Source organism: Schistocerca cancellata, chromosome 2, assembly GCF_023864275.1.
Source record: "Schistocerca cancellata isolate TAMUIC-IGC-003103 chromosome 2, iqSchCanc2.1, whole genome shotgun sequence".
Classification (NCBI taxonomy): domain Eukaryota; kingdom Metazoa; phylum Arthropoda; class Insecta; order Orthoptera; family Acrididae; genus Schistocerca; species Schistocerca cancellata.
The window spans coordinates 1,011,768,530-1,011,912,708 of NC_064627.1; positions in this window are offsets into that span (position 1 = coordinate 1,011,768,530).

Consider the following 144,179-nt stretch of genomic DNA (forward strand, 5'->3'; position numbering starts at 1 on the left):
ATCTACATCTACGTCCACGTCTACTAGGACACTATGCAAATCACAATTAAGTGCCTGGCAAGGGATTCATCGAACCACCTTCACAGTAAATAAGTACATAAATAAATACATCTACATCTACATCCATACTCCGCAAGCCACCTGACGGTGTGTGGCGGAGGGTACCTTGAGTACCTCTATCGGTTCTCCCTTCTATTCCAGTCTCGTATTGTTCGTGGAAAGAAGGGTTGTCGGTATGCCTCTGTGTGGGCTCTAATCTCTCTGATTTTATCCTCATGGTCTCTTCGCGAGATAGACGTAGGAGGGAGCAATATACTGCTTGACTCTTCGGTGAAGGTATGTTCTCGAAACTTTGACAAAAGCCCGTAACGAGCTACTGAGCATCTCTCCTGCAGAGTCTTCCACTGGCGTTTATCTATCATCTCCGTAACGCTATCGCGATTACTAAATGATCCTGTAACGAAGCGCGTTGCTCTCCGTTGGATCTTCTCTATATCCTCTATCAACCCCATCTGGCACGGATCCCACACCACTGAGCAGCACTCAAGCAGTGGGCGAACAAGCGTACTGTAACCTACTTCCTTTGTTTTCGGATTGCATTTCCTTAGAATTCTTCCAATGAATCTCAGTCTGGCATCTGCTTTACCGACGATCAACATTATTTTATGATCATTCCATTTTAAATCACTCCTAATGCGTACTCCCAGATAATTTATGGTATTAACTGCTTCCAGTTACTGACCTGCTATCTTGTAGCTCAATGATAAAGTACCTATCTTTCTGTGTATTCGCAGCACATTACACTTTTCTACATTGAGATTCAATTGCCATTCCCTGCACCATGCGTCAATTCGCTGCAGATCCTCCTGCATTTCAGTACAATTTTCCATTGTTACAACCTCTCGATACACCACAGCATCATCTGCAAAAAGCCTCAGTGAACTTCCGATGTCATCCACCAGGTCATTTATGTATATTGTGAATAGCAACGGTCCTATGACACTCCCCTGCGGCACACTTGAAATCACTCTTACTTCGGAAGACTTCTCTCCATTCAGAATGACATGCTGCGTCCTGTTATCTAGGAACTCCTCAATCCAATCACACAATTGGTCTGATAGTCCATATGCTCTTACTTTGTTCATTAAACGACTGTGGGGAACTGTATCGAATGCCTTGCGGAAGTCAAGAAACACGGCATCTACCTGTGAACCCGTGTCTATGGCCCTCTGAGTCTCGTGGACAAATAGCGGGAGCTGGGTTTCACATGACCGTCTTTTTCGAAACCCATGCTGATTCCTACAGAGTAGATTTCTAGTCTCCAGAAAAGTCATTATACTCGAACACAATACGTGTTCCAAAATTCTACAACTGATCGACGTTAGAGATATAGGTCTACAGTTCTGCACATCTGTTCGACGTCCCTTCTTGAAAACGAGGATGACCTGTGCCCTTTTGCAATCCTTTGGAACGCTACGCTCTTCTAGAGACCTACGGTACACCGCTGCTAGAAGGGGGGCAAGTTCCTTCGCATACTCTGTGTAAAATTGAACTGGTATCCCATCAGGTCCAGAGGCCTTTCCTCTTTTGAACGATTTTAATTGTTTCTCTATCCCTCTGTCGTCTATTTCGATATCTACCATTTTGTCATCTGTGTGACAATCTAGAGAAGGAACTACAGTGCAATCTTCCTCTGTGAAACAACTTTGGAAAAAGACATTTAGTATTTCGGCCTTTAGTCTGTCATCCTCTGTTTCAGTACCATTTTGGTCACAGAGTGTCTGGACATTTTGTTTTGACCCACCTACCGCTTTGACATAAGACCAAAATTTCTTAGGATTTTCTGCCAAGTCAGTACATAGAACTTTACTTTCGAATTCATTGAACGCCTCTCGCATAGCCCTCCTCACACTACATTTCGCTTCGCGTAATTTTTGTTTGTCTGCAAGGCTTTGGCTATGTTTATGTTTGCTGTGAAGTTCCCTTTGTTTCCGCAGCAGTTTTCTAACTCGGTTGTTGTACCACGGTGGCTCTTTTCCATCTCTTACGATCTTGCTTGGCACATACTCATCTAACGCATTATGTACGATGGTTTTGAACTTTGTCCACTGATCCTCAACACTATCTGTACTTGAGACAAAACTTTTGAGTTGAGCCAACAGGTACTCTGAAATCTGCTTTTTGTCTCTTTTTCTAAACAGAAAAATCTTCCTACCCTTTTTAATATTCCTATTTACGGCTGAAATCATCGATGCCGTAACCGCTTTATGATCGCTGATTCCCTGTTCTGCGTTAACTTTTTCAAATAGTTCGGGTCTGTTTGTCACCAGAAGGTCTAATATGTTATCGCCACGAGTCGGTTCTCTGTTTAACTGCTCAAGGTAGTTTTCAGATAAAGTACTTAAAAAAATTTCACTGGGTTCTTTGTCCCTGCCACCCGTTTTGAACGTCTGTGTCTCCCAGTCTATATCCGGCAAATTAAAATCTCCACCCAGAACTATAACATGGTGGGGAAATCTACTCGAAATATTTTCCAAATTATCCTTCAGGTGCTCAGCCACAACAACTGCTGAGCCAGGGGGCCTATAGAGACATCCAATAACCATGTCTGAGCCTGCTTTTACCGTGACCTTCACCCAAATCATTTCACATTTCGGATCTCCGTCAATTTCCTTCGATACTATTGCACTTCTTATCGCTATAAACACGCCTCCCCCTTCACTGTCCAGCCTGTCTCTGCGGTATTCATTCCAATCTGAGTTCAGGATTTCATTACTGTTTACGTCTGGTTTCAGCCAACTTTCTGTCCCTAGTACTATATGGGCGTTGTGACCGTTTATTAATGAGAGCAGTTCTGGGACCTTTCTGTAGACGCTCCTGCAGTTTACTATTAGCACATTAATATTGTTTTTCCCTGTTGCATTTTGCCTACTCCTACCTTGCCGGGTCTAAGGAGGCGCCTTGTCGGGCCTAGGGAGGGGATTCTCTAACCTAAAAAACCCCCATGTGCACTCCACACGTACTCCGCTACCCTTGTAGCCGCTTCCGGCGTGTAGTGCACGCCTGACCTATTCAGGGGGACCCTACATTTCTCCACTCGATAGCGGAGGTCGAGAAATTTGCGCCCCAGATCTTCGCAGAATCGTCTGAGCCTCTGGTTTAAGCCTTCCACTCGGCTCCAAACCAGAGGACCGCGATCGGTTCTGGGAACGATACTACAAATAGTTAGCTCTGATTTCACACCGCGAGCGAGGCTTTCCGCCTTCACCAATTCCGCCAACCGCCTGTACGAACTGAGGATAACCTCTGAACCCAGACGGCAGGAGTCATTGGTGCCGACATGAGCAACAATTTGCAGTCGGGTGCACCCAGTGCTCTCTATCGCCGCCGGTAGGGCCTCCTCCACATCTCGGATGAGACCCCCCGGCAAGCAGACGGAGTGAACACTGGCCTTCTTCCCCGACCTTCCCGCTATTTCCCTAAGGGGCTCCATCACCCGCCTAACGTTGGAGCTCCCAATAACTAACAAACCCCTCCCCCCGTGTGCCTGCTCGGACCTTGCTGAAGGAGCAGCCACATGTCCACTCACAGGCAGAGCGGGCGATGCCACACGGCCAGCCTCCACATTGACCCTCCGCCTCGTGCGCCGCGAACGCCGCTGAACCCGCCACTCCCCTTGGGGAGAGGGTGCCCCAACCGCGCCCAGTACCCGCGAAGATGTCTCGACAGCGGGGACAGTGGGTGAAGCATGTAACACCTGGGGTGTACCTTGCGACGCACCAGACTCCCCACTGCCGCTACACTCCGAGGCAGCAGCCTGAAGACGGCTGACCGCGGCCATCAACATGCTCAGCTGTTCGCGAACAGTGGCCAGCTCCTCCTGCGTCCGTACACAGCAGTCACACATCCTATCCATCCTAAGGAATCAATTTACTGAAGAGAGTAAATCAACCTTTAACTAAACTGCTAATTCACTAAAGGCGACTGTTTATTCACTAAACTGTGGTTGCTAGCCACTTCTTGTAGAAAACAATGAAAATAGCACTACCTGTCTCTGGACTGTATTGAAAACAAACACTAGCACTACTGGCACTATGGTTGACTAAAGGGACTCTCTCTGACTGTATTCAAAACAAACACGAAATCTATGGAACTATTAGTAGCACTCGACAATTAAAGCTTCCTAAAAGCAAAAACACACGGAAGAAGAAGTGACAAGTAAGAAAAATACAGTTAATACTTAAATTAAGGTAGCTCGCTGCACAGCAGACGTGAAGCAGACGGCAGAAGTAAATAAATAAATGTCATATGACACCACGGCCTGGTGCTAGTCTGACAATTAGACGCCACTTCGGCGACTTGCGTTCCGAAATACCAATGGCACCATCTTTACCCCAGACGTCACCCAACGAAGTACTAGCCTGTCTCAACGTTGCTTGGCTTGCGTGATTGGCCGGGAACGGGCACCCTCAAAATAATCCTCTATTACTGGACTCCCGAACAGCGTTCGGAACAAACGGACACCTACAACATTTCCTCTTGCTACGATGATCGTTTCTTAGTAAGTAGGTTGGCGTCAATAAAATATTTTTACATTCGAAGGAGAAAGTATGTGATTGAAATTTTGTGATAAGATCCCTCCACAACAAGAAACGCCTTTGTTATAATCATATCCACCCGAAATCCTGTAGCACGTCGGTGACCGTCTCTCCCCTATTTCTTGATAATACAAAACGTGCCACCCTTCTACTAACTTCATCGATGAACTTTGTCAATCCCATTTAGTAAGTATCCCACAGTGCGCAGCAGTACTCCAAAAGAGGACGGACAGTCTCTTTAGTAGATCCCGTTGCATATTATAAGTTTACTGCCAATTCAACGCAGTCTATGGTCCGCCTTCTCCACGACATTTTCTATCTGTTCCTTCCAATTTACGTTGATTGTAACTGAAATTCCTAAATATTTAATTGAATTTATGGCCTTTAGATTTGATTCATTTATAGTGTAATCGAAATTTAACGGATTCCTTTTAGCACTCATGTGGATGACCTCACACTTTTCATTATTTAGGCTCTTTTGCCTATTTTCGCACCATACAGATGTCTTTTCTAAATCATCATCATCATTTAAGACTGATTATGCCTTTCAGCGTTAGGTCTGGAGCATAGCCCCCCTTATACAGTTCCTCCATGATCCCCCATTCAGTGCTAACATTGGTGCCTCTTCTGATGTTAAACCTATTACTTCAAAATCATTCTTAACCGAATCCAGGTACCTTCTCCTCGGTCTGCCCCGACTCCTCCTACCCTCTACTGCTGAATCCATGAGTCTCTTGGGTGACCTTGCTTCTCTCATGCGTGTAACATGACCCCACCATCTAAGCCTGTTCGCCCTGACTGCTACATCTGTAGAGTTCATTCCCAGTTTTTCTTTGGTTTCCTCATTGTGGACACCCTCCTGCCATTGTTCCCATCTACTAGTACCTGCAATCATCCTAGCTACTTTCATATCCGTAACCTCAACCTTGTTGATAAGGTAACATGAATCTACCCAGCTTTCGCTCCCATACAACAAAGTTGGTCGAAAGATTGAACGGTGCACAGATAACTTAGTCTTGGTACTGACTTCTTTCTTGCAGAAGAGAGTAGATCGTAGCTGAGCGCTCACTGCATTAGCTTTGCTACACCTCGCTTCCAGTTCTTTCACTATGTTGCCATCCTGTGAGAATATGCATCCTAAGTACTTGAAACCGTCCACCTGTTCTAACTTTGTTCCTCCTATTTGGCACTCAATCCGTTTATATTTCTTTCCCACTGCCATTACTTTCGTTTTGGAGATGCTAATCTTCATACCATAGTCCTTACGTTTCTGATCTAGCTCTGAAATATTACTTTGCAAACTTTCAATCGAATCTGCCATCACAACTAAGTCATCCGCATATGCAAGACTGCTTATTTTGTGTTCACATATCTTAATCTCACCCAGCCAGTCTATTGTTTTCAACATATGATCCATAAATAATATGAACAACAGTGGAGACAGGTTGCAGCCTTGTCTTACCCCTGAAACTACTCTGAACCATGAACTCAATTTACCGTCAACTCTAACTGCTGCCTGACTATCCATGTAAAGACCTTTAATTGCTTGCAAAAGTTTGCCTCCTATTCCATTATCTTGTAGAACAGACAATAACTTCCTCCTAGGAACCCGGTCATATGCCTTTTCTAGATCTATAAAGCATAGATACAATTCCCTGTTCCACTCATAACACTTCTCCATTATTTGCCGTAAGCTAAAGATCTGGTCCTGACAACCTCTAAGAGACCTAAACCCACACTGATTTTCATCCAATTGGTCCTCAACTAATACTCGCACTTTCCTTTCAACAATACCTGAGAAGATTTTACCCACAACGCTGATTAAAGAGATACCTCTGCAGTTGTTACAATCTTTTCTGTTTCCATGTTTAAAGATTGGTGTGATTACTGCTTTTGTCCAGTCTGATGGAACCTGTCTTTTCTAAATCGTTTTGAAATTCCTTTCGAACTTCTGATGACTTTAATAAATGACGGCATAATCTGCAAACAACCTAAGACAGTTGCTCAGAGTGTCTCCAAATCGATTATATAGATAAGAAATAGCAAAGGCCCCTAAGTAACGTCAGGAATCTCTTTATTGATCGGGGACCATAACCAAGTTAGGATTAACAGGGAGAGACAGAGAAGATCCAACAAAGAGCCGTGTAATTCGACAGGGGGTCGTTCAATGGCAGGAGAGCTTTGCGGAGAGGCCAAAGAACTCGAGTGACAAACTCTACAAGAGGCGCTTTGTGCGTCACAGTGTTGAAGTTTCTAGAGCGATTATTGCAGGAACAGTCGAGGGAATAACACTTCCTCCGACATATGGCTTGAGAAACGACCACAGCAACATAATAAGAGAAGTTAGAGTTAATACAGGTATCTTCCCACGCGCCATTTGAGAATGGAACAGGGAAGGGGCGATTAGATAGTGGGATCAGGGTAACATTCGCCATACACCGTAACAACGCATGTAGAATGTGGATGTATATGTTGAAGCAGACTTGGACGTGTTTTATTATGGATGATAGAAAATGGTGTATTATTTTCACTTTGGATTTGATGGAAGAGTGATGACCGGTAGATTGAAATGGGTTTTTGCCGTGTGTGGGCTTAGAGGACCTTTGGATAAACCATGTCACAATACTTATCTCTGTGGCCGAGTTCTGTAACGCACGACTGAGCGGTGGCACTCGCGTCCGCGGTAAGTGGGTTCAAATCCGGGTGGTGGATGAAATTTTTACTAATGGTACTCGTATTTGGCTGGCAAGGGGAACGGATATTGTAGCGTAAATCTGATATGACCCATTATAAATGGTTTTTGAAAGCCTGCGACTGTAGAAACAATACATACACAACAAACACACTACATCAGCAATAGCAACACACATACATAATACAGGACACCCATTTGGAAAAATAGGGCAAAATGTCAAAGTACGCCACCGACTAAATAAAGGACATAAAATGGATTTGCTTGAAGAACTGGAGATATATTCTCATCACAGAAAATACACTCCTGGAAATTGAAATAAGAACACCGTGAATTCATTGTTCCAGGAAGGGGAAACTTTATTGACACATTCCTGGGGTCAGATACATCACATGATCACACTGACAGAACCACAGGCACATAGATACAGGCAACAGAGCATGCACAATGTCGGCACTAGTACAGTGTATAAACACCTTTCGCAGCAATGCAGGCTGCTATTCTCCCATGGAGACGATCGTAGAGATGCTGGATGTAGTCCTGTGGAACGGCTTGCCATGCCATTTCCACCTGGCGCCTCAGTTGGACCAGCGTTCGTGCTGGACGTGCAGACCGCGTGAGACGACGCTTCATCCAGTCCCAAACATGCTCAATGGGGTACAGATCCGCAGATCTTGCTGGCCAGGGTAGTTGACTTACACCTTCTAGAGCACGTTGGGTGGCACGGGATACATGCGGACGTGCATTGTCCTGTTAGAACAGCAAGTTCCCTTGCCGGTCTAGGAATGGTAGAACGATGGGTTCGATGACGGTTTGGATGTACCGTGCACTATTCAGTGTCCCCTCGACGATCACCAGTGGTGTACGGCCAGTGTAGGAGATCGCTCCCCACACCATGATGCCGGGTGTTGGCCCTGTGTGCCTCGGTCGTATGCAGTCCTGATTGTGGCGCTCACCTGCACGGCGCCAAACACGCATACGACCATCATTGGCACCAAGGCAGAAGCGACTCTCATCGCTGAAGACGACACGTCTCCATTCGTCCCTCCATTCACGCCAGTCGCGACACCACTGGAGGCGGGCTGCACGATGTTGGGGCGTGAGCGGAAGACGGCCTAACGGTGTGCGGGACCGTAGCCCAGCTTCATGGAGACGGTTGCGAATGGTCCTCGCCGATACCCCAGGAGCAACAGTGTCCCTAATTTGCTGGGAAGTGGCTGTGCGGTCCCCTACGGCACTGCGTAGGATCCTACGGTCTTGGCGTGCATCCGTGCGTCGCTGCGGTCCGGTCCCAGGTCGACAGGCACGTGCACCTTCCGCCGACCACTGGCGACAACATCGATGTACTGTGGAGACCTCACGCCCCACGTGTTGAGCAATTCGGCGGTACGTCCACCCGGCCTCCCGCATGCCCACTATACGCCCTCGCTCAAATTCCGTCAACTGCACATACGGTTCACGTCCACGCTGTCGCGGCATGCTACCAGTGTTAAAGACTGCGATGGAGCTCCGTATGCCACGGCAAACTGGCTGACACCGACGGCGGCGGTGCACAAATGCTGCGCAGCTAGCGCCATTCGACGGCCAACACCGCGGTTCCTGGTGTGTCCGCTGTGCCGTGCGTGTGATCATTGCTTGTACAGCCCTCTCGCAGTGTCCGGAGCAAGTATGGTGGGTCTGACACACCGGTGTCAATGTGTTCTTTTTTCCATTTCCAGGAGTGTATGAAGATTAAACGTTAAATGAAAAACTTGAAAGTGAATCAGTGAATTTCTTCAGATGTTTCGATAATATACTTAAATAAAAATAGCAAAACATAGAAATAAGTACAATTGTAAAATCAATATAAGTAATTTATGAGCTAAATTGTTAAGATAAATAACCTCTGTACAAAAGCGTATCATAATCGGTGGAAAACATATGTTATCTCTGTGGACTACCTGTATGAAGATCTTTGTAACTGTTTTGTTTATATAAGATATTTTCGATGTGTAAAGTGTACAACAAGTTGTGTGTGATGATTAGTGTGTGTGAGACTCTGCACAAATGGACCATTAGAAAACTCTTCTAAATCTCGCCACTAACTTCACAAAAAGAATTGATACCTAGCTAAAAAACCGCGTGTTTCTTATGTATTGCAGTAAAAGTCAACGAAATGAAGCAGACTCACACGCACTGACAACATCAAAAGAAATGGATTAATACACACAAAAAACGCACTTGAAAATGGGAATTATTTCTCGAAACGCGTCGTGCGAAAAATAAAATAAAGAAAAATCGTGACTGGTAGCAAAAGATTTATTTATTTATAAACAAACCTATTGTAGCGTAAAGTTCTTGATCACTAGTCTTGCTACAATGTCCTGGATTAAATTCAAACCTCTCCGCAGTGTTGCATGAAGTCAGGCACGTGACACTGTTGATGCTGATCCGTCCGCCAGATTGGCACGTTAAGCTTGGCGGCTCCGTTGGGGTTATTCGCGAGGTGTAGGCTACGCGCCGGCATCGGGTTTCACTCTGTCCCTTCTCTCGTCATCTCCAACACGAACACCACACTACACTACACTACACTACACTACACACACACACACACACACACACACACACACACACACACACACACAAATTTCATGCATATACATTTAACAGTTACACTTTCATACACTGCTGATACGGCCGCTAAAGGTGGTGCGGGAGAACCTTTCCAATGAGACCGCTTGAACCTGACCTTCGGGGTCTCCCAGCCATTCAAGCCATCGACTTGCTTTTCTTTTAAACTTCATCTACATCTACATCTACGTGATTACTCTGCTATTCACAATTAAGTGACTGGCAGAGGGTTCAATGAACCACCTTCAAGCTGTCTCTCTACAGTTCCACTCACGAATGGCGCGCTGGAAAACAGAGCACTTAAATTTTTCTGTGCGAGCCCTGACTTCTCTTATTTTATAGTGATGATCATTTCTTCCTATATAGGTGGGTGCCAACAAAATGTTTTCGCAATCGGAGGACAAAACTGGTAATTGAAATTTCATGAGCAGAGCCAGTCGCAACGAAAAACGCCTTTGTTATTAATGACTGCCACTCCAATTCACGTATCATGTCTATGGCACTATTTCCCCTATTTCGCGATAATACAAAACGAGCCACCCTTCTTTGAACTTTTTCAATATCATCCGTTACACCGCACAGCAATACTCCAGAATTGGGCGGATAAGCATGGTGTAGGCAGTCTCTTTAGTACTCGTAGATCTGTTGCACCTTCTAAGTGTTCTGCCAATGAATCGCAGTCTTTGGTTTGATCTACTCACAACATTATCTACACTCCTGGATATGGAAAAAATAAGACATTGACACCGGTGTGTCAGACCCACCATACTTGCTCCGGACACTGCGAGAGGGCTGTACAAGCAATGATCACACGCACGGCACAGCGGACACACCAGGAACCGCGGTGTTGGCCGTCGAATGGCGCTAGCTGCGCAGCATTTGTGCACCGCCGCCGTCAGTGTCAGCCAGTTTGCCGTGGCATACGGAGCTCCATCGCAGTCTTTAACACTGGTAGCATGCCGCGACAGCGTGGACGTGAACCGTATGTGCAGTTGACGGACTTTGAGCGAGGGCGTATAGTGGGCATGCGGGAGGCCGGGTGGACGTACCGCCGAATTGCTCAACACGTGGGGCGTGAGGTCTCCACAGTACATCGATGTTGTCGCCAGTGGTCGGCGGAAAGTGCACGTGCCCGTCGACCTGGGACCGGACCGCAGCGACGCACGGATGCACGCCAAGACCGTAGGATCCTACGCAGTGCCGTAGGGGACCGCACCGCCACTTCCCAGCAAATTAGGGACACTGTTGCTCCTGGGGTATCGGCGAGGACCATTCGCAACCGTCTCCATGAAGCTGGGCTACGGTGCCGCACACCGTTAGGCCGTCTTCAGCTCACGCCCCAACATCGTGCAGCCCGCCTCCAGTGGTGTCGCGACAGGCGTGAATGGAGGGACGAATGGAGACGTGTCGTCTTCAGCGATGAGAAACGCTTCTGCCTTGGTGCCAATGATGGTCGTATGCGTGTTTGGCGCCGTGCAGGTGAGCGCCACAATCAGGACTGCATACGACCGAGGCACACAGGGCCAACACCCGGCATCATGGTGTGGGGAGCGATCTCCTACACTGGCCGTACACCACTGGTGATCGTCGAGGGGACACTGAATAGTGCACGGTACATCCAAACCGTCCTCGAACCCATCGTTCTACCATTCCTAGACCGGCAAGGGAACTTGCTGTTCCAACAGGACAATGCACGTCCGCATGTATCCCGTGCCACCCAACGTGCTATAGAAGGTGTAAGTCAACTACCCTGGCCAGCAAGATCTCCGGATCTGTCCCCCATTGAGCATTTTTGGAACTGGATGAAGCGTCGTCTCACGCGGTCTGCACGTCCAGCACGAACGCTGGTCCAACTGAGGCGCCAGGTGGAAATGGCATGGCAAGCCGTTCCACAGGACTACATCCAGCATCTCTACGATCGTCTCCATGGGAGCATAGCAGCCTGCATTGCTGCGACAGGTGGATATACACTGTACTAGTGCCGACATTGTGCATGCTCTGTTGCCTGTGTCTATGTGCCTGTGGTTCTGTCAGTGTGATCATGTGATGTATCTGACCCCAGGAATGTGTCAATAAAGTTTCCCCTTCCTGGGACAATGAATTCACGGTGTTCTTATTTCAATTTCCAGGAGTGTATGTGATCGTTCCAACTTAGGTTATTTGTAATTGTATTCCCTAAGTATTTAGTTGAATTTACAGCCTTCAGATTTGTGTGACTTATCGCGTAATCGAAATTTAGCGGATTTCTTTTAGTACTCATATGAATAACTTCACACTTTTCTTTATTCAGAGTCAATCACCACTTTTCACACCACACAGAAATCTTATCTAAATCATTTTGCAATTCATTTTGGCCATCTGATGACTTTACAAGACGGTAAATTACAGCATCACCCTAAGAGGGCTACTTAGGTTGTCTCCTACATCGTTAATATATATCAGGAACAATAGAGGGACATAACACATCCTTGGGGAATGCCGGATATTGCTTCTGTTTTATTCGATGACTTTCCATCTATTACTACGAACTGTGATCTTTCTGACAGGAAATTACGAATCCAGTAGCTCAACTGAGGCGATATTCCATAGACAATCAGTTTGGTTAGAAGACGCTTGTGAGGAACGGTGTCGAAAGCCTTCTGAAAATCTAAAAATATGGAATCAATTTGACATCCCCTGTCGATAGCACTTATTACTTCATGAGTATAATAGTTGTGTTCCGCAAGAACGATATTTTCTGAATCCGTGTTGACTATGTGTCAATAAATCGTTTTCTTCTAGGTACTTCGTAATGTTCGAATACAGTATATGTTCCAAAAACCTGCTGCAAATCAACGTTAGCCATAGGGACCTGTAATTCAGCGGATTACTCTTATTTCCCTTTTTGGGTATTGGTGTGACTTGAGAAACTTTCCAGTCTTAGGTAAGGAACTTTGTGTGAGCGAGCGGTTGTGTATAATTGCTAAATATGGAGCTATTGCATTTGCATGCTCTGAAAGGAACCTGACTGGTATATCATCTGTACCGGAAGCCTGCCTTTATTAAGTGATTTAAGCTGCTTTGCTACACCGAGGATATCTACTGCTATGTTTCTCATCTTCGCAGTTGTTCTTGATTGGAATTCGGAAATATTTACATCGTCTTCTTTGGTGAAGGAGTTTCGGAAAACCGTGTTTAATAACTCTGCTTTGGTGTCACTGTCATCAGTGACTTCGCCGTTGTTATCGCGCAGTGAAGGTATTGATTGCATCTTGCCGCTGATGTGCTTTATATATGACCAGAATCTCTTTAGGTTTTCTGCCATATTTCGAGACAGAGTTTCGTTGTGGAAATTATTAAAAGAATGTCGCAATGAATCGCGCGCTATATTTCGAACTTCTGCAAAACATTGCCAATCTTTGGGATTTTGTGTTCTTTTAAAGCTGGCATGCTTTTTTCGTTGCTTCTGCTGCTGCTTCTTTTGTATACCATGGGCGTCAGTACCAACACGTATTAATTTATGTGGTATATATCTCTCAGTTGCCGTCGACACTATCTCTTTGAAATCATTCCTCATCTTTTCTACGCTTGAGTGATCAGATCGGAAGGAGTGGAGACTGTCGCTTAAAAAGGCGTTAAGAGCATTTTTATCAGCTTTTTTAAATAGATATAGTTTGCGATTCTTTTTGATGGTTGTGGGTGTTACGGTATTCAGCGTAGCAGCAACTGCCTTGTGGTCGCTAATCCCTGTATTCGTCATGATACTCCCTGTTTGTCCAGGATTATTTGTCGCTAAGAGTTCAACTATGCTTTCGCAACCATTTGCGCTTCGAATAGGCTCATGAACTATTTGTTCAAAATAATTTTCTGAGAAAGCATTCAGTACAATTTCGGATGACGTTTTATGCCTGCCGCCGGCTTTAAACGTATAATTTTTCCAGCATATCGATGGTAGATTGAAGTCGCCACCAACTACAATTGTATGAGTGGGGTACCTATTTGAAATGAGAGTCAAGTTTTCTCTGAACTGTTCGGCAACTATGCCTTCTGAGTCGGGGGGTCGGTAAAACGATCCAATTAATACTTTAGTCCGATTGTCACGTATAACCTATATCCATACTCTTTCGCAGGAACTATCTACTTCAATTTCGCTACAAGGCAAACTACTTCTGACAGCAATAAATACTCCACCACTAACTGTATTTAATCTAACCTTTCTGAACACTGTTAGATCGTTTGAAAAATTTCGGCTGTACTTATTTCCGGCTTTAGCCAGCTTTCTGTACCTATACCTATTTGAGCTTCAGTTCTTTCTGTTAGGACTCGGAGCTCTGGTTCTTTCCCAGCACAGCTACGACAATTTACTACTACAATACCGATCGTGTCTACAACTAACTACTGTATTTTACCTGCCCCCTTTTAGACGGACGCCCTTTCTTGTGGTTCCTTGAGACCCTCTAACCTAAAAAACCGCCCAATCCCTTCCACACAGCCCCCGCTACCCATGTAGCCGCTTCCTGTGTATAGTGGACTCCTGATCTATTATGCTGAACCCGGACACCCGATGGCGCAAATCAAGGAATCTACAACCTACATGGTCACAGAACTGCCTGAGATTCTGATTCAGACCCTCCACTCGGCTCTTCACCAAAGGACCAATGTCGGTTCTGTCGACTATGCTGCAGATGGTGAACTCCGCCTTAATCTCGGAAGCAAGGCTGGCAGTCTTTACCATTTCCGCTAGCCGCCCGAAAGCAGCGACAATCTCCTCCGATCCAAAGCGACACACGTCATTGGTACCGAAATGGGTTACCACGTGCAGTTGGCTGCACCCTGTACTCTTCATGGCATCCGGAAGCACCCTCTTCACATCCGGAATGACTCCCCCCCAGCATGCACACGGAGTACGCACTGGCTTCCTTCCCCTCCTTGGCAGCCATTTTCCTAAGGGGCCCCATTACACGCCTAACGTTGGAGCTCCCAACTGGCAGCAAACCCTTGCTGCCCCTTGGCAGCAGCCCCAAGTTGTGTGACGCAAGCCAACAGTGCCTCCACCTGTGAGCGAAGGGTCACCAACTCAGCTCGCATCTGTACACAGCAATCACAGTGCCTACCCATTTCCGAACTCGCTCCTGTTTGAAACTCGTAAAGATATGTAATAAACAAACAGTTTACTCGCCTTATTAGCAGTTATTAGCAGCAGGAACTCGCGGTGCTTTCTAACTGACGGTCTAACCGACACTAAACTATTCTAAGTAAAACAAACGAAAGCCTGTACGATACGAGGGTCGATACAACGGTCGACAGCAACTGCGGTACTGTACGCTACACTGTTTTTAAAATGGAATGAAAGTTTGCTTCTAGGAAGCACTCAAACTTGCAAGAAATTACGAAAATATACTGGTAACTACAAAGGTAAATGAAAAGAAGTCGCTCCTGTTTGAAGCTCATAGAAATATGTAATAAACAAACGGTGTACTCGCCTCATTAGCAGCAGGAACTCTCGGTGCTCTCTCACTGACAGACTAACCGACACTATGTCAGGAACTGGGAATAAAAGTTAAAAATTTAATACAGATATATAAATCGGAAACAAATAATATTTAATAATCTAGAATGAGATTTTCACTCTGCAGCGGAGTGTGCGCTGATACGAAACTTTCTGGCAGATTAAAACTGTGTGCCCGACCGAGACTCGAACTCGGGACCTTTGCCTTTTGCGGGCAAATGCTCTACCATCTTTTTTTTTTTTTAAATCTCATTTTGTTCTTTACAGAAGTTCTCTTTTCTTTCAGGAGTGCTAGTTCTGCAAGGTTCGCAGGAGAACTTCTGTAAAGTTTGGAAGGTAGGAGACGAGATACTGGCAGAAGTAAAGCTGTGAGTACCGGGCGTGAGTCGTGCTTCGGTAGCTCAGATGGTAGAGCACTTGCTCGCGAAAGGCAAAGGTCCCGAGTTCGAGTCTCGGTCGGGCACACAGTTTTAATCTGCCAGAAAGTTTCAATAATTAATAACTCTTAACATACGGAAGTTTGCCTCTGCAGCTCAGTGGTCAGTGCGAACCAAGGGCATCCAGGTTCGATTCTAAAGTTTGTTCTTGGCGGGAGGGGGGGGGGGGGTGGAAATAAGTGTTGTGAGACCACCTAAGGAACTACGTGGCCGAATAACAGCGGTTCCAAGATCAAGAAACACGACCATCACCGTAAGAGTGGTGTGCTGACCACATACATCCCTATAATGCATCCAATGACGCTGTTGACAAAGGATGACAAGGCAATAGCTCGGGCCCGATTGGCTCATCTAGGGCCAGAACATGAGACTTTACTAACCTTGGAATGTATTCTCATTTATGAATATAGACAACCATCAGCTTTATGATGGAATGAGGACAATGATTATTCGTGACGGACCAGGACTCGAACCCGGATTTCCCGCTTATTGCGAGCAGTCGCCCTACCATTTAGCTATCCGAGGAATACTCACGCCCAGACCCAAACTCCCATGTGTCATCAACTATGTGTCTTTAGTATGTACTTGTACATCTGTTACGTGTATTTCCGTGCAGGGGATACGTTGAAAGGGTCCCATAGTCCCCTTTCATTATCATTTTATTTGCTTTCCAGTGAAATTTGCATCCTACAGAGCAATTCGGGTGTTTTCGTTGCTAAACTTCGTACCAGAGAAGACTGAATTATGATTCAATCTAGCCTTAGCCTATTTATTTCTACCATTTGCAAGCATCATATGGTTGTCATGTTGGTTCTTTTCAGACTTGAAAATGCGTCTATAACGCCATTATAAGTCTTCCATGTTTTTCTACGAGGGTTGTCCAGAAAGTAAGTTCCGATCGGTCGCTAAATGGAAACCACAGTGAAAATCAGAAACATTTTATTTGCAAGAGTTAGCAAAACTTTCCAGATACTTTTCTATATAATCGCCGCTCCGACTTAGACATTTGTCAGAGCGTTATATCAACTTTCCAACACCATCGTCATAGAAAGCAGGCGCCTGTGCTTTCCTATAATTCTCTACGCTGGTCTATAGCGCTGAGCCTGCACCCAAGTGTTGTCTTCGTATCCAGCTTTTCATGTCAACAGAGATTGTGGTGTCACCGCCAGACACCACACTTGCTAGGTGGTAGCTTTAAATCGGCCGCGGTCCATTAGTACATGTCGGACCCGCGTGTCGCCACTGTCAGTAATTGCAGACCGAGCGCCACCACACGGCAGGTCTAGAGAGACGTACTAGCACTCGCCCCAGTTGTACGACGACTTTGCTAGCGACTACACTGACGAAGCCTTTCTCTCATTTGTCGAGAGACAGTTAGAATAGCCTTCAGCTAAGTCCATGGCTACGACCTAGCAAGGCGCCATTAACCATTTCTGGAGAGAGTCTCACTTGTATCATCAAGAATGCTGTATACAAATGATGGATTAAAGTTAAGTATTACAGAAGCTACGTACTTTTCTTTATAGCATTCATTACGTATCCTGTTTCAGACCTCACGCCCATCTGCGTGAGCTTAACGCGTGCATTTCGGCTACTTCCGAGTGGCGTGGCTGTCTTGATACGCCACAACAGAGATGATACTCAGTACGAGCCAATTAGGGCTGTGTTGCGGGTGATCGAACACTTCCCATTGAAAAGGCAGCAAGAGCTTCTTCCCTGCCCCTGCAGAGTGCGGCTGAGAATTGCCCTGAAGGAGGAAGTGCGTGGCAGTTGTGTTAGGTGGGCTGCGTTCATTAAGGCGAACCCTCTCAGCGAGCCCTCCTATTTGGCTGGGGACATCGTTGTTCCAGGCATCTTTACTCGCTCGCATTGCGCCCACAACTGAAAAGAGCGTCTCGATGCGATCGACGGTCACACTAAACAACACATCTGTGCAAAGCTTCATCGAGCTTTCACTGTGGTGTCCATTTCGCGACCGGTAAGAACTTACTGTCTGGACAATCTTTGCATGTAACCCAACTCACGACATTGATTCCATAAAATGTTTGTCCCTTGTTGTTCTATTCTAAAACTCTCTACCTACCGAAAAGGCTGCAGGAGCGTCTTCACTGCCCATGTAGAGTGCAGCAATGAAGGAGGAAGTGTGTGGCAGTTGTGTTAGGTGAGTGAATGAATGTAGGCGTGTTCCATTTTCCTGTATGGTGGTTTAGTCTGCTGCAGAGAATCAGCGGTAGTCTTACAGAATGGCCAACCCTTGTAGTTTTCAGGTAGGCAAAGAGGTTTTGTTCCCTTTGTGTGAAAGTTATTGGTGTTAGGTTAGTGGTGAAGGACTCATCTCTCGGGTTTCCTGGCCACTGGGTCGTTGGTTGGTTGGTTGTTTTGGGGAAGGAGACCAGACAGCGAGGTCATCAGTCTCATCGGGTTAGGGAAGGACGGGGAAGGATGTCGGCCGTGCCCTTTGAAAGGAACCATCCTGGCATTTGCCTGAAGCGATGTAGGGAAATCACGGAAAACCTAAATCAGGATGGCCGGACGCGGGATTGAACCGTCGTCCTCCCGAATGCGAGTCCAGTGTCTAACCACTGCGCCACCTCGCTCGGTCCACTGGGTCGTGTGGGAGAAGTTTTAGTGTGAAATGGTCAGTCTGCTTCCAGCTCTCTAAGGGTGTTCGAAGAAGGGTGAGTTGATTTAAACGCGTGGCGCGGACTCTCATAGCAAGAGAAGAGATTTTAGTTTTTGGCCTCGCTTTTTGTCTTATAAAGATTGTTTTCCTTGGTCGCGGCAAGGAATGCGAGGCTTTTGCTGACTTTCAGTTTGATTCCTCATGCAGACTTTGGTCTGTAAGAACAAGGTGGCACAAGGGTGTTGCATATGTTGAAGCGATCTCATGTAGGAAGTGCGACCTCGGTTCAGTGTGAATGTTTGTGTGTCAGCGACTGCGTGTGTAGACATTCTAATCTTTCCCGAATCTTGATAATTTTTGCCTGTTTTGAATTTTGTTTTTGCATTACTATATGTCCGTTGGAAACCATCCACGTGGGTTAATATTAGAGTTCGTTGTTCCTCTGCCATTACCCCTTATCTATTCAAATGTGTCCTCTGTAAAATGTTAATTGTTCGCAGCTGTGGTTTAATGTTACTGAAATTTGGCCACGGCACATAGAAATTGTGTCTCTGCGAACCACGTGGCCACATGAGTTAACTGCGAGCCTAACGTTGCTGTGGCCCCCTGTCTCTGTCCCAAAGTGTACTTATTGCTCTGGTTTTGGAATATAAAATACAGGGTGATTCAAAAAGAATACCACAACTTTAGGAATTTAAAACTCTGCAATGACAAAAGGCAGAGCTAAGCACTATCTGTCAGGGAATTAAGGGAGCTGTAAAGTTTCATTTAGTTGTACATTTGTTCGCTTGAGGCGCTGTTGACTAGGCGTCAGCGTCAGTTGATGCTAAGATGGCGACCGCTCAACAGAAAGCCTTTTGTGTTATTGAGTACGGCAGAAGTGAATCGACGACAGTTGTTCAGCGTGCATTTCGAACGAAGTATGGTGTTAAACCTCCTGATAGGTGGTGTATTAAACGTTGGTATAAACAGTTTACAGAGAATGGCGATGGATCGGCCCGGCCGCCAGGCAGCCCGTGACAGAGCACTTCATCACTGGCCTCCAAGAAGCCCTGATCTTACTCCCTGCGATTTTTTCTTATGGGGGTATGATAAGGATATGGTGTTTCGGCCACCTCTCCCAGCCACCATTGATGATTTGAAACGAGAAATAACAGCAGCTATCCAAACTGTTACGCCTGATATGCTACAGAGAGTGTGGAACGAGTTGGAGTATCGGGTTGATATTGCTCGAGTGTCTGGAGGGGGCCATATTGAACATCTCTGAACTTGTTTTTGAGTGAAAAAAAAACCTTTTTAAATACTCTTTGTAATGATGTATAACAGAAGGTTATATTATGTTTCCTTCATTAAATACACATTTTTAAAGTTGTGGTATTCTTTTTGAATCACCCTGTATATATTGTTGGGTTTATTCAATTGTATTTGTGGTTTGCGATTTCATGTTAAGCACGTAAGCGTGAATCTGTGGCCCTCGTTGAGGCGGTTTCTCCAAACCGAGGTTCAACTTTATTTAATCATTTCTCAATACAGCGGAACAAACCTCATAGCTTCGTTGCATGTTGATGTTGGGGCCACCCTTGCTGTTCTTTGAGTGAATGTGGGTCTGAATGCGAGTTTCAAACCTTACCCGTCCCACTCTAATTACGGCGGTGATTTTAAATAAAGAGATTCTGTTGTGAATCGTGTAGCGTTTCACAAGCAATCGCATGTAGTTACCAGGCAACAGCAGTTACACTCCTGGAATAGGAAAAAAGAACACATTGACACCGGTGTGTCAGACCCACCATACTTGCTCCAGACACTGCGAGAGGGCTGTACAAGCAATGATCACACGCACGGCACAGCGGACACACCAGGAACCGCGGTGTTGGCAGTCGAATGGCGCTAGCTGCGCAGCATTTGTGCACCGCCGCCGTCAGTGTCAGCCAGTTTGCCGTGGCATACGGAGCTCCATCGCAGTCTTTAACACTGGTAGCATGCCGCGACAGCGTGGACGTGAACCGTATGTGCAGTTGACGGACTTTGAGCGAGGGCGTATAGTGGGCATGCGGGAGGCCGGGTGGACGTACCGCCGAATTGCTCAACACGTGGGGCGTGAGGTCTCCACAGTACATCGATGTTGTCGCCAGTGGTCGGCGGAAGGTGCACGTGCCCGTCGACCTGGGACCGGACCGCAGCGACGCACGGATGCACGCCAAGACCGTAGGATCCTACGCAGTGCCGTAGGGGACCGCACCGCCACTTCCCAGCAAATTAGGGACACTGTTGCTCCTGGGGTATCGGCGAGGACCATTCGCAACCGTCTCCATGAAGCTGGGCTACGGTCCCGCACACCGTTAGGCCGTCTTCCGCTCACGCCCCAACATCGTGCAGCCCGCCTCCAGTGGTGTCGCGACAGGCGTCAATGGAGGGACGAATGAAGACGTGTCGTCTTCAGCGATGAGAGTCGCTTCTGCCTTAGTGCCAATGATGGTCGTATGCGTGTTTGGCGCCGTGCAGGTGAGCGCCACAATCAGGACTGCATACGACCGAGGCACACAGGGCCAACACCCGGCATCATGGCGTGGGGAGCGATCTCCTACACTGGCCGTACACCACTGGTGATCGTCGAGGGGACACTGAATAGTGCACGGTACATCCAAACCGTCATCGAACCTATCGTTCTACCAATCCTAAACCGGCAAGGGAACTTGCTGTTCCAACAGGACAATGCACGTCCGCATGTATCCCGTGCCACCCAACGTGCTCTAGAAGGTGTAAGTCAACTACCCTGGCCAGCAAGATCTCCGGATCTGTCCCCCATTGAGCATGTTTGGGACTGGATGAAGCGTCGTGTCACGCGGTCTGCACGTCCAGCACGAACACTGGTCCAACTGAGGCGCCAGGTGGAAATGGCATGGCAAGCCGTTCCACAGGACTACATCCAGCATCTCTACGATCGTCTCCATGGGAGAATAGCAGCCTGCATTGCTGTGAAACGTGGATATACACTGTACTAGTGCCGACATTGTGTATGCTCTGTTGCCTGTGTCTATGTGCCTGTGGTTCTGTCAGTGTGATCATGTGATGTATCTGACCCCAGGAATGTGTCAATAAAGTTTCCCCTTCCTGGGACAATGAATTCACGGTGTTCTTATTTCAATTTCCAGGAGTGTATATAGATGTCTTATATCAATGTCTTAAGTGTTATATCAACAGATTAACACCCATGAGCGAACAAAAATTTGTATTAGATGGAGCAAGGCCACCGCTTAATTTTACAAAAAGATAAACTTTCTTCGAAAACAAAAGGCTTCTTCTCCTACCCAAATTTTATAACAAGCCAAAGAATATGCCACCTCATTGAGTTGAAATATTAGCAACTGACCTGAATTTACGTTCCTTTGTCGAGTTTTCTCTCGACGCAGAGTCACGGGTCGATGGCGGGCGTAGTGAAGACGTGACACCTGGACGTTCCGGCTGCTTCGAAGCATCTTCCGGGAGGCAGTCCGCGGAGGGTCGAAAAGACGCCTGTTTCCTTTTTGTTTTTTTTTCTTTATTCTCATTTTCAAACCTTTACAGGTAGGCCGGCAGCGGCAAAACTACGCCGCTCTTCGGCCACAGATAATACAATTAGCCTGTTTCCCTTTGGTCCAAATGGTCCAAATGGCTCTGAGCACTATGGGACTTAACATCTGTGGTCATCAGTCCCCTAGAACTTAGAACTGCTTAAACCTAACTAACCTAAGGACATCACACACATCCATGCCCGAGGCAGAATTCGAACCTGCGACCGTAGCATGTTTCCCTTTCTTCCGGCTATTTAACACTGCGGTTGCAGTCTTCCTCCGCTGATTCCGGAGTGATGATTGGCGGCCGTTGGCGATCCCTGACTGGTGGATGGTGGTATCATAGTGTGACCATCCGCGCCAGAAAAAGGCTCGTGGGCGTGCGTAGGTCGCGGCTGATTGAAATAATGTTTGCCGGGAATGCGTCTAGCGCCGGCTGGCGGAACGCGCCGGCACTAAGTGCTCATTAAAGCTCATTCATTGTCACATAAGAAGAAACACTTGAGTCACAAATTCTTTCTAGTTTACAATGGACCTTACAGAATCCGACGTATACCACATGATAATTGCGTTGAAGTTGAAACTCTGCGTACTAGGAAGAGTAATGGTTTACACCACATTTCACATGTAAAACCATTTATTGACAGATAATCTGCTATTTAACTTAGTCTTTGCAATTTTCACTTCACGCTACTTGTACAATTTGTCACACTGAGAAACTGTTAACATGCAACAATGTTTGAAGTTAAATATCCAGTCAAGAACCAAGAGAACTTATTTAAACAGAAATTGCGAATGCATTGTTATTGCGAACAGACGACACAGTGTTATTGTGTGTGTACATTCTTGCTTGTTAGTTGCACAATTACGTAACGACTATAAGGCTCACAAACTTAGAACATATACTGGTACTGCTAATGAGATTCTAATGCAACATTTTGGTTTACTTGAAAATACATTCTGGATTTAAAGTACTTTCTGTGAGATACCAGATGACACAGCTACACGATTTTATCACGACGCTACTAATGAGTGACAATTTACAATGTTGCTTTTGCGGTGTTTCTGTTTTATATCTGCACAGTTTTTCTGAATTCTTCTGGAAAGCAAAACATGTTTTAGTGGTAACTTTTGTGGTATAGCTACAAGGAGACAGCCTTTTCCGTAGCACAACAATACGTTACAGCATAGTACTTTCTTCATCACAACGATAAGCGTAATAACTAAGATATCTATACGCAAAGCATTTCACTTTTGTGTATCATGAGGTAAGTACATTGACTTCTGCAGTACTTAGCTTTCGGAGGACAATAACTACGACACTTCCATAGAATTATCTTACAGCAAGATGCACATTTAGCGCTACAGGACACGCATTTGGGTGCTTAATTTTGTACTTAAACCACTTATTTTTCAAGATTTTTTGAATTACAAAGAAAGTTTTCCGTGATACATTTCATTCCATTGCTGTAATCTGTAACACCTGAGGGTATAATTACACTAATCCTCCTGGGGGTACACGCTTACTTTGTGTATCATGTGTTTGGCAAGCACAAGGAGCCCTAGCTAATATGGTATTTGCTTATACAACTTTACACATCGGTACCATATTTCTCTAACACAAATTACACAGCTATCTGATCATTTAACTGAGAGAGACAAACTTTTTTATTACGTCAGTGACAGATGTTTACTTGATTACACAGCTGGATAACTTCACACTTACGAAATTGTATTTTGTCTGTACTTTGTGAACTGCTCATATTTTTTTGGAACCATTGTGATACTATGAGAGCTTTGAATGATGTATTTGGGATGGTATCATGATTTTTAAAGTACGTTTGAGGTAGATGACACTATTGAAATGAGCAGAGAATTTTCTTTAGGTTTTGAAATTATTGCAGAAAGCTACCGCGTTTTTGAGATTTGACTGAGGTGTTTGATGTTATTATTACGATGACTATGTGTATTATGCTGTTGCGGTATGTTTATGACCAATAAGCTGATGCTATATGAGTTATTTGATTATGCTACTTATTTATTAAAGGAAACAAAAGAAAAATTTGGAGTAGGTATTAAAATCCATGGAGAAGAAATAAAAACTTTGAGGTTCGCCGATGACATTGTAATTCTGTCAGAGACAGCAAAGGACTTGGAAGAGCAGTTGAACGGAATGGATGGTGTCTTGAAGGGAGGATATAAGATGAACATCAACAAAAGCAAAACGAGGATAATGGAATGTAGTCGAATTAAGTCGGGTGATGCTGAGGGTATTAGATTAGGAAATTAGACACTTAAAGTAGTAAAGGAGTTTTGCTATTTAGGGAGCAAAATAACTGATGATGGTCGAAGTAGAGAGGATATAAAATGTAGACTGGCAATGGCAAGGAAAGCGTTTCTGAAGAAGAGAAATTTGTTAACATCGAATATAGATTTAAGTGTCAGGAAGTCATTTCTGAAAGTATTTGTATGGAGTGTAGCCATGTATGGAAGTGAAACATGGACGGTAAATAGTTTGGACAAGAAGAGAATAGAAGCTTTTGAAATGTGGTGCTACAGAAGAATGCTGAAGATTAGATGGGTAGATCACATAACTAATGAGGAAGTATTGAATAGGACTGGGGAGAAGAGAAGTTTGTGGCACAACTTGACCAGAAGAAGGGATCGGTTGGTAGGACATGTTCTGAGGCATCAAGGGATCACCAATTTAGTATTGGAAGGCAGCGTGGAGGGTAAAAATCGTAGGGGGAGACCAAGAGATGAATACACTAAGCAGATTCAGAAGGATGTAGGTTGCTGTAGGTACTGGGAGATGAAGAAGCTTGCACAGGATAGAGTAGCATGGAGAGCTGCATCAAACCAGTCTCAGGACTGAAGACAACAACAACAACATTTATTAAGATGAAATATTGAAGAAGTGTCGACGAATATGTATATGTGTAGTAAGGTAAGGAATAAGGAGTAGTGTTTAGGGACTCTGGTTTGTGAAAAAGGTTGTTCAAGAATCGTACTGTAAGAGTTATGAAATGTGTGTAAATGCGTGAATGTATCACAATGCCGGCGAAAATTTTTTGGACACTGTTATATTCATAAGATTTTGTTTCTACACATTTGTAACGCAAATTCTCGACCTGTGAAATTTAATTTTATGAGACTGTCACTGTAGCGGAAACTGCTGTCGTAAATATTTCGTTAAGAAAGGTAAGTGATCTTGACGTAATGCGTTTTTGGCGCCCAGCTGAGAGGTAGTCGTCTGACAAAAGAAAGCCATTAGGTGGAGAAAAAAAGAGGCCTATACCCACTCTAATGACATTCCTTTGTAGAAAGCATCGCAAAAACGACATGGTCGAACTTGAAACATATGATTACACTGTGGAGCTCTTAATTTATTATATTTACTGAAATGCCTTATGAAATGACGAGAAATATTTTTATGTCTATACACCTGATTATGACTACTGTCTCTCTAGTTGAGAGATTTTTCTACTAACTTATGAAATGCCTCATGACTACTGAATGATGTTCTTATGCTTTACTTTGTACATAGTTGCTTATTTCATTTGATATCTGGTTTCCAGCTGTGTTGCAGCATTGCTTTTATAAAATAAAATGCATTTGCTAATGTGAACACTTTCTGTCAACAAATCTATTAAATAATAATTTTGTAATCCACATTCTTTAAAAAAGGAGCACTTGGAAAGGAAAGAACAATAAGAAGGGACTAGTAACAGTAACTGGACACATAATATTCTTTTCAAGTACATGGTAATATTTCTTTTTACAATAACTTGTTGTGGTGCACCACTTTAATTACATAGACATTAAGATGCGAATATGCATTTCCCTTCTCTGCATTGTTGTCTTTAGTGTAATGTTTTTTTGCTTGAGCTATGTCATGTTTAGATATAAGTTGCTGCTGCTGTTTGCCAGGCATAATGTTACTGAATTTGACGTTGTATTACGCTGTTAAGCCAGTTTTACTACGGATTTATTTTTCTTGTTTGCTGCACAGTGCCTTATATTAGTTGTATTATTGCAATTGCTTTGCCAATTTGCATTTTTTTCGTTGCTGTTTGTATTAATTGTTTTATGCTGCTGCATTGCCTCGTCCCTTAGTTTAACATCTGAGCTCAGTAGATTTAAGTTAGCTTAAGAAGGGTAGACTATATAAGAAACTGACTATGGACAGTAGGGAAAGAATGCATTGAGAAGTTATATGAAAAAGATTTGGGCCAAAATGAGTATTGTACAATCAGAAATACTTATTTTGAAAGAGATATGAATAGAATACAGGAAGGAGGTATAGATAGGACTTTTTGGGAATAATGATGAATGAAGGGAGATCTCCAAGAAGCAAAGAAAGTTTTGTTTGCCAAATACTGCAGTAAAACAAACCCTGTCCTTTCCTTGTGTTATCCCACTATGTGTTTGTGTACCCTTGTGTATTTGTTTTCTTCCTGTCTCTGTGTAGTTTCATAGAATTTTTTCTTCTTCTAATACTAAGCTATATTCACTATGATGAGGAATACTGTTATCCTCAAATATAATTGGCATTAATAATATGTTATTTACCTTATAAATATGCTTAGACATTATTTATGCTGTTTTGTTTTAATGCTCATGTGTGAAGTTGATGTTTCGAAAGTTATTCTGATCTTTTATGTATGTACTCACGTCATAATTTCTGTAACACTGATGTATATGTTATTTCGAGTCTTTTGTAAAGCCTTTACTACAAATGTTATCTGTATTGTTATGTTTTTAATGATGTATTTTGTACCTTTGTAATTGTATTCTCATGTTATAATATTATAATTGACACCAGTTCATCAAATTAAGTAACTTGTAAGCATTTATTTCACTGCACACGTTTCTGTTGGTCATAGTATATGGACAATATGTGAGAAGTAGGGACTGTTAGTGTTTGCATGTGTGTTAATAATTCAGCAAGGGACTGGATAACAGCATTGCTGGTTCTAAGGACAATTCCAAAAATTTCTTGAGTGGACAAGTGGTGGTTTATGGACTTGCTATATTGTCTGCAAGACTTCTAAGGACAATTCCAAAAACTTTGTGTGTGCACAAGTGGTGGTTTATGGACTTGCTATCTTCTCTGCAAGACTCTTCGGTGGTGATTGTGCACCTGCACAGTCACAGCAGATGGCTGCTGGCTATTTCTACAAGGACTACAGTGGGTCTGCATCTCTGATGACCAACCAATACCACAATCTCTACCAGGACTACAGTGGGCCTGTCCACTATTTCTACAAGGACTGCAGTGGGTCTGCACCTCTGGTGGCCCACCAATACCACAATCTCTACCAGGACTACAGTGGGTCTACTCTGTGATGACCTACCTACCAATCTTCTTCAAAACGTCGAATGACTCTGCTGTGGGTTTGCTCTGTTGTGGCCCATTACCTGTCAGAATGTCAAGAGTCTGCACTGTCTTTCCGTTGGAAGGACAATACTACTTCTTCAAGACTGCATGGAAATCCACTACTTCCGTGTGCATTTTCTTTTACTGCTCAGACGTTGAGAAAAACACTGAAATTTTACTGTGATGAACAATCTGGACTGTCTTTATGGACTGTGAGAAAATTTTAGCTTTTGACCAACATTGTATCGATAGGTGTGTGCATTTGATTTCTTTGTTATTGTAATTATGAAAAATTTTTTCAAATCTGTATTGGCCGCTGCCCAAAAAAATTTGTAAAATTTTTTGTGGTGAGCATGGGGGCTATGTAAGTAGGCTGTTTATGTTTTCTTATTGGCAACGTTACGTAGCGCTCTATATGAAAATCACTGGCTGTGCTGTGTGCAGTCTGTGGCTAGTTTGCATTGTTGTCTGCCATTGTAGTGTTGGGCAGCGGCAGCTGGATGTGAACAGCGCGTAGCGTTGCGCAGTTAGAGGTGAGCCGCCAGCAGTGGTGGATGTGGGGAGAGAGATGGCGGAGTTTTGTAATTTGTCATGAACTGCTATATATATTATGACTAGTAAGGTAAATACATTGTTTGTTCTCTATTAATATCTTTCATTTGCTAACTATCCCTATCAGTAGTTAGTGCCTTCCGTAGTTTGAATCTTTTATTTAGCTGGCAGTAGTGGCGCTCGCTGTATTGCAGTAGTTCGAGTAATGAAGATTTTTGTGAGGTAAGTGATTTCTGAAAGGTATAGTTTAATGTTACTCAGGGCCATTCTTTTGCAGGGATCTTTGATAGTCAGATTGCGTTGCGCTAAAAACATTGTGTGTCAGTTTAAGCACAGTCTTGTATAATTGTTCAAAGGGGACGTTTCAATTTCCATTCAATTATATATTCAAATAATGCAGATACACTATGTGATCAAAAGTATCCGGACACCTCCAAAAACATACGGTTTTCATTTTAGGTGCAATGTGCTGCCACCTACTGCCAGGTACTCCATATCAGCGGCCTCAGTAGTCGTTACACATCGTGAGAGAGCAGAATGGAGTGCTCCGCGGAACTAACGGACTTCGAACGTAGTCAGGTGATTCGGTGTCACATGTGACACACGTCTGAATGCGAGGTTTCCACACTCCTAAACATCTCTAGTTCCACTGTTTACGATGTGATAGTGAAGTGAAAATTTGAAGGGACACGTACAGCAAAGAAGGTACAGGCCGACCTCGTCTGTTGACTGACAGAGACCGCTGACGGTTGAAGAGGGTCGTAATGTGTAATAGGCAGACATCTATTCACACCATCACACAGGAATTCCTAACTGCACCAAGATCCACTGCAAATATTATACCAGTTAGGCGGGAGGTGAGAGAACTTGGATTTCATGGTCGACCGGCTGCTCACAAGCCACACATCACGCCGGTAAACGCCAAACGACGCCTCACTTGGTTTAAGTAGCGTAAACATTGGACGATTGAACAGCGGAAAAACGTTGTGTGGAATGACGAATCGCGGTACACAATGTGATCCGATGGCAGGGTGTGGATATGGCGAATGCCCGGTGAACGTCATCTGCCAGTGTGTGTAGTGCCAACAGTAAAATTCGGAGGCGGTGGTGTTATGGTGTGGTCGTGTTTTTCATGGAGGGGGCTTGCACCCCTTATTGTTTTGCGTGGCACTATCACAGCATCGGCCTAAATTGATGCTTTAAGCACCTTCTTGCTTCCCACTATTGAAGAGCAATTCGGGGATGGCGATTGCGTCTTTCAACACGATCGAGCATCTATTCATACTGCACGGCATGTGGCGAAGTGGTTACACGACAATAACATCCCTGTAATGGACTGGTCTGCAAGGAGTCCTGACCTGAATTCTATAGAACGCCTTTGGGATGTTTTGGAACGCCGACTTCGTGCCAGGCCTCACCGAACGACATCGATACCTCTCCTCAGTGCAGCACTCCATGAAGAATGGGCTGCCATTCCCCCAAGAAACCGTCCAGTACCTGATTCAACGTATGCTTGCGAGAGTGGAAGCTGTCATAAAGGCTAAGGGTGGGCAAACGCCATATTGAATTGTAGCATTACCGACGGAGGGCGCCACGAAGTAGTGAGTCATTTTCAGCCAGGTATCCGGATACTTTTGATAACATAGTGTAAGTGTAAGTGTAAGTGCGAGAAATATAGCGCCTTCATCTTGAAGTATCATGCATCCGAAATGCTGACAAGAACAGTAAAAGGAGAACGGAAAAGAAGATCGAGGGATTATTTGATGAGGATCATTTTTGTTTTAGATAAAGGTAAGGGAGTAGAGAGGCAGTCCCGACGTTTCGCTTGGTAACGGAACCAAGACTTAAAAAAATGTAGAAACGTTCATTGCATCTGTCGACCTCCAAAGGCGGTAGACCATCTAAAATAGTGTAAGGTTTAAGCTATAGGCAAAGACGGCTAGCATACAATAGTTACAGGAATCAATAGTGACTAGTAAGAATGGAAGGCAAAAAAGGAAGTGCTCAGTTGAAAAGGGGGAAAGACATGAATGCAGTCTCTCGCCCTACTGTTCGATGAATACAAGAAAGAAGCAATGACGGGAAAAAAGCCTGCCAGAGTGGCCGATCGGTTCTAGGCGCTACAGTCTGGAACCGCGAGACCGCTACAGTCGCAGGTTCGAATCCTGCATCGGGCATGGATGTGTGTGATGTCCTTAGGTTAGTTAGGTTTAAATAGTTCTAAGTCTAGGGGACTCATGACCTCAGATGTTAAGTCCCATAGTGATTAGAGCCATTTGAACCATTTTGAGAAATACGCGCTCAGTACGCTTGCAGCGGTGGCACCAGGAGAGATTTTTCAAGGACAACGCCATTAGACGCGCAGGCCCACCTCCGAATTGGCCGCCATCAACAGCGCGCGCTGCGGGGGTGGTGACGCAGCGCGGCAGCAGAACAAGGCCACGGGAACAGGAACCCCACACAATGGCGGCCGCACGCTCCGCGCACTGCTTACCTTACCTTCGCCGCGGTGCCCAAATTGTTCCAGCCTAGGTCCTGATTACCAACAGTGCATCAAAGAGGAGGCAACGATTGTTAATTCCGCGGTGAATTTTTAATTTTTAGATCACATGACAAATTGTTCTGAATACACATGTTAGTACTGCATTCACTACCCATTACATTTCCCGCCTTTCTTAATTATGACGCTGAACGATTCATTCGTCTGCCTGCGAGGCGCGCCGTAATGCGAGTGTAGTTTGCGAAGATCAGTTTCTTCCTGACGTAGCCACCTCCTGGGTATGCACATAACACCACTCTTTCGAAGTTCAATATTTTCCAAAAAAATACCGAATACAGTTTTAAGTAGTAAACTCATTAAGTTATGGGACTGGCCGTTTAGCGGCGGTGTGGTGTACTGGAGGATACAGATAGCGACGTGGTATGGTTCCTTGTCATTTGGTCCCAGCAAGAGACAGCTTGGTGAAAGCACTATAAGCAGAACTACGGTTGTTGGTGTCATGGAGGTTTCACTGCGCGCGTCAGAACTCGATTACGTCGCATGTGGAACAACAAACAAACACCAAGTTCTGCCAGAAAATCTCTAACGAAATGGTTCATATGATGCAGCGAGTCTATAGTGATGACGTCACTATCGGTGAGACACAATCAATGCCTTCTCTGCACGATATCAATGAAAATACTATAGGTGGCAGTGTCGCCAAAGCAGAGTTACTAAACACAGCATTCCGAAAGTCCTTCACCAAAGCAGACGCAGTAGATATTCCAGAATTCGAATCAAGAACAGCTGCCAACATGAGTAACGTAGAAGTAGATATCCTCGGAGTAGTGAAGCAACTTAAATCACTTAATAAAAGCAACTCTTCCGGTCCAGATTGTATACAAGTCAGTTTCCTTTCAGAGTATGCTCCATACTTAACAATCATATAGAACCGTACCCAATGACTGGAAAATTGGACAGGTGACAACAATATTCAAAAAAGGTTATAGGAATAACCCACTAAATTACAGGCCTACAACATTAACGTCGATACGCAGCAAAGTTTGGAACATATGTTGTGTTCGAACATTATGAATTACCTCGAAGAGAACGGTCTATTGACTCACGGTCAATACAAATTTAGAAAAGATCGTTCTTGTGAAGCGCAACTAGCTCTTTACACACACGAAGTGTTGAGTGCTTTAGACAAGGGGTTTCAAAATGATTTCGGATTTGTAGATTTCCAGAAGGCCTCTCACTCTGTACCGCACAAGAGGATCGTAGTGAAATTGCGTCTCAGTTATGTGACAGGATTCGTGCTTTCCTGTCAGAGAGATCACAGTTCGTAGTAATTGACGGATAGTGATCGGTCGAAATAGAAGTGATTTCTGGCGTTCCCCAAGGTAGGAGAATTCAGGAGATAATCGGAGCAGCCGTCTTAGTTTCTTTGCAGCTGATGCTGTCATTTATCGCCTAGTAAAGTCATCAAATCAAAATACAGTCCTGGAAATGGAAAAAAGAACACATTGACACCGGTGTGTCAGACCCACCATACTTGCTCCGGACACTGCGAGAGGGCTGTACAAGCAATGATCACACGCACGGCACAGCGGACACACCAGGAACCGCGGTGTTGGCCGTCGAATGGCGCTAGCTGCGCAGCATTTGTGCACCGCCGCCGTCAGTGTCAGCCAGTTTGCCGTGGCATACGGAGCTCCATCGCAGTCTTTAACACTGGTAGCATGCCGCGACAGCGTGGACGTGAACCGTATGTGCAGTTGACGGACTTTGAGCGAGGGCGTATAGTGGGCATGCGGGAGGCCGGGTGGACGTACCGCCGAATTGCTCAACACGTGGGGCGTGAGGTCTCCACAGTACATCGATGTTGTCGCCAGTGGTCGGCGGAAGGTGCACGCGCCCGTCGACCTGGGACCGGACCGCAGCGACGCACGGATGCACGCCAAGACCGTAGGATCCTACGCACCGCCACTTCCCAGCAAATTAGGGACACTGTTGCTCATGGGGTATCGGCGAGGCCCATTCGCAACCGTCTCCATGAAGCTGGGCTACGGTCCCGCACACCGTTACGCCGTCTTCCGCTCACGCCCCAACATCGTGCAGCCCGCCTCCAGTGGTGTCACGACAGGCGTGAATGGAGGGACGAATGGAGACGTGTCGTCTTCAGCGATGAGAGTCGCTTCTGCCTTGGTGCCAATGATGGTCGTATGCGTGTTTGGCGCCGTGCAGGTGAGCGCCACAATCAGGACTGCATACGACCGAGGCACACAGGGCCAACACCCGGCATCATGGTGTGGGGAGCGATCTCCTACACTGGCCGTACACCACTGGTGATCGTCGAGGGGACACTGAATAGTGCACGGTACATCCAAACCGTCATCGAACCCATCGTTCTACCATTCCTAGACCGGCAAGGGAACTTGCTGTTCCAACAGGACAATGCACGTCCGCATGTATCCCGTGCCACCCAACGTGCTCTAGAAGGTGTAAGTCAACTACCCTGGCCAGCAAGATCTCCGGATCTGTCCCCCATTGAGCATGTTTGGGACTGGATGAAGCGTCGTCTCACGCGGTCTGCACGTCCAGCACGAACGCTGGTCCAACTGAGGCGCCAGGTGGAAATGGCATGGCAAGCCGTTCCACAGGACTACATCCAGCATCTCTACGATCGTCTCCATGGGAGAATAGCAGCCTGCATTGCTGCGAAAGGTGGATATACACTGTACTAGTGCCGACATTGTGTATGCTCTGTTGCCTGTGTCTATGTGCCTGTGGTTCTGTCAGTGTGATCATGTGATGTATCTGACCCCAGGAATGTGTCAATAAAGTTTCCTTTTCCTGGGACAATGAATTCACGGTGTTCTTATTTCAATTTCCAGGAGTGTAAATTGCACAATGGTTTACAGAAGGTATCTGTATGATGCAAAAATTGGCAATCGACCCTAAATAATGGAAAGTGTGAGGTCATCCATATGAGTGCTGAAAGGAATCCTTTAAACTTCTGTTGCACGATGAATCAGTAACACCTAAAGGCTGTAAATTCAACTAAGAAAGACTGGAAAGAACACAGAAAATGTTGTAGGGCAGGCAAACCAGAGATTGTGTTTTATTGGCAGAACGCTGTCCGCCCCGATAGCTGAGTGATCAGCGTGAAAGATTGCCGTCCTACGGGCCCGGGTTCGATTCCCGGCTGGGTGTGGATTTTCTCCGCTCCGGGACTGGATGTTGTGTTGTCCTACATCATCATTTCATCTTCATCTGGCGCGTAGGTCGCTCAATGTGGCGCCGAATGTAATAAGACCTGCACCAAGGCGTTCGGACCAGCCCCGTAAAGGGCTTCCCGACCAATGACGCCAAACGCTCATTTCCATTTCCATTGGCAGAACACTTAGAAAATGTAACAGATCTAAAGAGACTGCCTACACTACTCTTGTCCGTCCCCTTCTGGAGTATTGCTGCGCTGCCTGGGATCCTTACCACATAGGATTAAGAAGAGTAGCACGTTTTGTATTATTGGAAATAGGGAATAGAGTATCACCGACATGATGCAGGATTAGGGGTGGACATTATTAAAATAAATGCGTCTTCCGTTGCGACAGAATCTTCTCACGAAATTTCAGTCACCAACTTTCTCCCCCGAATGCTACAATATTTTGTTGACTCCGACCTACATAGGGAGAAACGATCATCATAATAATAAAATAAGGGAAATCAAAGCTTGCACAGATAGGTATAGGTGTTCGATTTTTCGGTGCGCTGTTCGACAACGGAGTAATAAAGAATTATTTTGAATGTGGTTCTATGAGCTCTCTGCCAAGCACTTAAGTGTCATTTGTGTACTATCATATAGATGAGGATGTAGACGTTTCCTATCGGAGTATTGTATTTAGCTGGGGCTGACGTTTAGGGCAATGGAGAGACAGTTCGGAGACTGGTGCGTGCGTACTGGTCGGTCACAAACGGTTCGTAATGAAAGAAAAATTAAAGAGGTATCAATTCTGGTGTGTGCCATCCATTCCTAAACGGTAGACAACCTCGTAGTAGTAGCAGGGGTCGTCCATGGGACGAGCTATAAACTTCTGACTGATGACCTGAACACGTCTCTTGTTATACAGTGAAGGCTTTCACGACCGGACGTTTCAGCTGCCGAGAATTCTTCTGGCAAGACCTAGCAAAACCAGGAGCACCTCTGAAGATGTCCAACGTTGCTTTGGACGAAACGTCAGGGATAAAATACACTCCTGGAAATTGAAATAAGAACGCCGTGAATTCATTGTCCCAGGAAGGGGAAACTTTATTGACACATTCCTGGGGTCAGATACATCACATGATCACACTGACAGAACCACAGGCACATAGATACAGGCAACAGAGCATGCACAATGTCGGCACTAGTACAGTGTATATCCACCTTTCGCAGCAATGCAGGCTGCTATTCTCCCATGGAGACGATCGTAGAGATGCTGGATGTAGTCCTGTGGAACGGCTTGCCATGCCATTTCCACCTGGCGCCTCAGTTGGACCAGCGTTCGTGCTGGACGTGCAGACCGCGTGAGACGACGCTTCATCCAGTCCCAAACATGCTCAATGGGGGACAGATCCGGAGATCTTGCTGGCCAGGGTAGTTGACTTACACCTTCTAGAGCACGTTGGGTGGCACGGGATACATGCGGACGTGCATTGTCCTGTTGGAACAGCAAGTTCCCTTGCCGGTCTAGGAATGGTAGAACGATGGGTTCGATGACGGTTTGGATGTACCGTGCACTATTCAGTGTCCCCTCGACGATCACCAGTGGTGTACAGCCAGTGTAGGAGATCGCTCCCCACACCATGATGCCGGGTGTTGGCCCTGTGTGCCTCGGTATATGCAGTCCTGATTGCGGCGCTCACCTGCACGGCGCCAAACCTGCATACGACCATCATTGGCACCAAGGCAGAAGCGACTCTCATCGCTGAAGACGACACGTCTCCATTCGTCCCTCCATTCACGCCTGTCGCGACACCACTGGAGGCGGGCTGCACGATGTTGGGGCGTGAGCGGAAGACGGCCTAACGGTGTGCGGGACCGTAGCCCAGCTTCATGGAGACGGTTGCGAATGGTCCTCGCCGATACCCCAGGAGCAACAGTGTCCCTAATTTGCTGGGAAGTGGCGGTGCGGTCCCCTACGGCACTGCGTAGGATCCTACGGTCTTGGCGTGCATCCGTGCGTCGCTGCGGTCCGGTCCCAGGTCGACGGGCACGTGCACCTTCCGCCGACCACTGGCGACAACATCGATGTACTGTGGAGACCTCACGCCCCACGTGTTGAGCAATTCGGCGGTACGTCCACCCGGCCTCCCGCATGCCCACTATACGCCCTCGCTCAAAGTCCGTCAACTGCACATACGGTTCACGTCCACGCTGTCGCGGCATGCTACCAGTGTTAAAGACTGCGATGGAGCTCCGTATGCCACGGCAAACTGGCTGACACTGACGGCGGCGGTGCACAAATGCTGCGCAGCTAGCGCCATTCGACGGCCAACACCGCGGTTCCTGGTGTGTCCGCTGTGTCGTGCGTATGATCATTGCTTGTACAGCCCTCTCGCAGTGTCCGGAGCAAGTATGGTGGGTCTGACACACCGGTGTCAATGTGTTCTTTTTTCCATTTCCAGGAGTGTAGTTCCATGGACCACTGCCATACAACCCGGAAAAATTTTCGGCAGATGTCGCTTGTTACCCAGCGGCATCGTGTCAGACATCCAGGTTATTGTGGGTGCCTACTGTCCAGGCGTCAGTCTCGAAACTTAATGAATGTAGTAGCGCTAACAGGGGTAATTTTTGTTAATGGTGTTAACTTATGATGCCCATACCAAAGATCATCGGCAGGTCATTGGTACTAATATTAGCACATCGCTTACGATTAAAATGGCAACACCATGAAGGTGACATCCTTTGGGATGGGCGATTATTCGGTTGATAGTAATTATTCTGCTCATCGATTATGGATACCTATATTTATTTCTCATCAATTATTTCACGCCGGCTGAAGTGGCCGTGCGGTTAAAGGCGCTGCAGTCTGGAACCGCAAGACCGCTACGGTCGCAGGTTCGAATCCTGCCTCGGGCATGGATGTTTGTGATGTCCTTAGGTTAGTTAGGTTTAACTAGTTCTAAGTTCTAGGGGACTAATGACCTCAGAAGTTGAGTCCCATAGTGCTCAGAGCCGTTTTGAATTATTTCACTTATCGATTATCTTTCTGTTTGTTTTAAAGCCTATCAAGAGTTGAATTGCTGTCTACAGGATGTCTCTAACCTTTCGGATCAAACAAACAGATGATAGCGGGTCCAAAACCGACTGTATTGAGGCAGGGAACCAGAGGTCGGAAAGGTGTTATACACAGCGCACACCGTTTAACAACAACGCAGCTGACAATAATTGTTCAAAAGTGCTTCAACTGGCTCTGAGCACTAAGATAGTTAACATCTGAGGGCATCAGTCCCCTAGAACTTAGAACTACTTAAACCTAACTAACCTAAGGACATCACACACATCCATGCCCGAGGCAGGATTCGAACCTGCAATCAGACTGAAGCGCCTAGAACCGCTCGGCCACAGGAGCCGGTTAACAATTGTTCAAACCGACGACCGCTTCAATGCATGTATTGCAATGGCGCATGCAGTTCTGCCGCACTCTCACAAATCTCATGGGTTTTTCTTGTACAATGGAAAAGACAGCGGGTGATAAACAGCGCGCACACCTGGTCGCCAAACAGACGTGATAATCCACTCGCTTTCAAATCTAAATTGAAGAGTTTCCTCATGGGCTACTCCTTCTATTCTGTCCAGGAGTTCCTTGAAACATTAACCAGTTTCCTATGTTACATTGCTGATTGCTATTGTATAAACTTACAGCTGGTGGTTTTTTTTAGGATTCATAAACATTTTATCTATTATTACTTTCCTGTTCTAATTTTATGTATTGACACATTCCATGACCATGGGCATTTGCTTCTCAATTTGTTCCTGCAGAACTAGACGTGTAAAATAAAGAATAAATAAACAACATACTCAACAAACTTAGTTCATAGCACGTGTGTCATGTGACGACTGCATGCATCGCACTGGTTCATTGACTTGTACAGCACGCATAACACTATCTCTATTGTCGGTTGTCCACAGCATCAGACACCTCCGTGGTGAGGTGCGTATGTGACGACTGCATGCATCGCACTGGTTCATTAACTTGTACAGCACGCATAACACTATCTCTATTGTCAGTTGTCCACAGCATCAGACACCTCCGTGGTGAGGTGCGTATGTGACGACTGCATGCATCGCACTGGTTCATTGACTTGTACAGCACGCACAACACTATCTCTATTGTCAGTTGTCCACAGCATCAGACACCTCCGTGGTGAGGTGCGTATGTGACGACTGCATGCATCGCACTGGTTCATTGACTTGTACAGCACGCACAACACTATCTCTATTGTCAGTTGTCCACAGCATCAGACACCTCGGTGGTGAGGTGCGTATGTGACGACTGCATGCATCGCACTGGTTCATTAACTTGTACAGCACCATAACACTATCTCTATTGTCAGTTGTCCACAGCATCAGACACCTCCGTGGTGAGGTGCGTATGTGACGACTGCATGCATCGCACTGGTTCATTAACTTGTACAGCACCATAACACTATCTCTATTGTCAGTTGTCCACAGCATCAGACACCTCCGTGGTGAGGTGCGTATGTGACGACTGCATGCATCGCACTGGTTCATTGACTTGTACAGCACGCACAACACTATCTCTATTGTCAGTTGTCCACAGCATCAGACACCTCCGTGGTGAGGTGCGTATGTGACGACTGCATGCATCGCACTGGTTCATTGACTTGTACAGCACGCACAACACTATCTCTATTGTCAGTTGTCCACAGCATCAGACACCTCGGTGGTGAGGTGCGTATGTGACGACTGCATGCATCGCACTGGTTCATTAACTTGTACAGCACCATAACACTATCTCTATTGTCAGTTGTCCACAGCATCAGACACCTCCGTGGTGAGGTGCGTATGTGACGACTGCATGCATCGCACTGGTTCATTAACTTGTACAGCACCATAACACTATCTCTATTGTCAGTTGTCCACAGCATCAGACACCTCCGTGGTGAGGTGCGTATGTGATGACTGCATGCATCGCACTGGTTCATTAACTTGTACAGCACCATAACACTATCTCTATTGTCAGTTGTCCACAGCATCAGACACCTCCGTGGTGAGGTGCGTATGTGACGACTGCATGCATCGCACTGGTTCATTGACTTGTACAGCACGCACAACACTATCTCTATTGTCAGTTGTCCACAGCATCAGACACCTCCGTGGTGAGGTGCGTATGTGACGACTGCATGCATCGCACTGGTTCATTGACTTGTACAGCACGCACAACACTATCTCTATTGTCAGTTGTCCACAGCATCAGACACCTCGGTGGTGAGGTGCGTATGTGACGACTGCATGCATCGCACTGGTTCATTAACTTGTACAGCACCATAACACTATCTCTATTGTCAGTTGTCCACAGCATCAGACACCTCCGTGGCGAGGTGCGTATGTGACGACTGCATGCATCGCACTGGTTCATTAACTTGTACAGCACCATAACACTATCTCTATTGTCAGTTGTCCACAGCATCAGACACCTCCGTGGTGAGGTGCGTATGTGATGACTGCATGCATCGCACTGGTTCATTAACTTGTACAGCACCATAACACTATCTCTATTGTCAGTTGTCCACAGCATCAGACACCTCCGTGGTGAGGTGCGTATGTGACGACTGCATGCATCGCACTGGTTCATTGACTTGTACAGCACGCACAACACTATCTCTATTGTCAGTTGTCCACAGCATCAGACACCTCGGTGGTGAGGTGCGTATGTGACGACTGCATGCATCGCACTGGTTCATTAACTTGTACAGCACCATAACACTATCTCTATTGTCAGTTGTCCACAGCATCAGACACCTCCGTGGTGAGGTGCGTATGTGACGACTGCATGCATCGCACTGGTTCATTGACTTGTACAGCACGCACAACACTATCTCTATTGTCAGTTGTCCACAGCATCAGACACCTCCGTGGTGAGGTGCGTATGTGACGACTGCATGCATCGCACTGGTTCATTGACTTGTACAGCACGCACAACACTATCTCTATTGTCAGTTGTCCACAGCATCAGACACCTCGGTGGTGAGGTGCGTATGTGACGACTGCATGCATCGCACTGGTTCATTAACTTGTACAGCACCATAACACTATCTCTATTGTCAGTTGTCCACAGCATCAGACACCTCCGTGGTGAGGTGCGTATGTGATGACTGCATGCATCGCACTGGTTCATTAACTTGTACAGCACCATAACACTATCTCTATTGTCAGTTGTCCACAGCATCAGACACCTCCGTGGTGAGGTGCGTATGTGACGACTGCATGCATTGCACTGGTTCATTAACTTGTACAGCACCATAACACTATCTCTATTGTCAGTTGTCCACAGCATCAGACACCTCCGTGGTGAGGTGCGTATGTGATGACTGCATGCATCGCACTGGTTCATTAACTTGTACAGCACCATAACACTATCTCTATTGTCAGTTGTCCACAGCATCAGACACCTCCGTGGTGAGGTGCGTATGTGACGACTGCATGCATCGCACTGGTTCATTAACTTGTACAGCACCATAACACTATCTCTATTGTCAGTTGTCCACAGCATCAGACACCTCCGTGGTGAGGTGCGTATGTGACGACTGCATGCATCGCACTGGTTCATTGACTTGTACAGCACGCACAACACTATCTCTATTGTCAGTTGTCCACAGCATCAGACACCTCCGTGGTGAGGTGCGTATGTGACGACTGCATGCATCGCACTGGTTCATTGACTTGTACAGCACGCACAACACTATCTCTATTGTCAGTTGTCCACAGCATCAGACACCTCGGTGGTGAGGTGCGTATGTGACGACTGCATGCATCGCACTGGTTCATTAACTTGTACAGCACCATAACACTATCTCTATTGTCAGTTGTCCACAGCATCAGACACCTCCGTGGTGAGGTGCGTATGTGATGACTGCATGCATCGCACTGGTTCATTAACTTGTACAGCACCATAACACTATCTCTATTGTCAGTTGTCCACAGCATCAGACACCTCCGTGGTGAGGTGCGTATGTGACGACTGCATGCATCGCACTGGTTCATTGACTTGTACAGCACGCACAACACTATCTCTATTGTCAGTTGTCCACAGCATCAGACACCTCCGTGGTGAGGTGCGTATGTGACGACTGCATGCATCGCACTGGTTCATTGACTTGTACAGCACGCACAACACTATCTCTATTGTCAGTTGTCCACAGCATCAGACACCTCGGTGGTGAGGTGCGTATGTGACGACTGCATGCATCGCACTGGTTCATTAACTTGTACAGCACCATAACACTATCTCTATTGTCAGTTGTCCACAGCATCAGACACCTCCGTGGCGAGGTGCGTATGTGACGACTGCATGCATCGCACTGGTTCATTAACTTGTACAGCACCATAACACTATCTCTATTGTCAGTTGTCCACAGCATCAGACACCTCCGTGGTGAGGTGCGTATGTGACGACTGCATGCATCGCACTGGTTCATTGACTTGTACAGCACGCACAACACTATCTCTATTGTCAGTTGTCCACAGCATCAGACACCTCGGTGGTGAGGTGCGTATGTGACGACTGCATGCATCGCACTGGTTCATTAACTTGTACAGCACCATAACACTATCTCTATTGTCAGTTGTCCACAGCATCAGACACCTCCGTGGTGAGGTGCGTATGTGACGACTGCATGCATCGCACTGGTTCATTGACTTGTACAGCACGCACAACACTATCTCTATTGTCAGTTGTCCAGCCGGTCGGTGTGGCCGTGCGGTCTAGGCGCTTCAGTCTGGAACCGCGTGACCGCTCCGGTCACAGGTTCGAATCCTGCCTCGGGCATGGATGTGTGTGATGTCCTTAGGTTAGTTAGGTTTAAGTAGTTCTAAGTTCTAGGGGACTAATGACCACCGATGTTAAGTCCCATAGTGCTCAGAGCCATTTGAACCATTTTTTTCAGTTGTCCACTGCATCAGACACCTCCATGGTGAGGTGCGTAGTCTTCACGAGATTTGGCAGCCATGCATTTTATGTACTTTGCGACAGGATCTACTTCTTTAAAGGAGCACTAATGTACAGGAACGCTTTCCCAACAGGCGTCATCCTAATAGGAAGAAGTTTATCTCCGTGGATGCCAACTTACGAGAGACGGGAGCCGTCTTGGCACAGAGAGCCGCCCAAGGTTCCCGGCAAAGACATATCCGAACACCATACATTCGAGGAGATAGTGTTGTATTGTATGAACGACCACCTAGCAATACGCAAAGCTCAACTTGTCCATGAAACACACACTTTAGAGGATACAGTGTGGAGAGTACTGGTGCAACTAGCATTACACCCCTATCATAAAGTACGTGTGCAAGCACTGGGACCAGCGCATTTTGAGCCCCGCGTTCAGGTCTGTCAATGGATTACCCACTGCAGTGCTGCAGTGCCGAACTCCGTACAGTTTGTATTGTTCACGGATGGGGCCTCATTCACTCGTGATGCTGTCTTCATCGCCGCAACAGCCGTGTTTGGAGTGAAGACAATCTTCAAGCCACCAACATCGATGGCCACCGGCAACGATTCTCTGTCAAAGTACGGGCAGGCATGGCCCAACTCAATACAAACTTATTTGCTGCTTCCTCGGTTGACTGGGTCACGTTACCTGCCCGTGCGAGGTGAGGTGCCACAGTTCTATGCGACTATACCCCTTGTCGTCGACGAAAGGATGTGGTTTCAACACAAAGGTGCACCAGCGACTACCTGAACAACGCGTACCCTTGAAAAGCGTCAAAGCTTTTCATGTTTATAATTAGAGGAGATAATTGCTTTTAAAATCAGTCATTAGTTCATTTGCAATACATGAAATATGATGGAGGTGAAGTATTGTGTCATTAAGCATCGGTGAAGGGCTATGATTCTTCTCTTTGCAAACTTGGTACACTTTGTGTGTGAAAGGCATTCTTCTGATGCGTTCCTAGCTGGGAAGCCCGGCGACCAGGTGGACACAGGTAGTGCCAACGGGCAAGCGGCGGCCGCGCGCCCATGTCGGCACGCTTCACAGACGGAGGATGCTAAGTTCACCGGACTTGGATAGGATGTGACGTCATTATGACCTATACACCCTACATCGAAAACGATAGAAACCGTATATCGACTATTCGACTTTTGTGAACTTTCGAGAGGTTGTGACAGGGTAGCGCTGTGCTCTGCGCCATTCGTTTAAATGTGTTTTGCGTTCCTTGCGTTTAAATCGTGTATTGCACTGTGTGTGTGTCCTGTGCCTTGTTTTTCGTTGCTTGTCTCTAATTATGTGTTCAGCATTCGAGAGACTAATGTGAGAAAAGCTGAAAAGAGTTCAGCATCGATGACGACGGGCAATTGCGTGGTTATTGTGAATCTCAAGCAGAAATTGATGTAGTTCTGACCCAGCTGAAGTGCGTCGGTTATTCGTACTCGGTGAGAAGAAGCACTCAGCAGCCAAAATCTTTAGATGCGTCAAGACACTAACCTTTGGTTAAGATTACATTGAGAAATCCACTTCCCCTCGTATTTCATCTCCGGTCGACGATTTTTCTTCAACAATGCCTCATATTTCTCTTTTTAAGTTCGAAACTCAATCATTCTACAGACCAGTCATTACTGGACACTAAGGTACCTGTCTCTGCGGTCCGAGTGTAAAATTACTTGGAATTATGGTTGATAAAAGACTATCTTGGGATGGACATATAAATTACTTAGCTAATAAACTTGCACGAGTTCTCTTTCAGCTATATAAATTAAGAAAAAAAAGTCAGCAAGAGTATGCTGCTACAATCTAATATGTACTGACAAGACCAATTCGATGAAACCATACTAAAATATTGATAATAAATAAATATTATTTTCGGCGTAAGCATTCAATACAACAATCACACAATCTAATCTGGTCGGGACATAAGAAGACTTCACTTTTTTACGAAACGTGTTGTCCGTGGTGTTTTCAAGGCCACGGTCAGGAATATTTCTATTAATATCCAGCTCTTTTATTTTGGCGAAATACATATACGCTGCCACACTGAGCTGTTATCAGAATCGAACGTGTCAAAACAAACCACTAGCTGACGACAGTTTAGAATCTCGAACGTTCGTAAAAGTTGATAGGTGTGTTAATCGACTAAAGCGTATATACGTCATAATGACGTCACATCATATCCAAGGTGGGTGAACTTAGCATCCTCATCACAGACGGCAGGCCCCCAGAGGATTAGCGACAGGCGAAGACGCTGCATACATCGACACGCTGCCGAGGGAAGTCGTGGACATTCGCACGTGTGCCCGAGGCAGCGGAAACTACAAACTTAGAGCGACAAACAATTTTGTCACGATTCTAGGTAACGCGGACAGAGCGGCGAGTCGAATAGCAACAGCACGACTTGGGTCTCCAAGAATCTCAAGTGGTCCGGAGAATTTTTGGCCGTTTCCCACGAGCAGAACATCTGGGAACGTAGCGGCAATACTCAAAGGGAGCAGTCTTGGTTAATTTGTATACTCTGTCTCACACAGAGTATGGCTCCCTTTTTCTCGCGGAATGTGGCGGCAAGGAGGGAGGAAATTTTAAAAGGGGCTTCTTCATTGGGTAGAATCTAATGTTCTGTTTGAAAAATAGTACGAGCTACGTACTTTGCGGAAGGGCGGAGACAAGGCGCTGGAGGGGAGCGGCTCTCTCTCTCCAGGTGCGAGGAGCGCACTAGTATTGGGCATTCCGAATATTGCTTCTGAGGAGGCAGGAGTTCACTCTTGACTGCTTCCAATTAGTAGCAAGGATTCTCTTATCGCTTGTCATGAGACAGTGCACTTTGCATTCGTCGCAAACAGCGTAGAGAGCAAAGTTTGTTAGATCCAAGTAGGCGAGCTTCACTCACTGTGCGCGTTATCAAGAGCTCAACTCAGGATCAAATTTTTTATTTACTACATGTCCGATGACGGCAGTACTGTTAGAACAGTTTTGAGCTTTGTTTAATGCAGTTTCACGGAGGTTTGCATTTGCCGATGGACACATACCGTCGTCCAGTAATGATGACTTCCAGTATCAGGTTTCGGTCACTATTTTCAGCGTAGGGCATGTTACACGCTACCAGCTACGTCGCCGGCAGAGTCTTGATGCAGCCGCAAGCAATCAGCCGACTCCACCGCCACGCCGACCACGCTATGAACATGGTAATAGAGAAAACGCCCGATTTCATAGCTGCGCATTCTTCTTTCGCTTTCTTCAATTTCTTTGCAATGTGTTAGATCCTCATACAGACGCAAGGCACAGTATTCACCGTTTGCCCGCTAAGAGAGTCATGTGTTCAGCTGGTTTTTTTTAATTCCTTCCTCATTTATTACACCAGGTCAACCCGTCTCATGCAATTTATTTATATGTTAAATTAGTCCTTACATTTCTGATCTAGCTCTGAAATATTACTTTGCAAACTTTCAATCGAATCTGCCATCACAACTAAGTCATCCGCATATGCAAGACTGCTTATTTTGTGTTCACATATCTTAATCTCACCCAGCCAGTCTATTGTTTTCAACATATGATCCATAAACAATATGAACAACAGTGGAGACAGGTTGCAGCCTTGTCTTACCCCTGAAACTACTCTGAACCATGAACTCAATTTACCGTCAACTCTAACTGCTGCCTGACTATCCATGTGGACGCTGAAAGGCATAATCAGTCTTCAATGATGATGATGATGATGATGATGATGATGTTAAATTAGACGAAGTCATACAATGCTCATGTTAAAAGGCAAATACCAGGGCAGGTACCTTATAAAATTCACATGTTGTGAGCTCTTGGTGCCAATTCAATTCTATTTCTTGTTTTTTTACGGTATCTGGCGACCAAAATTTTTTATTTTTGTTTATCACTATTTGAGTAATTTGTGAGTGGTTGTTAAATGAATTTGATAAAATTTCAGTAATTATTGCATGTGCAGTTCAATGCAGTTTCACTGAATAAACACTTATATGTTCAACAACAGCCCTTGCATTTCATTTATAGAATCTAAATAAAATTAACATCGCTTTCTCCCTCCCACACGAGGTATCTTGCACCCTTATTGTCCCATGGCCAGGACATCCCTACAAAGTGTGACCGTCGGATGTCACACCTCTGGGCTTTCCCCTCTGGGGTTACGTAAAGACTTGGTGTATCAAACCCTCATAGAAACGGGTGAAGACTTGCTTGTTAAGATCCGAACTGCCTTTCTCCTGGTACAACAGATACCAGGAATCTTTGAGAGAGTGCGGCAGAAGTCCATGCGACGTTGCCATGCATAGTCTCAGTACACTGTCGATCATCACTATGAACAATTACTGTCAGCTGCGTTGTTATCATGCACTGTACGCTGGGTATGCATTTCCGACCAATGATTCCCTGGCGGAAAATAATCTGTTCGGACCAACTATCATCTGTTTCAATTTGACCTGAAGGTTTTGAGACACCCTGTATCGCTTGATTATAGGAAAACGCGCGACTGACCTCTGGTACCTATTGTATAACGTCGGTACAAGTCGGAACATTGCGTGTAGGCTGTGTACTGTTTACGGTTGCTGCCAACATCAGCGATCTAGCAGTAGTGGGTCATAAATAGAATGGACAAGTCTTATCTGTGTGAATTCAAAAATAAATAACGTACAAGTATATCTGAACATAAACGGCTCTATGATGTTCTTTCACCAAAGCATGTAACTTCTGATACTGTAGCTGCTGATCAGTATGAGAGGCACGAACCCATGAGCTGTCAGTAGTGGACGGTACAAAGGAACTATTCCGCCTTCCACGTCGCCTCTCCACAAGTCGTCAATGTCATTCTTCGTTAATCCCTACCTGCCTATGAGCCAGTCGGACTTCCGTGTTGAGCCGTGCACCGGCTCGTATCTATGAGTTTCGAGTACTGCCAGAGATATTGTCTCATCGTCGTTGGGTGCCGGATTTCATAGCGTCTTGATAGGGAGCACGTGTAGAAGCGGCGAAGGAAATTCAGGCCGGACGCGTGTGCGCGGTTCTTTTCTTGCTCGGTACGCGACCTTGTATTGATGGCGTGGGAGTGTTGAGGCAGTGTGCTGCATGACGGACGGATTGTATCCAATGTGGGTTAGGGCGAAGCGTACTGCGAGGAAGTGTGGAATTAAGCAGTAATCATGTGGTGCATCGCAACGGGAGGAATATTACCACCCGACGGCCCTTAAATTCTTGGCTGTAGTTTACTAAGGCACGTTTCATTGTGATTTACGGAAAGTGCATTTAAGCAACTGGGTGATGTTGAATCTGCTGAGCCTTCGTTTCTTAAACATGAACTAATGATTTGTTATTAGAGGCTCATTCTATGGTAATTTCCCTGGCCACGCTTTGACAAAATACAATCTTACGGGACTTAACTGCTAAGGTCATAAGTCCCTAAGCTTACACACTACTTAACCTAAATTATCCTAAGGACAAACACACACACACCCATGCCCGAGGGAGGACTCGAACCTCCGTCGGGATAAATGGTTATTAATCTTGTCACGAAATCTCAGTCACCAACTTTCTCATCTGAATGCGAAACTATTTTGTTGACGGCGACCTGCGTAGGGATAAACGATCGTTATAACAAAATAAGGGAAATCACAGTTCTCACGGAAAGATATAGGTGTTCGTTTTTTCCGCGTGATGTTAGAGAGTGGAATAATAGAGAATTGTTGTGCAGGTGGTTCGATGAAACCTCTGCGAAGCACTTAAGAGTCATATCCAGAGTATCCCTGCAGATTTAGACGTATATTATTAAAGTAAATTACAGAAATATATGATAAGCTACACCATTCACTGTTAGCCCATAAACGTAAGTTACAATGACAAAATGAATTTTGAAACACAATGCTTTTTGTCGCAGAGATATAACAGTGACACTTTTCTGTGTCCAGTTTTAGTCTGACGCGGCACATACGTTTTCTCGCGGTAGAGGTGGAATAAACCAGATTATAACTTCTTTTGCCGGCCGCGGTGGCCGTGCGTTTCTGGCGCTGCAGTCCGGAACCGCGGGACCGCTACGGTCGCAGGTTAGAATCCTGCCTCGGGCATAGGTGTGCGTGATGTTCTTAGATTAGTTAGGTTTAAGTAGTTCTAGGTTCTAGGGGACTTATAACCTAAGATGTTGAGTCCCATAGTGCTCAGAGCCATTTGAACCATAACTTCTTTTTTTCGCACTGGACGAAATTTGTACGTTTGTTTTTCGCCTGAAGCGTGGACTATGGACTGTACCTTTAAACTTACGCCAGATATTACGCCTCTAACACAGCACATTTACAATCGAATACTTTGCATCAGTTAATTCTTCTCTTGCATCCTGCACAGTACCAAAAAACACAGCTTCGTTTATGACAGTCGGTCATTTTGCACCGTCACTGCTACTTTGCAGCAGAAATATCATATAGCCTTGCGTTCCTGTATGCTTCAGTGAAAGAGGACGAGGTCAACGAGTCTGAAGCGATCGCAGCGCCACAGTCACAGTTCTTAGAAGCGTCATAGTCGTGGAACTACAGTGGGATCGCAGAAAGCCCATTAGCGTAGCTGTAGCAGCGGCGACTTGATTTATGAAGTATGCAATCCTCAACACAAGGCTCGTACTCGCTCCGTTTCTTATCTCCACTGTCCACGGGTGAAGGCCCAGGGGAGAACGAACGTTGACATACTGCCTCCGTAATAGTCATACTGGTCCAGCAACTGGTGTGATAGAAAGGGGCGAAGGTGAGTACACTACACGATCACCTCTGGTTCGAGTAGCCCATAATCTGAACAAACTCATTACATTTCTGACGTACTAAGGCCAGTGCCCATACACCATACACTATTCGACACACTCGAACAATCCTTTCATCCTCACTCTGGGGAACTACGATCACAACCACAGGTGGAAGCACAAGCGACCAAAGACACTGCTAGCTAGGGCATAGCCACCTATGGTAAACTAACATACGCAAACAGCGACAAACGTCGGCAAGCCCCTGCATATCAGCAACACTGACTGGCAACTACCAGCTGCTATTAGAGCCGACCAACAGGCCACAGCAGGGACACCGACGAGCTCGCCCACAGACGCACAAACAATCTGCCAACATTCCCTCACACTGTGCCCCCGGTGTATGACCTATCGGACCCAAGACCGATAACAAACCTAACTGTTGCAGGTAGCTGACGCTGAACGAGGACTCTGTACCAGCACCCAGCTCCAGCCGCCGAGCAGCACAAACGCACAACGTCAAGGTATCGACATGCATGATACCCACTACTAACAAAGCCTATCCTTGCACAACCTATCGCAGGCAGCAAGACAACCGCTACTGCTCTTGCCGCCCGACCTAACTTTCGCAGAGGTTTTTTTCCCTTGGCTCTTGCCTTGGCACTTTTTTTCCTCTGCCCTTCAAACCGCTACCCTTCGTCAGATTTCGACCAATCTATCTCCAGATGAGCGCGTATTAATGGTTAATCCTAACCAGACGTACGCAAACATCGCAGTACCCACATCCTGCGACACCTCACTTTAGCGAATACTAACCCTTATGCAGAGATGGCAGTAGACCTTTTGTGTTGGCCATCATGCCGGTGTGGGCGTGGAGTGGCTCCACCTCCATATAAAAAAAAAAAAAAAACCATACACTATCTTTGAGGTCTACATCTACATCTACATCTACATAGCTACTCCGCAAGCCACCGTCTGGTGCGTGGCGGAGGGTACCTTGTACTACTAATACTCATTTCCTGTTCTGTTCCACTCACAAATAGAGCGACAGAATAACGACTGTATATGATTCCATATGAGCCTAATTTCTTGTATCTCTGTGGCTCTTATACGCAGTGTATGTTGGCGGCAGTAGAATCGTTCGGCATTCAGCTTCAAATGCCGGTTCTCTAAATTTTCTCAATAGTTTTTCTCTGAAAGAGCGTCACCTTGCCTCCAGGGATTCCCATTTGAGTTCCCGAAGCATCTCCGAACCACTGATATGTTGTTCAGACCTACCAGTAACAAATCTAGCAGCCCACTTCTGAAATGCTTTGGTGTCTTCCTTCAATCCGACCTGGTACTGATCCCAACCATTGGAGCAGTACTCAAGAATAGGTTGCACTACCGACCTACATGCAGTCTCCTTTACAGATGAGACACACTTTCCCAGTAAACCAAAGTCGACCATTCGCCTTTTCTACCACAGTTCTCACATGCTCGTTCTATTTCATATCACTTTGCAAGGTAATGCACAGATATTTGAACGACTTGACTGTATAAAGCAGGGCACTACTAACATTGTATCCGAACGTTAGAGGTTTGTTCTTTTTTTCATCCGTATTAACTTACATTTTTCCACAATTATAGCTATCTACCAGTCATTACACCGACTAGAAATTTTGTTTAAGTTATCTTGTTCCTTCCTACAATAACTCAGCTTCGATTGTTTACTGTACACCACAGCATCATCAGCAAACAACCGCAGACTGCTGCCCATCCTGTCCGCAAAATCATTTACGTATATGGAGAACAATAGCGGTCCTATCACACTTCGCTGGGGCAATCCTGACAGTAGTCCTCTAGCCACACACATATCTGTGACATTATTCCATATGCTCATACTTTCGTTAACAGCCTGCAGTGAGACACCGTGTCAAATGCTTTCCGGAAATCTACGAATTTACAATCTGCCTGTTGCCTATCATCCATAGTATGTAGAATATCATGTCAGAATGGGCAAGCTGAGTTTCGTACGAGAGATGCTTTCTAACACCATGCTGATTCATGGCCATAAGCTTCTCATTCTCAAGAAAGTTTATTATATTCGAACCAAGAATATGTGCAAGGAGTCTACAGCAAAAAAAAAATAAAAAAATAAAAATAAAACCGGGAAATTGGTCTGTAAGTTTGCGGATCCGTTCTTTTACACACTTATTGATACACTGTTGGTCAAAAGCAAAAATTGTCCTCACAGTCCATAAAGACAGTCCGGATCATTCATCACAATAGTAATTACAGTTTTCTTTTATTTTCTCAAAGTCTGAGCAGTAAAACAAAATGCACTCGGAAGTATTGGATTTCCATGCAGTCTTGAAGAAGTAGTGTTGTCCTTCCAATGGAAAGACAATGCTGTCTCTTGACATGCAGACAGGTAATGGGCGATAAGAGAGCAAACCCACAGCAGTCAGTCGAAGTTTTGGAGAATATTGGTAGGTAGGTCATCACAGAGCAGACCCACTGTAGTCCTGGTAGAGAGTATGGTGTTTGTGGGCCATCAAAGGTGCAGACCCACTGCAGTCCTTGTAGAGACGGCCAGCAGCCATCTGTTGCGACTGTGCAGGTGCACAATCACCGTCGAAGAGTCTTGCGGACAATATAGCAAGTCCATAAACCACCACTTGTGCACTCACAAAGTTTTTGGATTTGTCCTTAGAACTAGCAATGCTGTTAACCAGTCCCTTGCTGAATTATTAACACATATGCAAACACTAATAGTCCCATCTTCTCACATATTGTGCATATACTACAACCAACAGAAACGTGTGCAGTGACATGTAACTTAATTTGAAGAACTGGTGTCTATACAATTATAAATTTACGACATGAGAATACAATTACAAAGGTACCAAATACATCATTAAAGAACATAACAATACAGATAACATTTGTAGTAATAAGTGCTTTGCAAAACATTCTAAATAACATATACATCAGTGTTACAGGAATTATGACATAAGTAAATACACAAAAGATCAGAATGACTTTCGAAACTCCAACTTCACACATGAGCATTAAAACAGAACAGAATAAATAATGTCTAAACATCTTTACAAAGTAAATAACATACTATTAGAAAAATTCTACAACATAACTTCTATCAGATAAATACATAAAGACATGAAGAACCCAAATACACAAGGGTACACAAGCACATAGCGGAATAACACGAAAGGAAAGGACAGGGTTTGTTTTTCTGCAGTTTTTTGCAAACAAAACTTTCTTTACTTCTTGGAGATCTCCCTTCGTTCATCATTATTCCCAAACAGTCCTATCTGTACTTACTTTCTGTATTCTATTCATATCCTCTTTCAAAATAATTATTCTTCATTGTACAGTACCTTTTCTTTTACAAACTTTTTTTCGTATAACTTCTCAATGCATTTCTTCCAAGTCATTGCAACTCATTCTCTTATATAGCCTACCCCCTCTTAAGCTAACTTAAATCTACTGACCTCAGATGCATAAACTAAGGGACGAGGCAATGCATCAGCACAAAACAATTTACACAAACAGCAATGACAAAAAAATGTGAATTGGCAAAGCTAGCAGCAATAAATATAAATTAGAAAAGCAAATGCAACATTACAACTAATATGAGCCAATGCGCAGCAACAAGAAAAATAAATCTGCAGTAAAACTGGATTAACAGACTAATACAAAGTAAAATTTAGTAGCACTATGCCTGGCAAACAGCAGCAGAAAATGCAATAACTTATATCTAAACATGAAAAACCCACGAGCAGAAAAAATAGTACACTAAAGACAATAATGCAGGCAAGGGAAATGTCTATTCACATCTTAATGTCTATGTCATTATAGTGCTGCACCACAACAACTTATTCTACAAAAAAAAAAAAATTACCAAGTACTTGAAAAGAAAATTATGTATGCAGCTACTGTTATTAGTCCTTTCTTATTGTTCTTTTCTTTCCAAGTGCTCCTTTTTCGAATAATGTGGATCATAAAATTATTATTTAATATATCTGTTGACAGAAAGTGTTCAAATCAGCAAATCTATTTAAAAAATGGTTCAAATGGCTCTGAGAAATATGGTACTTAACATCTGTTTTCATCAGTCCCCTAGAACTTAGAACTACTTAAAGCTAACTATCCTAAGGACATCACACACATCCATGCCCGAGGCAGGATTTGAACCTGCTAGCGCAGCGGTCACACGGTTCCAGACTGAAGCGCCTAGAACTGTATGGCCCAAATGCATTTAATTTTATTTTATAAAACCATGGCTGCAACACAGCTGGAAACCAAATATCAAATGAAATAAGCAACTATGTACAATGCAAAGCATAAAAACATCATTCAATATCCATGTGCCATTTCATAAGTCAGTAGAAATTCTCTCAACTCTCGTAGAAAGACACTTGTCATATTCAAGTGTGCAGATGTAAGAATATTTCCCATCAATTCATAAGCATTTCAGTAAGTAGCACAAAGTATGAGCTCCACAGTATAATCATATGTTTCCAAGTAATAGCGTGTCATATTTGCGATGTTTTCTACAAAGGAATGTCAATAGCGAGGTTAACGGCTTTGTTTCCTAGGCGACTGGCGGAGCTGGGCGCCCACAACACCTTACATCAACATCACTTAGCTTTCTTACCCAAAAATTTATGATAGCGGTTTCCGATATAGTGACAGTTTGATACCTATGAAATTTCATAGGTCGAAAAATTACAGTAGAAATGTGTAGAAACGAAATCTCATGAATAGCAAAGCTGTGATACATCCATGCATGGATACACAAGTTATAACTCTTAAAGTACGATTCTTGATTTCCAACATCCTTTTTCACAAACCAGAGTCACTAACTTCTATTCCATATTGATATACATATCAACACATAATCACATTCCTCATATACGATAGCATCAGCTTATTGATCATAAACATACCTCAACAGCAAAACACACATCGTCATCATAATAATAATATCATAAAACCTCAGCCAAATCTCAAAAACGTCCTAGCTTTCTGCAATAATTGCAAAACCTAAAAAAATTCTCTGCTCATTTCAATAGTGTCATCTACCTCAAACGTACTTTAAAAAATCATGATCCCATACCAAATACATCATTCAAAGCTCTCATAGTATCACAATGGTTCCAAAAAAATATGAAGAGTTCACAAAGTACAGACAAAATACAATTTCATAAGTGTGAAGTTATTCAACTGTGTAATTGCGTAAACATGTATCACTGACGTAGTAAAAAAAATGCTTGTCTCTCTCAGTTAAATTATCAGATAGCTGTGTAATTATGTGTTAGAGAAATATGGTACCGATGTGTAAAGTTGTGTAAGCAAATACCATGTTAGCTAGGACTCCTTGTGCTTGCCACACACATGGTACACAGTAAGCGTGTACCCCCAGGAGGATTAATGCAATTATACCCTCAGATGTTACAGATTACAGCAGTGGAATGAAATGTATCACGGAAAACCTTTGTATCTTTGTAATTCAAAAATCTTTAAAAATGCATGTTTTAAGTACAAAATTAGTCAGTCAAATACGTATATTGTAGCGCTAAACTGTGCGTCTTGCTGTAAGATAATCTCTGTCATTACTTAAGGGTAAAAAATGTGCCAAGTGTCGTAATTATCGTCGTCGGTAAGCAAAGTTCTGTAGAAGTCAATGTACTTACCTTGTAATTAACAAAAGCTAAATGCTCTGCATATAGATATCGTAGTTGTTACGTACAGTACCGTGATCAAGAAAGTACTATACTGTAACGTATTGTTGTGCTACGAAAAAGGCTGTCTCATTGTAGCTATACCACAAAAGTTACTACTAAGACATGTTTTACTTTCCAGAAGAATTCAGAAAAACTGTGCAGATATAAAACAGATACACCGCAAAAGCAATAATGTAAACTGTGTCACTCATTAGTAGCGTTGTGACATAATCGTGTAGCTGTCAAATAAACTAGCCACTGTGTCATCTGGTATCTCTCAGAAAGTACTTTAAATACAGAATATACTTTCAAGTAAACCAAAATGTTGCATTAAAATCTCATTAGCGTTAGCGGTATATATCTAAGTATGTGAGCCTTATAGTCGTTACATAATCGTGCAACTAACAAGCAAGAATGTACACATACAATAACACTGTGTTGTCTGTTCACTATAACAATGCATTCGTAATTACTGTCTAAATATGTTCCCTGGGTTCTAGACTGGATAGTTAACTTCAAAACATTGTTACATGTTAACAGTTTCGAAGTGTGACAATGTGTACTAGTAACGTGAAGTGAAAATTTTATAGCAAAGACTAAGTTAAAAAGCAGATTATCTCTCAATATAAGGTTTTACATGTGAAATGTGGTGCAATCCTTTACTCTTCCTAGTACGCAGAGTTTCAGCTTCAACGCAATTATCGTGAGGTACACGTCGGATTCTATAAGGTCCATTGTAAATCAGAAAGAATTTGTGACTCAAGTGTTTCTTCTGATGTGGCAATGAATGAGCTTTAATGAGAACTTTCTGACGAATATATAATTTCCTTGCATTTGCTTTACCGTGTAGTTTTCTCCTTTGGTTTGCTGCAGAATTTATATTTTTAATAGCCATATCAATTATATCTTTGTGTCGAAGTTTACGTGTATTCGAAAAAGGTACAAGCTCTCTCATTCTGTTCGGTGGTTCTTCATTCTTCAGTACACGTGGTAAAACAATGGAGTCATGAGGCATTTCAATCAGCACGTTTTGAAATAAGTGTAAATATCTGTCCCAATGCTGATGCTTTCTGTAACAATAAAGTCTGCAAAGCTTATTGATTTCTTTCATAACCCGTTCAGACGGGTTACAATGTGGTGAGTACAATGAAATAAAAACAGGATTGATTTTATGATTCTGAAGCATGCGTAACCAAACAGCAGACCTGAACGAGTCCAACTTCACGTAAGAAATTTTTAACAAAGGCGTTGGATACAGACCGTCCAGTGGCTTTACGTAACGGTGTGAAAGAAACAAATTTTGAAGTAATTTCAACAGCGACTAGAACGTACGAAAATCCATTCGATGTTCTGACAAGGGGTCCCAAGAGATCAGCAGTAGCAAATTCTTTTAATTTAGAAGGAATGATAGGAAACAACAGTGCACGATGTGAGATGGTAGATGGTTTAGCTTTTTGACAAAGTTTACAAATAGACAAGACTCTTCGAATTCTCTTTTCCATATTGTTAAAATAACAAGTCGTCCGAAGAATATGATAACATTTTCGTGGACCAAAATGTGCGTAGCTGAAATGAATGTACCAAATGAGCTTATTAACAAAATCGTCAGGAACGCTAAGTACTCATAGCTTGTCATCAACAGAGCAGCGTTTGAAGAGTATGTTGTTTCTAACCAGATAATAATGCCGAATCTGTGTGTGTGTCTTTTCATGCCATTTACTTTTGATGTTTTTCCAAATCGTATCTTTATCTTGTTCATGAACAATGTCCTTTAAAGATGTGGTGATGAAATTTTCAAAGGCGACTTTCTGAATGTGAAGAATACTGAGATTTTTCTCGAGGTTGCCTTCTGTGTTACTTTTCTGAAGCCCAGGCGGTGCGCGTGACAGTGTGTCCGCAACAATGTTCTCCTTGCCGGGAATGTAGACTATTGTGAAGTGGAATTCTTGCAGAAACAATGCCCAACGTTTTAACCTGTCATGATTTAATTTTGAAGACATAAGAAATTGTAATGCACGATGATCACTGTATACTTTTACGTGCTTACCAGAAAGAAAGAAACGGAATTTGTTAAATGCCCAAACGATAGCTAAAGCTTCTAATTCAGTAATGGAATAATTTTTTTCAGATTTTGTTAGCACTCGGCTAGCAAAAGCAATGGTTTTCTGAACAGTAATGTCATTTTCTGTGGCTTCTTGAAATAAATGGGCACCAAAACCGACTTTAGAAGAATCCGTGCTAAGACAGAAATCTTGTGACAGATCTGGATGAGCTAGTATTGGCACGTAAAGTAGCAATTCTTTCAAAGAATTGAATTCCAAATGTGCCTGTTCGTCCCAGTTCCCAATTCTATTTTTTCCAGTGAGAGAATAAAGATTTGGTGTAACTAGAATTTGCATATTCAGAAAACGACGGTAAAAATTTACGAGACCTAGAAAACTGCGGACTCGTTTTTTTGTGGATGGAACTGGAATGGCTCTGATTGTTTCTAACTTTTCAGGATCTGGCTGAATGCCTTCAGAAGAAATAATGTGTCCCAAAAACTTTACCTTTGTCCTACCGAATTCAAACTTTTCCATGTTAACTGTAATTCCAGATTCTGCAAAAACCCTGTTAAGGATGCGATTATGTTGTTCCCATGAGACTTGTGCAATCAGAATATCGTCCACATATAAAGTTATGTGACGTTTTAAGAACTCAGGTAATATGGAATTTAGCCCACGAATGAATGCTGCCGAAAATATGTTCAAACCACAAGGAAGTTTCCGAAATTGATAACAAACGCCGAAACAAAGAAAAGCTGTGTATTTTCTACATTCTGGATGAAGTTCGATCTGATTATCTCGAATCTAAGACAAGCCTGATCGATCCATTTTTCTTCTCAACAACATGTAATGGATTGTTGTATGAGCTTACTGCAGGTTCAGTTCCCTCGTCAAGCATAGACTGTATTTCTGTTATAACACAGTACCTATACGGTGCCGCAGTTACGTATGGTCTAACACAAAGTTTAGTATGCTCACGAACACGAAACTGGTATTGAAATAACTTGATTGTTCCTGTTTTGTGAGTAAAAACTGTGGTATGTGCTTGTAAAATCTCAAAAAGGACCTGTCTATCAGTGTCATTACAGTTCTCAATTATTTGAATTTTATTCAGAATTAACTCATTAGAATCAAATACGCTGTCGATTCACCCCTGTCAGTACTTGCAGAGTGATTGTTAGTGTCAAGTTCCGTCGAAAATTCCGAACTGTTGTCTAACTGAAGGTAAAGCCGATTAATTTCCTCGTCATGCTTTGAGAGCCAAACTTCAAATTTCAAAGCTATTGACTTACCTTCTTTCTCAAAACTTATTTCAGCATCGTGAAAGTTTCAGATTGCTTTGTATTCATTCAAAAAGTCTACTCCCAATATAATTTCCGTCTACAGTAGTGGAACAACAAGAAATTCCATAGAGAAACTGTGGCTTTGACAAAAGAATTCTAAGTTGGTTTCTTGGCGTACATCTACACTTTTTCCAGAAATTGCACCTTGTAATTTAATCTTACGTAACGGAAGTGTGGTGCAATCGTTCGATTTGTTGCATTTGCTAAAGGCTGTTTCACTAATTACTGAAATGGGACTGCCAGAGTCAAGTACTGCCGTAAATTGTACGTCATTTACTGCAATGTGTATTACAGAATATGCAATGTTGTTCTGTTTTACGTCGTGTTCCTGGAGTAAGATGTCCCTAATGTCTTCCACTTTTACGTTAATTACCAGCCGCGGCAGCTACATCGTCAGCTTCATAAGTACGTTTTGTGGCTGCCAGAGGTGTGAGTCATTGCCTACTGTCTCTTTGTTGGCGGACGTCGCTATCGTGTCGGTAGTTGCTGTAATTTTTTTCTTGTCGGTCACGTGGTGGAATATTTCTCCATGAATCGTAACTGCGCGGTGGACCGTTGCGTCTGGAGTTTTCTGTCTCCTTTAATAATAATTATTGTGGTTCCCACATTGTCTGTTTCTCCTATTGTCTCTGTGAGAGTCATTACTGTGGAGAGTTGATCTTTCCCTGTAATTATTACTACTCTGCCAACGGTTGTCATACGGGTGTTTTGGTTACGATTTTCGTTGTAAGAATAGCTTTGTCATGTCCAGTTATTATTTCTTTCATCACGGAATTGTGACGGATGTGACCTGTAATTGTTGTGTTCCTGATATTGCGTCCCGCTATTGTCAGTGTCAATTACCAATTCCTGTAACAGTCCCTGAAAAGCTTCAATGTCGTCTTTGCAACGTCCTACCAAAATAATGTGTCGTAAATGTTCAGGCAATTTGATTAAGCAAATGCAGATGAGTCCTGAGGGGCTGTATGGGTTTGACAGTTACTGATTCTTATACAACATGTCTTCAAAATATTTCACAAGTCTGGAAAATTCAGATTGTTCTAAATGTTTCATCATTATGATGCTATGTTTTACTCGGTCTTGTGTAGCTTGAGACCAATATGCTGAGAGGAAGGCATGATAAATTTCTCCTTCACAGTGACAATCGTGAATGACCAATCGCATTCTTACAGCTGGTTCATTCTCTAAGTAGCCACACCTAAATTCTAACCTGTGCTCTAATGACCAGTTGGGAGGAAAACAATGAGAGCATTGATGAAGCCACGCTTGTGGATGAATGTCGTTGCCAGAATTCTTAAATGTTTTGAATTTACGTGTAGTAATGAACAGCTTATAGTCAAAATCATCATGTCGGCGAGTCGCATATTGGTCGTTACGTCGTGTCGGCGGTTCCATTTCAAAATTCGGTGCACCATGCCAATTTCTTTCGTAATTTCCGAAATGCCCTGTGTTATTATTTTGTGGCTTTTCCGTATTTCTAAGTTCCTCTTCCCGTGTTGGAGCGCAAGTGTCCTGTAAAATATGTAATTCTTGTATTACTTGTGCCAACTGATCTTGTACTTCCCGGATTTCTCTTTCCTGTTGCGTATTAATTTGATTCTGATTTTGATTGAATTTCCTAATTTGTTCGTACTCTTCTGTGTCATTAAAGACTACCGGTCTTGTGTCATTCAGATTATCATCTACCTTCGTGGATAAATTATTTAGCTGAACCGAAAGCCCGACTACTTTCTCTGATAATGAACTAATTCCCTCCATGTGTCTTTCTGAACCAATTTTTAGAGTATCCATTTGTGTTGAAATCATATCTACTGTGTCCTTTAAGTTTTCCTGAGTTTTTGCAATTTGCGTTACCGAATCGGAAGATGCAACTGAGTCGATTTTAGCCCGCAAGGTCTCGTGATTTTCATGTACAATAGTTTGCAGTTCTTTTATGGCTGCTTCGTGATTCTGTAATGCATTTTCATGCCGCGAAAAAATAGGTTGAAAATGCTCACAAATATATGTTTTTACGTCATTACAGACTTTTTGACATTTCGATTCGATGTTATGTAACTCAGTAGTTAAATCTTCACGTGTTTGTTGGAAACATCCCCTTAGAAAAATTAATGAATTACTGTGCTGGTAAACCCCTTACGTTATTTGATTTTCAAACAGTTGAGCAAAACTGAACGTTCTCAGACATTTCTCTCTTCACTTATTCTGATCATCACTAAACTGACACACAATATTTTTAGCGCAACGCAATCTTACTTTCTATATTCCCTACAAAAGAATGGCCCTCACTAACAATAACCTATACCTTTCACGAATCACTTACCTCACAAAAATCTTCGTTACTCGAACTACTGCAATACAGCGAGCGCCACTACTGCCAGCTAATAAAAGATTCAGACTACTGAAGGGACTAACTACTGATAGGCATAGTTAGCAAATGAAAGATTTTGATACAGAACAAACAATGTATTTACCTTAATAATGTTCAAAAGTCTCCAGTATTACAAATTTATTCTTTCTGATGGACACACGTCCAGATCGTCCGCTCTAAAAATTCCGCCATCTCTCTCCCCACATCCACCACTGCTGGCGGCTCACCTCCAACTGCGCAACGCTACGCGCTGTTCACATCCAGCTGCCCAACACTACAATAGCAAATATTCCAACAATGCAAACCAGCCACAGACTGCACACAGCACAGCCAGTGATTTTCATACAGAGCGCTATGTGACGTTACCAACATAAAAGCCTAAACAGCCTACTTACATAGCCATGTTAGGTGGTGTTATCTTAACGAGATAACGTAAGATCCATGTCTGCCCTGATGTTTGTATCAGTTATAGATTTAGAGTGAGCTTTTGATAATGTCGACTGCAGTACACTTTCTGAGATTCTAAATGTAGTAGGAGTGATATACAAGGAGCGAAATGTTGTTTACATGAAAGGAAAGCAGGAGCTGCGAAGGGAGAAAAGGGTGCAGCCTATGTGCGTTATTTTCAAACTGTGTATTGAGCAAGAAGTAAAGGAAACCAAGCAAAAATTTGAGTAGGGAATTAAAATCCAGGATGAAAAAATAAAAAAAATTTAGCTTTGCCGATGACTTAGCAGTTTTATGAAAGAGAGGAAAGGACTTGGGAAGATCCTTTTGTTGGAGTGAAACCCTAATGGCAGAGTGCTCAGAAGAAAAAGAGAACAGAACATTCTGAAATGTCTCTTGGTCCATCATAGTTAGGGGACATCGACTGTTTAAGTAATTGTCAATGTCAATAAAATTCACCAACAGTCGTGTAACTTAAGATGTTATTTTATTTTATTTTGGAGGCTACCAGTTTCAGCATTTCGCTATGCCATCTCTCTAAATAGACGAAAACATCATTTAGAGCCATAAATCCCTGCATGTCGTGAATTCAATCGTTACACTTGTGCTTCATTCGAAGATTTGATCTAAGTCTTCGAATGAAGCAGTAGTGTAACGATTCAGTTCACGACATTCAGAGATTTGGAGCACCATATTACATTTGGGGCATCGTGAAATGCTAAAACTGGTAGCCTTCAAAATGAAATAAAATAACATCGTAAGTTACATGATTTGAGCCGTGCAGCGGCTCGCTTTGCTGCTGTTTGTAGGTTTCCGCCCTCTGTTGGAGGCCATACGGTATCGTTTAGTTGGCGTGGTTGCGGTTGTTTGTCTTCTTCTCGTGTTGACTGGAGCCACTCGCTTTCGCAAGCGTTGCCTGTCCGTTAGTGGCAGCAGCGGCGGTTATCGATATGTAGTAACTGTTGCCCTATCTTTGGGGCGACGTTGTTGTTTTCTGGGTCGTGTGAGTGGGCCACTTCGGTTGGGGACTCAGGAGGAGCCAGGTCCGTGCAGAGGCAGAACACGCCGGGACCGCTGGTGGCACACATGTACTGCTGGATGGAAGGGCTGTGGTCACGAGGGTGCACCATCTCGTCGTAAACCGATTCCAGCAAGCTTTAAGATGAGTGCATTTCAATCCAAGTAGACAAACCTCCACCACTGTGATATCTCGCGATTCTCCAGTGACTTGGGTTTGTGTTGCTGCTCGTAGAGACGCCGAGGCGAAGAGCAGCGAGTGGGGTGCTGGGAGAAGGCGGATCTGGTTATCTTTCCTCGACTTCTTATTACTGTTTACTGCGTTCAACTTTTTACAATTTGTTAAGTTAAACCAGCGGTAATTTTTCTCGCCTGGTGGCCGCTAACGCCCCGGTTACCTGCCCTGTGGGTTAGTGTATGTAACGGCAGCGTACGTTTCCTCGCTTTGCCGCAGCTGTCCGATAAGGCGTGTAGTTTTGACAGTTTTCTCGATTTTAGGCCAGTTGGTGATCCTTCTACTCTGGTGGTAGTGGTTCCTTTCTCGTTCCGGGCGCTCTGAACACAGTATTCAGGGGACGTAGTGCAGACCACTGGTTCCGGCTTTGGCGTATTGTTCCATCGTTGCATTTGGTTTATCGGACGTCAGGTAGCTTCAGCAAGATTATCATCAGTCATTCGTCATTCATTAGTCTGAGTTCCCGGCGGGGTCAGGGATTTTCTCTGCCTCGTGATGACTGGGTGTTGTGTGATGTCCTTAGGTTAGTTTGGTTTAAGTAGTTCTAAGTTCTAGGGGACTAATGACCATAGATGTTAAGTCCCATAGTGCTCAGAGCCATTTTTTTTCACTTGATACGGGCAAGTCTTCAGATCCAGATTGTATACCGATTAGGTTCCTTTCAGATTACGCTGAGACAATAGCTCCCTACTTAGCAATCATATACAACCGCTCCCTCACCGATACATCTGTACCTACAGATTGGAAAATTGCGCAGGTCGCACCAGTGGTTAAGAAGGGTAGTAGGAGTAATCCATCGAACTACAGACCTATATCGTTGACGTCGGTTTGCAGTAGGGTTTTGGAGCGTATATTGTATTCAAACATTATGAATCACCTCGAAGGCAACGATCCATTGATACGTAATCAGCATTGTTTCAGAAAACATCGTTCTTGTGCAACGCAGCTAGCTCTTTATTCGCCCGAAGTAATGGCCGCTATCGACAGCGGATCTCAGGTTAATTCCGTATTTCTGGATTTCCGGAAAGCTTTTGACACCGTTCCTCACAATCGACTTCTAATCAACCTGCGAGCCTATGGGGTATCGTCTCAGTTGTGCAACTGGATTCGTGATTTCCTGTCAGGAAGGTCGCAGTTCGTAGTAATAGACGGAAAATCATCGAGTAAAACTGAAGTGATATGAGGTGTTCCCCCGGGAAGCGTCCTGGGACCTCTGCTGTTCCTGACCTATATAAATGACCTGGGTGACAATCTGAGCAGTTCTCTTAGGTTGTTCGCAGATGATGCTGTAATTTGCCGTCTAGTAAGGTCATTCGAAGACCAGTATCAGTTGCAAAGCGATTTAGAAAAGATTGCTGTATGGTGTGGCAGATGGCAGTTGACGCTAAATAACGAAAAGTGTGAGGTGATCCACATGCGTTCCAAAAGAAATCCGTTAGAATTCGATTACTCGATAAATAGTACAATTCTCAAGGCTGTCAATTCCACTAAGTACCTGGGTGTTAAAATTACGAACAACTTCAGTTGGAAAGACCACATAGATAATATTGTGGGGAAGGCGAGCCAAAGGTTGCGTTTCATTGCCAGGACAGTTAGAAGATGCAACAAGTCCACTAAAGAGACAGCTTACACTACACTCGTTCGTCCTCGGTTAGAATATTGCTGCGCGGTGTGGGATCCTTACCAGGTGGGATTGACGGAGGACATCGAAAGGGTGCAAAAAAGGGCAGCTTGTTTTGTATTATCACGTAATAGGGGAGAGAGTGTGGCAGATATGATACGCGAGTTGGGATGGAAGTCATTAAAGCAAAGACGTTTTTCGTCGCGGCGAGATCTATTTACGAAATTTCAGTCACAAACTTTCTCTTCCGAATGCGAAAATATTTTGTTGAGCCCAACCTAGATAGATAGGAATGATCATCAAAATAAAATAAGAGAAATCAGAGCTCGAACAGAAAGGTTTAGGTGTTCGTTTTTCCCGCGCGCTGTTCGGGAGTGGAATGGTAGAGAGATAGTATGATTGTGGTTCGCTGAACCCTCTGCCAAGCACTTAAATGTGAATTGCAGATTAGTTATGTAGATTTAGATAAAGACTCCCATGCACTGATCGAACCTAAGGACTTTGTTGCTGTGTAGGTGATCTGATGCATGACTCTATGCCTTTATTTTACATTGTTCACTACATATGAACACTCTTGCTAGCACTGCAAAATTAATCATTTGATTTCTTGTATCTGTAGTGCGTTCAGCAAAAACCTTCGCATGGCCACCATTCAGACTGAATCAGTGTGTGATCGGAATAAAGGAATGGGCAAAATTAGTCCTTTGGTTGCAGCCCACGTCATCATCCCATAGGATCATATTCTTAACGTTTTTCCTGTGATATTCTCAGTCCATTATTAGTTTATTTGACAGATTTGTCTGTGCTAAACTAAAGCGCCTTATGGTTGAGCCATGCTTCGAAAGGGGCTTAAAATAACAATGCCTGACCTAACCCCCGTGTTGAGACTAGCTGTCTTTCATTTTAAGGTCGTGTACTCGCCCTCTGGCAATTAGATAGCCACAAGTTAATGCTCACTGGCAATTAATTTCTCATTTTTGTTAGCAGGTCCCACAGGCAGTTGCATGTTGTCACAGAAGAATGCTGAAGATTTTGTCTGTAGCTCTGATAAACAACGAAGAGATACTGATTCCAATTGGATAAAAATAAATTTATACCACAACGTGACGAAAACAAGGGCTCGCTTCAGAGGGCACATCCTAGGACACCAAGCCATCGTTAATTTAGTAATCGAAATAGCTGTGGAGGGAAGTGCAAAAACTTAGCGTAAGACCAAGGCTTGAGTATAATAAGCAGTTTAGAGTGTGAAGGTAGGCTGCTGGGTTATGCTCAGTTGAAGAGGATGTATACAGTAGTGCGCAGAGTTGCATCAAATCTGTACCATAACAACAATGTACCTTTTCATGGAAGTAATGCAATAGACATGTTTAGAGAGAAGTATGACTCTTTTTATTAGTAAGCAAGAGTGTAAAATGTAATGATAAATCTAAAAAAGATGAAAATTTACAAAATAAATTAGTAGTTTCGCGTGTGAGGACTGCAGCTCTTGAGGACAGAACGAGCTATCTATCAAAAATGCTTTTTGTTCTTTTTATCACGGTATGTGAAGTAATTACGATTTTTATAAGCCCACCTTCTGCAAACACAAAATATATTCATTCTGTTTGTTACACAGGTATGATTCGAGTCTCGTGGTCCATCTTTTGTAGTACCAACGTTTTTATTTACAAAACATTACAAACGTTTAGTACGATTCAAGAAACGTTTTTGACATTAAAAGGCTGTAGCACAACTTTGGGAAGCTTATATTACGGAATGTACACAACGAGACTTCTAATGGTTTACAGGAAAAACTTTCGGTTAAAAGTAATTGGTTCAGAACAAAACAAAATGACTTTCACAGATTTTCCTGGATGATGACACTTTATCATTGGTCTGTCTAAAAATCTACCACCACCTAAGTGCTTTCAAATAAGTGATGCAAAAAAAGAAAAAACTCAGAGAAATATAGATGGAGGAGTAAAACGAAATAATTTTTGAAGTTGCATTAAATGTGCTATGTACACACGGAAATAAATAAATAGCCACATAAGGTAGCTGATGAAATAAATGTGGCTGAGAGAACGAAGAAAAAATTTTGTTTCGTGGAACATTTATGGAACGTCCCTTAGTAAAATTAATGAATTACTGTGCTGATAAACCTCTTACGTTATTTGCTTTTCAAACAGCTGAGCAAAACTGAACGTTCTCACACATTACTCTCTTTACTTATTCTGATCATCACTAAACTGACACACAATATTTTTAGCGCAACGCAATCTGACTTTTAATAATCCCTACAAAAGAATGGCCCTGACTAACAATAACCTATACCTTTCATGAATCACTTACCTCACAAAAATCTTCGTTACTCGAACTACTGCAATACAGCGAGCGCCACTACTGCCAGCTAATAAAAGATTCAAACTACTGAAGGGACTAACTACTGATAGGCATAGGTAGCAAATGCAAGATTTTGATAGAGAACAAACAATGTATTTACCTTAATAGTGTTCAAAAGTCATAATATATATAGCAGTTCATGACATCCAGTCTTACAAATGTACTGTCTCTGATGGACACACGTCCAGATCATCCGCTCTGAAAATTCCGCCACTTCTCTCCCCCCACATCCACCACTGCTGGCGGCTCACCTCCAACTGCGCAACGCTACGCGCTGTTAACAGCCAACTGCCCAACACTACAACAGCCAACAACAATGCAAACCAACCACAGACCGCACGCAGCACAGCCAGTGATTTTCATACAGAGCGCTACGTGGCGGTGGCGTTACCAATATAAGAACCTAAACAGCCTACTTACATAGCCCCCATGCTGCCCACAAAAAATTTTACAAATTGTTTTGGACAGTGCCCAATACAGATTTGAAAAAAGTTTTCATAATAACAATAACAAAGAAATCAAATGCACACACTTATCGATACAATGTCGGTCAAAAGCTAAAATTTTCGCACAGTCCATAAAGACAGTCCTGATCATTAATCATAGCAAAATTGCAGTTTTTTTTCTCAAAGTCTGAGCAGTAAAAGAAAATGCACACGGAAGTAGTGGATTTCCATGCAGTCTTGAAGAAGTAGTGTTGTCCTTACAACGGAAAGACAGTGCTGACCCTTGACATGCAGACAGGTAATGGGCCACAACAGAGCAAACCCACAGCAGAGTCAGTGCAAGTTTTGATGAATATTGGTAGGTAGGTCATCACAGAGCAGACCCACTGTAGTCCTGGTAGAGAGTATGGTATTGGTGGGCCACCAGAGGTGCAGACCCAGTGCAGTCCTTGTAGAAATAATGGTATTAGTGGGCCATCAAAGATGCAGACCCACTGTAGTCCTTGTAGAGACGGCCAGCAGCCATCTGTTGCGACTTGGCAGGTGCACAATCACCATCGAAGAGTCTTGCGGAGAATATAGCAAGTCCGTAAACCACCACTTGTGCACGCACAGAGTTTTTGGAATTGTCCTTAGAACCAGCAATGCTGTTAATCAGTCCCTTTCTGAATTATTAACACACATCCAAACACTAACAGTCCTATTTTTTTCACATATTGTGCATATACTATGACCAACAGAAATATGTGCATTGAAATGAATGCTTACATGTTACTTAATTTGATGAACTGGTGTCAATTACAATATTATAACATGAGAATACAATAACGAAGGTACAAAAGATATCATTAAAGAACATAACAATACAGATAACATTTGTAGTAAAACAGGCTTTACAAAACAATCAAAATAACATATACATCAGTGTTACAGGAATTATGACATAAGTAAATACATAAAAGATCTGAATAACTTTTGAAACATCAACTTCACACATGAGCAACAAAACAGAACAGATAAATAATGTCTAAACATCTTTACAAAGTAAATAACATAGTATTAGAAAAATTCTACAACATAGCTCTCATCAGCTAAACACATAAAGATGGGAAAAACACAAATACACAAGGGTACACAAACACATAGCGGAATAACACAAGAGGAAAGGACAGGGTTTGCTTTACTGCAGTATTTTGCAAACAAAACTTTCTTTACTTCTTGGAGATCTCCCTTTGTTCATCATTATTACCAAAAAGTTCTATCTATACCTCATTTCTGTATTCTATTCATATTTCTTTCAAAATAATTATTTCTCATTGTACAATACTCATTTTGGCCCAAATCTTTTTCATATAACTTCTCAATGCATTCTTTCCCTATTCTCCATAGTTAGGTTCTTATATAGTCTACCCCCTGTTAAGCTAACTTAAATCTACTGAGCTCAGATATATATACTAAGGGACGAGGCAATGCAGCAGTACAAAACAATTAACACAAACAGCAATGACAAAAAATGCAAATAGGCAAATCAATTGCAATATTACAACTAATATAAGACACTGTGCAGCAAGCAAGAAAAATAAATCAGTAGTAAAACTGGCTTAACAGAGTAATACAAAGTGAAATTTAGTAGCACTATGCCTGGCAAACAGCAGCAGCAAATGCAATAACTTATATCTAAACATGACAAACCCACAAGCAGAAAAAAATAGTACACTAAAGACAACAATGCAGGCAAGGGAAATGTCTCTTCACATCTTAATATCTATGTAGTTAAAGTCGTGCACCACAACAACTTATTCTACAAAAAATTACCAAGTACTTGAAAAGAAAATTATGTATGCAGTTGCTGTTATTAGTCCCTTCTTATTATTCTTTCCTTTCCACATGCTCCGTTTTCGAAGAATGTAGATCATAAAATTATTATTTAATAGATCTGTTGACAGAAAGTGTTCACATTAGCAAATGCATTTAATTTCATTTTATATAACCGATTCTGCAACACAGCTGGAAACCAGATATCAAATGAAACAAGCAACTATGTAAAGCAATGCTTAAAAACATCATTCAATAGTCACGTGGCATTTCATAAGTTAGTAGAAATTCTCTCAACTGTCGCAGAAAGACACTTGTCATAATCAGGTGTGCAGATGGAAGAATATTTCCCATCAATTCATAAGCATATCAGCCAGTAGCACAAAGTACGTGCTCCACAGTATAATCATATGTTTCCAAGTAATAGCGTGTCAAATTTGCGATGCTTTCTACAAAGGAATGTCAATAGCGAGGTTAATGGCCTCTTTCTTCTCCACCTGTGCCTCTGAAAGGCACACACTAATGGCTTTTTTCCAGGCTACTGTTGCGCAGCTGGGTGCTTACAGTGACCTACCTTCCTTACCTAAACATTTACGACATCAGTTTCCGCTACAGTAAGTCTCATAAAAAATAAAAAAATTCAAAGGTTAGAAATTTACATTAGAAGTGTGTAGAAAAAAATCTCATATATAACAGTGTCCAAAAAGTTTTGTCAGCATTGTGGTAACTAACATTCACGTATGTACCCACATTTCATAAATTAAAGTACGATTGTTGGTTTCCAACATCCTTTTCATAAATCAGAGTCCCTAACCACTAGTCCTTATTCCTTACCTTATTACACATATACATATTTGTCGACACTTCTTCAATATTTCATCATAATAAATACATAGCATAATCAGATTCCTCATATAGCATCATCTCATGGCTCACAAACATACCTCAACAGCATAATACACATTGTCATCGTAATAATAACATCATATAAACTCAACCAAATCTCAAAAACGTCATAGCTTTCTGCAATAATTTCAAAACCTAAAAAAATTTTCTGCTCATTTCAATAGTGTCATCTACCTCAATCGTACTTTAAAAATCATGATCCCATACCAAATACATCAGTCAAAGCTCTCATAAATGAGAAAATAAGAACAGTTCACACAGTACAGACAAAATACAATTTCATGTTTGAAGTTATCCAACTGTGTAATTACGTAAACATCGGTCACTGATGTAGTAAAATAAATGTTCGTCTCTCTCAGTTAAATGATCAGATAGCTGTATAATTCTGTGTTACAAAAATATGGTACCGATGTGTAAAGTTGTATAAGCAAATACCATATTAGCTAGGGCTCCTTGTGCTTTCCAAACACATGGTACACAAAGTAGGCGTGTACCCCCTGAGGATTAATGTAATTATACCCTCAGGTGTTACAGATTACAGCAGTGGAATGAAATATATCACGGAAAGCCTTTGTATCTTTGTAATTCAAAAATCTTTAAAAATAAATGTTTTAAGTACGAAATTAATCACTGATATATGTGTCTTTCAGCGATAAATGTGCGTTTTTCTGTAAGATAATTCTGTGGAAGTGTCGTAGTTATCGTTCTCCGAAATCTAAGTTCTACAGAACTCAAAGTACTTACCTCATCATAAACAAAAGTGAAATGCTATGCGTATAGATATTGTAGTTATTATGTACAGTACCGTCATCAAGAATGTACTACACTGTAACGTATTGTTGTGCTACGAAAAAGGCTGTCTTATTGTAGCTATACCACAAAGTTACTACTAAAACATGTTTTAGTTTCCAGAAGAATTCAGAAAAACTGTGCAGATATAAAGCAGATACAGCACAAAAGCAACCATGTAAATTGTGTCACACATTAGTAGCGTTGTGATATAATCGTGTGTCAAAGAAACCAAATGCTAAGTCATCTTTAATCCCACAGAAAGTACTTCAAATAAAGAATGTCTTTTCGAGTAAACCAAAATGTTGCATGAAAATCTCATTAGCAGTGCCGGTATATGTTCTAAGTATGTAAGCCTTATAGTCGTTACGTGATCGTGCAACTAACAAGCAAGAGTGTACAAATAACAACACTGTGTCGTCTGTTCACTATAACAATGCATTCGTAATTTCTGTTTAAATTGGTTCTCTTGGTTCTAGACTGGATATTTAACTTCAAACATTGCAGATTATCTTTCAATAAACGGTTTTACATGTGAAATGTGGTGTAAACCTTTACTCTTCCTAGTACGCAGAGTTTCAACTTCAACGCAATTATCATGTGGTATACGTCAGATTGTGTAAGGTCCATTGTAAATCAGAAAGAATTTGTGACTCAAGTGTTTCTTCTTATGTGACAATGAATGAGCTTTAATGAGAACTTTCTGACCAATATATAATTTCTTTGCATTTGCTTTACCGTGTAGTTTTCTCCTTTTGTCTGCTGAAGATTTTATATTTTTAAGAGCCAAATCAATTATGTCTTTGTGTCGAAGTTTACGTGTATTCAGAAAAGGTACAAGCTCTCTGATACTGTTCGGTGGTTCTTCATTCTTTAGTACAAGAATAGGTGGTAAAGCAGTGGAGTCATGAGGCATTTCATTCAGCACGTTTTGAAATAAGTGTAAATATCTGTCCCAATGCTGATGCTTCCTCTGACAATAAAGTCTGCAAAGCTTATTGTTTTCTTTCATAATCCATTCAGATGGGTTACAATGTGGTGAGTACAATGAAATAAAAACTAGTTTGATTTTATGGTTCCGAAGCATGCATGACCAAACAGCAGATCTGAATTGCGGTCTGTTATCTGAAATGACTTTATTAACGTGTCCAACTTCACGTAAGAAATTTTTAACAAAGGCTTTGGATACAGACCGTCCAGTGGCTTTACGTAACGGAGTGAAAAAAACAAATTTTGAAGTAAGTTCAACAGCGACTAGAACGTACGAAAATCCATTCGTTGTTCTGACAAGGGGTACCAAGAGATCAACAGCAGCAAATTCTTTTAATTTAGAAGGAATGATAGGAAACAACGGAGCACGATGTGAGATAGTAGATGGTTTCGCCTTTTGACAAAGTTTACAAATAGACAAGACTCTTCGAATTCTCTTTTCCATATTGTTAAAAAACAAGTCGTTCGAAGAATATGATAACATTTTCGTGGACCAAAAGGTGCGTAGCTGAAATGAATGTACCAAATGAGCTTATTAACAAAATCGTCAGGAATGCAAAGTACCCATAGCTTGTCATCAACAGTGCAGCGTTTGAAGAGTATGTTGTTTCTAACCAGATAACAATGCCGAATCTGTGTGTGTGTCTTTTGATGCCATTTACTTTTGATGTCTTTCCAAATCGGATCTTTATCTTGTTCATGAGCAATGTCCTTTAAAGATGTGGTGACTAAGTTTTCAAAGGCGACTTTCTGAATGTAAAGAATACTGACATTTTTCTCGAGGTTGCGTTCTGTGTTATTTTTCTCAAGCCCAGCCGGTTCGCGTGACAGTGCGTCCGCAACAATGCTCTCCTTGCCGGGAATGTAGACTATTGTGAAGTGTAATTCTTGCAGAAACAATGCCCATCGTTTTAACCCGTCATGATTTGATTTTGAAGACATAAGAAATTGTAACGCACGATGATCACTGTATACTTTTACGTTCTTACCAGAAAGAAAGAAACAGAATTTGTTAAATGCCCAAACGATAGCTAAAGCTTCTAAATCAGAAATGGAATAATTTTTTTCAGATTTTGTTAGCACTCGCCTAGCAAAAGCAATGGTTTTCTGAACAGTACTGTCACTTTCTGTGGCTTCTTGAAATAAATGGGCACCAAGACCGACTTTAGAAGAATCCGTGCTAAGGCAGAAATCTTGTGACAGATCTGGATGAGCTAGTATTGGTGCGTAAAGTAGCAATTCTTTCAAAGAATTGAATTCCAACTGTGCTTGTTCGTCCCAGTTCCAAATAGTATTTTTTCCAGTGAGAGAACAAAGTTTTGGTGTCACTAGAATTTGCATCTTCAGAAAACGACGGTAAAAATTTACGAGACCTAGAAAACTGCGGACTCGTTTTTTTGTGGATGGAACTGGTATGGCTCCGATTGCTTCTAACTTTCCACGATCCGGCTGAATGCCTACAGAAGAAATAATGTGTCCCAAAAACCTCACCTTTGACCTACCGAATTCAGACTTTTCTAAGTTAACTGTAATTCCAGATTCTGCAAAAATACGTAACAAGCTGTTCAGGATGCGATTATGTTGTTCCCATGGGGCTTCTGCTATTAGAATATGTGACGTTTTAAGAAATCAGGTAATATGGAATTTAGCCCACGAATGAACACTGCCGAAGAAATGTTCAAACTAAAAGGAAGTTTCCGAAATTGATAACAAACGCCGAAACAAAGGAACGCTGTGTATTTTCTACATTCTGGATGAAGTTCGATCTGATAAAAGCTGGATATGAGATCAATAGAAGACAACACTTTTACACCATTAAAATTTTGAAGAAGTCTTCCAACGTTTGCGGCCTGTCTGTTTCAGGAATGATGATAGTATTGACTTGTCTCGAATCTAAGACAAGCCTGATCGATCCAGTTTTCTTCTCTACAACATGTAATGGATTGTTGTATGAGCTTACTGCAGGCCCAATAATGCCCTCGTCAAGCATATATTGTATTTCTGTTCTAACATGGTCCCTATATGTGCTGGAATTACGTATGGTCTAACACAAAATTTAGTATACTCACGAATACGACATTGGTATTGAAATCCCTTGATTGTTCCTGTTTTGTGAGTAAAAACTGTGGAATGTACTTGTAAAATCTCAAAAAGGTCCTGCCTATCAATGTCATTACAGTTATCAATTATTTGAATTTTATTCTGAATTAACTCATTAGTATCAAATACGCCGTCGATATCATCCCTGTCAGTACTTGCAGAGTGATTGTTAGTGTCAAGTTCCGTCGAAAATTCCGAACTGTTGTCTAACAGAAGGTAAAGCTGATTAATTTCCTCGTCATGGTTTGAGAGCCAATCTTCAAATTTCAAAGCAAATGACTTACCTTCTTTCTCTAAACTTATTTCAGCATCGTGAAAGTTTAAGATTGCTTTGTATTCATTCAAAAAGTCTACTCCCAATATAATTTCCGTCGACAATAATGGAACAACAAGAAAGTTCATAGAGAAACTGAGGCTTTGACAAAAGAATTCTAAGTTGGTTTCTTGGCATACATCTACACATTTTCCAGAAATTGCACCTTGTAATTTAATCTTACGTAACGGAAGTGTGGGGCAATCGTTCGATTTGTTGCATTTGCTAAGCATACTGAAATGGGACTGCCAGAGTCAAGTACTGCCGTAAATTTTACGTCATTTACTGCAATGTGTATTACAGAATATGCAATGTTGTTCTGTTTTACGTCGTGTTCCTGGAGTAAGATGTCCCTAATGTCTTCCACTTTTACGTTAATTACGAGCCACGGCAGCTACATCGTCAGCTTCATAAGTACGTTTTATGGCTGCCAGAGGTGTGAGTCATTGCCTATTGTCTCTTTGTTAGCGCGTGTCGTTATTCGGATTTGGAGACCTAACTTCTAGAAATTCACCTTGTCGAGAGGGCCCCGCCCTGATTGAATCCCGCCAGTTCTGATGCAATTCACCTCTGTCATTACGATCATATCGTCTGCCGTCATGTCGGTAGATTCCATAGTTTCTTTCTTGTCGGTCACGTGGTGGAGAATTTCTCCCTGAATGGTAACTGCGCGCTGGACCATTGCGTCTAAAGGTATTCTGTCTCCCTTGATAATAATTATTCGGTTCCATTATTGTCTGTTTTTCTGATTGTCTCTGTGATAGTCATTACCGTGGAGAGGTGATCTTTCTCTGTAATTATTACTACTCTGCCAACGGTTGTCATACGGGTGGTGTCTGTTTTGGTCACGATTTACGTTGTAAGAATAGCCTTGTCATGTCCAGTTATTATTTCTTTCATCGCAGAATTGTGACGGATGTGACCTGTAATTGTTGTGCTCCTCTTTTCGCGTTCCGCGATTGTCAGTGTCAATTTCCAATTCTTGTAACAGTCCCTGAAAAGCTTCAATGTCGTCTTTGCAACGTCCTGCCAAAACAATGCGTTGTAAATGTTCAGGCAATTTGATTAAGCAAATGTGGATGAGTTCTGAGGGGCTGTAAGGGTTTGACAGGTACTGATTCTTGTGCAACATGTCTTCAAAATATTTCACAAGACTGGAAAATTCAGATTGTTCGAAATGTTTCATCCTTATGATACTATGTTATACTCGGTCTTGTGTAGCTTGAGACCAATATGCTGAGAGGAAGGCACGATGAAATTCTCCTTCACTGTGACAATCATGGATGACCGATCGCATTCTTTCAGCTGGTTCTTTCTCTAAGTAGCCACACATAAATTCTAATCTGTGCTCTAAAGACCAGTTGGGAGGAAAACAATGACAGAATTGATAGAGCCGCGCTTGTGGATGAATGCCGTTGCCAGACTTCTTAAATGTTTTGAATTTACGTGTAGTAATGAACAGCTTATAGTCAAAATCATCGTGTCGGCGAGTCGCATATCGGTCTTTGTTACGTCGTATCCGCGGTTCCATCTCAAAATTCGATGCACCTTGCCAATTTCTTTCATAATTTCCGAAATGGCCTGTGTTATTATTTTACGGGTTTTCCGAATTTCTAAGTCCATCTTCCCGTATTGGAGCGCGAGTGTCCTCCGAAATATGTAATTTTTGTATTATTTTTGCCAACTGATCTTGTTCTTCCGGATTTCTCTTTTGTGTTGCGTATTAATTTGATTCTGATTTTGTTTGAATGTCTTAAGTTGTTCGTGCTCTTCTGTGTCAGTGATGGCTACAGGTCTTGTGTCATTCAGATCATCATCTATCTTTGTAGATAAGTTAGTGAACTGATCCGTAAGTGCGGCTACTTTCTCCGATAATATACTCATTTCCTCAGTGTGTTTTTCTGAACCAAGTTTTGGAGTGTCCATTTGTTTTGAAATCGTATCTGCTGTGTCCTTTAAGTTTTCCTGAGTTTTTGCAAGTCGCGTAATCGAATCGGTAGATGCAACTGAGTCAATTTTAGCTTGCAAGGTCTCGTGATTTTCATGAACAATAGTTTGCAGTTCTTTTATGGCTGCTTCCTGATTCTGTAATGTATTTTCATGCCGCAAAAAAATAGGTTGGAAATGCTCACAAATTTGTGTTTTTACGTCATTACAGACTTTTTGACATTTCGATTCGATTTTATGTAACTCATTAGTTAAATCTTCACCTGTTTGTTTAAGCGTGGTGTGAATATTTTGTTCCAGTGTGTCTAAATGTTGCTGTGTTTGTCTCTGGTGTTGTTCCATTGTGTCTAACGTTTGAAGATTTTGTTCCATTGTGTCTAATTTATGAAGCTTTGTCCCATTTGTTGCATTAATTGTAATAACAATGCACTGTTGTCTGAAACATGTTCCTCAGTGATATTCGGCAGTGCATTTGAACCGGCAAAATTCGCATTCTGAAAAGCAAAAACTGTGTCTTGTCTTATTTGAGAAAACGGCGAAGACGCAAAACCTGAATCTACAGTATTTGCAAGATTGTGTCCTGTCATTTCGGATTCCTGAGGCGAGCTGTTGCCGACCGATCGATCGATAATGCTTCCCTGTTCAGTATTTGTTTCACTGTCTACGCTATTATTTGCTGCCCGCTCCATTTCCCTATGCACAATTACCAAATTACTACTTTGAATGTCTGTTAATTCACTACACAGTGGTGCTGATAAGTTACGCTCGTCGTCACTATTACTTCTCAGTTTACTTTGGAGCCTAGTGTTACGTTTTTCTCACGCCATTATTGTCACAATATTTCACACGATAACACAGAAAAGGACAATTTGAAGAGTAAAATAAGAAAACACATTAACATAGCACTGAAAATAATATATACTTAATTGCAAGCGCAGCTGCGAAATACTTGGTGCAAATCTACATGCATGCCACAACTGTTTTACTGTACAACATTGAAAAACTAAAACTACAAAGGAAATTCTCTCTATAATTACGTGCTAGCAATAAACAATAGTTACACTAATTACACAAACTACAAGAAAAAATCAGAAGATTCCAGTGAGGTATCCTCGACTAAGGGTCGACATATGAAACGTCCCCTTAGTAAAATTAATGAATTACTGTGCTGATAAATCTCTTACGTTATTTGCTTTTCAAACAGCTGAGCAAAACTGAACGTTCTGAGACATTACTCTCTTTACTTACTCTGATCATCACTAAACTGACACACAATATTTTTAGCGCAACGTAATCTGACTTAATAATCCCTACAAAAGAATGGCCCTGACTAACAATAACCTATACCTTTCACAAATCACTTACCTCACAAAAATCTTCGTTACTCGGACTACTGCAATACAGCGAGCGCCACTACTGCCAGCTAATAAAAGATTCAAACTACTGAAGGGACTAACTACTGATAGGCATAGTTAGCAAATGAAAGATTTTGATAGAGAACAAACAATGTATTTACCTTAATAGTGTTCAAAAGTCATAATATATATAGCAGTTCATAACATCTAGTCTTACAAATGTACTGTCTCTGATGGACACACGTCCAGATCATCCGCTCTCAAAATTCCGCCATCTCTCTCCCCACATCCACCACTGCTGGCGGCTCACCTCCAACTGCGCAACGCTACGCGCTGTTAACAGCCAACTGCCCAACTCTACAATAGCGAACAACAATGCAAACCAGCTACAGACTGCACGCAGCACTGCCAGTGATTTCCATACCGAGTGCCACGCGGCGGTGGCGTTACCAATATAAGAACCTAAACAGCCTACTTACATAGCCCCCATTGCCCACATTGATCAAAAAAGAAAGAAACAAGAGCTATCAGCACTAAATAAAGTGAATCCAGTGTTATATTTGTTGTGGTTTAATGTAACTTCACGTAAACTACTCCATCACACACATTGTTGTTTAGTTTCTAGAAACGAGCCACTCTGAGTTATCCCAGGGTAAGACACGAAGATAGAGAAAACGCGAAAGACTTGCGCAACAGGAACATCAAGGGAACTGAAATCAGCAGCATCTAAAGAATACCAAAATACACTCCTGGAAATTGAAATAAGAACACCGTGAATTCATTGTCCCAGGAAGGGGAAACTTTATTGACACATTCCTGGGGTCAGATACATCACATGATCACACTGACAGAACCACAGGCACATAGACACAGGCAACAGAGCATGCACAATGTCGGCACTAGTACAGTGTATATCCACCTTTCGCAGCAATGCAGGCTGCTATTCTCCCAGGGAGACGATCGTAGAGATGCTGGATGTAGTCCTGTGGAACGGCTTGCCATGCCATTTCCACCTGGCGCCTCAGATGGACCAGCGTTCGTGCTGGACGTGCAGACCGCGTGAGACGACGCTTCATCCAGTCCCAAACATGCTCAATGGGGGACAGATCCGGAGATCTTGCTGGCCAGGGTAGTTGACTTACACCTTCTAGAGCACGTTGGGTGGCACGGGATACATGCGGACGTGCATTGTCCTGTTGGAACAGCAAGTTCCCTTGCCGGTCTAGGAATGGTAGAACGATGGGTTCGATGACGGTTTCGATATACCGTGCACTATTCAGTGTCCCCTCGACGATCACCAGTGGTGTACGGCCAGTGTAGGAGATCGCTCCCCACACCATGATGCCGGGTGTTGGCCCTGTGTGCCTCGGTCGTATGCAGTCCTGATTGTGGCGCTCACCTGCACGGCGCCAAACACGCATACGACCATCATTGGCACCAAGGCAGAAGCGACTCTCATCGCTGAAGACGACACGTCTCCATTCGTCCCTCCATTCACGCCTGTCGCTACTCCACTGGAGGCGGGCTGCACGATGTTGGGGCGTGAGCGGAAGACGGCCTAACGGTGTGCGGGACCGTAGCCCAGCTTCATGGTTGCGAATGGTCCTCGCCGATACCCCAGGAGCAACAGTGTCCCTAATTTGCTGGGAAGTGGCGGTGCGGTCCCCTACGGCACTGCGTAGGATCCTACGGTCTTGGCGTGCATCCGTGCGTCGCTGCGGTCCGGTCCCAGGTCGACGGGCACGTGCACCTTCCGCCGACCACTGGCGACAACATCGATGTACTGTGGAGACCTCACGCCCCACGTGTTGAGCAATTCGGCGGTACGTCCACCCGGCCTCCCGCATGCCCACTATACGCCCTCGCTCAACGTCCGTCAACTGCACATACGGTTCACGTCCACGCTGTCGCGGCATGCTACCAGTGTTAAAGACTGCGATGGAGCTCCGTATGCCACGGCAAACTGGCTGACACTGACGGCGGCGGTGCACAAATGCTGCGCAGCTAGCGCCATTCGACGGCCAACACCGCGGTTCCTGGTGTGTCCGCTGTGCCGTGCGTGTGATCATTGCTTGTACAGCCCTCTCGCAGTGTCCGGACCAAGTATGGTGGGTCTGACACACCGGTGTCAATGTGTTCTTTTTTCCATTTCCAGGAGTGTATAATAGCAAACAAAAGTGGTTCCTACAATGTATAGTATTTACATTCTCTGTGGCCTCCTAACAAGGAAGATTTTGAGTATTCTCTTGCGGAAAGAGAGCACAGGCAGATTACGTTTCTGAAACAATGTATGCCAATAATTAGCAAATTCATTTCTAAATAATTTTGTAGAGAAACAGGATAGCACAACAACAGAAGTTAAAATGACTTAAGTAATTAAATTTAATTTTTTATTCGTTTACTTATTTATTTATTTCGTTGCAGCCGTTGTCTACCAACACAGGCTCTACTCAGACTTCTTTAAATTACTGCTGTCAACGGTGAATATTATTTCCTATACATCAGTAACAAATGGAGCTATGTGAATCACTACTGCGAACATCACATTACTTGTCATCACTATAGTTGTTTCTACTATTTTAATTACCTATATCCACTACCACAACCATCGCACCATAAAATATTTTACTACAGTCTCTCACCGCTGTGGACTTTGACGCGTTGGTGTGCTATGTAAATTTAGTTATAGCTTGAACTGAGCATGCTCGTAAAGTTCGTAAACGTGGCGATCAGTTTACTTTTACGGTAACTGACAAATTCTTCAACAACAATACAGCTATCGCCAGAGTGAGGCAGAATAACGCATCGGTTAGATTGAGGTAACGTAGTCTTAATAACGCTCCGCTATCGTGGGTGATATGAACACGCAGTATGCCCTGAAGCGCTCGTAAATATGTTACTAATAAATACCTGAGTCAGTTTATGTCAACCACTGTCTATCAATGCCGTTTACTGGAGCTATCATATGACGGTATAAAAACCCGACGGATTCGTTGATCAGAGATGAATGACCGCATCATTCACAATAATTTCTTGCACATGATAAGCGCAAGCCACATTAAAGTGACCGGCATCTAATCTCAGGATCGCGATTTGCAATGAGCAGTAACCAATTAATGACTGAACGCAGTACGCGCTCAGTCATTACGTCTCTTCACAATGCTCTACCGACTTCGCTATTTCAGCCAAAAACGATCTGAAACAGGGTTAAACAAACTCGTAAATATCAGCACTGAAAGAACTAACAAGAGAGAAATAACAAATGGCTTTTTGCATCTGGTTAATACTTAATTTCAACAACAAATTCAGAAAAGAACAAGTTGACTTACAATATACACTACTGGCCATTAAAATTGCTACTCCCCGAAGATGACGTGTTAGAGACGCGAAATTTAACCGACAGGAAGAAGATGCTGTGATATGAAAATGATCAGCTTTTCAAAGTATTCACACAAGGTTGGCGCCGGTAGCGACACATACAACGTGCTGACATGAGGAAAGTTTCCAACCGATTTCTCGTACACAAACAGCAGTTGACCGGCGTTGCCTGGTGAAACGTTGTTGTGACGCCTCGTGTAAGGAGGAGAAATGCGTACCATCACGTTTCCGACTTTGATAAAGGTCGGACTGTAGCCGATCGCGATTGCGGTTTATCGTATCCCGACATTGCTGCTCGCGTTCGTCTAGATCCAATGACTTTTAGCAGAATATGGAATCGGTGGGTACAGGAGGGTAATACGGAATGCCGTGCTGGATCCCAACGGCCTCGTATCACTAGCAGTCGAGATGACAGGCATCTTATCCGCATGGCTGTAACGGATCGTACAGCCACGTCTCGGTCCCTCGGTCAAAAGATGGGAACGTTTGCAAGACGACAAACATCTGCGCGAACAGTTCGACGACGTTTGCAGCAGCATGAACTATCAGCTCAGAGACCGTGGCTGCGGTTACCCTTGACGCTGGATCACAGATAGGAGCGCCTGCGATGGTGTACTCAACGACGAACGTAGGTGCACGAGTGGCAAAACGTCATTTTTTCGGATGAATCCAGGTTCTGTTTACAGCATCATGATGCTCGCATCCGTGTTTGGCGACATCGCGGTGAACGCACATTGGAAGCGTGTATTCATCCCCATACTGGGGTATCACACGGCGTGATGGTATGGGGTGCCATTGGTTACACGTCTCGGTCACCTCTTGTTCGCACTGACGGTACTTTGAACAGTGGACGTTACATTTCTGATGTGTTACGACCCGTGGCTCTACCCTTCATTCGATCCCTGCGAAACCCTACATTTAAGCAGGATAATTCACGACGGCATGTTGCAGGTCCTGTACGGGCCTTTCTGGATACAGAAAATGTTCGACTGCTGCCCTGGCCAGCACATTCTGCAGATAGTCTCACCAATTGAAAACGTCCGGTCAGTGGTGGCCGAGCAACTGGCTCGTCACAATACGGCAATCACTACTCTTGATGAACTGTGGTATCGTGTTGAAGCTGCATGGGCAGCTGTACCTGTACACGCCATCCAAGCTCTGTTTGACTCAATGCCTAGGCGTATCAAGACCGTTATTACAGCCAGAGGTGGTTGTTCTCGGTACTGATTTCTCAGGATCTGTGCACCCAAATTGTGTGAAAATGTAATCACATGTCAGTTCTAGTGTAATATATTTGTCCAATGAATACCCGTTTATCATCTGCATTTCTTCTTGGTGTAACAATTTTAATGGCCAGTAGTGTATGTTTGCTCTGTAAGACAGGCGAAGAAAAATGACGTACAAAATACACTGAGCTACTACAAGCCAAACGAAATATACATTTGACTGTCTGTTTTGTTTCAGCCCCAGGCTAACTTTATATCGCTGATTTTCTTTGAAATTACTTCTACAATAAATAGTTCCCGATTTACAGAGATTTTATAAAAAGTTCCCATATATTCAAATAAAATAATGTGCACAGAGGCCCTTTCGGGTAATTGAATAAGTATCAATAATTACAGATTTCTGTAGTTGTATATATACGTTTGGATGTAGCTGTATTGCGTTGATGTACTGGTGGATATTGTGTGGTATGACTTCTGTAGTTGATAGTATAATTGGTATAATGTCAACTATATCCTGATGCCACATGTCCTTGACTTCCTCAGCCAGTTGGATGTATTTTTTAATTTTTTCTCCTGTTTTCTTCTGTATATTTGTTGTATTGGGTATGGATATTTCGATTAGTTGGTTAATTTCTTCTTTTTATTGGTGAGTATGATGTCAGGTTTGTTAGTGGTGTTGTTTTATCTGTTATAATGGTTCTGTTCCAGTATAATTTGTATTCATCATTCATCAGTACATTTTGTAGTGCATACTTGTATGTGGGAACGTGTTGTTTTATTAGTTTATGTTATATGGCTAGTTGTTGATGTAGTATTTTTGCTACATTGTCATGTCTTCTGGGGTATTCTGTATTTGCTAGTGTTGTACATCCACTTGTGATGTGGTCTACTGTTTCTAATTGTTGTTTGCAAAGTCTGCATTTATCTGTTGTGGTACTGGGATCTTTAATAATATGCTTGCTGTAATATCTGGTGTTTATTGTTTGATCGTGTATTGCAATCATGAATCCTTCCGTCTCACTGTATATATTGCCTTTTCTTAGCCATATGTTGAATGCGTCTTGATCGATGTGTGGCTGTGTTAGATGATACGGGTGCTTGCCATGTAGTGTTTTCTTTTTCCAATCTACTTTCTTCGTATCTGTTGATGTTATGTGATCTAAAGGGTTGTAGAAGTGGTTATGAAATTGCAATGGTGTAGCCGATGTATTTATGAGTGACTGCTTTGTGTATTTTGCTAGTTTCTGCTCGTTCTATAAAGAATTTTCTTAAATTGTCTACCTGTCCATAATGTAGGTTTTTTATGTCGATAAATCCCCTTCCTCCTTCCTTTCTGCTTAATGTGAATCTTTCTGTTGCTGAATGTATGTGATGTATTCTATATTTGTGGCATTGTGATCGTGTAAGTGTATTGAGTGCTTCTAGGTCTGTGTTACTCCATTTCACTACTCCAAATGAGTAGGTCAATATTGGTATAGCATAAGTATTTATAGCTTTTGTCTTTTTCTTGCTGTCAGTTCTGTTTTCAGTATTTTTGTTAGTCTATGTCTATAATTTTCTTTTAGTTCTTCTTTAATATTTGTATTATCTATTCCTATATTTTGTTTGTATCCTAGATATTCATAGGCATCTGTTTTTTCCATCGCTTCTATGCAGTTGCTGTGGTTATCCAATATGTAATCTCCTTGTTTAGTGTGTTTTCCCTTGACTATGCTATTTTTCTTACATTTGTCTGTTCCAAAAGCCATATTTATATCATTCCTGAATACTTCTGTTATCTTTAGTAATTGTTTGAGTTGTTGATTTGTTGCTGCCTGTAGTTTTAGATCACCCATGTATAGCAAATGTGTGATTTTGTGTTGGTATGTTCCAGTAATATTGTGTCCATAATTTGTATTGTTTAGCATGTTGTGATCGTGTAAGTGTATTGAGTGCTTCTAGGTCTGTGTTACTCCATTTCACTACTCCAAATGAGTAGGTCAATATTGGTATAGCATAAGTATTTATAGCTTTTGTCTTTTTCTTGCTGTCAGTTCTGTTTTCAGTATTTTTGTTAGTCTATGTCTATAATTTTCTTTTAGTTCTTCTTTAATATTTGTATTATCTATTCCTATATTTTGTTTGTATCCTAGATATTCATAGGCATCTGTTTTTTCCATCGCTTCTATGCAGTTGCTGTGGTTATCCAATATGTAATCTCCTTGTTTAGTGTGTTTTCCCTTGACTATGCTATTTTTCTTACATTTGTCTGTTCCAAAAGCCATATTTATATCATTCCTGAATACTTCTGTTATCTTTAGTAATTGTTTGAGTTGTTGATTTGTTGCTGCCAGTAGTTTTAGATCACCCATGTATAGCAAATGTGTGATTTTGTGTTGGTATGTTCCAGTAATATTGTGTCCATAATTTGTATTGTTTAGCATGTTGGATAGTGGGTTCAGAGCAAGGCAGAACCAGAAAGGACTTAATGAGTCTCCTTGATATATTCCACACTTAATCTGTATTGGCTGTGATGTGATATTATTTGAATTTGTGTGGTTTTCCAATTTTTCATTACTATGTTTAGGAACTGTATCAATTTAGGATCTACTTTGTATATTTCCAATATTTGTAGTAACCATGCATGGGGTACACTATCAAAAGCTTTGTGGTAATCAATGTATGCATAGTGTAGCGACCTTTGTTTAGTTTTCGCTTGATATGTCACCACTGCATCTATCAACAGTTGCTCTTTACATCCTCGTGCTCCTTTGCAACAGCCTTTTTGTTCTTCATTTATAATTTTGTTCTGTGTTGTATGTGTCATTAATTTCTGTGTAATGACTGAAGTTAATATTTTGTATATTGTTGGTAGGCATGTTATGGGGCGATATTTTGCTGGGTTTGCTGTGTCTGCTTGGTCTTTAGGTTTCAGATAAGTTATTCCATGTGTAAGTGTATTGGGGAATGTGTATGGGTATGCAATGTAACTGTTAAATAATATAGTTGGATGTGAATGTGTTGAGGTGAACTTTTTTAGCCAGAAATTTGCTACTTTATCTTTTCCAGGGCTTTCCAATTGTGAGTAGAATTAATTGCTCAGGTGACTTCATGTTGCAAAATTATCACTTCAGGCATTTGTGGTATCATCTTGTACGTGTCTGATTCTGCTTGTATCCACCGTGCATGTATGTTAATGTTGTACCGGGTTTGACCATATGTTGATCCAGAAGTGTTCCATGTCCGTTATGTTTGGTGGATTGTCTATTTTAATGTGTGTGTTATCTACTGTCCGGTAAAATCTCTTTTGGTTTGTGTTGAATGTTTGGTTTTGTTTCCTTCTATTTTCACTTTTTTTGTATCTTCTAAGTCGTTTGGCCAATGCTTGTAATTTCTGCTTCTTTTCATCTAATTGCTCTATCACTTCTTGTTGTGAGATTTTACCTAACCTTTTTCGTTTTTTGTCTGATATTTCATTTCTTATAAATAGTGTTAGCTGTCGCATGTTTTTTCTCAGTTTTTCTATTCTGATCTGTAGCCTGTGTTGCCATGCTGGCTTTGTGGGTTTCTTCTCTGTGTTGGTTGGTTCTGATCTCTGCCTAATGTGTATATTTAGTGCAGTGAGTGCTCCTATATAAACCAGTAGTTGTAACTCTTCCATAGTTGTATTTTTATTTATTTTGTTGTGTATGGTTGTGTTGATAGTTGTTATTGTTGTTTCGACTTGTGGGTTATTTGGTGGTCTATGCAAGAATGGTCTAATGTCTGTATTTGTGTCTTAGTATTCTATATATGTCAGCTGAAATTTTTCTTCTATATTCAACATGTTTGTCACTTCGTGTTCTATTTATGCTTGTTCTGGTGGCTGTCTTAAGATTTCGTTTTCCTCTGATTGTTTAATTGATGCGTGTTGTTATTGGTTTGTTTGCTCTGGGATGTTTGAGTCCATTACTGTATTTTCTTCTTCTTCTGATTGCATATTATTTTGTTCCAGTATTTGTTGTACTTGTTGTTTGATGTTTTCTAATTCTGACTGGGGTATCGTGTTATTTTTGATTATTACACGGATCTGATCAGCTAGTCGTTGTTCCGTTAAAAATTTTAATTCTGGGTATCTGGTAATAAATGTATACTTGTGATCTGTATCCAGTTGTGTTGGTTCCTAAGTTTGTTGCTTGGTAATAACAGAACATGAGGTGTCGGTTAACTTCATCTGACCATCTCATCCTCTGTCTTTGTTTTCCTTCTAGGGTGGTTGCAGGAAGCATATCCTGCAAAACACCTCTATTAGGATTGAAATCATTTTCTGTGTGGCTTAAATCATTAATTATTATTATTATTATTATTATTATTATTATTATTATTATATTAAACCATTTTCCGTGTGGCTTAAATAATTAATTATGTTTTAATCCCACAGCTAATTCAGAATTTTTTTTCACCATACACATATTGCATTATTGGTGAAGCATCATCAGTGGTCTTCCTGTAAATACTTTGGATACGCAACACGCTCTCACATTTTGAAACCTGTAGAGTTAAAAACTACTTTGCTTAAAAATAGTGTGTATTGTACACATCAGTTACGGCGTTGATTGATATTATGAAGACAGCTCGTTTTCCCTCTCGTTACTACCACTACTGCGAGAGTGGAAGCTGTCATCAAGTGTGGGCCAACACCATACTGAATTCCAGCATTACCTATGGAGGGCGCCACGAACTTGTAAGTCCTTTTCAGCCAAGTGTCCAATACTTTTGATCACTAGCAATGGCGAGAATGGCGTTTTTGGCCAAGAGAAGTCTACTAATATCAAACATACGCGTTGATAGGGTGAAGAAATTTCTGGTTCAAAATGGTTCAAATGGCTCTGAGCACTATGGGACTTAACATCTATGGTCATCAGTCCCCTAGAACTTAGAACTACTTAAACCTAACTAACCTAAGGACAGCACACAACACCCAGCCATCACGAGGCAGAGAAAATCCCTGACCCCGCCGGGAATCGAACCCGGGAACCCGGGCGTGGGAAGCGAGAACGCTACCGCACGACCACGAGATGCGGGCAAATTTCTGGAGGAGGGGGAGTTGGAAAATAAGTTTCCCCTGTCGACTGTGGGCAGAGTTGTGTGATATGGGCGAAAGACGACACGGAAAGTGAACACGCACTTGCAATACACCGATACACCACTGGATAGATGTCGACCGCGATCAAGCAGATGGCGCTGTTGCAGTGCTTGCGCAAAGCGGAGACCAGCCGCTCGGTCTTTTCCCGGAGCTACGGAGAGAAGGTGCGTTTTGGATTCGTGGTCACAGGCGGAAGTTAGAGCTGTTATCCGCTATGAATGGGCACATGGAGTATCAGGCACATAAATTCATAACCGCCTCGTTGAGGTGTATGGGTGAGGTGTGATGTCGAGGCAAATGGTGCGGAGATGGTGCCAGCAATTCAGTGATGGACGTCGCAAGTGCAGGACATACCGAGACCTGGACGGACGCGCACGGCCACTACAGATTCAAATGTCAGGAAGGTGGAAGACATGACTAAAGCGAACCGGTGTATCACCATCGATGGAGTAGCGGCAGAACTTGGAATCGGACATGGGCGGGCTCACAAGATCATCCACGACATTCTTCGATACAGGAAGGTGTCAGCATGATGGGTGCCCCGCCAACTGACCCCGAAACACATTGAACAACGCATGGCGTTCAGCCTGGAACCGCCCGTGCGTTACCATTAATCTGTCAGTGACCTTCTGTTTAGGATATTCACGGGGGATGAAACGTGGGTCCACCATTACACGCCCGAATCGAAGGCCGCATCCATGGAGTGGAAACATCCGTCATCACCTGTCCGAAAGAAGTTCAAAAGCACTCCGTCTGCAGGTAAAGTGCTACTCACCGTTTTCTGGGACGCCAAAGGAGTTCTGCTGCTGGACTTTCTGGAGGGTGTAACCATCAATGCTGCCCCGGTACTGTGCCACTCTGTCGAAATTGAAAGACGTGATTCGACATTTAAAATTAAAAACGCTCAAAAGAGGAAAGGCCTCTGGACCTGATGGGATACCAGTTCAATTTTACACAGAGTACGCGAAAGAACTTGCCCCCCTTCTTGCAGCGGTGTACCGTAGGTCTCTAGAAGAGCGTAGCGTTCCAAAGGATTGGAAAAGGGCGCAGGTCATCCCCGTTTTCAAGAAGGGACGTCGAACAGATGTGCAGAACTATAGACCTATATCTCTAACGTCGATCAGTTGTAGAATTTTGTAACACGTATTGTGATCGAGTATAATGACTTTTCTGGAGACTAGAAATCTACTCTGTAGGAATCAGCATGGGTTTCGAAAAAGACGGTCATGTGAAACCCAGCTCGCCCTATTCGTCCACGAGACTCAGAGGGCCATAGACACGGGTTCATAGGTAGATGCCGTGTTTCTTGACTTCCGCAAGGCGTTCGATACAGTTCCCCACAGTCGTTTATTGAACAAAGTAAGAGCATATGGACTATCAGACCAATTGTGTGATTGGATTGAGGAGTTCCTAGATAAAAGGACGCAGCATGTTATTCTCAATGGAGAGAAGTCTTCCGAAGTAAGAGTAATTTCAGCTGTGCCGCAGGGGAGTGTCATAGGACCGTTGCTATTCACAATATACATAAATGACCTGGTGGATGACATCGGAAGTTCACTGAGGCTTTTTGCAGATGATGCTGTGGTGTATCGAGAGGTTGTAACAATGGAAAATTGTACTGAAATGCAGGAGGATCTGCAGCGAATTGACGCATGGTGCAGGGAATGGCAACTGAATCTCAATGTAGACAAGTGTAATGTGCTGCAAATACACAGAAAGATAGATCCTTTATCATTTAGCTACAAAATAGCAGGTCAGCAACTGGAAGCACTTAATACCATAAATTATCTGGGAGTACGCATTAGGAGTGATTTAAAATGGAATGATCATATAATGTTGATTGTCGGTAAAGCAGATGCCAGACTGAGATTCATTGGAAGAATCCTAAGGAAATGCAATCCGAAAACAAAGGTAGTAGGTTACAGTACGCTTGTTCGCCCACTGCTTGAATACTGCTCAGCAGTGTGGGATCCGTACCAGATAGGGTTGATACAAGACATAGAGAAGATCCAACGGAGAGCAGCGCGCTTCGTTACAGGATCATTTAGTAATCGCGAAAGCGTTACGGAGATGATAGATAAACTCCAGTGGAAGACTCTGCAGGAGAGACGCTCAGTAGCTCGGTACGGGCTTTTGTCAAAGTTTCGAGAACATACCTTCACCGAAGAGTCAAGCAGTATATTGCTCCCTCCTACGTATATCTCGCGAAGAGACCATGAGGATAAAATCAGAGAGATTAGAGTCCACACAGAGGCATACCGACAATCCTTCTTTCCACGAACAATACGAGACTGGAATAGAAGGGAGAACCGATAGAGGTACTGAAGGTACCCTCCGCCACACACCGTCAGGTGGCTTGCGGAGTATGGATGTAGATGTAGATGTAGATTCGGAGAAAGTGGCCTGGCCTTCTCAGATCTGGCGTTCTGCTGTTGGATGACAATGCGAGACCACACACGGCGACGGCAAAGCAAAACCATATTGCAATTTTTGATTGGGAGCGCCTACACCATCGCCTTACAGTCCGGTTCTCGCACCAAGTAACTTTTATCTGTTTCCAGATTTGAAGAAGACTGTCGGTGGAAGGCGCTTTGGCAGCAATCCTGACGTCAGACAAGTCGTTCAACACTTCTTCCGTTCCAACGCCCTGATCTTTTCCTGAAAGGCTTTTTGAAGCTTATAAAGCGGTATGACAAATGTCTCAATGTACTAAGAAATTATGTAGAAAAATAAAGATATGTCTTATCTTTAATGTCTTATTCTCTTTTTGTTCCCTTCCACACACAACTCTGACCACAGTCGACAAGGGAAACTTATTTTGGAGAACAGCATCGTATGTTAGTGAAACATGCACTGTGGGAAAACCGGAACAGAAGGGAATGGAAGCATTTTTGATGTGGTTGTGTGTTCAAAATTAATTGAAGTGAAAAGGTAAGGAATGAGGAGGTTCTACGCAGAATCGTCCATGATAGGAGTACGTGAAAAACAGTGACAATAAGAAGGAACAGGATGATAGGACACATGTTAAGTCTCCAGGGAATAATAAACTTCTCGGTCCGGCACACAGTTTTCATCTGCCAGAAAGTTTCGTATCAGCGCATACTCCGCTGCAGAATCTGGCAACCGGGAATAGCTTCCTCGGTAGTAGAGGGACCTGTAGAGAGTAAAAACTGTAGGGGAAGACAGAGACTGGAATTCATCCAGCAAGTAATTTAGGATTTAGGTTGCAAGTGCTACTCTGAGACGAAGGGGTTGGCACTGTGGAGGAATTCGTGGCTAGCCGCATCAGACCAGTCAGACGACTGATGACTCAAAACAGAGATGAATACCAACATAAAATAAGGGTAATAACAACACCAACAACTTGAAACTGCGGCAGTGCATCCCTCAATACCACGAGGAACGATGGAGTAAAAAAATTTCTTAAGTACGTGCTCAAAACTTTTGAAAAGCAAGGAAGTGCAAAGTATTGCTGGTTATTACCATCTACACTACTAGCCATTACAATTGCTACACCAAGAAGAAATGCAGATGATAAACGGGTATTCATTGGACAAATGTATTATGCTAGAACTGACATGTGATTACATTTTCACGCAATTTGGGTGCATAGATCCTGACAAATCAGTACCCCAAACCACCACCTCCGGCCGTAAATACGGCCTTGATACGCCTGGGCATTGAGTCAAACACAGCTCGGATGGCGTGTACAGTTAAAGCTTCCCATGCAGCTTCAACACGATACCACAGTTCATCAAGAGTAGTGACTGGCGTATTGTGACGAGCCAGTTGCTCGGCCACCATTGACCAGACGTTTTCAGTTGGTGAGAGATCTGGAGAATGTGGTGGCCAGGGCAGCGGTCGAACATTTTCTGTATCCAGAAAGGCCCGTACAGGACCTGCAACATGCCGTCGTGCATTATCGTGCTGAAATGTAGGCTTTCGCAGGAATCGAATGAAGGTTAGAGGGAGGGGTCGTAACACATCTGAAATGTAACGTCCACTGTTCAAAGTCCCGTCAATGCGATCAAGAGGTGACCGAGACGTGTAATCAGTGGCAGCCCATACCATCAGGCCGGGTGATACGCCAGTATGGCGATGACGAATACACGGTTCCAATGTGTGTTCATCGCGATGTCACCAAACACGCATGAGACCATCATGATGCTGTAAACAGAACCTGCATTCGTCCGAAAAAATAACATTGTGCCATTCGTGCACCTAGGTTCGTCGTTGAGAACACCATCGCAGGCGCTCCTATCTGTGTTGCAGCGCCAAGGGTAACCGCAGCCACGGTCTCCGAGCTGATAGTCCATGGTGCTGCAAACGTCGTCGAACTGTTCGTGCAGATGATTGTTGTCTTGCAAACGTCCCCATCTGTTGACTCAGGGATCGAGACGTGGCTGCACGATCCGTTACAGCCATGCGAATAAAATGCCTGTCATCTCTACAGCTAGTGATACGAGGCCATTGGGATCCAGCACGGCGTTCCGTATCACCCACCTGAACCCACCGATTCCATATTCTGCTAACAGTCATTGGATCTCGACCAACGCGAGCAGCAATGTCGCGATACGATAAACCGCAATCGCGATCTGCTACAATCCGACCTTTATCAAAGTCGGAAACGTGATGGTACGCATTTCTCCTCCTTAAACGAGGCATCACCCCAACGTTTCACCAGGCAACACCGATCAACTGCTGTTTGTGTACGAGAAATCGGTGGGTAACTTTCCTCATGTCAGCACGTTGTAGGTGTCTCCACCGGCGCCAACCTTGTGTGAACCCTCTGAAAAGCTAATCATTTGCATATCACAGCATCTTTTTCCTGTCGGTTAAATTTCGCGTCTCTAGCATGTCATCTTCGTGGTGTAGCAATTTTAAGGGCCAGTAGTGTAACTTAACATTTATTGACGCCGGCACTGGAGTATTGTTGTATGGAGAGCACGTGGCTGGTTAAGGCGGCGGCGAGAGCGGGAGGCCGCAGCAATCAGCGCAGAGCGTGCTGGCGCCGGGGTTCCCCCCTCCCCCCCCCCCCCTCTGGTGGGGGCAGCAGTGGCGCTGGCGTACTTAAATGGCGAGCGGCGAAGCGGGGCGCCATCCGGCAGTCTGGTAGCGCCGACACTCCTCCACACGACTCCACAACAAGCGACGCTGCTGCACCGTCTTCTCCACGGACCGCCCCTGCTGCTCACCGACGCCAAGAACCTCGACGTCGACCCGGCGTCAATCGCTCTCTTCAGGTGCGTGCCACATTCCTCCTATCCACAGTGCGTGTACAGCTGAGAGGTATACCTGCCAGGGGTGAGGCTGAGGCTGGCGAACACCGCTTCCCCTCCCTCCACGTTGCCCCGCGTCTGCCGATGGTCTGTAATATCGGTTGTTGAGGAACATTTCCTTACTAGTGTACATTATGGATCTTTCGGTAGTGTTTTTGTATTTCCGTTGTTGTGACTGACGGTCTGCTGGACTTTGACGGTTCATTTACGTAAAGCGGAACACCTGCAGCAGTCATTTTTATGTTATTTTATTATGTTGCAACCAGTTTTCGTGGCTCAGTAGATTATATTCAGGCCTTAACTGACGCTGAAGCGGTGAACTCCAATCGTATGCACGATTCCGTCACTGGCCAACATCCATGAAATGGCTTCCGCAGTTTTTTTTTTTATTATTCTTTGGTCGTTCTATTCCTAATATATCTCTTGTCAGTTGATAGTTGATGGTTACAGGCACAACATCGCTTTTACAGTATTTTACGGAAACCACATCCCTTTTTTTTTTTTTGTTTATACGTCTAGTTCCTTAGGACAAAATTGAGGAGCAAATCTTCAAGGTCATGGAACTTGTCGTAACATGGAATTACTACATATAAGTAACAACAGGTAAATTAAAATGTTTATGAACCCAAAAGAAGCCAGGCCTTAAGTTTAAGTAAACGCAATCAACTATGTAACATAGGAATCAGTTTCATTTTCAAGGAACTCCTCGACAGAACAGGAGTGACCCATGAGGAAACACTTCAGTTTCGATTTGAAAGCGCTTGCATAACTGCTAAAATTTTTGATTTCTTGTGGTAGGCCTAGGTTTCTAGGCGCTACAGTCTGGAACCTTGCGACCGCTACGGTCGCAGGTTCGAATCCTGCATCGGGCATGGATGTGTGTGATGTCCTTAGTTAGGTTTCAGTAGTGCTACGTTCTATGGGACTGATGACCTCAGAAGTTAAGTCCCATAGTGCTCAGAGCCATTTCTTGTGGTACCTTATTGGAAATGGATGCAGCAGTATACAGCACGCCTTTCTGCACAAAGGTTAAGGAAGTGCGATCCAAATGCAGATTGGATTTCTGCCGAATATTAACTGATTGAAATCTACTAATTCTTGGTAATAAGCTGGTATTGTTAACAAGAAACGACAGTAAAGAATATACATATTAAGAGTCCGATGTCAGAATACCCAGGCTAGTGAACAGAGGTCGACAAGAGGTTCGCGAACTTACACCACCTATTGCCCGAACTGCCCGTTTCTGAGCCAAAAATATCCTTTGAGAATGGGAAGAGTTACACCAAAATGTAATACCACACGACATAAACGAATGAAGATTAGCAAATTGGACTAATTTTCGTGTCGAACGATCACTTACTTCAGATGCCGTTCGAACAGTAAAAATGACAGCATTATGTGTCTGAACAAAATCCTGAACGTGGTCTTTCCACAACAGCTTACTATCTAGCTGAAAACCTAGAAATTTGAACTGTTGAGTTTCACTAATCATATGCCCCTTCCCTGAAATTAAAACGTCGAGTTTTGTTGAATTGTGTGTTAGAAACTGTGAAAACTGAGTCTTACTGTGATTTCGCATTAGTTTATTTCCTACAAGCCATGAACGTACGTCATGAACTGCACTATTTGAAACAGAGCCAATGTTGCATACATCCTTTACCACCAAACCAGTCTCATCATCAAACAGAAATATTTTATAATTACCTGTAATACTATAGGGCAAGCCGGCCGCCGTGACCGAGCGGTTCTAGGCGCTTCAGTCTGGAACCACACGACTGCTACGGCCGCAGGTTCGAATCCTGCCTCGGGCATGGTTGTGTGTGATGTCCTTAGGTTAGTTAGGTTTCAGTAGTTCTACGTTCTAGGGGACTGATAACCTCAGATGTTAAGTCCCATAGTGCCCAGAGCCATTTGAACCATTTGAAATAGAGGGCATATAATTTATATAAGTAAGGAACAGGAGTGGCCCCAATACTGACTCCTGGGGAACCCCCCTTCCATTTAACCGTGCCCCACTCAGACCCCATATCACAGCCATTCTCAATACTGTGAATAATGACCTTTTGTTGTCTGTTGTTAAAGTAAGAGGTCAACCAATTGAAAGCTACTCCCCGTTTTCCGTAATGGTCCAACTTTTGGAACAATATTTTGTGATCAACAAAATCAAACGCCTTACTTTAAAAAAAAGAGAGCCTAGTTTTCGAAATCTTTCGTTTAATCCATCCAATACCTCACATAGAAAACAGAATGTAGCATTTTCTTTTGTTAAACCACTCCTAAAGCGGAACTGTACATTTGATAGCCAATTATGTGAATAACTTTAGCAGACACTGATGGCATAGAAATAGGTCTAAAATTGTCTCCATTATTCCTTTCTCCCTTTCTATAAAGCGACATTACTACTGAGTACTTTAATCGTTCAGAAAATTGACAATTCTTAAAGAAAAAATTACAAATATAGCTAAATACAGGGCTAACATGTGTAGCACAGTGCTTAAATATTCTTCTAGGTACTCCATCATAAATGTTAGCCACTGATGGGATCGTATATGTGATTGGATACCACCCCCTCAGCGTCAGCTAGGGCCTGAAGATGTATTGAATCATCGAAACTGGTTGCAATATAATAAAATAAATCAGAACAACGGCCGTGTTTTGTTACTGATGTGATGCGCTCACTTTTTTCTTTTATTAGTACTGCATCAGTAAATCCCCCAGCCCAGACTCTTCAAAGCATGGGTGGATACGGCCTACTATTGGTTTCAGTCAGTTTCACGGCAGAAATTCGTGGGAGAGAGAGAGGGAGCGATTTAGGGGCTCTCACACGTTCAGTATTATTGCCATTACCTGAATATGTTGACCGCCTGAGGTCGGTTATTGACATTTCTGACCTACATGTACGACATAGGAGACAATCTGAGCAATTGTTTGCAGATGATACAGCCATGCCTTGTAAAGTCACCAGATGATCAAAACCAATTGCAAAATTATTTAGACAGGATATCGGTACAGTGCGAAAAGTTACAACTGGATCTAAACGACGAAAAGTGTGAAGTCATTCACATCCGTACTTTAGGGACTCCTCTAAATTTCGGTTTAGGGGTAAATCTCAGAAATCTAAAGTCTAAGAATTCCGCTAAATACTTAGGGACTACGAGTACGAATAACTTAAACTGGAACGATCACGTAGATAATGTAGCGGAGGAAGCATACCATATACTGCTATTTATTGGTAGAACACTTGGAAAAGTGCAACAGGTCTTCTAGAGGGACTACTTACATTACTCTCGCCCGCCCTCTTCTGGAGTATTGCTGTGGGGTGTGGGATGTGCCCCAGGTGGGACTGACGGAGGTCATCGATAAACTTCAAAGAAAGGCAGCTTGTTTTCATAGGGCAAAGTGTGCCACGGACGTTATATGTGAACTGGGGTTGCTACCATTAAAACAAGGCATTTTCGTTGCGGCTGGATTTTCTCGTGATACTTCAATCAACATCTTTATCCTTCGACTACGAAAATACACTCCTGGAAATTGAAATAAGAACACCGTGAATTCATTGTCCCAGGAAGGGGAAACTTTATTGACACATTCCTGACGTCAGATACATCACATGATCACACTGACAGAACCACAGGCACATAGACACAGGCAACAGAGCATGCACAATGTCGGCACTAGTACAGTGTATATCCACCTTTCGCAGCAATGCAGGCTGCTATTCTCCCATGGAGACGATCGTAGAGATGCTGGATGTAGTCCTGTGGAACGGCTTGCCATGCCATTTCCACCTGGCGCCTCAGTTGGACCAGCGTTCGTGCTGGACGTGCAGTCCCAAACATGCTCAATGGGGCACAGATCCGGAGATCTTGCTGGCCAGGGTAGTTGACTTACACCTTCTAGAGCACGTTGGGTGGCACGGGATACATGCGGACGTGCATTGTCCTGTTGGAACAGCAAGTTCCCTTGCCGGTCTAGGAATGGTAGAACGATGGGTTCGATGACGGTTTGGATGTACCGTGCACTATTCAGTGTCCCCTCGACGATCACCAGTGGTGTACGGCCAGTGTAGGAGATCGCTCCCCACACCATGATGCCGGGTGTTGGCCCTGTGTGCCTCGGTCGTATGCAGTCCTGATTGTGGCGCTCACCTGCACGGCGCCAAACACGCATACGACCATCATTGGCACCAAGGCAGAAGCGACTCTCATCGCTGAAGACGACACGTCTCCATTCGTCCCTCCATTCACGCCTGTCGCGACACCACTGGAGGCGGGCTGCACGATGTTGGGGCGTGAGCGGAAGACGGCCTAACGGTGTGCGGGACCGTAGCCCAGCTTCATGGAGACAGTTGCGAATGGTCCTCGCCGATACCCCAGGAGCAACAGTGTCCCTAATTTGCTGGGAAGTGGCGGTGCGGTCCCCTACGGCACTGCGTAGGATCCTACGGTCTTGGCGTGCATCCGTGCGTCGCTGCGGTCCGGTCCCAGGTCGACGGGCACGTGCACCTTCCGCCGACCACTGGCGACAACATCGATGTACTGTGGAGACCTCACGCCCCACGTGTTGAGCAATTCGGCGGTACGTCCACCCGGCCTCCCGCATGCCCACTATACGCCCTCGCTCAAAGTCCGTCAACTGCACATACGGTTCACGTCCACGCTGTCGCGGCATGCTACCAGTGTTAAAGACTGCGATGGAGCTCCGTATGCCACGGCAAACTGGCTGACACTGACGGCGGCGGTGCACAAATGCTGCGCAGCTAGCGCCATTCGACGGCCAACACCGCGGTTCCTGGTGTGTCCGCTGTGCCGTGCGTGTGATCATTGCTTGTACAGCCCTCTCGCAGTGTCCGGAGCAAGTATGGTGGGTCTGACACACCGGTGTCAATGTGTTCTTTTTTCCATTTCCAGGAGTGTATTCTGCTGGCGCCTTCCTCCGTAGGAAGAAATGGTCAGCATGATAAAATAAAAGCTCGCACAGAAAAATTTAAATGTTTGTTTATACCGCACGGCATTCGAGAGTGAAATGGTAGAGAAACAGCATGAAACTTCCAGGTACTCTGTGAATTGCAGAGTAATCATGTAGATGTAGATGTGAACTGAAGAGCCAAAGAAACCGGTACACCTGCATAATATCGTGTAGGGCCCCGGCGAGCAGGCATAAGTGCCGCAACACGACATATCATGGACACGACTAACGTCTGGAGTTGTGCTGGAGGGAACTGACACCATGAATCATGCAGGGCTGTCCATAAATCCGTAAGAGTGAGAGGGGGGTGGTGATCTCTTGTGAACAGCAAGTTGCAAGGCATGCCAGATATGCTCAGTAATATTCTTGTCCGGGGAGTCTGGTGGCCAACGGAAGTGTTTAAACTCAGAAGAGTGTTCCTGGAGCCGCTCTGTAGAATTCTGGACGTGTCGCATTGTCCTACAGGAATTGCCCAAGTCCGTTGGAATGCACAATGGACATGAACGGATGCAGAGTCGTATATAAGATGTGTCAGGGGTCCCGTGTCACTCCAACTGCACACACCCGACACCATTACGGAGCCTCCAACAGTTTTAACAATCCCCTACTGACGTGAAGGGTCCATGAGGTTGTCCCCATACCCGTACACGCCCATCCGCTCAGTACAATTTGGAACGAGACTCGTCCGACCAGGCAACACGTTTCCAGTCATCAACAGTCCAATGTCAGTGTTGACGGGCCCAGGCGGGACGTAAAGCTCTGTGTGCAGCCACCAATAGTGTACGAGAGGGCCTTCGGCTCCGAAAACCCATATCGATGATGTTTCGTTGAGTGGTTTCCACCCTGACACTTGTAGATGGCCCACTAGTGTAATCTGGAGCAATTTACGGAAATGTTGCGCTTCTGCTGCGTTGAATAATTCTCTTCAGTCGTCGTTGGTCTCTTTCTTGCAGGTTCTCTTTCCGGCCGCAGCGATGTCGATGATTTGATGTTTTACTGGATAGCTGGTATTCACGGCACACTCGTGAAATGGTCGTACGGGAAAATCCCCACTTCATCGCTACCTGGAAGACACTGTGTCCCATCTCTCGTGTGCCAACTATAACACTACGTTCAAAGTCACTTAAATGTTGATAACCAGCCATTGTAGCAGCAGTAACTGATCTAATAACTGAGCCAGACACTTGTTGTCTTATATAGGCGTTGCCGACCACAGCTCCGTATTCTGCCTGTTTACATATCTCTGTATTTGAATACGCATGCCTATACCAGTTTCCTTGGCGTTTTTCTGTGTAGTACAAATACTGATGATCAGTACTGGTGCGGACCAAAATGTTCTCAACATTACGAATACCCATTTAGTGTGCGAGAGCGAGTATTATCGGTTTGGCAGTTCGGCACTCTGATGTTCGTTTTTTTCTGGGTTGCCTTGCGTATAATATAGCCGATATATTCTAAGATTAAACAATTTAGACTATTAAACTTTTTAAAATTAACAAAGAAATGATGGCTTAATTTATTTAATATTATAGAAACAACTCAGGCTTACGGGACCACTCATCAGAAGTATGACTGTGGCCACAAACCCTAAAGATACTCCCCATTGCGTGTCCACTGGGGCCGGCCGGAGTGGCCGAGCGGTTCTAGGCGCTGCAGTCTGGGACCGCGTGACCGCTAGGGTCGCAGGTTCGAATCCTGATGTAATGTCTCTTGCAGCGGTCTCTCCGCGATATTTTCAGAAATTTTATAAATTATATAACTCAGTACATATCTCGAAATATCTCTTCTTATCTTACCGATTATGAATGCAAAGTAGTTTCAAGCCCAATTATTCCTTGGAGCGTTCATTTACTCCATGGAATAGCTTCTCTACTATCTATGTTTTCTCTTATAAAAAGAATAGGGGACTTCTTGCCGATTAGTCGTGAAAGGAGGATGTATATGTATGTATTGTTGGGCTAGTCACCATCTTGATGAGATTCTGTATGAGAAGGAATTTAATACATCAACTAAACTAAAGTAAGTGTGTTCGCGTACTATTTAACTGTTTATTATTGACAGTGTCTGCTTACTACGCTGTGTTGCACGGGATCAGTGGGGAACGTCTGATTTACACTGGACGAACCGGCCGTTTTGTATGCTCAAGATATCCAGTTACTTCAAATAAATAGGCTAACACGGTCTTACCAGCAGATCTCCGGTCTTCCCCATGTGATCACCGAAAGTTAATAATTATTACAAATGTTTCCAGGAGATCGACTGACAATTTTCGTCGCACCGAGACTTCGAAATTGCTTCACTGCCTTATGGAATTTAAGTTAAGCTCAATTTAATCAGGATAGAACAGTATTGAACTGTGTGAATGTGATAAGCCTGCTTTGTCAATGAAAATTCCCTTAATACACGCATGTTTTTACTATCCTGATCAGCGAAGCTAAATCAGGCCGGTGTGAGAGAGGTTTTTAAATTTTTGATTCCACAAAAAATATTAAACTGCCTCGGGCATGGGTGTGTGTGATGTCCTTAGGTTAGTTAGGTTTGGGTAGTTCTAAGTTCTAGGGGACTGATGACAGCAGCAGTTAAGTCCCGTAGTGTTCAGAGCCATTTGAATTTTTTGTCCACTGGGATTACCTATCTCATTAGCACATTTTGTTTTTATACTGTTTTTCGTGCGTTGTGGATACATTACAACACTGCATTTGTTGACTCGGAAGGCAATTTACAGAGAACTAGCTGAAGCCGGCGTCGATTGCAGTGTCACGGAAATAAAAAAAGTGTTTGGTTTTATAATCTGTTAAATGAAGTGCTTTTGTATACACAGTTTTTGAAATGGTGATAATTACGGCCTCTTAATTCAGCCAGAAAGGAAAACCGGGAAGGGCTTTTCCAGTGGGGATTTTACACACTTCATTCGCTGGTATAATACAAATTTATTTTACACAATTTCAGTCACATAGTAGCCAGTTAAGCTTCTATCTGTTTTTTAAGTTAATTAAAAGACCAAGCAATGAGAAGCTCGTTTAAAATTCATTGCCAATTTAAATAACTTACAGAAAATTTATAATTGACCAACCCAAGATGACATAATATTCTTTAAGACAAAACACGCCCTATACTTATATACAGAATGTAATGGAACTAAAGCCATAATGAAGGCAGGAACAGATCAGAACGGCCCTAATTACCAAATGGTGAGAATAAAACATGATTTAAACATGAGTGATTAAAAACTGTAAGTAGGCTGTTTATGTTTTCTTATTGGCAACGTTACGTAGCGCTCGGTGTGAAAATCACTGGCTGTGCTGTGTGCAGTCTGTGGCTAGTTTGCATTGTTGTCTGCCATTGTAGTGTTGGGCAGCTGGATGTGAACAGCACGTAGCGTTGCGCAGTTGGAGGTGAGCCGCCAGCAGTGGTGGATGTGGGGAGAGAAATGGCGGAGTTTTGATATTTGTAAAAATGGATGTCATGAACTGCTGTATATATTATGATTATTAAGGTAAATACATTGTTTGTTCTCTATTAAAATCTTTCATTTGCTAACTATGCCTATCGGTAGTTAGTGCCTTCCGTAGTTTGAATCTTTTATTTAGCTGGCAGTAGTGGCGCTCGCTGTATTGCAGTAGCTTGAGTAACGAAGATTTTTGTGAGGTAAGTGATTTGTGAAAGGTATAGTTTAATGTTAGTCGGGGCCTTTCTTTTGTAAGGATTTTTGATAGTCAGATTGCGTTGCGCTAAAAATATTGTGTGTCAGTTTAAGCACAGTCGTATATAATTTTTCTAAGGGGACGTTTCAAAACCTAAGACCGTACTTAAAACAATGAAAAACAGTTTAACACTAATATCTAGGCCAGGTAATTTAAAACCCAGAAAAGCTCATCAGTGGAAGATTTAATACATTTTCTAATAACACAAGAACAATTAAGTTAAAACAGATTAAGGCATACGTTGGGATCCCAACGCACATCAAAATTTGTTTAAGGTGAAGACTACAATTCGGAATTTTTCCAAGTATAAACTTAACTTGAACAGGAGCATTAAGCAGTGCGGTTGCGGTTGCAGGAAACAGCGTGGAAGACAGACAGCGAGGAGAGACGCCGAGCGTATGCCCTCCGAATGACTAAGCAAGCCGACAGGACGTGAGTAAATGGGGTCCGATCCTGGGTAACATGTATCAGCAATGGAATACACGAGATTATTAACGACAGTTTCTTACAGCACAAATAATTATTATTAGACAGAATTCCAATACACAGTCGTGCAACAAAAAAATTACTCAAATGTCTTTTATTCCAGTCTTTGATCACAATATCAGTTCTTTTGACGATGACCGGTTTCAGTCAATAATGACCATCCTCAGATTTTTTCTACAGCATGTCCTAAAGTGATAAGGCCGTAATGGCATTGTCAAAACATATAAGTATACTTAGCACAGCATCGTCACATAGATCTAAAATAATGTGTAGATTTTAGACGTATGTGACGATGCTGTGCTGAGTATATTTATATGTTTCACGATGCCATTACGGCCTTATCACTTTAGGACATGGTACAGAAAAGATCTGAGGATGGTCATTTCTGACTGAAACCGGTCATCGTCAAAAGAATTGATATTGTGACCAAAGACTGGAATAAAAAACATTTGACAGTATTGGATCACTTTTCATACACGCGACTATGACGCAGCTGGTGAAAAAAATAGCTCTTAGGGTAGAATTAATTACTCTGAGCTCTTGACAAAACCCATGACAATGTAAATTCTTTTTAGTAAACTAACCGAAAGATTTTTTAAAACAGCTACATATGTTTTTTTAACAAAATAATTTGAGCAATTTCTATAAAACCATTAAAGTAGCCACAAGGACAGTTGCGTGACATTCAAAGTTCATCACCTAACACATTAGTCCTTAGCGTTTCGGAGAGAACATATGCGTCCTGGAACAGACTAAAATTTTCCTGAGCGACTTAAATAAAACAGACGCACAGCATAGTTTCTTAGACAGGATAAGCCTTCAGCATTACCGTACAAGCAAACTATATATGAACCAATAAAACAGCAAAACTGACACACATTCTGACATGAACAATTATTCATCTATTGTAACATTTCACTGCGCCACCAACTGAATTTTACATGAGCATTAATTTACTTTAAAAATCAAAAGAATTAAGGGAAGGCGGACAAGAACAGGTGACACGTACTACTACAGCCCACCTCCAACCTACAAAATAAGCTTTCTTCTGGAACACGGCGCTTTAAAACTGCCTAAAGGTCCACAAGCGCCACGGATACATAAGGTTACCACACAAAACGAATAATAATGTGATATCAGCTAATGAATCAGTCTGAAATGTCTACCGGATCGTTCAGTCACCTTGCCATTCGAATAGCATGGAGATGCGGGTATCCGTACCCAGCAAACAGAAGGAAGACAGACCAAAATGACCGTGAACGCTGCCCTGACATCCCGGTTCTCTTCCGATAAATCACAGCGCCAGCCACGTCGGTACTCGGTAAATTACACGGGGTAACATTATGAAACATCCCCTTTGAAAAATTATATATGACTGTGCTTAACCTGACACACAATATTTTTAGCGCAACGCAATCTGACTTTCAGAAATCCCTACAAAAGAATGGCCCTGACTAACATTAACCTATGCGTTTCACAAATCGCTTACCTCACAAAAATCTTGGTTACTCGAACTACTGCAATACAGCGAGCGCCACTACTGCCAGCTAAATAAAAGATTCAAACTACGGAAGGCACTAACTACTGATAGGCATAGTTAGCAAATGAAAGATTTTAATAGAGAACAAACAATGTATTTACCTTAATTGTCATCAAAAGTCATAATATATACAGCAGTTCATGACATCCAGTATCGCAAATTACAAAACTCCGCCATCTCTCTCCTCACATCCACCACTGCTGGCGGCTCACCTCCAACTGCGCAACGCTACGCGCTGTTCACATCCAGCTGCCCAACACTACAATGGCTGACAACAATGCAAACTGGCCACAGACTACACACAGCACAGCCAGTGATTTTCATACCAAGCGCTACGTAACGTTGCCGATAAGAAAACATAAACAGCCTACTTACATAGCCCCCATGCTCCCCACAAAAAATTTTACAAATTGTTTTGGGCAGTGGCCAATAATGATTTGATAAAATTTTTCATAATTACAATAACAAAGAAATCAAATGCACACACTTATTGATACAATGTTGGTCAAAGGCTAAAATTTTCTCACAGTCCATAAAGACAGTCCTGATCATTTATCACAGTAATATTACAGTGTTTTTTTTTTTCTCAAAGTCTGAGTAGTAAAAGACAATGCACACGGAAGTAGTGGATTTCCATGCAGTCTTGAAGAAGTAGTGTTGTCCTTCCATCGCAAAGACAGTGCTGACTCTTGACATGCTGACAGGTAATGGTCCACAACAGAGCAAACCCACAGCTGAGTCAGTCGAAGCTTTGAAAAATATTGGTAGGTAGGTCATCACAGAGTAGACCCACTGTAGTCCTGGTAGAGATTACGGTATTGGTGGGCCACCAGAGGTGCAGACCCACTGCAGTCCTTGTAGAAATAATGGTATTGGTGAGTCATCACAGGTGCAGACCCACTGTAGTCCTTGTAGAGACGGCCATCAGCCATCTGTTGCGACTGTGCAGGTGCACAATCAGCATCGAATATTATATATGACTGTGCTTAACCTGACACACAATATTTTTAGCACAACGCAATCTGACTTTCAGAAATCCCTACAAAAGAATGGCCCTGACTAACATTAACCCATGCGTTTCACAAATCGCTTACCTCACAAAAATCTTGGTTACTCGAACTACTGCAATACAGCGAGCGCCACTACTGCCAGCTAAATAAAAGATTCAAACTACGGAAGGCACTAACTACTAATAGGCATAGTTAGCAAATGAAAGATTTTAATAGAGAAGAAACAATGTATTTACCTTAATAGTCATCAAAAGTCATAATATATACAGCAGTTCATGACATCCAGTATTGCAAATTTCAAAACTCCGCCATCTCTCTCCTCACATCCACCACTGCTGGCGGCTCACCTCCAACTCCGCAACGCTACGCGCTGTTCACATCCAGCTGCCCAACACTACAATGGCTGACAACAATGCAAACTGGCCACAGACTACACACAGCACAGCCAGTGATTTTCATACCGAGCGCTACGTAACGTTGCCGATAAGAAAACATAAACAGCCTACCTACAACATGACCCCAACACTGGTCGCCCGCCAACAGTTGACACCGCGGCGAAAGAGTCCCTCAGTTTATAACTGCCCAACAAACCGGCTACCAGGCTAGGATCCGGCGCACCAGAGGCCGCTGCGCTTGAACGGTAACATATTAGTCAAAGATCGTAATGAGCAGTGATGTCGATACATTGTGAGAAAGCCGCCACGGCTCGACCTCCTTCGCCGCACACCAGAGCGGCTTAGGGCTAAAACTCACGACTGTCCTAAGCTGGCTAACATGTCCCCTAGATAACTTGCCAGTCTTAAGGTTACGCACTAGTAAATTGACTGGCCTCAATAACTGGAGAATCCGTCAAGGTCCACGAAGCGAGGACACAATTTACCAGAAGGTTCTAGCTGTCGTCCTCGGCCCATGGCGAAGTTACGTAAAAACGCATTATCACCAGTTTTAGTCTTACAGGGGTGTCTGCTGTGTTTATATCTAAGACGCTGCCTTCGACGGGCTAAGTCCAGTTACTTTCTCTAACGCCCGATTCGATCTTGTTGGGCCAAATTTCATCACGAGACCATAAACTGGTCAAGGGCGAGTGAACAGGATAAGACAACATCAAAGAGGATGGGGTGACTTTAATATCTTCGTGCTGAGCGGTATTAAAAGCAAAATGAAGCCCACATCTGGGCTTCAGCATGAAAGATAAGTGCCGATTTAAGGTTCCTATCAACACTCTCGGCAAACGATCCTAGTTTTAACATACCGGATGCCGTTTATGAACTCTTTAGAGAGAAATGCGGTTGCATTTTCACTAACCAAGATCTTAGGTGGACCGGAAATAGAAAATTCTTAGATAGGTGTTGAATGGTGATGCCAACAGTGACTCCCTGACTAGGAATCAACCAAGCAAAATGAGTAAATCCAGCTACAACCACAAGAATATAACGATATCCGTTTCTGGTACGCAGGACGGGACCCACTTAATATGATTTTGTCCACGGGGCGATTTTTGCGAGTAGAATGCAAGAAACCCTTCGGAGAATTGGGATTAGACTTAGCTACTTTCCATTTTTCGCACTCCCCAAGGAATGCCGAATGTCCATCTACAACGAGGGCCAGGCAACATGTTCCCTAATCTTAACGAGGGTTTGCATTGACCCAAAAGACCATCTATAGCGGAGTTATGAAAATAATGAAACACGGCAAGTATTTACTCACTAGAGAGATAAATCTTTAGTCCCTTACCGTGTCTATCCTTATGACAAACAATGTCCTTCCGTAAAACATAATCGTTAACCCGCTCTACCCTCTTGCAAACAGCATTTAATAGGCGAATAACTGGGTCTTGGTATCGACGAAGCTGACATCTACCATCTATTCCCTGTCTTTTTCTTCCAAATCCCCCCCCCCCCTTTACCTTTAATTTACATATAATGTATCACAGCTGCGGATTCCTCGTGGTGTCAATTCTTTCGGAACATGTTCAAGAGAACAGACATCACGCATTCATATAATAAACATTTACGTCATAACGCTACGGTTAGGACTTCATGCGCTAGGAGCGCTGCTGTCGCGTCACGTGACTAGACAGCCCGCGAACTTACGTATGTGAATCAGGTTCACGGGTCACCAAAAGTTACCCATGCTTGTTTTTTTTTTTTTAAAAAAAAGAGCTTCTAAACTCTGGAAAGGTTTGAAAATATGTTTAAAGTCAACTGGAAGTCGCTGAGTGCTCTCATTATCAAACACTGGGTGAGTAGAAAGTGTGTAATCTACGGTACGTTTCAAGAAAAGCTAGGTTTTTTTCCACTTCTCAATATTTATGGCGTCATGACTTCCTAACTATGTGATGTACGATGATATAATTTTGCAGGTACATTCAGTGGTATATGTGTATACTGTCTGAAAAAGGTACTGCGGATATACGCTCCTGGAAATTGAAATAAGAACATCGTGAATTCATTGTCCCAGGAAGGGGAAACTTTATTGACACATTCCTGACGTCAGATACATCACATGATCACACTGACAGAACCACAGGCACATAGACACAGGCAACAGAGCATGCACAATGTCGGCACTAGTACAGTGTATATCCACCTTTCGCAGCAATGCAGTCTGCTATTCTCCCATGGAGACGATCGTAGAGATGCTGGATGTAGTCCTGTGGAACGGCTTGCCATGCCATTTCCACCTGGCGCCTCAGTTGGACCAGCGTTTGTGCTGGACGTGCAGACCGCGTGAGACGACACTTCATCCAGTCCCAAACATGCTCAATGGGGGACAGATCCGGAGATCTTGCTGGCCAGGGTAGTTGACTTACACCTTCTAGAGCACGTTGGGTGGCACGGGATACATGCGGACGTGCATTGTCCTGTTGGAACAGCAAGTTCCCTTGCCGGTCTAGGAATGGTAGAACGATGGGTTCGATGACGGTTTGGATGTACCGTGCACTATTCAGTGTCCCCTCGACGATCACCAGTGGTGTGCAGCCAGTGTAGGAGATCGCTCCCCACACCATGATGCCGGGTGTTGGCCCTGTGTGCCTCGGTCGTATGCAGTCCTTATTGTGGCGCTCACCTGCACGGCGCCAAACACGCATACGACCATCATTGGCACCAAGGCAGAAGCGACTCTCATCGCTGAAGACGACACGTCTCCATTCGTCCCTCCATTCACGCCTGTCGCGACACCACTGGAGGCGGGCTGCACGATGTTGGTGCGTGAGCGGAAGACGGCCTAACGGTGTGCGGGACCGTAGCCCAGCTTCATGGAGACGGTTGCGAATGGTCCTCGCCGATACCCCAGGAGCAACAGTGTCCCTAATTTGCTGGGAAGTGGCGGTGCGGTCCCCTACGGCACTGCGTAGGATCCTACGGTCTTGGCGTGCATCCGTGCGTCGCTGCGGTCCGGTCCCAGGTCGACGGGCACGTGCACCTTCCGCCGACCACTGGCGACAACATCGATGTACTGTGGAGACCTCACGCCCCACGTGTTGAGCAATTCGGCGGTACGTCCACCCGGCCTCCCGCATGCCCACTATACGCCCTCGCTCAAAGTCCGTCAACTGCACATACGGTTCACGTCCACGCTGTCGCGGCATGCTACCAGTGTTAAAGACTGCGATGGAGCTCCGTATGCCACGGCAAACTGGCTGACACTGACGGCGGCGGTGCACAAATGCTGCGCAGCTAGCGCCATTCGACGGCCAACACCGCGGTTCCTGGTGTGTCCGCTGTGCCGTGCGTGTGATCATTGCTTGTACAGCCCTCCGGCAGTGTCCGGAGCAAGTATGGTGGGTCTGACACACCGGTGTCAATGTGTTCTTTTTTCCATTTCCAGGAGTGTAGTTGACAGCAAAGAAGTGCTAAGAAGCACAGCATGTGCATCGAAAATGTAGGAAACTATTTTCCTCTCATCATTTTGTTGGGGTGTCAGCAAAAAAAAGTTCCGTAAAGTTTTGAAATTATGTGTAACGTTTATTGAAAGTCACTAATTGCTCTCATTGTCAATTGTTGCACAAATAAAGTTCAGAATCAGGGCAGCGACAGTTTCGCTGCAACAAGACAAACACACTGTTTAAGGAACGGTAGGTACACAGCAATCAGTCGCAATCCTATTGGGTTTGTTTTATTATTCTTCCTTATACACACTGTTAAATGAACGGTAGGATTACAGCAATCAGTCGCAATGCTATTGGGTTTTACAGATTTCAGCTGTAAATGGCCACCTTCAGTGCACGTGAATGAGTTACCACACAGCAGACTCGCAGCAGTACATGTCACCATATGACTTTACTGGTGTATGGGCAGAAGGAAGGTTAATTTCTTTCTGCCTGCACACCAGTTAAATCATATGGTGACATGTACTGCTGCGAGTTTGTTGAATGGTAATTCACTCACGTGCACTGAAGATGGCCATTTACAGCTGGCATCTAGATATGGAAAAATAATGAAAAAAAACCAATGTGATCGCTGCTGTGTGGCTAATCAGGTGCATCCCAGTCCACAATATTTGTTCCGCAATGGTGATGCTGTGTTCCAAGTCGACAGAGCTCCTGTCCAAACAGTTCGCATCGTCTACTTTTATAAGCACAAGAATGTACTGTCAGATCTCCCCCGGCCACTAAAGTCACCAGATCTCAATCTTATCGAGGCTTTTTGGTCTGCTTTTCAAAGAAGAGTCGTGATCGCTATCCACCTCAGTCATCGTTACCGGAACTTGCCACTGTATTACAGAAAGAAAGGTATACGATTCTTGGTGAGAAAAAGGTGAAAAAAAAAACAAATTAGTTGCAGTACTACAAAGTTTATCGAAAACTCCTTGATGTAACTTTCCCAAGTCTTTAAAAACGTCTTTCTCAGAAGATCAAAGATTAACACTGGTTACATGATGTGAAGCTTCGACAAATACGTAGCCATGCCATAAAGCACGAACGATAAAGATGACCTCAGTAACAATAAAACTAAAAAACATCATGTTGACTGTCATCAGAAAATGCTTCGCAAATGTGACTGATGAACTCATTTCATTCACTACTTGCATTTGTGAACCACTTTCTAATGACAGTCAGCAAGATATTTTGTGATTTTATTGTTATGGACGTGAATTTGAGATTCATTTCTGCCTTGTGGCTAAGTATTTAACGACCTTCACAACATCAAGTAACTACTGTTAGTCATTGAGGACGACGTTTTTGAAGACTATAAAACCTAGATGAAAGGATTTTCGACGACACGTGTGCTATTGCAACTGATTTGGTTGTTTTTTCTCCTTTTCCTCACGAAGGAGCACATTATAGTTGCAGCCTACAGCCATGTTCAAGATAGTGAAGGTACAAGATCCCTTTTAAAAACCATAGAGGACCTTTATTTATCCATTCTGAGACGGCTGGAAACTGTTTCGAATGGCTACGTGTTTCATACGCCGTCTTAGACATGGTAATGCTTCGGGTTTTTGGTGTTTTCATATTTTTGTCCATCCCCTGCGTGTTTTGCGAGATGATCCGCGGGTGTTTGAAATTATTAGTAACTTGTTTCAAAGAGCAGGGCAGTTTTTATCCAGTTGCGAGGACAACATGTCTAATACTATAAATTAAATTGTAAAGTGCTGAGGTAGTATTGTACCAGTGACACCCCTACCGCCCCCGCCCCCAACGCACCCCCCCCCCCCTCCTTCACCGCCCCACCAGTACCCCATTTTTTAACGAATCGAATTCCCATGTATAAAACAACACATTTCAAGTCGCAAAGCACTCTAATTTTGAAACACTGATGAAAACAGCGTGGGTTTTTCGCGCGGCGTGAGTTACAATGACCCAAGACGCATACACTGCTACTAACCTAAATACTTGACTTATTGCGTTAAACCTTTGAAGTAAATTATGATAACATTTTAATGCTTTTAATTCTGTCAATAATTATATGAAATACTGAAATAAAATTTTTGTTGCTACTCAAAGTCCTTAGCCAGACAACTTGCAACTGACCTTGGGTGCTTGGAAGTTGGTTTTAACCTCTTAGTAATACAGATTGCTTCTTAAGATAGACAATGGGTGAAACTTGAAGTTTTACCCCTTTTAGATGGGGACTTGATCGAGAAGTTTACTATTCACATACATATGTACTAACAGTATTTCATACTGGAGTCAATGGTGTCTCAAGCCACACATTAATGACTATCTTGCAAACGGCTCGTCTCCAGACTCATACGTTGTTATTTCTACCATCATCTACTTTCACGAGTGTCGCTCTTCGCTTTAATTATGACGGTCCCCGAACACCATCTAAAAGCTACTATTAAATTTTGTACTGCTACGTCTCGATTTGATCAATACGTCAACCGCTGTCAGAAATGAAAGCTTCAAACGGTATACACCACATGTCGATTATTACAAAATATATTATATAATGGTTTGAAAAACTTAAGGATGAAAGTAACTTTCGCACGATGTGGCATTGCCAAGTAACATAGCTCGCTGAAATTTGTATTGTACATAGCAAAAACTGCTGTAGAAGATAACTGAAAGAAATACCCATTGCGACGAACAAAAATGATACTTTTATTCAAAGACAATACTACAACAGCGCATTTGCAAGCTTAGCTAACATCTGCATTTATGTTCAAGCGTGCATTTCTCGCGGTGTTTGTCCAATCCCTGTAGTAGCTGATGGTGATGAAGTGTCTTTCTTCATGAGTGAAGTATTATTTTATAACACCGCTGAGTGTGTCCAAGTTTGAGAGATACGCAGATTATTAAACGTGAGAAACGTATTTTTCTATTCCGCTCATTTTGGTTTCTATTTTTACGCATTTTGTCTTTGTTGAATTTTGCACTGCACAGAACCATTACTGCAGAAACAGTGCAAAGCCCCCCGGTGGAAACTATGGAAATGCCTTCTTTCCGTGTCCACACGGTCTACTTGACTATTATGCTTCATAAAATTTGTTGGTTGATTGTGGCCTGCTTACCTACATGGAATCGCTAAACGCACCCTCCCCTGAGGCATCCTGTATGTATAAGCTGCCCGTTTTCAACATGTCGCTTTCCCCAGTATTCGTAAGTAGCATTACAAACTGATTCAGATGCTCTATTTGTACTAACTTGCCTGCTGCGAAAGGTAATTCATTTACAACGAACGTGTTGTTTAAAACAGTACAGCTGTACAATATGAAATCCAACAGCAGCTGTCCCGTTGCGCATTTCTTCGGGCGACCTGTGATTCACCATGACTAGGTGTCGGCTATACTAACGCTTCAAAGAGTTTGCAAAATTACTACGACATGAGAGTAATAAAAATGTGATGTACCTGGTATCGCAGGAGTCCTCGGTTTTCTCAGTTGTTTCTCGAAATTTGTTTCTAAAGAAAATATGTTGCATAAAATGTTAAGCAACTTATGTCAGCCGATTGCTATCGAAAACCTTCCATAAATTCAATTCTTTCGCGTTCGTTACAGCGTGATCCGTTTGGAAGTGGTATGTTTCTATCTCCCTATCATTTGAGAATCGACTTACCAAGCCAATTACAGGGGAACGTACAGTTCAGCGTGGAATCCGAATCATGGAATAGCTTCTGATTTTAGAGATCAAGAATTACCTTTGTTAACAGATACATTCGATGCTAGAGAAATATGATGCCAATCACTGTCTTATTTTTGGAAAATTTGGCATGTAGCACTAACCACAATGATCAAACATCTGGCCATTCTGGTGACATACACTTGCTTATGAAAACTGCCAAAAGTGGTGTAGACCGCTCATGTGAGAATCAAACAAAAAATATTTCCATTACTCGGAAGCATTCAAGGTTCCCAGAATGAAATTTTCACTCTGCAGCGGAGCGTGTGCTGGTATGAAACTTCCTAGCAAATTGAAATTGTGTGCCCGACCGAGACGCGACCTCGGGACTTCTGCCCTTTGCGGTCAAGTGCTCTACCAACTTAGCTACCCACGCACGACTGAGGACTACTCGTCAAACCTTCAGTTCCTGCAGTACCTCGTCTCCTACCTCCCGAACTTCACAGAACGCCCCTGCGACACTTGGAAGACAAGCACCCGTGGAAGAAACGATATTGCGGAGACATGGCTTAGCCCCAGCCTGGGGATGTTTCAGAATGAAATATTCACTCTACAGCGGAGTGCGCACTGATATGAAACTTCCTGGCAGATTGAGGTACTGCTGGAAGTACAGCTGTGAGGAATGGCTTTACGTCGTGATTGGGTACCTCAGTCGATAGAGCACTGGCTCGCGAGAAGCAAAGGTCCTGAGTACGAGTGTCGATCCCGCACACAATTTTAATCCGCCAGCAAGTTTCATACAGCGCACACTCCACGGCAGACTGGAAATTTCGTCCTGGAAACATGGCTAAGCCATGTCTACCATTATCCTTTCTTCTAGGGCGTTAGTCTTGCAATTTTCACAGGAGAGCTTCTGTGAAGTTTGGGAGGTAGGAGACGAGATACTGGCAGAATTAAAGCTGTGAGAAGGAGTCGCGAGTCCTGCTGAGGTATCTCAGTCGGTAGAGCACTTGCCCGCGAAAACCAGAATTTCCAAGTTCGAATCTCTGTCCGGCACATAGTTTTAATCTCCAGGAAGTTTCATTCGAGGTTTGTTTGCAAGCCAGTATACGCAAAGTAGCCAAGCTAAAACTGTCCGAGGAATTGAACAGTAAGCACCATTCTCGATATGACACAGCGGCTTCTCAGGGCGTGGGTAAGTTCACTTGTACGGAGACGCTGAACCAGACCTCGTCTGTAGAAATGAAGAACTCAGGACCCAAATGTCCCGATACCACTTTAACCAGGGTCTATCGGCAGAGCTGACGGTCTGAAAATCTCAACACTCGCCTAACAGAACACTTGTAAGAGTAAAGATGCAGGTATGTTCTGATAATGTTCTTATGTGACAACCTCTCATCGTTTGCTTTATGAACTAAACAGCATTGCGATTTTGTTGGATTTATCTGTGAAACTCATTTGAGCATTGATCTCTGGCGTTCTGACTCGTAGCGAATAGTTTTCTAATGACGTCTTTGCTGTTTACATTACGCTGTGAAGAAATGTCTAAAACTCCGTTCGAGTCCGTAGGGATGAGAGATGTACATTGGAAAACGTTCCGGGAATTCAGTATATTTTCTCATTCTGTTTTGAAATGGTAGCAATCACTTTTTGTGTACTGCAGTTGTTTTTTCTGGAGTTACGAAAACTGCTCCGGAAAAGTAAGGTTTTCAAATCTGAAAAACTGTTCCAAAATACAACTGGTCATGTGTTATATTAAGAAAAGTTATTAAAAAATCCAGAAGTATGTGTATCATGTCTGAAATCAGCAACTCTGATAATAAAATTAAAACAATTTGGAATATTATTAAAAGAGAAACAGGTCAACCAAGAGCACAGGAAGACAATATTACCATCAAATTGAATGAAAACTTTACGAACAAAAAGTCAGAAGTTGAAAATATTTTTAATAATCATTTTCTAAATGTTGTGGATGTAGTAGGATCCAGGTGTTCATTAGAAGATGCTAAGCTGTTAATGGAAGAGGCCATACCTATGCAATTTGATACAATTGAAATCTCACCCACTTCTCCCTCTGAAATTAGGAAAATAATAAACTTGCTTAAAAGCAAAAACTTACATGGAATTAATGGCATTTCCAGCAAAATACTAAAAGCTTGTTCTCAACAGATAGGTAAGATTCTCAGCCACCTGTGTAATAGCTCTCTGGAACAGGGCATTTTCCCTGATAGACTGAAATATGCTATTGTTATACCTTTGCATAAAAAGGGGGATAGATCTGATGTCAACAATTACCGTCCAATCTCCCTTCTAACAGCTTTATCCAAAATTTTTGAGAAAGTAATGTATTCAAGTGTAGCTTCACATATCTGTAACAATGAAGTACTAACGAAATGTCAGTTTGGTTTCCAGAAAGGTTTTTCAACAGAAAATTCCATATATGCTTTCACCAATCAAATTTTGAATGATCTGAATAACCGAACGCCACCCATTGGGATTTTTTGTGATCTCTCAAAGGCTTTTGATTGTGTAAATCATGAAATTCTGCTAGACAAGCTAAAGTATTGTGGCATGAGTGGGACAGTGCACAAATGGTTTAATTCGTACCTAACTGGAAGAGTGCAGAAAGTTGAAATAAGTAGTTCTCATAATATGCAAAGATCAGCACATTCCTCAAACTGGGGAACTATCAAGAATGGGGTTCCACAAGGGTCAGTCTTGGGTCCTTTGTTGTTCTTAATATATATTAATGACTTGCCATTCTATATTCGTGAAGAGGCAAAGTTAGTTCTCTTTGCTGATGATACAAGTATAGTAATCACACCTGACAAACAAGAATTAACTGATGAAATTGTCAATACTGTCTTTCAGAAAATTACTAAGTGGTTCCTTGTAAACGGACTCTCACTGAATTTTGATAAGACACAGTACATACAGTTCCGTACAGTGAATGGTATGACGTCATTAATAAATATAGACCTTAATCAGAAGCATATAGCTAAGGTAGAATATTCCAAACTTTAGGTGTGTCCATTTATGAGAGATTAAATTGGAAGAAACACATTGATGATCTGCTGAAACGTTTGAGTTCAGCTACTTATGCAATAAGGGTCATTGCAAATTTTGGTGATAAACATCTTAGTAAATTAGCTTACTACGCCTATTTTCACTCGTTGCTTTCATATGGCATCATATTTTGGGGTAATTCATCACTGAGGAATAAAGTATTTATTGCACAAAAGCGTGTAATCAGAATAATAGCTGGAGTCCACCCAAGATCATCCTACAGACATTTATTTAAGGATCTAGGGATATTCACAGTAGCTTCTCAGTATATATACTCTCTTACGAAATTTGTTATTAACAACCATACCCAATTCAAAAGTAATAGCAGTGTGCATGACTACAATACTAGGAGAAAGGATGATCTTCACTATTCAAGATTAAATCTAACTTTGGCACAGAAAGGGGTGAATTATACTGGCACTAAAGTCTTTGGTCACTTACCAAATAATATCAAAAGTCTGACAGATAACCAACAAGTATTTAAGAAGAAATTAAAAGAATTTCTGAATGACAACTCCTTCTACTCCATAGAGGAATTTTTAGATATAAATTTTAAAAAAAATATATTAAAAAAAATAAAAACAAAAAAAATAAAAAACACAAAAAAATGAAAAAGTTGTTATATTAACTTAAGTATGTTGTTAAATTAACTTAATTATGTCATGTATTGGAAAATTTGACTCGTTCCACATCATTACGAAATATCGTATTCATGATCCATGGAACTAGTATTAATCTAATCTAATCTAATCATGCACCTAGAAGAAAATATTATATTCTAATTTGAAAGAGTTTCAATAGAGAAAAAATTGTATATATTTTCGATAACGATAGAAGCTGAAGTGATGAATAAAAACTTTTGGCCAGGCCATCACCTGAACCCAGGCTCCTGCTTACTAGGCAGATGGGCTAACCACTATACCACTGCAGCAATATGGTTAACATACCTACACGGACTACTGTAGTCTAATGCACTCCCTAACACAAACTTCAGTTCACGCCTTCAGCCCATTATCACATTCTTAAATCGTTAGTATCGCCCAGCCTCTTATCAATAATGTATTTTATATTCTGTATGTTATATTATATCTGCACTACTCACCAATAATCAGTAAGTGAAATCAGATTAAGAAGAAGTATTATAAATAAGCAGTTACAAGTTTCAAACATTTTGAAACAGAAGCTGTTAGCAACTAACACCAATTTCGATTTTCAAGACAGGGTTGTTAAGACGTTAAAGAAACTCAGTCGTTTGCATATATCACGAGCTCTATGGTAGAAGGCCTTCCTCTTCGAGGAACAAGATGGTGCACGACCGACTTAACCGTCCACACGTTATCAAACTACTTTTAAAAAGTCACACAGTTTTACTCACCATAAAATTCTCTAACTGAAGAATTAACAATACCTCCACATAACTACACTGACGGGAAAAAAATCGCAACACCAAAAAGTAATTAATGTATAGTAATGAAATTCCGGAAATACATTTGTTTAGGTAACAACATACTTACGTGACTAACATTGTGAGACAACAGATTAATGTAAGCGCGAGATAAGCCACTGTGCCCGTGCGGGGTAGCTGAGTAGTCTAGGGCGCCTTGTCACGGTTACGCAATACTTCCGGGCTACTAAGAGACCGATTGACTGTTCTGCGCTGGCCTTTTATTAGAGATATTATTGACGCAGACCACGTCTTCCGGGCTGCTTGAAGAAAGTAACACACACAGGCAGGGATTAGAAATATCAATACTATCCACGGCCGGCGTGACGCGGAAATAATTTGCCTTTGCCCCATAACTAAGTTATAGACCGAGCATCCTTTTGGAAGATGTGAAGTCTGACTAGGTCTTTGGTGTTAAGTAGCAGATTGTATGATTCGTCAATCCTAAGCGCTTATGCTACCTCGATAATTGCTAGCCTCTGGCAGTTCTGTCTCAAATTGCTAGGCGTTCTGCTTACACGATGGTCAACGCTCATTTTCGGAAATGAGGTGATGACATCCAACGCTTTTACGACCGTTAGCGATTTCACTGTCAATCGCCCACTTCCGAAAGACACCAAAGAAAACAGCAAACAGTATCTGATGGCTCTTGCTACTGTGGAGCTACAAATCCATAAAGATCTGTCTTTGTCCAAGTGCATAAAACAGAAAATTTGTCCATTATCTGCAAAGAAATTCTGTCGAATCATTTCCTTGCCGCTTCGTACTGCGTTACACTCCCTCTACACGATCTAAATGAAGTCGTCTCGAAGGAACAGCTCAAGACTTAAGTTCCTAATACACCATTGTCATCTCACACACCGATATTTCAGGAAATACACTCCTGGAAATGGAAAAAAGAACACATTGACACCGGTGTGTCAGACCCACCATACTTGCTCCGGACACTGCGAGAGGGCTGTACAAGCGATGATCACACGCACGGCACAGCGGACACACCAGGAACCGCGGTGTTGGCCGTCGAATGGCGCTAGCTGCGCAGCATTTGTGCACCGCCGCCGTCAGTGTCAGCCAGTTTGCCGTGGCATACGGAGCTCCATCGCAGTCTTTAACACTGGTAGCATGCCGCGACAGCGTGGACGTGAACCGTATGTGCAGTTGACGGACTTTGAGCGAGGGCGTATAGTGGGCATGCGGGAGGCCGGGTGGACGTACCGCCGAATTGCTCAACACGTGGGGCGTGAGGTCTCCACAGTACATCGATGTTGTCGCCAGTGGTCGGCGGAAGGTGCACGTGCCCGTCGACCTGGGACCGGACCGCAGCGACGCACGGATGCACGCCAAGACCGTAGGATCCTACGCAGTGCCGTAGGGGACCGCACCGCCACTTCCCAGCAAATTAGGGACACTGTTGCTCCTGGGGTATCGGCGAGGACCATTCGCAACCGTCTCCATGAAGCTGGGCTACGGTCCCGCACACCGTTAGGCCGTCTTCCGCTCACGCCCCAACATCGTGCAGCCCGCCTCCAGTGGTGTCGCGACAGGCGTGAATGGAGGGACGAATGGAGACGTGTCGTCTTCAGCGATGAGAGTCGCTTCTGCCTTGGTGCCAATGATGGTCGTATGCGTGTTTGGCGCCGTGCAGGTGAGCGCCACAATCAGGACTGCATACGACCGAGGCACACAGGGCCAACACCCGGCATCATGGTGTGGGGAGCGATCTCCTACACTGGCCGTACACCACTGGTGATCCTCGAGGGGACACTGAATAGGACACGGTACATCCAAACCGTCATCGAACCCATCGTTCTACCATTCCTAGACCGGCAAGGGAACTTGCTGTTCCAACAGGACAATGCACGTCCGCATGTATCCCGTGCCACCCAACGTGCTCTAGAAGGTGTAAGTCAACTACCCTGGCCAGCAAGATCTCCGGATCTGTCCCCCATTGAGCATGTTTGGGACTGGATGTAGCGTCGTCTCATGCGGTCTGCACGTCCAGCACGAACGCTGGTCCAACTGAGGCGCCAGGTGGAAATGGCATGGCAAGCCGTTCCACAGGACTACATCCAGCATCTCTACGATCGTCTCCATGGGAGAATAGCAGCCTGCATTGCTGCGAAAGGTGGATATACACTGTACTAGTGCCGACATTGTGCATGCTCTGTTGCCTGTGTCTATGTGCCTGTGGTTCTGTCAGTGTGATCATGTGATGTATCTGACCCCAGGAATGTGTCAATAAAGTTTTCCCTTCCTGGGACAATGAATTCACGGTGTTCTTATTTCAATTTCCAGGAGTGTATTTCGAACGATCTCATAGATATCCGTGAATGTATTGACTGTGTGGTAGTCATGGAAAGTACTATTGATTCACGTATGTCCAGAGCAGTGTAGTTTCAGAATGAAACGAAACGGAATCAGAGACCAACATTCTAAGTAAAGATGGGGCATTTTATTTCACAAATATTATTAATCACGTCAGTTTCGTTGTCAGCAAATAGATTCAGACGATAAGGATTTTAGAAGGGCGTGAATGGAAGTGGCGCAAAAAGCCTTGCAGCTGTCGTAAAATCATGATGAAAATCAAGCTTCGAAAATTTATTTCTGTCGTTGCTTATGGGTTGCAAGTCATTACTTCTACTGTGCAAACAGTTGCAGGCGACGTTCTCAGAAAGATTAGGATAGTATTTGGCTTTACAAAAATTATAGTACGGATACGTGTAATCCGTATTGCCAATTACGATAAAGTTAGGATCAGGGCAACAATACCGTACCTCGGGCGGTTTCCTCGGAAATGCTGCTCAACAAAGCCGCAGTGGCTATATAAGGAGATGCGCTGTCCCTGAAATCCAGACGACTTTAGCAGCAGGAGAGGGCAACACGGGGCGACGGCATCTTTGGACGGCGAGAACTTCACTCCCTATGTATAGGTAAGTACGTCTCTCCACAGGTGCGTCGCGAATACTCGTCTGCGACTCTTCACCATTGCGGCTCTTCACAAATTCTTCCCATCGGCGACTCCAGACGCCTGGATTGCTACACACTGGCTGTGGCCACTAACGTGACTCTTACGCGTCTGAGGCTGCACGTGTGTAACTTTTACCTTTTTGGGACTATATGTCTGTGACTATGTGTCTAGGACTATGCGTCTGGAACTGCTACGTGTTCGTACTGTTGACATCTGCCAAGCAACTCTGTTGTAACTGTGCACTGCGCGACCCCGAGTCTACGCTTCGCATCCCCGAGTCTACGTTTCGCATCCACGAGTCAACGCTTTGCATCCACGAGTGTACGCTTCGCATCCACGAGTCCACACTCCGCATCCACGGGTGTACGCTTCGCATCCACGGGTCTACGCTTCGCATCCACGAGTCAACGCTTTGCATCCACGAGTGTACGCTTCGCGTCCACGAGTCTACACTTCGCATCCACGGGTCTACGCTTCGCATCCACGGGTCTACGCTTCGCATCCACGACTCTACGCTGCACGTCCACGAGACTACGGCACGCTTCGCGTCCGCGACTCTACGCCACACGTCCAGAAGTCTACGCTGTGCGTCCACGAGTCTGCGATTTGCCTCGGCCGAGTTAAGCTCTGGCTGGGCCCGTCACCGGTCCTCCTAGGACAGGCCGCGTCACGCGTCGGCCTGACGGGCCCTGTATCCTGCTGAGGCCTGCCGACCTTTTAAGGTTTTGCTGCCGGCCTTTTCAGGCCGTGCGCAGGTCATGTTGCAGGTTCAGAGCTTCGGGAAGTCGAGGCCGCTGACGAGTGGGCGTATGGCGTGGACGAGTGGCTGCCACGCATCTGCGACTCTACACATCCGCGACTCTGCTACACATCTGCGAGTCTACGCATCCGTGACTCTGCGTCGCATCGGCGCCTCTCCACTACGCGCCGGCCACACTACGCAGGAGCGACTCTGCCCACTCCACCCCGTCTACGCGTCTGCCACGCACCGCTGACCCTGAGGACGACGCCTCTGCACGTCAGCTCGTCGTGGCCCCTCAGTTCCGACCAGGGTTTTAGGGAGGTTTCCCTTGGTTGTAAGGCGAATGCCGGAACTGTTCACCTCCTCCCAACGATATAGACACAACTCATGTAAAGAATAAAGTGGGAAATAAAAGCAAGAAGCTTACTTTGCCTTGTTTTCAATTAGTTTTGATATTTGTATGTTGAATATATCCTGTGCCTGAGGCACGAAGCTTCATCCGATGCGATAGTATGAGCAGAGGTCAATGACTTCTCGCAAACAGAGAATGATGTACAAGGTTCTAGCAAAAAAGGATGAAAAATTTGCATATCCTTGGTAAAACAGGGTTAAAACAGACATACAAAGCTGCTTGGTGATTCGGATAGATTCGCTGGCTGATTTGTGATTAACATTGAGAGAAAGCCTGATACTCAGATACTCAGTTTTTTTTTACAATTTTACCAGCCAAACATACCTACTACTCAACTGTATAGGTTTCATGGAAACGTCAGTGTTATCTCTGGACTAAGCAATCCCTGACTGGCTGTGTATTTCTGCACCTGAGAAAAAATTTGCAGCACTGAAGGCCCATGACTACTGGAAACGTTCTCTTACGTTTTACTGCGATCTGTGTTCACACTGAGCTCGTATGAGGTTTAATTTTCTTCAGTCTTCGACTGGTCGCTAAATGAAAACCAAAAGTACTTCCCTACATAGCTGCCGATCCGACTTGAACATTTGTCGTAACGTGATACCAATTTTCCAAAACCCTCGTCACAGAAGGCACCAGCCTTTGATTTCCGACAGTTCTCTAAGCTGGTCAGCAGCTTATAGTCTGCACCAAACTCCCGTCCTCGTAGCCAACGGTTCATGTGAACGAAAAGATGAAAATCAGAGTGAGCCAAGTTCGGTCTGCAACGTGAGTGATCAAATAGCTCCAACAGAAAACACTGCAGGAGTTTCGTTGCTCCTGCACCGTGCAGCCGAGAAATGTCACGAAGAACGAATTGCATGACAGTTACGTTGTATGGGCTGCATGAAATCAGACGATACTTCTCAACAGGACTTCGTATCTGGAAGTAGACACTATTTTCTAGGCACCTTTAAGTGCTCACTGTGCGCTCAGAACAAACAAGTGCGACGTGACGCGATACGGGCATACTAAAGACACTGGGCAACATATCTGTGCAAATCTTCACCAGATTTTCTCTGTGGTTTTAATTTCGCGACCGGTAGGAAGTTGAAAAAAAAATAGCCTTTAGCTGCGTATTCGGTATAGCTTACTAACATGATTTACAGTATTCAGCATATGTAAACAAATCAAAAACTACCTCTGTCCGTTTAGCTAGTTCAGTGGAATATCAGCGTAATGTCTAGTTTGGCCGAAGCGTATTTTACAGCTTTAATCAACGACTTCTGCTTAAATTATGTCTGCTCTTACATTCACTTACAAAAAAAAGAAAAAAAATTGTGCGACGTGTGAAACATATTCAGTAGTCAGTACCAACGTGCCAAAGTTACTTCACTCTCATGAACACTAAAGCGTTCAGTTTCTTGTTAAATTAGACCACTGCTCGTATAGTGCAAGTGAAAAAAAGTATGTCACAACTGCGTAATGATAAACGTGGCACAGTGAGACAAGGATATTTTCCGATCTCGAATCAAGCCCGTATCGAAATCTAGGATTTTCTCACACCAGTTTAGAAACATTTTGAGCTATTTTGTGATTACCACCCCAGGTATCTAATACAAAAGCTAAAATATGCGAACAAATAAAGAGAACTTCGACTATTCGTGAAGACGGTGTCACAGCAATTGCCTATAGTTAAGTCGAAATCGTTATCATGATTTCTGATCTCGAAGATAAATACGGCGGTGCAGAGGGGTCGTCCGACCGAGATTTATTCGAAATACGGAGATTATCCTCAAGCGAGACACACTTTTGCCATCAGCATATAACTCTTCTTTTATTTTTGTTCGGAGTGAATTAATCACACTCAAATTTCTGCAGTTCTCCTTGTTCATCGGTCGGGTGGATCCAGTATGTTTATCAGGCTTCTGAGTCATTGATCAGAATTCTCGTCCAAACGGCTAATGTAGAACGTTTTCAACAAGAAACCATGTCATGAACGGTTTTCTGCGGAACAGACTGTGGCCATGTTTTTCGATTTGGGGAACGCCTACGACACCTGCTGCAGGACTGCTATCTTCTGTATTATCTACACGTGTGGCTTCCGAGACCGTATGCCCCATTTCTTTCAGTAATTTTTAAAATACGGAATTTTTAAAGTTCGTGTGGGTTCTTCCTTGTCGGATACCTTTATCTAGGAAAACCATGTGCTTTATGGTTCCGTTCTGAGCGTCGTCCTCTTTGCAATCACCATTAATCCTGTTATGGCCCGTCTCCCGACCGGTATCTCCGGCTCCCTTTTCGTTGACTATTTTGCCGTATATTGCAGCTGTCTTCTGGGGGTGCAATTGGTTTCTTCCGCACTCTTTTACATCTTGGGCCTGTTGCTCTTCCGTTCGTTGCAACTACAGAATACCGGGACCTCACGTTCGGCAGGAAACTTTCTTGGACGACCCACGTGTCTTACCTGGCAGCCCGCTGTACGCGGTCCCTGAAAAACCTACGTGTCCTCGGCGGTACTTCCTGGGGAGCGGATCGGACCACCCTCCTGCGGACCGGTCCCTTGTCCGTTCGAAACTAGACTATGGGTGTTTCGTTTATGCATGTGCGTTTCCATCCATCTTACGCCGTCTCGATACAATCCACCATCGTGGCATCCGTTTGGTCACTGGCTCCTTTTACACTAGCCCGGTTGAGAGTCTGTATGCAGAAGTTGCCAAACTGCCTCTGTCATACCGCCGTGATTTTCTCCTCGGCAAATACGCATGCCGTTTGTCTGCCACGCCAGGCCACCCATCCTACACTTCCTTCTTCGATGACTCCTTTGGTAGCCAGTACGGGACGCGCTCGTATTCTCTGTTACCTCCTGGAGTTCGCTTTCGTCGCCTGCTTCAGCAGCTTGATTTTACCCTCCCTACTACTTTTCGAGTGGGTGAGAGCCCGACGCCACCTTGGCTCCAGGCTCAGGTTCGCGTTCACCTTGAACTCAGCTCGCTCCCAAAGGAGAGGATCGCGGATTCGATTTACCGCTCGGGGTTTGTCGAACTTCGTTCGAGGCTTGCTAATAACGTCTTTATTTACACAGATGGCTCAAAGACTACTGCTGGCGTCGGATGTGCCTTTGTCGTTGACCATGATACCCTTCAATACCGGCTCCTTGACCAGTGTTCAAGCTTTGCAGCTGAGCTTTTTGCTCTCTATCAGGCTGTTCAGTATATCCGCCGCCATCGTCATTCTCCCTATGCTATCTGCTCTGATTCTTTGAGCGCTATTCAGAGTCTGCGTGAACCATATTCGGACTACCCTCTCGTGCAACAAATTCAACGGTCCCTTCACTCGCTAGTTATTACCGGCGCTCGTGTCCTTTTTTGTGGATTTCTGGCCATGTTGGTGTGCCTGGAAACGAAGCTGCTGATGCTGCGGCCAAGGCTGCTGTCCTCCAGCCTCGGACAGCTTCGTGTCCCAACTAGTGTTAGTGGGATTCTTTGTCGGCGCGTTTCATCATTGTCGCATGAGGCTTGGTCCTCTCTCCATGAACATAAGCTTAGGGCCATCAAACCGATCCCGACGGTTTGGACGACCTCCTCACGCCCTTCCCGGCGAGAGGAGTTCATTTTGGCCAGGTTGCGAATTGTGCATTGCCGATTTAGCCACCGCTACCTGTTGTCCGGTGACCCCGCCCAGCTGTGCCCTTGTGGTCATCCATTGACTGTGCGCCTTGTTTCATTGTCCTGAGCCGGCCGGTGTGGCCGTGCGGATCTAGGCGCTTCAGTCTGGAACCGCGTGACCGCTACGGTCGCAGTTTAGTTTGGTTTAAGTAGTTCTAAGTTCTAGGGGACTGATGACCACAGATGTCAAGTCCCATAGTGCTCAGAGCCATTTGAACCATTTTTTATTGTCCTGTACCCGTTTTATTCACTCTCGTGTTGTCCTACGTCTGCCGCCTGACTTACAGGAACTTTTAGCTGATGACGCTCGAGCAGCTGCTCGAGTCTTTCGTTTTATTACACTGACGGACTTGTCCAAAAAGATCTAACTCTTTTTATTATGCTTCTCTGCGTCTTTGTAAGTACTTTCTGATGTCGCCCCCTTGCGTTTTTTCTACGCTATTAGTGCACTAACGTTTGTGACTGGGCACTAATGACCTTAGTAGTTGAGCGCCCTAAACACAAAAAAAAACAATGGGTGTCAACCCTTCACTACCTTGGCTTCGTGCAGCGGCTCGTATTCACCTTGGACCTCATTCGCTTTCTAAGGACACTAGTTCAGACTCGCTCTATAGCTGTAAGTTTCTCGACCTTCACACGGATCTTCCCGATAGTACCTTTGTGTACGCTAATGGCTCACGGACTGACAGTGGTGCCGGGTGCGCCGGGTGTGGCAACGACCATTTTCGGTATCGGCTTCCAGAACACTGCTCGGTATTTACAGCGGAGCTCTTCGCCCTGTATTACGCCACGCAGTACATCCGGTGCTCCGACTTTCGCAGTGCCCTTCAGAGGCTCTGTTTGCTGTGCACAGTCCATCCCTTAGTGCAACGGGCCCAGGAAAGCTTTCACTTGCTGACTCTTGATGGAGTCATTGTGATGATTATGTGGGTTCCTGGTCACGTCGATCTGACGGGAAACGAGGCCGCTGACGCCGCTGCCAAGGCTGAAGTCCTCGTGCCTTTACCCGCTAGTTCTTCCATTCCCTCCAGTGATCTCTGTGTTACCGTCTGTCGCCAGGTGGTGTCACTTGGGCATCACCACTGGTCTTCCCTTCATGGAAACGAGCTTCGCCGACATCTTCTCGGCCCTCTCGCCGTGAGGTGATCATTTTCGCTAGATTGCGTTTTGGGCACTGTCTCTGTAGCCATCGCCATTTGTTAAGTGGTGATCCCCACCACTTTGTGCTCATTGTCATCAACCTTTGACCGTTCGCCATTTCCTGACGGAATGCCCTATTTTTAACCACCTACGTTCTCATGTATGTTTGCAGTCTGAATTATCGGCCTTTTTAGCGACCGACGCACGGGCTGTCGCCGGCGTTTTGCTTTTTATCCGTCGTAGCAATAGGGCGGAGGACATTTAATCTTTAGTTGGCTCTGAGCACTATGGGACTCAACTGCTGTGGTCATAAGTCCCCTAGAACTTAGAACTACTTAAACCTAACTAACCTAAAGACAGCACACACACCCATGCCCGAGGCAGGATTCGAACCTGCGACCGTAGCAGTCCCGCGGTTCCGGACTGCAGCGCCAGAACCGCACGGCCACCGCGGCCGGCAATCTTTAGTTCAGGACCTCTGTTGTCCCTATGAAGTATTTTATGGACATTTCTCCAAGTCCCTGTTTTTAGCTGGCTTTCCTTCCGTCGATTAGGCTTATTGTCGCTTTTAACTCCTTTTCGTCTTCGTGTTCTACGGTTCTGATATGGGCGCGTATGACCCAAGTTGTTTTTGCGCCCTAAAACATAACAAAATATGTTACATAATTAGAGTATATAACCAGTATATTACACTTCCTTCATTTCAAAGAAACCGAGTTTACGATGCTACTACACTTAAGCCAGTGACATTTGGCAGTTTGGGAACATCAACGGATCTAATTTTCATGGATAGGTCTATAGCCTCATAGGTCCGTCGTTTCAATTTTTTAATACGTTTTAGGTTTCGCTATGTTCACATCTACTAGGACAGAAAAATTGAAATAATCCTTACTAAAAACGTGAAATTCGTAGTAACTCATCTGCTACATTGTAATAAGCAAGTGAAGATTCGGCGTGTCATATTATTTACACTGTAATAAGCAAATGAAGATTCGGCGTGTCATATTATTTAATTGCATATCAAGAAATTCTGTGAATATAATTCGCTGATATTTCAGTACACAACTGCATCTACGTCTACGTGAGTAATCTATAACTCATACACAAGTGTCTGTTAAAGGGTTCAACTATTTCTGTACCTTCCACAACCCAACGGTGTGCGAGAAAAAAGAACACTTAACTTAAATCTTTCCGTGCGAGCTCTGATTTTTCTTCTTTCATTACGATGATCATTTCTCCCTATGTAAGCGGATATCAACAACATACTTTCACATTCCGCACATCAGATCTACAGAAGAGGAAGGATAAGCGTACTGTAGGGAGTATCTTTAGTGGATCTGTTGCGTCGTCTAAGTGTTGTGGCGATAAAACGCAGTCTTTGGTTCGCTTCTCCTGTGCAGGAGAGCTTATGTGACGTTTGGAAGGTAGGAGACGAGATACTAACGGAAGTAAAGCTGTGAGGACGGGGCGTGAGTTGTGCTTGGGTAGCTCAGATGGTAGAGCATTTGCCCACGTAAGGCAAAGATCCCGAGTTCGAGACTCAGTCCGGCACACAGTTTTAATCTGCCAGGAAGTTTCGAGTTGATGGAGACTTTTAATCATTGTTTCCTGTGATAAAAAATTTTTATGCATAGAGATAACGATTTTAATAATTGTCGATTCAGTATGTCCAAGAGTTAATTGAGTGCAAAAAGTAATTGAACATTAATTATATTAAATTTCAGCCTCCAGTTGCATAACCAGTTGCCTTGTCAAACTTAAAATGTTAGTACTACAGTATCTACATCTACATCTACATACATACTCCGCAATCCACCATACGTTGCGTGGTGGAGGGTACCTCGTACCACAACTAGCATCTTCTCTCCCTGTTCCACTCCCAAACAGAACGAGGGAAAAATGACTGATTATATGCATCTGTACGAGCCCTAATCTCTCTTATCTTATCTTTGTGGTCTTTCCGCGAAATAGAAGTTGGCGGCAGTAAAATTGTACTGCAGTCAGCCTCAAATGCTGGTTCTCTAAATTTCCTCAGTAGCCATTCACGAAAAGAACGCCTCCTTTCCTCTAGAGACTCTCACCCGAGTTCCTGATGCATTTCCGTAACACTCGCGTGATGATCAAACCTACCAGTAACAAATCTAGCAGCCCGCCTCTGAATTGCTTCTATGTCCTCCCTCCATCCGACCTGATAGGGATCCCAAACGCTCGAGCAGTACTCAAGAATAGATCGTATTAGTGTTGTAAGTAGGCTGTTTAGATTTTTATATTGGTAATGCCACGTAGCGCTCTGTATGAAAATCACTGGCTGTGCTGTGTGCACTATGTGGCTAGTTTGCATTGTTGTCTGCCAGTGGTTGTCATACGGGTGGTTTCTCTTTTGGTCACGATTTACGTTGTAAGAATAGGTTTGTCGTGGCCATTTATTGTTTCTGTCGTCACGGAATTGTGACGGATGTGACCTGTAGTGATTGTTTTCCTGTTTTCGCATCCCGCGACTGTCTGTGTCAATTTCTAATTCTTGTAGGAGTCCCTGAAAAGCTTCAATGTCGTCTTTGCAACGTCCTGCTAAAATAATATGTCGTAAATGTTCAGGCAGTTTGATTAAGCAAATGTGGATGAGTTCTGAGGGGCTGTATGGGTTTGACAGGTACTGATTCTTGTGCAACATGTCTTCAAAATATTTCACAAGACTGGAAAATTCAGATTGTTCGAAATGTTTCATCATTATGATGCCATGTTTTACTCGGTCTTGTGTGGCTTGAGACCAATATGCTGAGAGGAAGGCATGGTAAAATTCTCCTTCACTGTGGCAATCGTGAATGACCGATCGCATTCTTACAGCTGGTTCATTCTCTAAGTAGCCACACATAAATTCTAACCTGTGCTCCAATGACCAGTTGGGAGGGAAACAATGAGAGAATTGATGGAGCCACGCTTGTGGATGAATGTCGTTGGCAGAATTCTTAAACGTTTTGAATTTACGTGTAGTAATGAACAGCTTATAGTCAAAATCATCGTGTCGGCGAGTAGCATATCGGTCATTGTTACGTCGTGTCGGCGGTTCCATCTCAAAATTCGGTCCACCTTGCCAATTCCTTTCATAATTACCGAAATGCCCTGTGTTATTATTTTGTGGCTTTTCCGTATTTCTAAGTTCCTCTTCCCGTGTTGGAGCGCGAGTGTCCTCTGAAATATGTAATTCTTGTATCACCTGCGTCAACTGATCTTGTACTTCCCGGATTTCTCTTTTGTACTGTGTATTGATTTGATTCTGATTTTGTTTGAATTTTCTTATTTGTTCATACTCTTCTGTGTCAGTGAAGGCTACGGGTCTTGTGTCATTCAGATCATCATCTACCTTTGTAGATAAGTTAGTGACCTGATCCGGAAGTTCGGCTACTTTCTCCGATAGTGTACTTATTTCCTCCATGTGTCTTTCTGAACCAATTTTCAGGGTATCTACTGTGTCCTTTAAATTTTCCTGAGTTTTTGCAAGTTGCGTAACCGAATCGGTAGATGCAACTGAGTCAATTTTAGCTTGCAAGGTCTCATGATTTTCATGAACAATAGTTTGCAGTTCTTTTATGGCTGCTTCGTGATTCTGTAATGCATTTTCATGCCGTGAAAAAATAGGTTGGAAATGCTCACAAATTTGTGTTTTTACGTCATTGCAGACCTTTTGACATTTCGATTAGATGTTACGTAACTCAGTGGTTAAATCTTCACGTGTTGGTTCAAGTGTGGTGTCTAACTTTTGAAGATTTTGTTCCATTGTGTCTAACTTTTTAAGATTTTGTTCCACTGTGTCTAACTTTTTAAGATTTTGTTCCACTGTGTCTAACTGTAGTGTTTTATAAGCGGTCTCCTTTACAGATGAACCACATCTTCCCAAAATTCTACCAATGAACCGAAGATGACTATCCGCCTTCCCCACAACTGCCATTACATGCTTGTCCCATTTCATATCACTCTGCAATGTTACGCACAAATATATAATCGACGTGACTGTGTCAAGCGCTACACTACTAATGGAGTATTCAGACATTACGGGATTCTTTTTCCTATTCATCTGCATTAATTTACATTTATCTATATTTAGAGTTAGCTACCATTCTTTACACCAATCACAAATCCTGTCGAAGTCATCTTGTATCCTCCTCCAGTCACTTAAAGACGACACCTTCTCGTACATCACAGCATCATCAGCAAACAGCCGCACATTGCTATCCACACTATCCAAAGGATCATTTATGTAGATAGAAAACAACAGCGGACTTACCACACTTCCCTGGGGCACCCCAGATGATACCCTCACCTCCGATGAACACTCACCATCGAGGACAACGTACTGGGTTCTATTAGATAGTCATAAGACTGCGTTTTGCCCTTAGGTCACACCGATGGGCCAGACAGGTGGACCGTGGGCGCCGAGCCGTAACTGGAGGCTGAAATTTAATATAATTACATTTTATAGTTACTGATTCTGCTGCACCATGCTAAAAATATTAAAAAAGTAATTGAACGTGATTGTTGTGTATCACTTGACCCCTGAAATCGCAGTTGATAGATTATATGTAGAATAAAAAAGGGAATAGCTGTTTTGTCTTTCTAGAATAGACCCCAAACTTTCACTTTTATTAATTCATGCATTCTAGTTACGTGATAGCAGCATTTCTAATGATTTTGTTACGATCAGCATCTGATATTAGCTGTCTTAAAGGGCCAAGTTCATATTTATTTAGAATGTCTATTTAACACCCTGGTCTTGAAGACTGTTTAGATGTTTTGTTCATTTGCGCGCTAAGCGACAAGCTAAGTTTGCACACATTAGTACACTCACTGTGGAGATACAAAGGTCAGACGAATGAGAACCTGTGTTTCTCTTTAGGCAGCTAAGAGAAGAATAGAATAATAACAGCACGTTAATCTTCTTTAGATGCATTTGATAAAGTGTCACCATAGTTCACGTTTCCTCACTCAACACACGCACGTCGGAAAGACGCGAATACCACACTAATCCCGTGGCTACATGTCAGTATTTACATGCCCACATCTTAGTCCCGCTATGTAGCATAAGCGCTCAAACGGAAACCTACTGATAGTGCCTTATACTCCGTCGACGTCGAAATTATCCATGCTGTTACTTTTTACATCCTGCACGCGTAACTGTCCCGCATAAAACATCTTGTTGCAGCCAGTACATTGTTTAACGTAACTAGGGAAAACTCATTCTACATTTTTTTTCTTTTTGTATTTATACGTCACTTATCATTATCCCATTTAATGAGAAACAAATTATTAGGGAAGAAATAAATACTTAAAAGTCACACATAATCAAGAAATCAACTTAACTTGCTGTTTCCTTGAACCAAACGCTGAAACAAATTCTTAGGTGTATCATCGGAAAAAAAAGAAACAAACCTTAGGGTAACGAAGCCGTGCTGAAGAAGGCGACGTTTGAGAGCGTATGTAAGGCGGTAGTCGCAGTACGGAACCTTTACAAAAATTTTAAAAAATACAAAAAATGAGTTAGAAATGTGGTTAAAGTATTGCCTACGAAAGGCGAAGGTTCTTGTTTCAGTCATGTTCCCGTACACTGTTTCAATTCGTCAGTATGTTTCAAAATAGCGCATACTAAACTGGAAGGCAAAACAAAGAAGTTTTTGCATTTATTATTCTGCATTCTGTCAACTGTTGACATCTTTGTGCAAATGAAACTTTTAGTACGGGATAAACACGAAGTAAACTTCGTAATCTGAGCGAAACTTTTTTTGTTTGCCAGCAATGCTAGGAACGCGGAGTAAAATCAGTTAAACACTGAATTCTGATAGCGTAGGTCTCGTTCTTTTGTTTGCATGTCTGGCTGGATACCTCTAGTTGGGCCGTTTGTTGTCCGACAGCAGACACACAAAACGCCTCTTCTTTCTGTAACGGCCGGTGCGAGCAGTCTTGAGTCGTGTGAACGGAACGGACAAGCAGTTCCTGCTAAAAGATGTTCTCTATTGTTTGACGGGCAGTTTGCGGTTGCACGCCTCTTCCGACAGCGGGTGGTAGGGGATGCTTCGAAGGAACGATTGCGGAGTCTGGACGAGAACTCTAATGTACCACCTGTTTTCAACCAACCAGTCACGTCTCTATTAGCCTCCTGGATGTAAGAACATTTGTAAAGGGTGCTCCAATGAAATGGGAAGAATCAGAATGCAAGCTTGCAAACGTGCATGCATTATGTTGTATATGCGCCGGATGTCAGTTTGTGGGTTTGAGTTCCATGCCTGTAGCACTTGGTGGGTCAATACAGAGAAGGCTAACGTTGTTTGTGGATGACGCTGGATTTGTCGTCCGATGATGTCCCATATGCATTCGACACCCTGTAGCGCATGTTTGGTTGCAACAGTGGCAGGTGGGCGAGCGTTATCCTGTTGAAAGACACCCCCTGAATGCTGTTCGTCAATGGCAGAACAACAGGCCGAATCACGAGGTTGACGTACAGATTTGCAGTCTTAGTGTGAGGTATAATCACGAGAGCGCTCTTGCTGTCATACAAAACTTAGCATAACGCCAGGTGTACATCCAGTGATACTGGCACGTAGACAGGTTGGGTACATGGTCCTCCTTCTAACCAACACACGGCCATCACTGGCGCGGAAGCAGAATCAGCTTTCATCACAAAACACAACAGTCCTCCACTGTGCCATCCAATGACCTCTCGCTTGACACCACTGAAGTATCAAATGGTGGTAGTTTGGGTCAGTAGAATTCACGCTGCAGCGCGTCTGTCTCGGTGCTGTCCTTGAAGTAATAAATCTGTAACAGTTTGTTGTGTCACTGTGGTGGAACTGCTGCTCGATTACTGCTAGAAATGCAGTACGTTGCGACAGAGCCATTCGCCGGACGCGGTGGTCTACCCTGCAGGTGGTGCTACGCAGCCGTCCGGAATTCGTTCTTCTTACGACCGCACATTCTCACGACCACCGTTGCCAGCAATCACCTACAGTGGCTACATTCATGCCAAGCCTTCTGCAGTATCGAAGATGGAATGTACAGCTGTTCATAGCCCTATAACACGACCTCGTTCAAACTCAGTGAGGCGTTGATAATGGCATCTTTGTCGCCTTAAAGGCATTCTTGACTGACACCAACACACCACGTCCAATCTCAAAGTAACTAACGCTCTCGAGCCTTACAGCGTGTATTTAAAGCAAACCATCCTCATATTGGTGCTACCGTCGCTAATCTTATGCGACTGACACGAAATATGAATAGACAACATCCTTCAGATGCAAAAACACGGCTGCCAACGTCTTTTTATGTCACACAAGCCCGTGTGCTGCGATTTTTTCCTTCAGTGTATATACGTTTCATATGCAAGGTGTACAATTTGGCTTCCGCCATTTTCTCCCCAACATTTGAGGCTTTAATGAAACAAATTAGTTACACGTGTATCATTCAAAGTATTTTCCATCGCTGGCCACTACTTTCTCCCATCTTTCGGGCAGTGTACGAATCCCGCGTCGAAAAAATTGTTCATCTTTTGAAGTGATCCACGAATCGATCCAATTTGTGACTTCTTCACGAGATCGGAAGTGTTGGTCAGCCAGGCCATGCGCCGTTGATCTCAATAGGGAGCAATGTCTGGAGAATACGGCGGGTGGGGTAGGACTTCCCATTTTAACGTTTCCAAGTACGTTTGGACCTCTTTTGCAACGTGGGGTGGAGGGTTGGTGTGCTGCAAAATCGCTTTATCATGCCTCTCGCAGTATTGCGGCCGTTTGTCTTTTAATGCTCTGCTCAAACGCATTAATTGCGTTCGATAACAAGCACCTGTGATTGTTTCAATTGGTTTTAACACCTCATAGTGCACGACGCCGAGATGGTCCCACCAAATGCACTGCATGATCTTGGAGCCGTGAATATTTGGTTTGGTCATCGACGTGGAAGCACGGCCGGGATATCCCCATGATTTTTTGCGTTTAAGGTTATTGTATTGAACCCATTTTTAGTTCCCGGTCACAATTCGATGCAGAAATCCCTTCCGTTTTTGTCTCTGAAGCAACTGTTCACAAATACACAAACGCCATTCAACCCCTCTTGGTTTCAGCTCACACGGGCCCGAAGTTCCTTCTTTCTGAATCATACCCATTGCCTTGAGACGTTTTGAAATGGCTTGCTGTGTCACTCCCACTAATCGTGCCAATTCTTCTTGAGCTTGACGCGAGTCTTCACTCAGTAATAACTCCAACTCAGCATCTTCGATAACATTCTCTCTTCCACCACTATGCTGGTCTACGACGTTAAAATCACCGTTCTTGAAGCGTTGAAACCACTCACGACGCGTTCTTTCACTAATAGCGTCCTTACCACACATACTTGAGAGCATTCGATGAGACTCAGCCGCTGTTTTCTTCATGTTGAAACAAAACAGTAACACCTCCCGCAAATGACGAGAAATCAGACTTGTAAACTGACATTTTCAATCAAGATCAACTTTATGATGCAGACACAAATCGACTAATGTTTGAAGGAGGTTATGTTGACCGAGGTCCAAGCTAACTGCCTGACGTCTGCGATCTGTTTCTTTCGACCGCTACTCACAGTTGTCGCCACCTATCGGCAAACGGCAGAAGCAAAGCTGTACACCTTGTATATTTAACACATGTTATACTTGCAGAGTTTGGACAAACGTATCGTAACACCAATAACACAAGACAGTAGAATTACTAATATGGTTTAGGAAAATCTTTGGCATCCAAAACAGCTTTCAGTAGCCTCAGAATGGATAGATACAGGTCCAGTACGTTTGTCAAAGGAATCTTCTTCTTGCAAATTATGACAAGTGCAGGAAACTATGTTGGAGGTGGACAGAGATCAGTGACCTTTCCAAAAGTCTACCACGAATGCTCAACAGTACTGAGACCTGGTGAGAGTGGTGGCCTCGTACCAGCCTTGGACGATGCGAGCTTCGTGAACAGGGGCCCTGTCATTTTGGAACAAGGCACCGCCATCAGGGAACAAACATTTTGCCATGGAATCGGCCAGATCAACCAAATGGTCACACAATGCTTGACAGTAATGCGAACTCGAGTAGTAACCATGGGGCCGGTGGAACAGCCGTATGTGGCTGCCCAGATCATCACCGAATCCCTGCCGAGTCTCACCCTTTCGACGTAAACGAGGCCAGAAGTTGGAAACAGACTCATCTGACAGAGTAACTTTCTTCCATTTCTCCATAATCCGGGTTTTAAGGCTTGGGAACAACGTTTTCCTGTTACATCGATGATGACAGGTTATAGAATTTCATCTCGTGCTACATTTCCCTTCTTATGGAGGTCCATTCTTGTTGGGGTGATGACAAGGTTCGCGAGTGCGACATTCGGTTTTGCAGTAACTTTTTCAGCTATCGTCCTCTTGTTTTTCGTCACAGTCCTCTTCAATGACCTTCTGTCAAGGTCGCTCAAAGCACACTTTTGTCTGCGGTTTGACTTATTGGATTATGCTTTTCCGCTTCCCCTGTATGCGGTGCCTCTTGTGACACCAAAAAATCTTCAGCTAAGCTGGTTACGGATGCGTCCATCATATGACCACAAACAATTTGCTGGAATTCACTTAGCCCCGACATAATGCACTCACAGCTGCACGTAACACTGTTCAGACCACGGCTGAGACTAGCAACGTATTGAGGACACAGCACAGCTGCCGTTCGTAGTCAAGTATAACAGCGCAACCTGCTGCCTTGGGTAGCACCTGTATTAATGTTCAAGCATGCATTTCTTACAGTGTTTCCATATTTTTGGCCAACCTGTGTATTTCCACACCTATTTCATATCAGTACCTAATTTTGCCCTAAAGTTACATCTGAATTCTGAACAAAGTAGTAATTCTCTCTCGCTGGGAAGTATGTAAAAAGTTTTGAAAAATTGTTCAAGATTCTGGGTGCGAAAAAGGAACAAACACTGTTTACGTTTGTAATGGGATAGGTATTTTATTTCATTTCTTCGCATGCACTTAGATTTCTCCTTTTTAAAATTTTATTTATTATTATTTAGCCTGGTTTTAAATGAAAAGTCGAGGAGTTCTGAAAGCTATATTTATTTCAACTACTACACCCTCTACGATGCAACACACTCTTTATTACACAGAAAATGGTCAAAAAAAATTGTACAAATGACTCTGAGCACTATGGGACTTAACTGCTGATGGCATCAGTCACCTAGAACTTAGAACTACTTAAACCTAACTAACCTAAGGACGTCACACATATCCACGCCCGAGACAGGATTCGAACCTGAGACCGTATCGGTCTCGCGGTTCCAGACTGTAGCGCCTAGAACCGCACGCCCACTCCGGCCGGCACAGAAAATGTGGATAGACTGCAATCACTTGACAGTCCACCATTCCAGTCCGTGTTGGGTCTTCTTAAATTGCAGAATAGAACAAGAGAATAACCCGGATCAGGATCCAGAAAATCCGTCAGTGATCCATAGAACATCAGGCCGAAAGTAGTCCAGTTTTCATTACGTAACCAGGTCACGATGCAGGTGAGGTAGAGACTTTAGCATAGAACGCTTCAAAGCGTCTTCCAGGCTTTGTTCATAGTTTGACGTCAGTGTCAAAGCCCATGTGACAAACTACTGATACCTCTTAGTGGCTGCCGCAGGGATTGTTGATAGTGGACATCGCACAGTGCCTACCTCACTGTCGAGTGATGGCGATGTAGCATCCCTCTCACCATTAATCCGTGTGCTGTAGGTATCACGATTGCCGTGCGGGTAGGAAGGACGTGTGGTGGGCAAACCAGTTAAACTTTCGCTGTCCATCATGACGTCCGATGTCACTGTGTCCTAAGCTTCCGGCGGGTATGTAGGGTTGATTAGAGCCGATATTCCAGTCTCCATGTCCGTGCTGGAAATAATTCGTTCTGCAGGTGAAAATGGATTCCATACGATAGGGGATCAGCTCTATGGTACTTAGCCTCGGGACGTGGGTGAACCTGGTGTCTAATTGTATAGAGTCAATTCTGGGGGCTGTGGTGGTTGTTCCTAGCTGGAACCCGTTAAGCACAACACACCTATGTTATACGGTCGATTATTTTTCGTCAGACCCTAGGATTTGGGTGGTGTTCCCAAAGGCATTCACTGTGAAGCGTGGACTCTAAAGGAGAGGGAGGACAGTCGGTATTGGTTGGAGAGTGGTCACTGGTCAGGGACGGAGAGTCCCGCTGCGCGCTCTAACAAGGAAAGAGCCATGGAGTGTCCCTGCAGGCGAGAGGGAACAAAAACAGTGTTTGGACTTCGTGCAGGTGTCACAGCGGGTCTGTGGTGTGCCAAGGAAGGCACATAAAATATGTGTCGCCATCGTGGATGAAGAAGACAGTAAATGGTTGTCGACTACGGTGGACGGATGTACAGAATGTCGACTTTTTGAACTTTTCAAGCATTGTGACCGTTCTAATCGAGGGTTCCGGATTTAAGTCCCGTCAAAGGAAGTGGTCCTGTTGAAGAGCACGGTGGAACTGTATTACGAGCGTGTTTCTGCCAGAAACGTGATGGGGTATTGAGAACGCCGCTGACCGAAAAGCTTTTAGAAAAAGATGTTTCAGGGAACTAGTGCGTTCATTTACACAGCTTTCAATCTAATGACACTTTGAGGTATGGCGAGCTGTTTCGTACCTTCACGGTATCGCTAGAGGTGCGTGTTGCTAAAACTGCTTGGTTGACTTGGAGCCCAGACAGAGGTGGTATGAGTAATTTGGGAAGCTGACTGGTCAGAGGGGTGGGTAAATGTTAAATAATAGTTTCTTTGTCCCGGGTAGAATACGATAAAAGTTGTGGGACATGCAAATGAAGAATTAAAAACCTATGTACGTAGCCGTAAATTTCTTCAATGTGTTTGAGTCCTGCAACAACGAAATTTTCTAAAATTACTAATCCTTCTTGCAAAGATTGGCTGCAGTCACAGCAACAGTCAACGTTGCACTGTATGTAGGAAGAAAAGCGTGACCATTTTCAAAGAGCACCTGATGTATGATTTTGATGACAGCATCTTCTTTAATTAGATGTATGTTTTTAATGACAACATCTTATTTAATTAGTTTTCCTCAGATTAAGATCTGCAAGTTTAAAAATTTTTGTAATTTTAAAGGGACGGAAATTTTGAGCAGCTATGGTGGTAATGTATATTATGAGTATACTTCTTATATTAATGGTTTTTAATTGATAGTGGAAGGTTTCATATTTGTATCTGTTAAATTTATTTTTAGTGGTCAAAGAAGCCAAATACTGGATATAGAATTCGACCGTGCTTGTGTTAACATCATGAGTAGAACTTGTTACATAATGCTTTTTAACTGATTTTGGGAAGCTTTCTGGAATTATGTCTACATTTTTTAAATTATGTTCAAATATGTGTGAAATTTATGGGCCTTAACTGCTAAGGTCATCAGTCCCTAAGCTTACACACTACTTAACCTAAATTATCCTAAGGACAAACACACACACATACACACCCATGCCCGAGGGAGGACTCGAACCTCCGCCGGGACCAGCCGCACAGTCCACGACTGTAGCCTTAGACCGCTCGGCTAATCCCTCGCGGCTTTTAAATTATGATCATCAGTTACTTTGATAGAGCACAGTGTGACTGTTCAGCCAATACTGTTTTCGAGTGTTGTGTTACTGAGTGTCAATAAAGTGCTACAGTTTGTTTCTGGCTTTCAGCATATGACTAGTGCGTCATACTCGTTCAGCAACCGCAGATGGTTGGCGTGTCGTACTAGCATGGCGCCATTGGCGGCCACCGTCATCATTTGTCGTCCCCAGGCTGCTCTTAAAATGCCTGGTGTCCAATCTGAGACCCTCCCGAATGTGCGAGTCCAAACCTTTGTGCCTCGAGCATAGCAAGGGCGATAATTGGACTAGCATGAGTGTGTTGTAAACTCAGTATGCCCCGAGTGGAGTGTCGGCAGCCATGCAAGAATTCTGCCGAAATGCGCCCTGTTATCAGTGTGGCTAGGATCTGGGTTAGGAACACGGCCTTGGGTGCAGCTGACAGCATTCTACCTTCAGAAACAATGTGGACCTTAAAGGTGCAGACGAACCAGTCCGCTTCAGCATTGAATGCCAGGAGGGACATCGCCGTTGTCAGGTGCATTACGCAGTTCCGAGAGAAGGAATCCTGAAACATACTGAATGAAAACTGAGGACCATTGCCCTTAACGATTGTTGGGCAACCTTCAATGGCGAATATTTTCTGCAAAGCGCTTATTGCCTTTCCCACTGTGGTATTTGACGTTCCAGTCATATAAAGTTGGAGAATGAGTCTATGATGATGAGCCGCATCTGACTGAGGAAGGGGCTGGTGACCAACAAAGCCGATGCGACATGACTGACTGGGTTGACGAGCTGGTCTCGCAGGAGCGGTCTGTCTTCCAGGAGTCCTGCGTGTTGCAGGGCCAGTAGGCGTGCCGACTCGCGAACGCCTTCGTGTGTGTCACGGTAGTCAGCGTGCAGGGGGTTTATACGTGCTGACGCAGTGGCGGCGGGATGATCTTTGTACCATATGGACCCTGGCTTGTAGAGAAAAATATCTGCGGAGTTCTATGAGGGAGTGGGGTGGGAGGTGTTCTGACTAATCTAGGCGAATGTATGCAGCCGCGCAAATATAATTTCCTCCACTGATATTTCGGCCGCGTATCGTCCGGCCATCCTCAGAGTGAGTCACAAGACTGACGACAAGATGCCAAGCGCGGCCTTATATGCTCCACCGCAGCGGTACTGCGCATGCGGGTCACAGATGCTGGTCGGCGGCAGAGAAATACGCTTACACATGCGCCAACTGTGGCGAAGGCGTACAAACATTCAATTCGATTATCGATGTATGATAGGTGGCGGTGACACCAAGACGACTTCTCTCCAGTTTAATTATCCCAAGTGCCGGATTCCATGCTTTGTCCAAATTAAAATTATTAGCTAATCTAATCTCTATAGCTTCCTTGAAGACAGATTCCCAAAAAGAAGAGGTGGATGTTAAAATCTTCACATCACTGTAATTCATGGAATGCTCTGCATCAATACAATGTTCGGCCACAGCTGACTTGTCTGCCTGTAATAAGCGTGTGTATCTTCGTTGCTCCACACACCTCTCATGAACGGCTCGTGTTGTTTGACCTATATAGGACTACTCACAATTTCCGCAAGGAATCTGACACACACCCGCTTTACGAAGCTGTAAATCGTCCTTCGCAGAGCGAAGTAAAACTGCAATCTTCGGGGGAGTGGGGGGGGGGGGGGGGGGGGGAATCACCTTAGCACAGTGTTTCTCAAGAATACGACCTATCTTCGAGGAAAGAGCACCCACAGAGGGCAAAAACGCACCATATCTTAAGGAATTACTATCTTCTTCCACATCACATATCTGCATTTTAGGTTTTGCATCGAATGCTCTACGAATTTGTTGCGGAGAAAATATATTCGATTTCAAAATGCTCTTGAGGCATGTGAGCTCTTCTTGCAAATTGTCTTTATCGGATATACAGTTCGCCCGATGCACTAAGGTCTTAAGGACACCTATGGTCTGTGAAGGGTGATGGCTGCTACTGGCGTCAGGATATAGCTTTGTGTGTGTTTGTGTCCGATATACGGCATGTCCTAATCTGCCATCACCTTTACGGCGAACGACAACGTCCAAAAAGGGGCGGCAGCCGTCTTTTTCTATTTCCATAGTAAATCTAATGCTAGCATGGATGGAATTCAGATGCTCAAGAACTCGATGTAATTCATCCATCCCATGGGGCCATACCACGAATGTGTCGTCCACGTACCTCCAGAAGACCGTTGGTTTAAAACTTGTTGAGTCCAGTGGCTTGTCCTCGAAGTATTCCATGAATAAATTAGCTACCAGAGGGGAGAGGTGGCTTCCCATGGCAACACCATCAATTTGCTCATAAAATTCGCCATTAAACTGAAAATAAGATGATAAAAGCACATGCTCAAATAAGGCCGTAATGTTCTCATCAAAATGTTGGCCGATAAGAGATAAAGGTACCTTAGCGTATAATGATACAACGTCAAAACTAACAAGCACATCCGTACTATTTAGCCTGACATTGCTAAGTCTCTGAATAAAATCCATAGAATTACGAATGTGGTGACTACATTTTCCTACCAATGGTTTTAATAAGGAAGCTCAATATTTGGCAGAAAGATACGTTGGTGAACCAATAGCGCTCGTTATAGGTCTCATAGACAAGTCCTCTGGATGCTCATTCTTACCCATCTTGTGAACTTTAGGAAGACCATTTTATCTGAGCGGCAACATGCCCTAAATTTAATGCATGCCGCGAGAAGTTGAAAATGCACATCATAGGCGAATGTAGTTCATAACTGGAAACTTCCTAATGGATTAAAACAATGTGTCGGATCGGAACTCAGACTCAGGACTTTTGCCTTTTGCAGGCAAGTGCTCTAACGACTGAGCTCCCAAGCACGATTCACGACCCATCCCCACACTCTTTCCGCCGGTATCTCATTTCCTACCTTCTAAACCTCACAGAAATTCTCCTGCGTAACTTGTGCGACTTAGCTGAGACATGGTTTAGCCGTAGCCTGGGGAATTGTTCCCAAAAAGAAATTTTCACTCTTCAGTGGAATGTGCGCTGATATGAAAACTTCCTGGCAGATTAAAATTGTGTAGCGGACCGGGACTCGAACCCGGGATCTCTGCTTTTCGCGATGAAGTACTCTACCAGCTGAACAACCGAAGCCCTACTCATTCCAGCGCACATTCGACTGCAGAGTAAAAGATTCATTCAATAAACGATTCCCCCGGCTTGGAAAAGCCATTTCTCCGCACAATGCTTTTCTTACACAAGTGTCAGTCCCGCAAAGTACGCAGCATAACTGTCAAGTTCGGAAGATAGGAGATGAGGTACCGGCGGAAGCAAAGCTGTGATGAAGGACCTTGAGCACTGGCTCAGTCGGTAGAGCGAAGGTCCCAAATTCGAATCCCGGTCTGGCACACAGCTTTAATCTGTCAGTAAGTTTCATATCAGCGCATACTCCGCTACAGAATGAAAATTTCACTCCGAATATTTCACAACTTGTTTACGGCTACGGAAACAGTGACAGGGAACTCTAGTAGGCGGTTTTGTAAGGTAGTTTCCTGAAGGCCAAACATGGTATCTGGCCCCATAGATAGTCTGGGTAAGGCATCAGCGATACCATGTTGTGCTTTAGGCCCACAGTGAAGTGAATGGTTGTAACTGTTGAGAAAGAGTGCCTTTCTTTTCTGGAAAGCGTTTCTTAGGATCGAACATAGAAATTAATGGTTAATGGTCCGTTATGAGATGAAATTTTTTGCAATAAAATGTGTGGAATTTTTTGACACCAAATGTGATAAATGGCGCGTCTTTTCCGATTTGTAATTTATCTGAGCTGAAGTGTTTTAGACGCGAATGTGATGGGAGTCTGTCATCGCTTTTGAGGAAAAGAACGTTGCTGGTGCCACCTTGATATACCAGGATGAGGTGATTTGATGGGTCATTAGCCGCTAAACAAGGAGCGAGTTTCAGATAATGTTGTAAGTCGTGAAAAGCCTCGTGACACTGTGGTGACCATTTATCTTTACCTATTTTTAAAACGTCTGCAGATTTGGACGACGTTTAGAACAAATTTCTGCGTAATAATTTATTGTGAGAACAAATGACTGAAGATATTTAAATTAATAGGCAAGTACGTGTTGCCATCAGGGCAACGATTATCTGATGATGGCCACGCCTAACGAGCGAAACCGTTCATGCTGAATAAAACTGTGTGTGACCTCTGGCCGTTTCATCTGAATGTTAATTATGATAGCCACTATGTTCCCAGAAGGCCTTGTCTGCATTTGATAATTAATTTTTACGTTTTGCGGATCTCCATCTACATACATACTTCATAAGCCACTGTACAGGGTACGGTGAGGAAGACTTAGTAATGATCTGATTCACTTCAGTCGCATACTGAACGAGGGAACGATGACTATATGGCTCCGTACACTGCCCAATCCTTAATTTACTCCTTATCACTGCGGAAGATGTATGCTGGAAGCAACTTCTTTCTTCGAATTCTGGTTCTCTAAGTTAACGCAACAGGGTTTCGCGAGAACTTCGTTGCTTTTTTAAAAAAAAAAAGTCCTGTTTAATCTCTCTGATCATTTCAGTTACATTTGCGTCTACAGCTACGTACATAATACCCAAGCCACCAAGTTGTGTACGGTGGAAGTACCTTGAACCACCACTGGCTATTACCTTTTGTATTCCACTCGCTAACGGAGCGCGGGAAAAATGAGTGTCTCTACACTTCCATACTAGTACTGTTACCTTCTGTTATCTTCGCTGTCCTTAGGCGGGATGTACACTGGTGCCGGTAGAATCGTTCTGCAGTCTGTCGCAAATGCAGGTTCTCGTAAGTATTTCTACATCTGCATCTACATCTATACTCGCACGCCAACTTAATGTGCGTGGTGAGGGGTACTTTATGTACCAGTGCTCTTGCCTCCTTTTCCTGCCCCAGTCGCGTACAGCTCGTAGGAAGAACGACAGCTGACAAGCCTCCGTGTGGACTCGAATGTTTCTAATCTTACCATTACGATCTTTCCGCGAGATATACGTAGGAGAAAACCATATATTGCTTGACGCTTCTAAGAACGTACGCTCTCGGAGATTTAACTGTAGACTATACCGTGATGCAGCACGCCTCTCTCGCAGCCTCTGCTATTGGACTCGGCTGGGCATCTCCGTGATGCAGACCCCATACTGACGGGTAATATTCTAGTATTTGTCGAACGAGTGCTATTTAAGCTGTTTACTTTGCACTGGAAATACATTCCTATGAATCTGAGACTGCAGAACGATTCTACAGCACCCAGCGTACATCTCGCCTAAGGACCACGTCGTTTATCTGCTTTACTCGCGAAAACAACGTCTTCTTCCCTCAGGAGAAGGGCTACGGCGAAACTATTACCGCGTCTGTAGTTTCGTTAGATGTCCATTGTCGTGCCTACTTGACAAATACTGGAAAAGCAGCAAATGTTCCATTCGCCTTCCCTACTACTAATTTTACATTTTCGCCCTATTCCATATCGTATGATAGTTTTACTTATAATTACACTACTGGCCATTAAGATTGCTACACCACGGAGATGACATGCTACAGACGCGAAATTTAACCGAGAGGAAGAATATCCTGTGATACGCAAATGATTAGCTTTATTCACACAAGGTTGGCGCCGGTGGCGGCACCTACAACGTGCTGACATGAGGAAAGTTTCCAACCGATTTCTCGTACACAAACAGCAGTTGAACGGCGTTGCCTGGTGAAACGTTGTTGTGATGCCTCGTGTAAGGAGGAGAAATGCGTACCATCACGTTTCCGACTTTGATAAACGTCGGATTGTAGCCTATAGCGATTGCGGTTTATCGTATCGCGACACTGCTGCTCGCGTTGGTCGAGATCTAATGACTGTTAGCTGAATATAGAATCGGTGGGTTCAGGAGGGTAATACGTAACGCCGTGCTGGATCCCAACGGCCTCGTATCACTAGCAGTCGAGATGACAAGCTCTTATCCGCATGGCTGTAACGGATCGTGCAGCCACGTCTCGATCCCTGAGTCAACAAATGGGGGGACGTTTGCAAGACAACAACAATCTGCACGAACAGTTCTACGACGTTCGCAGCAGCATGGACTACCAGCTCGGAGACTCGGAGACCATGGCTGCGGTTACCCTTGACGCTGCATCACAGACCGGAGCACCTGCGATAGTGTACTCAACGACGAACCTGGGTGCACGAATGGCAAAACGTCATTTTTTCGGATGAATCCAGGTTCTGTTTACAGCATCATGACGGTCGCATCCGCGTTTGGCGACATCACGGTGAACGCACATTGGAAGCGAATGTTCGTCATCGCCATACTGGTGTATCACCCGGCGTGATGGTATGGGGTGACATTGGTTACACGTCTCGGTCACCTCTTGTTCCCATTGACGGTACTTTGAACAGTGGATGTTACATTTATGACGTGTTACGACCCGCGGCTCTACCCTCCATTCGATCCCTGCGAAACCATACATTTCAGCAGGGTAATGCACGACCGCATGTTGCAGGTCCTGTACGGGCCTTTCTGGATACAGAAAATGTTGGACTGCTGCACTGGCCAGCACATTCTCCAGATCTGTCACCAACTGAAAACGTCTGGCCAATGGTGGCCGAGCATCTGGCTCGTCACAATACGCCAGTCACTACTCCTGATGAACTGTGGTATCGTGTTGAAGCTGCATGGGCAGCTGTACCTGTACACGCCATCCAAGCTGTGTTTGACTCAATGCCCAGGCGTTTCAAGGCCGTTATTACGGCCAGAGGTGGTTGTTCTGGGTACTGATTTGTCAGGATCTATGCACCCAAATTGCGCGAAAATGTAATCCCATGTCAGTTCTAGTATAATATAATTGTCCAATGAATACCCGTTTAACAGCTGCATTTCTTCTTGGTGTAGCAATTTCAATGGCCATTAGTGTATTTAGTCCCCAGGGTTTTGTTTTGGCAGATTGTTCCTTTTCGTTATGGACATTTTCTTGTATTTATCCATATTCAAAGAGAGCTTCCGTTCATTACTGTCAAATGGAAATTATGCCCTAATTTTCTGCTGCATTCCATTACGAACTACTGAAGACGAAATTTTGCTATATACTGCGACGTCCTTAGTGAACAATATAATTGTGCTCTGAGCCGCGTAGTTCATGTGCGATATTTTGACTCTGCGCTTCGTGGTACCTTTCTGTTGAACGCTTCGCTGGCCCTCCCGCACAGCTCGGTGGTGGCTCGGAGCCGAAGGCGAATCGAGGACGGACACCGGTGAGCAGCGAACCCTTCCTTCTACCGGGTGGCATCTGGTGTTTTTCCGCCCGTTCGTAACAGGAACAACTAGAGCGAGAGGCGCCTGCTGTAGGACTCTATATGGTGAACTTATATGTATTTCAGATCGCAACACGCGACTCTTGCGACACTCCCCATATTACCTTAGCTTCTGTTAAACATTCGCTTTTTATTAGACAGAAACTCATACATCCACCGTATATCTATAAAGACATCCCATGTCAACAAACCTGTGTCATTAGTTTAACAATGTAATGAAAGTGTCAAACGTCCTTCGGAAATTTAAGGAGGTGAAATCCAGCTATTGACATCTACTACCTGGAAAATGATGATGAAGTCCCATCCTCCTTGACAGAGCGTAGGGGAACGATGCGGGAGACCCGCACCGCCGTACTAGGCAAGGTCCTAGCGGAGGTGGTTTGCCATTGCCTTC